The 135,943-nt window shown below is 42.2% G+C and overlaps 1 protein-coding gene and 1 pseudogene across 9 annotated transcripts; one reads left to right on the forward strand and one right to left on the reverse strand.

The window, feature by feature from the left end:
* Positions 1–37,244: 37,244 nt before the first annotated feature.
* On the forward strand, positions 37,245–41,473 carry LOC109853553 (annotated as a pseudogene).
* Positions 41,474–46,819: 5,346 nt separating this feature from the next.
* On the reverse strand, positions 46,820–117,901 carry LOC109853506 (transcription factor 12). Of its 9 annotated transcripts, none has more exons than XM_020425705.1 (13): positions 71,588–73,535; positions 60,553–60,634; positions 58,022–58,158; positions 55,230–55,514; positions 54,835–54,993; positions 53,920–53,979; positions 53,140–53,292; positions 52,929–53,046; positions 51,468–51,621; positions 49,624–49,713; positions 48,892–49,037; positions 48,641–48,795; positions 46,820–48,547 (listed from the first exon to the last, which is right to left on the reverse strand). In XM_020425705.1, the coding sequence occupies exons 1-13, from the start codon at positions 72,029–72,031 to the stop codon at positions 48,503–48,505; spliced, it is 2,028 nt and encodes a 675-aa protein (XP_020281294.1). In that variant the 5' UTR covers positions 72,032–73,535; the 3' UTR covers positions 46,820–48,502. The 9 variants fall into 9 exon arrangements, with proteins under 9 accessions (XP_020281294.1, XP_020281296.1, XP_020281297.1 ...); XM_020425707.1 differs by having other exon boundaries at positions 49,624–49,710; positions 71,588–73,534; XM_020425708.1 differs by lacking the exon at positions 49,624–49,713 and adding an exon at positions 51,100–51,189 and having other exon boundaries at positions 53,140–53,283; positions 71,588–73,531.
* Between the last annotated feature and the right edge of the window lie 18,042 nt (positions 117,902–135,943).

The raw sequence follows: 135,943 nt of genomic DNA on the forward strand, positions 1-135,943 counted from the left end.
AACTTTTTTTAAAACAAAACTGAATGCTTTCTAAAACTTATTACAATTGAGATTTATATACGTGTTGGAAAATTTGAGACAAAGAGAATATTATTTTAAATGAATATTTTGTGCAAGGAAAATTAAAATTGATAAACGCATCTATCTTGCTTTGCGCAAGATATTATATTTCGATGCTTTATCTAAGGCGCTACTCTCCATTGTAACCGACTATCTCACCAAACTCTAGGTGTGAGTAAGAAACTACCCTCAACATTAATCAACCGTCATCTTTGCCGGAAACCAACCAACCCTTCTCTATCGTTCTCGACGTTTTTCCTCCTTGCCAGTCTCGCGTTTCTCTTAATAATCCTCTCTTCATTATATTTCTTAGGAATAACGCAGAATTTTAACGTATTATTGTTGCATAATTTCTATCAAAGATTATTAATTTTTTATTTGTATTTTTTACAGAATATATTTGTACTACTTTTTTCAAACAATTATAAAATTTCAATTTTTCTATCAAAGCAAATTAATTACAAAATATAGAATAAAAAATTTATATATATATAAAAAATTATTATTTATATAAAAAATGAGTAAAGTTTATGTAAAAAAAAGAAATGTATAAATAAAACAAATAAAAATAAAAATAAAACAAATAAAAATTTATGAATTAAAAACTTTACAAACAAAAATAATATTTTTTAAAACTTTTTATATGCAATCATTATTATTTCTTTATTTCTCATAAAGGAATTAACGTAGAAAAGAGGACAAAGTTCAACGATATAAAATATATTTACAAATGTCAGAAAGTGCGATGTGCGCACGAGGAATATTAAGGATCAACAGGACGATCTTCTACTCTTCTTTGGAAAAGCGTCGATCATTCCTCAAGACGACACCAAGGATCAATCGGACGGGCAGGCAGGTGGAAGTAAGGATGCTTTGAATAATGACTCGGTTGGCATGCGAGGGGATGGGGTTTGCCAGTCGGGTGCGCCATCTTGCCTCAGCTCTCTACTTATAATTATTGATGTGGCCCGAACTTTATATAAACTCGAAACTCGTCTCCCTCGCACCGTCGGTTCGCCACCACCACCGCCACCTTCACTACCACTGCTACTACTACTACTACTACTAGTACTGCAACTACTAGTACTACTACTACTACTATTACTACTACTACTGGTACTACTACTACTGCTATTACTACAACGCACGAAGAGAGCGGCACCAGCATCAGCAACCTGGAACCATCTCCACACGGTGGGTAGAAACCAACCCCCTGAGCCCCGGCCATCCCCTTTCTCCCCGTTCCCCTACCCTCTTCGCTCTCCAACCAGGCGGCAGGAGGAAATTGTTGGAGTTTTCAAAGTCTGACGTGCAGGATATTATGAACGAGGGTATGGCGTCGTCGAGGAGGTGGAGAAGGTGGTGGAGTAGTAACCGGGGGTGCCTCCAGAGGGCTGGCGGGGGTCGGGAGGACGGCGGGAGACTCGGCGAAGGGGTGACGGTGTGGTGTGCGGCGGTACCCAGGCAAAACTACCCGCCTCGGCTCACTCTTCTGCCTCCAGAACCACCCACCAGCCCATTCGTCTAGCTTAAACTATATTCCGACCTAACCTCCGCCGCGTAGGTACCTTCCTTCTCCGCCAACCCTCTTTTCCCCCCGCCTCTACCATCTGACAGTCGGGCGATACTTGCTCGAAGGCGATGCGCCGCCGATGTTCCTCGCACTCTTGTCGTTCTCCTCCGCCTCCTCCTTCGTTCTCTTTTCATCGCGCTTTCCGCTTTCCTATCCCCCATTTTTACGCCCGACTCATCCAGACGTCATGATGCGCGAGCGCGAGCTCATTGAAATCGGAGCAGCGCCGAGATGATAGAACGCAACGCAAGTAGGAAGGTTACGACTCGTGTTGACGTATGTTTTGCATTCATTGTCCCTGTGTTATTTTAGGTTAAATGTCTGTTTTCTCGCGTCAAGAGTGTACCTGCATCGTTACCTCACGCTGTATTCCTTCATGAACCTCTGTTCCTTTACTCTAAGATACACGTGTGTCTTGTCTTGAGAATAATCCATTTTTGTACAGATCGAGAAACGACCGAAAAAATGCATTTTCTCTTTGGATCTGACATTCTTTCTTTCTCTCAAAACTTTTCTCTGCTCGGGATAACAGCTGTTCCTAGCTGTGATGTTCCGAATAGATAAAAGTTGCGAGTAATTGCGCAACATTCGTGATACTTTGCATCTTCTGGGTCGCAATAATGTTATAACTTATAACCCGCTGAGGTTGCGCAAACTTTTTGGATAGACGATTCGCGCGAAGTACGACAACTGACGTGTCACACTCTGACGGCGGAATATAGCCAAAGCACGTGTACGAGTATATTATGGAGGGAGGTGGTAGATATAGGTGAGTGCATGGTATACCTATACAGTGTCTACAGGGGGTAGAAGTATAAGCTTTCCTCTCGCAAATGAGGTAATATATATACAAAAGCTAATACGACCGAAAGTTGCCAACTTGGATGAGTCTCTCCTTCGTCTCTCCCTCTCTACCCGCTACTTCTCTCCTTCTCCGGACTACCTCCTCTAAATATTTTAAAGGATCGTAACACTCCGGTCTATGAGTTGCCGTCCACGGGGAAGGATGCGTGAAACAAAAAGCTGTCAAACGCGGAAAACAAAACTGTATAATTCGCAGGATTGTGTTGAAAGTTTCCTTTGTGAAAATTTTCAAGTCGCACAGAATTTCTCCACAGACGCCAACAGCAGAAATAATTTTATTTTTGCTTGTTGTTTCTGGCAGATGCAAAAGAATTCCCACATGTTAAAACCATCATATATTATGTATTATGAAACGGATTAATCTCATTTCTGGAGTCAACACCGCTCGGCGGTGCGATCAAAGTAAATTAAATTGTAGAGGGTGAGAGATTTAATTCGTTATTCCGTTCAGAATCACTGTCGGTCAAAAACTCCGGCTTAAGCGAAATAAATTGCGCGGAGTCAGTTGAAATTACTGCGGAAAACGCCGGAAAGACGTAGTGCATGGGGTAGGTAGGTAAGTAAGAGTAACGGGAGAAGTGTATTTCGCGGCGAGAAATCCTCGCACCAAAATGGCGCCGAATGGGCGCAATAAAAGCGAAGGCTGTATTTTATCGGATACGTTAACAGCTTCGTAAATCAGAGCTCGGGCCATTTCGGATGTAATGTGGCGCGCGTGTCGTCCGACAATTTAAGACAAAGATTCGCTGAGTGCGCCTTGGTCTCGAGAACGAAGATATGGAAAAATATTTATCAAAGAAAACACTCTCGTTGATCTTTTTATCAATTTATTGTCAGCAACGTTACATTCTTCGTACGTTTATGAATACTATTTATTACATTCTGTTATTTTTATCTATAATTTTTTCTAATTATTATTTCATTCATTTTCTCGATAAATATTTATATGCATACTACATTTGTGAACTTGTATATTTAACTTTTCTGTTTACATCAACTACGAACGAATTGCAGCAAGAGAGCGCCAAGCGTAGATAGCATTATTAACTGTAGCAAGAATCGATCGATTCGTGGCGGTCATCAACGTAATCTCCAGAGTATTCAACGCTTTTGTCGTTGATGAAGACAGAGCTCCGTTGCGCCTTATCTCAGGAAGACTAGAAACTCCGTTATGATCGTCGTATCTCGCCGGTAGAGACACTCCTCGACCGCGCGCTTCTTTCACAATCAGCGAGATTGAGGCGAAGTTAGATCAAACAAACGCGGATTCAGTCGCGCGCTGCGCGAGTCGCGATTCGCATGTGAGAGCTTGAGAATGAAAACAGAGTGATGTGGAGCATAATCTAGCCTGTTTGAAGAGAACTGCCACCGACTGCAAGTTGGAACAAACTCACGGTATACTCTGGAAACGTCGTAGCCGACAACCAATCCGCCAACATCGTGCCCATTCCTCCCTCTCTCACCCATCTCTTTTACAGTCCCTTCTCAGACATATCTGTGATCGCCGCGGTGCAATTAGATAAAATAATATTGTTCGCGATAAGCGATGTGTCACGCAAGTAGCCACGTATGACGATAATAATTGCGCATTCGCAGGCAGTCGGTCTTTGATTTTATATATTCGACTTGAACGTGAAACGAGCTCGGTAATCTCTGGATTATTTATATAGGATCACGGGCTAACGATAAAATATTCACGCGACAATCTTATTTCTTATTCTCTCAGTGCGATTTGAGCGGAAGTTTGTACAGATCATAAAATATTCCGTTATAGATTTGTATCTTCGTATACATGCTAAAATATTTTTTAATCACGTACACAAGAGAAAAAAAGATTGATATGCATATAAAATATTTTGTACTTAGTTCAATATGTAGTATTGATAATTAAAACAAATATATTTTTGTAATTGTAATGTCCTTCTTTGAGAGTAAACCGCATTGTTATCCCAGCTTTACCGTATCACACGTAGCGAGTTTGGCCGAGAGATCAGTGATCAATCCAACATTACGACTATAGCACTTTCCCCTCGCTTGCGTATCGCTAGCAATTAGATAAAGCAATATCCTGCGACAGTAAATAGAAATAGAGTTACCACAATTAATTCAAGCGCACCAGTTAGAACATTCATTTGGCTATTTCTAACTCTGCGTATGTATATGTGTGTGAAAAATGATTAAAATTATTAATTCAAGGTGAATATTTATTTTGATCAACGTGTGAGGAAATTTTATCACAAGCTTATAATAATCTGATAAATTTGCGCAAGAACTCGATCATTAGTCACCATATGTTCTAAATTATATTTATTTGACAAAAACAAACTTCTGTTATTTTTCATTAATTTCTTCCAAAGTATAGAAAAAAAAACTGATTTCTATGTAATTCTAAATATTTTTCTTAATAAAATGTACGTAAGTACAATATTTAAAAAATCTGTTTTTTTTTTACTTTTTTATTTACTTGCAAGATATTCTCTTGAAATTGTTTATAAAACATTTATACTATTATACTATTTACTGTAGTATTCAAGTTATATAAGTCTTTTTTCGCTGGTGACCGAATCAAGAAGATAGAAGCGATGAAGCTGATAGCTTATGAATATTCATTTCTTGCCGGTTTCTTACAGGTCGACGGGGGTGAGCACAGAGCAGAGCAGCCAGGGTTGTACTTTTAAGCAGAGAGTGGGGGTTCTGGATCAATGCCGAGGCCACGCCTCCTTCGTCTTACATCTTGCACCCCGTGCCACCCTCCCCGAACACCGTGGGCACCTTCCTTTCCTTTTGCTTTTCCACCCTCTTCCCTATCTTCATACTCCGCGGAAAATCCGCCCCGAGCGTCCCCGTCCTGATATATTGCGGGATTAAAAATTACACGATAACACACGTATCAATAGGTTAACAGTCAGGAGAGCTTAATATAATTATATCCATGCTATAAATATGTTATTTGCTCCAAAACAAAAAAATAAAATTTTACACGTTTAATAAATAAATACGATAACATATCGGACTAATTCTTACGTAAAAATATCTTACTTTGTTTTACACAATCGCACAATCTCCTTTCATTAATATGCTAATCATCATGATCTTAAATCTCCCAAAATATACAATAGTATTTCGATGTGTCGGAAATATGCAAAAACACAGAGATGTAAATTACAAACATCTCTTCAATAAGACACAAGATGCGCACTGTTTTTAATAAACATTGTCGCAATGAGAAACACCGCGCAACAAAATATTTTTTCGGAAGCTAATTATCGTACTGCGAGTCGACCTGTGATAACTTTGTGCGCGGTGTTATTACAAGGTGCGGAGACAGATCTTAGAGTAGCTTTGTGCACCTTCGCATACTAGCAATATCTCATTGCGACATTGCTGTTTCTCATCTCATCTCGTCGTCTCTTCTCCCTCGTCCCCGTCTCATCTCATCCGAACTCAACGACTTCGTCGTTCCTAACTCGCGGGTCCCGTCTTGTCTCATCTCGTCTTCTCGTCATTTCCCGGAGCCAGAGGCCCCGGGCTGTTCTTTCCTTTCGGAAAGTGAAGACGAACATACGCCCGCTTCATCCAATCAGAGCCGGGCGAGCCTCTTCCACCCGTCGTCCAAATCAAACAGTACGACTAATTACCACCGGAATTCGGCTGCAAACTATCTCTCGATCGTGAATTACTCCGCTAAGTATAACATCGGCTATTCATTTCAGCACATTTTAAAAAGTAGAAGAAATTTTATGAGATACTTTATAAAAAAAAAAAGAAAAACTTTAAAACTGAACTTTAAAATATATTACAAAAAAGAAGTGATATTTTCTAGTAGTATCTAAAAAACAGGTGTATTTATGTACAGACTTTAATCTGCGTGTTATCTCTTTTTCGCGAGTTTTGAAAACCTGTGACATTTTTTAATAAATGAATTTTTAACAGGGAATACACTTATTCGTCAGCAGCAACTTTCGCAGCGGATTCATTGAACTTGTCTACAAACAACTCGCAGATGTCTCAATCATTGTCACCAAGTGGATCGAACGGTGCCGCGTCGATTAGTAATCGAATGTCGGTCAATCGGTCGGACGGCTTTCGCCGACGTTTGGCGCCTCGAGGGTGTCGAAGCTGTTCCGAATGGAAAATCAATAGGACATACGAAGAAGGGACCATGAATCCCCCTTACCGGTCTCGCTCGCTCACTCTTGCGTAGGGTTCGCGACTCTCGCAGCCGGAATCATTGTCCGAAGGAATCCCGCATCCGATCAAATCACTAGGAGAGATTCGCCGCCACCTAAGTACATCATTTGCGGCTAATGGCCGACCTCGGCTGGCGATCTAACGCCCCATCACGGGATGCATCGATGCCGCGATCAACCGACAAGTCGATCGATCTTGTCCCACGAGGTGACAAGTGCCAGACTCGTCGCCGCCGCAAGATGGTAGCGCAGTACAAGCGGAATTTTGCAGAAAGCGAAAATGTACTTTGTCGTATCTTCTTAAACATAACTTGGAATTTTTTTATAAAAAAAAGTATTGTTAAGCACACAGGTATATTCTTTATAATTTCTTAATGAATTTGCATATATGTGCATATTTATATTAATGTTCTTTTTGTCCATTTTTCCTCTGAAATATATATGTATATATATATGTATATTTGACGTTGAAAGAGTTGTATTTTGTGATACTTCCTATCAATAATATTTCAATAATAAAGTATTTAAAATTGTGAGACAAATTAAGCGCAGAGCTAATTTCTATTTCTACAATAAAATTTTTTAATTAAAGTATGTTTCTCGCAATTAATATAAGTTAGTCTTAAACAATATGCACATCAAGTGTAACTGGTAACACATTTATAGTAAATTGATATTATTCAAGGATACAATAACAAAGTATGAGGCAATTTGTATAAATAAAGTATTAAATTGCGAGGGGGTGAAAAGGGGATGGTTTGGCTCAGTTATTGAAACCGCTACTACGTGGCAGCACCACCTATTTCAGCCAGGTTTCGAACCAGCCACCCCTGATCTTTCTGTCCCCGAAGGCTGTTTCTACCGAGTCGGGGGTGATCTGCTTCGTTACCCGAAGAGCGGTAAACGACTCCGTGGATAATCGACCATGGTCGCCGACCACGCGTACCCACGAGATCATGCGATCGGCACATCATGCAGTTTGCAACCCCACATAATTATCCCGCAAATTCGATAAATAGACCCTTCTTCAAATGCCGCCGGCAAGTTGTGGTCAGTTTAACGACTTTGATAGACTCGATCAGACATCACGTGTGAAAAAAAACTCACACAAAAATTCGCGCACATTTTTGACATTGTTAAATTCTCCATAATATTGCGCTTATTAAAGACTATCGCAAAGTAATTGAAATCTTGAATGTTAAATTTAGATGTGCATGTAGTTATACTATAATTATACTAACATACTATATTATATTTAAAAAATGTAAAATTTACTATAAAAAGTACTCTTTCTTCAAGGATCTAAAAGAACTAATTTTATTTTAAACGTAAACAAAAAGCGCTTATGTGATTATTTTTGACTCGTCTCAATTAAGTTTTGTTGTGACAAAAGTAAGAAAAAACCTTATTACATCGTACTTTAACACCATCTAAAAACTTTTCATTGTTCTTCTAAATGAAATACGCAACTAATCCGCGACGCAACAGTCGCGTCTAGACATCGTGGGACGCACATAGTTTCGAATGCGTGATTTTCTCCGAACCGCGTCGTATTGTGCAATTTATCAGTGTAATTTACCGGCGGAGACAGTACCGGGGAAATTGAAAAACTTTCACGGCCAATTCACGGTTGCTTTTAATAATGCGAATCAATTTAAACGCGGGGAGATGGAGTAGAGCGCCGCGAATGCACGTCGGGACGCGTGTAGACGTAGTGTTTTTTTCACGTCGACATCTCGCGCGTTTCTATGGTATTTAATAAAACTTTGCCGCGTTGATTCAACGGCGCACAATTGCTCAGCAAATAGCATATGCCTATTAACTAAGCAAAGGTAAAAAAAAAAAACTGTCATAACAGAGAGATAACGACTACATGTAATTTAAAAACACCTGCTCATTTACAAATAATAACAAAGTTGCGATTTAATTTTTTATTAATATGTCAGTGGAAAAAATGTAAGGTTTTTCTTTTCTACCTTTAATGTGTTAATTAGAATGCGAAATTAATTAACGCGCAATAAATTTTACAGAAAATTTTTGCTAAAGGAGCTAGCAGAAATGGTCTGTGGAAACAGCCGTACCGACGATCAATAAGAAAGCAAGTCTCGCGAAGACGCGCCCGCAAATTCCCCGAGACGTAAGACCCGGTATACAGCGCGAGGAAGTATAACCAGTACACGTAGCCGCAGGCAGCCCTTAGAAACGTAATTAATATTTATCCCACCCCCCGACATCGGGGGGTTTAGTGCGGATCCAGCAGCCAGGTTTCTCCGCCGTTGTCCGTTCGCTTCCCCACTTCCCGTGACCCCTCTAAAATCCCGGCATGCTCCTTGTAAAATCTAATATCTGAGGAAGCGCCGCCGCGTGTAGTTCGAACCCATCGCGTCTCTCTTCCACCTCTTCTTTGTCGGCTTCGCAGTTTCTCCCCGGATGTTTCCTTCCAGGTCGCCGTATGCCGCGCCTCGTAACGCAAGTAGTTAGAGTAGCAAGTGGCAAGACAGAGGCGCAAAGAGAGAAGAAGAGAACGTCTCCGGATGATGCGCACGGGGGTGGTTGGGGTGTGCAACGGGTAGGGTTCCGGCGAAACCGACATCGAAGAAGAGGAAGGAAGGCGAACCGGGGAAAACAAAAGAGCAGAGTGGGCAGGATGAAAGTAGAGAAAGAGAACGAGAAGCGAGTGCGCGTACGCGACGGCGGCAACGACATCGACGTCGTCGTCGTCGTAGAAGGGAAGGCAAGGTAGAGCGAGATAAGAAGAGAGCGATTCTGCTAGGTGGAGTCGAGGACGCGCGCGAGGAGGACGAAGAAGGAGAAGAAGACACGGGCGAGGTGGAGGCGTCGCGGCGGCGGGCAGGCTAGACAGACAGAGAGAAAACGAGAATGAGAGGCGCGCTTAAGAGAGAGGCGGGAAAATCCAGGAAGAGAGAGGGAACGAACGCGAGAGCTCTGTTTTCCCGGGTACCGGGTTTCCCTCGATGGGCGGCGTCAAGACGCTGTCGGCTCCGCCAATGACGACGGTCGCGGTGGATTTTGCGCGGCCGCGATTCGCTGCCGGTCGCTTTCTTAGAGGCGCGACAGCGCGGAAAAATCAACGAGAAAAAGACGACGAAGGGGTGTGTGTGCGCGCGCCACGGCCATTGGCTCGATCCGGGTGCTTTTCTTCGCTTTTCAGGAACCTTTAAGGGGCCAATAGCACGCCGCTGCCGCCGCGAAAGGCGACTCCGAGTAATCGATAAGTTAGACTCGGAGCTTCTCTTCTGGTACGCGAGTTGCTTCAACGTATACATAACTCTTTTAAACTCAGTTGCTTTTTGTATTAAAGAATTTTGTTATTTAATTACTTTAAATTTTTTAGTTACTCAACACTTTTTCTATAAATAATCTAAACTGCAGTAAACAGTTTTTCTTGAAAAAAAGCATTTTTCGTTCAATTTCACATTTCATTAATAATTTCTTCTGAATTGTATTATTTGAAAACAAATTCTGTGTGGAAATATAAAGTTACTATTGTAGCGTTCGAGACGCTTTAGGAACATGCATGCTGAACACATTCGTTTAACATATGTTTATATTGCCACAGGACATCAAATGTGTAATGTACGAATTTAATAATTTGAAAGCTTCACCTAGTTTTGATATGATACTCACACATAGTATCCTCTCTCTTTCTCTCTTTATACGTCAACATTTATTTCTAAATCGTCGATCAACTTATAAAATTATTTTTATATCACGGAAAATTTTACTCAGTCTAACAAAATATCTAGATATAATAGATAATATCTAGATATAATTTCAACAATCAAGTTTTAGCGGGAAACCGCGCGCGGTGCTCTCTCTCTCTCTCTCTCTCTCTCTCTCTCTCTTTCTCTCTAAGCAGTTTCCCAGAACAATCGACTTCACCCCAACTCCGTTCCTTTGGAGAGAACGGCCGCGGCACCTCCGAGCTTAATTCAGACGCGTCATATTTCCAGTCCTGTCTAACAGCTGCCTGCGCATTTTTGCATCGCGAGTGTCTGCCGACGGAAGCTTAACCCCGCGACGTTGTCAGTCGCGAAGGGTGGCGTCGGGAAACGTCTCCGAGACAATTAGCGAAGACTAAAGGACCAGCGAGAAAGGGGGGTAACGCGCACCCCAAAGCGCGCGCCTTCCTCTCGTTCCTTCGCCGCGTGTCCGCCTCTTCCTACATTCGCCGCCCCCGTTCTCTCTCTCTCCTTCTCGCGCCTTACCTCTCTTCCCAAATCCGCCTTATCCGCTACCATACTGCCTGGCACCACCGCCATCCTCGCGCGTTGTACCCGCTGCCGACGTTCCTCTATTCCTCTATCGCGCGCTCACGTGTCTCGTAACATTAATAATACCGGCGAAGAGCGTACTGCAGCATCTTCTCCCCCCGTAGTTTCTCCTCTTTCGTCCCCCTCCGCGACTAACGGGGAGGCGGCAGCTTTAGTTGCGAGGAACTTGGACTGCAAGTAAGTTCTCGGGGAGCCTTGGATGGAAATTGACGTTAATGTGCCCCGAAAGCAGCCTCCACCCTCTCCTCATTCCTGACTCCCCGTTCCCCCTTTTCCTTAGAGCATCACCTAGATGATCGTCGTTGCTACCTCGAAAGAACCCAACCCCGGGCAAGTCTGCCAAGGTAGTTAGCGAAGTAGTTGCCGAGATGGATTATGATGGTAACGTGGGAAGAATTCACGATCGCTGACTGACATCGTCGTTCCTTAATGGATTCGCGGCTTGGTTGGAATAAACGTCGATGGAGTCTAACGCCAGTCTCGCTTATTAATTAATTAAAGATAATTGCTAGATGCGCGTCTGATGCATTAATGAATTCCTTTCATTAAAACACGTCAGGAAATATGTCTTTCTCTCTTTCTGTCTGTGTAATCTCGAACATTTTTTTCCTTGATCTCAAATAAAATCTTTTAACTTTGTAACTAAAAATGTAATGTGTGACTAAAAACGAGATATCTTTGTAATAGTTAATGTTTTAACTTTTTACACACATACTTGATAGAATTTAATGAAAAATAAATGTATTGACATCAATCGTTTTCAAACGCTTTTCTAAAAAAGCCAGCTTAAGATCAAGTACAACTATTATGTTCTTATGAATAAACTTCCGCTCGTCCTTCATACGGGTCTAATTGCCTCTTGGCGTTTCCGCACGGCCGGCACGGAGGGATCTCGGGATTTGCTACCTTCGCAGCGTAGTTGCAGTACTAACTGAAAAATCCGATTTACTGAGTTAAACGGGATTAATTACGGTAATTAGAGTTTGTTGTTCTAGAGCGTGCGGGCATCTCGAACTTTCGTAATGTCTGAATGGGATTTTCGGGCTGTAACACGACTGTGACAATCCGTCCGTACTCACTGCGAGCATGTTTGCTACCGGGGAAGATTCACGAAAGACAGACGTCGAACATTCTAGATCCGAATAAAACTCACGTTAACTTGTATCAAATCCAAACCAGTCGTAGAGATCAAAAAACTTAACAAATAAATTGAAAATCTTCTGTCGTTAAAATCGGAGATAAAAAATTAGACGAAGAAAATTATAACTGTTGCAATTTTATGAGCGTTACATTTTGCTGTGTCGTGAAAATAAATCTCGTGTAATTAAAGATTCACTTCGTACAAAGAAAGTTTAATCTTTTAATAAATGTGAGAAAGAAAATAGGATATCTTCTTCGAACCGGTCGCGAATTTTTCTTGCCGCATCAATCTGGTTATCTTGGATACAATCCCACCGGATCGCTTCCACAAAGCTTGATACCTCCGGCAACTATTTCTCCCCGTGCCCTCACTGCCCATGCTACGTGCCAGTTTAAGGTTCTCCGATGTTGCTTGACCGCTGGTCAGTGGTGGGAAAGTGCCGCGTGTGCTCTCCTGGAAACTTCTTCGCCAGTATTACTAGTTCTGAACGGGTCTCTCTCTGACTGCTACAATTTTTCCGTATCGAAGATCTCAGCTTTTTTATCATTTCTTTTTATAATGCGATATATCAACAGTTAATAATCAACACAATTTTTAATGTATTTTTTATTCAAAATAAATGATCTAATATATCTTTTTTTTCTCAAAATTAATTATTTTTAAAGCGATTAATTATATAATCTCATTTTTTAAATTTTTATTACAAATTGCATATTCCTGTTTAGTATTTAAAATAAAAAAACTTTTTCTTCGTCAACCCTTGAAATATATCGGACATGCGTTCCCACGACTGCGAATAAATTAATCTATAATGGTCGCCGTCTTCTTCGGGACAATGTCGCGCACTTACTTTTATCTGAGCGAACTTGTTGCGATCAGCCGCGAAGGTCAAAATCCTGAAAAGTGACTTCCTGTTCGTTCCCACCGAAATGGGACTTCGATAAACAGGTTTATCACGAATGTGGTGGTCCGTCACGGTGGAGGTCTTGCCGAAAGGTCTCGCACAGGATATCTTGCGACGAACCTGCGACAATAAGTACAATAACCATGCGTTTACTCGTCCCAGGCTTGTATTCAAGACGAGTTCTTCAAGTTCCAGTACGAAAGAAGCATTGGCAGCCGATTCTTTCGTGGCAAAGAAGAACTGCTTTGTTACTTATCCGACACAAGAAATAAATACATTACATCCAATATATGGATTTAAAGTTTTATAAAAAATTCAATTATATTTAATATCAAATCTATATCGTTGACAGAACAAGTTAATAAGATTTTCTTAAGTTTTAGAGCGTAATCACGAGAATTACGTAAATCCTTATTCGTTTTGGCAGCGTCGGCACGAGAGGTACATAACGATAAATATATAGCTCCGGCGCGGTAATGAAAGTTTCCCTACGAATATCCGAGCCTCCTGGGATCCAACATTATGATCTCTCCTTCGTTCCCTTGCAACCCTCGTAGGAGGAGGTAGCGGCTTAAAACCCCGCATCTGGAAAGTGTTGTCCACAGAAGCGAGACTAAATCCCCGTTATAATCCTCAAGATCACGTCCGGCATCTCGCAATCGCCCTCAGATCAACCGTGGTATCTCGCCACTTAATTCAGCTCGCGCCGGAAATCGCGACGTCCCGCCATTCGTAATAGCGACGCGCCAGCGAAATTTTTCGCCAGTCATTAGGAGAACCAGCGATGTTCTCCTTTCCTGGTATGCTAATAAAACGGATCTTATGTGGCGAAGACGCCATTTTGAATAATGTCGACCAATCAGAGGCCCCGCCCGGGCGTCTTGGGGGGGCGGCGGGGGCTGCCGAGGGAGAGACGCATGCAGCACACCACTACTATGCGCCCCAACACAAACTGCCCTTATATTATGCTGCATTGTAAACCTAAAGCCACCTTCCTTTCAGTCTGCGCGCCCCCTCTTGCCTTCGCCCGCCGCTACCATCTTTCTTCGCGATGATCTCGAACTCGTGATTTCTCTTCCGACAACATAATTTGTTTTGTTTTTTTTTTTAGCGATATCAAACAATTTAACGTAGGTATACAAAGAGTGAAACGCTTTATTATTAGAAAAATGTTAAATGTATAAAGTTATTATTCAGGGAGAATGGTTAACGAAAGCTCTATAAATTATCCTTTCATCAATAACAGCAGACCTCTTTATTAATAATTCGCGGGGATGAGATTTGGGGACACACACTGGTCGTCATATCATAGCTTATGTCGCTTCGCCGACTTCACAAATCTGCTTCCGCGCCGGCAAACAACGCGCAAACAATCTTCGCGTTGGCGCAAGCAAGCGTTGAGGAATTATTTCCACGTTTGGGCCGGGATTGCGTAAAACGTATAATCAGATGCAAATGGAATCCGGGCCCGCGGCAGCCATTTTAGAGGAAACAAAGCGGGTGTTCCCAAGATAGTGGGTGGTTTTAGTAACGACTATAGGGCGGGGGTGGCGGTGGTAGTGAGATGTGCAGAGAGAAAGAGAAAGAGAGAGAGAGAGCGAGGGAAGGAGAGAAAGAGACTCGACAGGAGGAATCTGCGCAAGCTGAGAGACGAGGGAAAGAGACGAGGATAGAAGCGAGGCAACTTCCCCCTTTCTCGGAACAGTATCTTAAGTCTTACAGGGTGGCTCGGTACGCCTGACAAGCGACGTTAATGTATGTATGAGATCCAAGAGCGCGGAGACTACTCTCCATCCGACGCGCTTCATCCTCCTTTCCAGCCGGCAGCCACCTTCTCGTGGGGGTACGCAACCCACTCCAGCATCCGCCTCCTTACTGATACCAATCCCCCCCTTCTTCCCGCTGAATCCACCTTCCCGCCACGAACTCATCCACATGTACGTGCACCTTTGGGTTTCTAAGGGAGTCTGCACAATGAAATGAGAAACATGAGAGCCCAACCAACAGACCTACTCATCTTGCTCTCTCTTCCTTCTCTATCTCGCTTTCTACTCCCCCAAGTTACTTTTTAACAGAGCGTATCCTGCCATCTTACCAAAGAAACACTCGCTAAGACCAATATTCGTCTCTAAGAAATTAAGATATATAGTAGTGTGTTATATTAATATCAATATTTGTTAGACGTCTAATTATAATCAGAATCATTCGTCTATATATAACGAGAGAAATTCTTATCTATCTTTAATTAACTTTACGCTTGATATGATCTAAATCAACATCCGTTAATCAGATGCCGTCCGACTACCGACATACGCTCGAAGTCCGCGATCGCATTAGACGATCACTCGTTTCAACGTGCGGAAACGTGTTCATTACGTTAATTTCGAAGGTGCGTCTTTGAGTTTCCGTCGATAGTTCTAAATGAAACCCGGGGAGAAACGGAGAAACGCGAGAAACGGAAGAAAGAGAGAGAGAGAGAGAGAGAGACCAAGAGCGCGTAGTCGATCCGGTAGTTCTCAGCTACCGTCCGACATCGCGTTATCCTTCGTCTTCGCAATCCAACGACGTGCGGGCAAGGTCTTTGGAAGTGTGCTAAGACCGAATATAGTCGCATTGCTAAGGAAGCTTCGAGTCTAACTGGCGAGGCAACACCACTCACGAGACTCGTCCCGTGTAATCAGCAGAGACGCGGCCGCTTTTCGTGGCTGAGAGACACCCACGTTTGGAGTAAGAGAGACGAGGGAGGGAAAGACGGGGTTGGATTCTGTCTCTCACTTCCGGGACGCGTTCGCGTATACTCTTGCGCGCGACGTGTCTGCAGTTGGAAAAGGAGAACACACGCATGCATCAACGATGACGTGCCTATGTAGTTACGTGCAGCCGTCTTCGTTTGTTGGTTGTCTCGAGATCCTGGATTATATTCGCCCCCGTGCTTCACCCTTGCGCTCTTGTCTTCGGCCTGATGATGTGCCAACCCTTTGCGTCACTCTCTTCTAGCGGCAGCGCGCGTCTGATGAGAGCCATCATCCAAAAGTCTACGGAGTTCCTGAAATCCCTCTTGACGTCGGTAACATTAATTTGTTATCGTAGGTGTAAATTTCAGACGGCTGTGATATCGCTTTAATAAGCCTGATGGATAAAAAACTTGTGTTCTTCTTCCTTTGATAACAAAAAATAAACAATGTCACAAACATTTTAAAAGACAATTAACAGAATTAGAGAGAATAAAAAAAAAAGGTTTGATTACATTCCGTGATAAGTAATTCTTGGATAAAGCATTTAAAAAGTTTTGCTGCAATTTTTTTCTGATTAAAATCCTTTTTTTCTGACATCTAAACTTGCGCAAAAAAACGTGTGCATAAAAAAGAATGCTGGTCGTTGCACCGAGCGTTCATGTCTCTGCGTACACGGTGGGTGTGACTTTTCGTTTTCAACCGACGAATCCCTGCTTTTTTCCACACTTTCCACCCTTTTTGCCTCACCCTACCAGCGTTAGCTGCCGGGTCAAGTCGCCACGAATACGAAGGACGGAGGATATATGCGTGCTGCGCGGGAGTTTATATATACGTCCTCCTCCCGGCCGCGTCAAATTTAAACCACAATTGCTATTACACAACTGCAACGTGAGTACGTCGACGTAAACGTCAGCGTTTCTAATTGATATTAATGTCAACTATCAAGCCTGCCAAATCTAAACGGAGTAAATTTAAATAATTGCAAACAAATATGTCACTTTTATTTGAAAAGTATATTTCTGTAATAAATTCAATTCAAAGTGACATTTTAAATTATGTTAAAATAAAAATAAAAACAAGAATAAAAGAAAAGAAACTTTTATTTCCATTGTGCTGTGATAAGTTTGAAAAAACCTCAGACTTTTAAACTTTCATTATTCGCGACGTATTACATCTTGTACAATTCACAATATTTTGAACCAAATTTTACCCTACTTTTATTAAAGTAAATTTTGAATCATTAATTCCGTGAGAATTTTTTCATCAATCTGATTTCTCTCTCTCTTTCTCTCATCTCACGTAGAAAGGCTGCCGGAATAAGGGTGGCGCCGATAGAAGGCTGCCGGTGTTGCTCGGAAGAAGGGAGAGGAAGGGGCCACAGTGTGCCCCAAGGGTGTATTCCGGAATCGGGGTAAGATGGAGGAAAATCGTTACTCACTAGTCGCGGGGAAGTCGAGGGTTGAGAGAGAGCAGAGCGAGAGAGGGAGTGTGCGGAGACTCCACCGGTTGAAAGAGGGAGATTCGTGTGCATCCATACAGAGGCCCACGCACACAGTTGCGAATTCCACACACGTGCGCACACACACGCGCACACGTGCGCGTACACAGAGTCGCGCGACCCTCTGTCTAGGTTTGGGCAAGACGATCCCGGGGAAAACGCCTAAAATACGTCGATATGAGACGACCTGAGAAGTCCCCTCGCTTTGCCGTCCCTCCGCTGGCCGATCTCTCTTCACCCTCAGAAGTTGGGAAATATTTATTTTCTGGGGAGAGACCCAGGATTATGAGACGTGTCCGATTCAAGCAAATTACGCGAGAAAATCTAGATCTAACTTTGAACTGCATGAAATCTCATTTAACGCGTGTTTGCTCGAGTTTTAAAACCTCGTTGACATTTAACCTTGTAAAACACGTGTTAGTCTTTTCAACAAAAATACACGTGTTTTTTTAACAGAAATATTTTTAATTAAAAAAATTGAAAAAAGTACAATGTGAGATAAAAAATTATAGCGTCTTTATAATGTCAGAAAAACGATTGACTTTTTTGTCCGTGAAAACTGTTTTCGAGAAACTTGAATGTTAATTGCGAAAATAAGAAAGCATGAATAAAACTAACTAATTACATGAGTAAAACTAATTAATTATCCTGATGAGGTTGTTGTAACAAACTAGTTTCTATCAACTGAGTATACGTTGCTTTCATCTCCAGATACTATGGAGAGTTTCGCGCTCGTGTGTTTCGTACTCGCTCGCCGATCTTCAGAGCCGATATCGAGAGGACGACACACTCTAATTCGCAGAAGAGATGCAACCTTATTCTACCGCGAGCATCCGCCATTTTCCATCCGAGATACGCGCGGCGCAGCGACAGAGATATGGTGGTAAGACACAGCAGGCGCAGAGGGGATGAGAGAAAGTCGGAGAGAGACGGAGAGAGAGAGAGAGAGAAGAGAAAGCACGGAGAGCTCCTTTGAGAATTTCGATGTAAGACACTCGGGTGCGCTGTGGCAGCTTCAATTTAGATAATTAATGATACGAGCGTAGGTTAGGTACAGTTAGTATAGTAAGACCGAGTGGAAAACAGTTTCCACCCTCTTCAACCCCCGGTTCCCTACCTAACCACCCACCCGCTCTCGCCCTACCGGCCCGCGCCACCCCCAGAACCTCCCTCGACGGGAGAGTTTCTCGAGACGGCGTAGTACCTTCTGCCATCGCGAGCGTGTCGAGGGGGATGGCGCGGATCGTCGGTTGGAAGAGAGTTGCGCGACGACGGGGGTGCAGGTTGGTAGAAGGGCGTCGGCATCGGGGGTTCGGCGGTATAAGGGTCTGTCTCTGTGCACCGGCTCGTTTTATCTCCTCTTCGAGATGGCGAGGAGAGAGAAAGAGAGAAAGAGAGGATGGTGGTCCGACGGGTGGTGGTACGAGAGGGTGGCTGGCGATGGTTTTCAATGCTGCACCCCCTTGCATCCAGCAACTACACCCGGCCGCCCGCTTTCCTATTTTCCGCCCACGCCAACCACCTCCTTCTGCTCCTTCCTCTCATCGCGCGACTCGCGATTCTCGACGCTGCGACGCCCGAGAGAGCGGGATAGCTGCGGGGAAATTGAATTGAATCTCGAGATGAATATCGAATCGAACGAACTCTCTACCAACCAACCAGCCAGCCAGCCGCCACCCTCCGCGTGCCACCCTTTCAACCTTCTCTACCTCGTCGGCGTGCCGAGACCGTCTCGGCGCTTTTCTCCGCTTGCCTATTGCCACGATCGACTCGTTTCGCGTAATCTATTTATTTGCGTTCGGCCTGAAACCATCTCACTAGTAGCAGGCATATAACCGACGGAAGTTGTTGGGCTTACAACTTCTGCGTTTAAACGAAGCATATGCTTCTCATTTTCAAGATTATTCAAGAAAATTCTTAAATGAATTTAATAAGGTTTCCTTCTATTACTTTAAGCTACATAGAGCAACGATCGCAACTTTAGTCCGTCCGTAGAGAGAGTAACTTTAAATAATGTTATAACACGTTGCTTTGTGTCAGCCGGAAGATCTAGCCGGAAAAACAATTCTCTTCGCAAATGTCGAGGATGTACGTGATACTTTCTCATCCTTCTGTCATCGAGGAAACAAACTATATCCGCCAGCCGAAGATCCACGCCTAAGGTAGGAACGCGTTCGAAATTGCAATTTGCAAACCGTTTAACGGCCGCTTAAGTCCTTTCTCCGTGCGAAAACTTGCACGGTCCAAGTTCCCGGAAGTCCTCCTAATGACTTAATTGTACACTTGTCGCCTTTGAGAACTTAAGTTTCTCCTCCGGGCACGACAATGAGCATTGTCGTCCTTTGTGGACGCACCAGTGTCCGCGGGGCTATATATCGGGCCTCGCCGGACGCCAGGAACGAATAGCGGCGAGCGGTGCCGCAAATTACGCGGAAAAAAACCGATATTTCCATAACAATGTCCGGCCGTGAGACAAAGAAACCGACTAATTAATATTTACGCGGCGTGCATTCAACTGTCTTTGAATTTAACGACCACGTGGTTATGGTAATTTCATTTCCCTCAGAATTTTGAACCCATATTACACACGATGCGTAAATATTAAATAGCTGCTTTTCTGTGTGTATTTATACATTCAACTATTGTAATAAAAAACATATTCAACTATCACAACAAAATAAGAAAGAAACTACGGTTGTGTGAATGTGTGTATAGTAATTAAATTATATTAAAAAAACATATAAAGTAACTAAATTATATAAAATCAACCGAAATAATATTTTCCAGCAAATGTATGCAGCAATGTATGCAGTATGTTTCTAACACACACACAGAGTAGTATAATAAAGCGAGCGTGTAACGCACGCCGTCGGAAAATGGCCGACACAGCTGGAAGAATCGGGTCACTTTAATCTGATGTATCCTTCGAACTCCCAACTTCAGAGTTGCGCACAAATCTATTCTCAAATTTGTCATAATAACAAATGCGATTGTAATAAATCCAACAAATGTATAATTGCTAAAACAGATTGCTATTTTTCTTGTTTGTGAGTAACGAAAAAATGATTGTTGTTAAAAAATTCGATTTGTTTCGAGTCAGTGATACGCGAGTTACTTACGTCAATGTTTCTCTATCGATCCTAATTCAGTTCTCATCAGAAGGGTCAGACAGGTTGTGCATTAATATCTCGAAGCGCACATCAGCTGTGTGTGTGAGTTACTGACCGGTCGACGACTGGTCATCGACTGGCCGGCGTCTTCTCGCGGTCTGCGTGAGTAGCCGAAGCAACAGCAGGTTGCTAGGACCAGTCCTGTGGGAATCCTGCGAGCTGTCCTACATTCGCTTGACCACGGAAAGCGAATCTGTTTTCATAAACGCGCATCGACTCGTCGGAAGTTGCGATTCTCACGTGACTGGTCAGTACAGCTGACCCTTGAAGTTGGGGAGGCGTCGAACAGGTTTTTCCTCGAAATGACATCGCAAAGACGTCCGCGGAGATTTCAGATATAGAAGTAACCAGTCTCATGTCGCTTTCAGTCGAGGAAACATCGGAATCGTTAGATGTATCGCGCCTTGCAATGTGTGTTGCCAAAATTTGAAATAGTAAATTTATATCGCGTCGTAAAAAATTAGCCAAATTACAACTTGACAAAAATCGCAAAGTAAAACTTTTGACGTCATCGTGATGATATAATAATCGCAGTAAAATAATGCAATTTATATTCGCAAGCAAAAAAGATTCGACATAACAAAAAGGTGCAGAAGAAGAATCGCGCCGGGAGCATTTCTCGCAGTGCGAAATCCGACGGTAAACGAGAATCCGTGCGAAACGGGAAAATTCGCCCGGCACCTTCTTTTCCATTTCGGATTATATAACCGCGCTCGCGGGAGTGAGAAGGGCCGGCGCACGGTAGTGCGAAAACACGTTTCGCCGCGGAATACCCGGACCCTCGTTTCGACGTTTTAATTGTTTCGTGCTCGCCGCTTTTCGAGAGAGAGTGTGAGAGGAGAAAGTGGAAACGAGCGAGACGGCCCGTGCGCGAGGGGATGATATAAATATACGGGACGTTTAAAAAGTGCTTAAGCGCGTAGCTGGCCACCTAACCCACCCCCGTCGGTTGCGGTAACGAGGGTGAGACCGACGAAAATTTAGCGTAAAAACCCGGAGGTTAAGCGAGAATTAAGCGGGAAAGGCAGACGGAGAAAAAGAGATGGAGAAGCGTTGCCAGTGAATTAAATGAGCTTCTCAATGTTTTCCACCGCTTGCGTGTCATTCAACCATCTCTCGCCTCGTTCTTTGATCGGGTTACATCGACATACACCGCGAGCTTCGCACGGATAATTAATGAAGAATAAATCAGAACACACGATTTTTCTTGCAAAATCTCACGTGCCATGAAAACATGTGAAAATTTTTTATCCTTTTTTGTTTTATCTTTATCTTTACGGTCGCGACACCCAATTAAAAATATATTTTTTTAAATGACATTCACTTACGCGGCTAAATACTGAACTCAAATTACAAAAGATAAAAAACTGCCGTCTTGGACTAATCTTAATTTTTTCATCTCATCCTGACGAAGCTGACGCAGAAGCCATTTGCTACGATAAATTCGCGTTCGCCAAAGTCCCGTCATATTCAAAATTTGAATTTGGCAGCAGGGGCATTCATTTTGCGGGTTCGGCGCCGGGGCTTTCTCAGATATATGGAAATTTCCTTAGCCGGGAACGTATTCAGAGGGGAGGCCAAGTAATATAAATTCAAATCAGTCCCTGTTTTCTCACACAACAAACTTGGAGGAACTCCGAAGCTGGTTCTCCGACGGTAGTTACTACCTCCTTCCTACCTAGCTCGCCACCCTCCGCGAACTAAGTACCTTCCTGTCCTGCCAGTTACCACCCCCTTAATGAAGATATGTGACAGAACCAACCGCTGTACAAATCTCTACATTTGTCGTAGATACGTCCCTTTTCGCGAGTACCAAAAATAAAATACGAGATCAAGTAGTGGAGCACGTTCCTGTATCGATTGAATAATCTGTTAATTAGTTGAGAACTCCAAGTTCTCTCTCTCTCTCTCTCTCTCTCTCTCTCTCTCTCTCTCTTAATGTTTTCAACAGAAACATAAGCAACTTCTCGAAACTGCTGTAAAGTTTCTCCACCGGTTATATTTCACCTGTACCCAAATGTACCGAGTTCTTCAAGTTGAGAGAAGCAATATTATAAGGCACGTCACGTAAACCCCTCGTAAAATACCGTTCTCGTAAATCATATCTCGTGTGTACGGGATCCTAAGAAGTCGAAGGATTATATCACGAAATCAATTTGCCGGTCCAATCTCGAAGGAGTTTGGCCGGGAGAATCGACGACGAAGAGGAGAGAGGGACCGCAGGATGTGCGTTTCGCGTTCCTTTCTACCACCCCTCCACTTGTCTTCGTTGTGCCACCACCGTTGCCTCGTCCCCTCAATACCCGCCGCGATTTCCATAATCTTGGGAGGCGCCCTAGCACCCCCTTATAATATAATAATATACGCTAGAGAAGGCTCGTGCTTATACGAGCTCCGAGGGGTTGCAAAATGGCCGACCACGTTAATGCCCCCTTAATATTTAGGGATCTTGCACGTCTACCAGCCTCGAAGCCAAAGCACTCTCCGACGCCTCCCGCTCGTTTCCTCTTAAAATCCACTTTACTGTTCCCATTAAGATAAAATATATCTGACCGAAACAGCCATCTAAGCGTCTGTTTACCGGCAAATATTCTATAAAATTTATTTTAATATTCTTCGATTGATGTTACAAAAATCTAAATCTACATACACGAATGTTTTGACAAATTCTCTATTTTAAATACACATTTTTCTCCTCTTTTTGTATCAAATCAAAATCAACTACGTGAACTCTGTAGCTATTTTATCTTTATCTGACTTGCATAAGTTTGCTCTCCAATTTCCCGCTCGTATTTTAATGCGGCAGCGGTATTCCGCGTCGGAATCTTAATTCGGAAACGTGCGGCGTGCACGTTCACCTCTTGTGCGAATCGACGATCACTGTGCACGCGGCAAGACGACGTGGTTCCGTAACTATTCGCGGAATCTGAAAAGTCGAAATTCACGGCGTCATCCCCGCCGATTCCGTGCCGGCTGTGTACTCCAGTTCTCTCTCTTACGTGGTAACGCCGCTTGGAAGCGGAACTGTAGGTATTGCCGGAGTTCTCTAGCACGAGTCTGCTGACGATGCGGGGGTTGAGACGGAGGTTGGTGTACGCGAAGGGGGCAAGGGACGCGGGAGAGAGGAGAAGAGGGAGATTGTAAGTTGGAAAAGGGGGACGTACCCACCCTCGTTCAAGCCACCCGGCGGAGACCCCCGCGCGATCCCGCACAGCCCTGCGCTGTCCCCCGGTACGACGATACTGGGGGGTGGTGGGTAGGAAGGAAAGCGCGGAGGAGAAGAGAGAGCGAGAGTCTAAGGTAGATTATATTATTTCTCCGCCCCTGCCGGGGGCTCACCCGCCATTTTGTGAATGTTAAATCATTTATTGATCCAAGAAGGTGCCACCCACCCTCCTTACCCGCGCGACCTACCTCGACGCGAGAGAGACCCTCACACCACGCAGCACACCGCACCGCACCACCCACCCCGAGTACGCCAGCCACCCGACGTCTGAAAGGGGCCGATCCTTATTCCGCGAGGCGAATTTATATGCCCACCGTTCGCGCACGTGTAAGTGAACGTATGTGTACGGTTCAACTTGGTGCGCGCGTGTATTATACGAGGGAGAGAATTTCGAAACGAACGAGGAGCAAATTTATGGCCTCGCGGGGCTCGATTTCTCTCCCCGTGTCCTCTCTTCCGGCCTTCCTTCAAGGCGGCGCACCTCCTTCAGACTTCCTCGCGGGAATCCCGTTCCCGAAGTTTCGGCCGCAGGAAATCGTCGTCCTTCGTATAACCAGCCGCACCACTGGCTGTAGTGCGCTTTGTCGTGGCTGATTGGACGTGCAGGATGAACTCCTCGGTCGGGCGACATCTCGATGTTAAATCCGTTGACTTTGATTATTTAGCAGTCGCGAAAAATACACGCAACGTCGACGGCGCGTCTCTGATTAGCGCATTAATTGGTTTGTGATTCAATTTAGAATTTATTCTCGATCTGACATCGCGAGGATTTACCACAGCACTTTTTTCTTTTTTTAGAGAGATGAGTTTTTTTTTTATAAAAAAACTTGTCACATATGATTAACGTGTAAAAATGTTCAATCTTTCGTATTTGTTTCTACTTTAAGAAGCTAACGTGCAAGCATTTTATAAACATTTTTTTCAATCGTAACGATAAGGTGCGTTAAGTTGATAAAATAATTCATAAAGAAACAACACGGAAGCGCTCAGTGCGCACGCTCTTAGAGAGTGCGTGTGGAAAAAGGCGAATTTTTCCACGCGCAGAATCGTAAAAATCCGTCAACTCGGGCGAGGTGGGGTGGCCAAAGGAAACAGGGAGGGCGCCGGCAAAAGAAGAAAACAGGGCCGAAAAATAAGGACGAGGTCAGTCGGACGTGGGCAGCGGAAAAATTCGCGTTAATTTCGTGGTCAGCGTTGCATTCATGTGCACCGATGTGCATTATCGGTCGCGCTCGAAATTCTGATGCGCTTCGGATATTCTGTATACATCGAGCCTATTTCGACGTCGAGCTAGGAAATACCTCTTGAATGAAGCAACGTCAAATAATAGCCCAGGTAATCGCACACATTCGCAAATAAACATCGCGCGCACATTGTTGCAACAAAATCCTAATTTTCATTAATTGATATTAATCGAAATGATTGCGCTCAAACAAGCGTGCAATATCACTTGTAGATTTTTCCCGCGTCCGGCGCATTGTCAAAAAGAGAGACACGGATCGGCGTATTCTGCCGTTCTCATTGATTTCCAATTACATTAATTACATTTCGTTTAATCACGCTATTTGATATTTGTTAACTGTGCGCAAACACGAGATGCGCGTTAAATATTCAACGTGTCAACACGTGAAAACGCCAGTTCCCTGCCGTGTGCGTTATTTACATCGCGCAAATTTAAGACGTAGTTTTGATGTGAAATTTTTACGAACGTATACAAGAGAGCCCAAACATTCGGCAAATAACGTTCCGTGTTTTAAAACAATCCCGATGTACTGCGTATACGTATTATACATTCATGAGAACACGTGCTGCCGAAGAGAGAACTAAGAATAATAACGACGAGTGAAGTTCCATCAGTGTAAAATATAATACGCGCTAAAACACACGTATGTATACTTAAATCTCTCTCGTCGCAGGACTAACATCCTCCTGATATTATCGTTGCTTAATGTATGTATTGTAGTGCGAAACTCGTTGTAAAAAGACAGCGACAATTTCGAGGTTCAAAAGACGAACGACAGAATCCGAAGAGACCAGTAAATGGATTACAATGCTTTCGAAATTGTCAATTAGTAACGAAAGTAATAGTTTAAAGGGGGATGATCGCGTCGTCGCGTAGTTCCTCTGTTGCCGAAACCGCATGAATTCATGAGACGAGCGATACAACAATTTTATATCCCACGCGGTGATTGGACAAACGGCATAATTGCGCGAGTCGCGAAACGTCGACGATGCCGCAGCACGCGAAACTTGACCGCCGTCGCGTCGGTTTAATGCAATCCCGGGTTGCAATTTCGCGAAATATGCCGGCTCGGAGTGCGCGCGACATTGAGAGGGGAAGAGCGAAAGACAGAAAAATCGCAAGAAAGTGCAAAAGTTCAACATAGGCCACAAGTGCCCTAACTATCTCGCTTCCGGAATTCGGAGCACGGCGATTATATGGACGGCGACACCGAAATCTCAGTGGTCGTCGAAATTTGCGGGACGGACGGCGCGAACGAGCGTCCTCTCCGCCGCCCCCTCGTTGTCCGAACTCGCATTCCGACGCACCAAACTAACCCCCTCCCCCAACCATCCCATCGTAAACCCCCGCCGCCCTCTTTGTCACCCCATGCCAGGCGAACCAATTCTCACCTCGGTTTTCCCGAATGGACAGTTGTGACATGTGACAGTCCGCTAAAAATTCCTCGCACCTTCAACGATATTTTTAATACTATTTTTATCAATTTTAAAAGTGCCTTTTTCTTTCTCTCTCTTTCTTTCAATTTAATAAAGTTTAATTAACTTTATGTGAAGTAAAAGAAAACCAAGACATTACATGTTACACGTGTAATATTTTATGTTGAAATCAATAATAGCAATATCGATAGATCTCGCGTTATTTACTATATGATTGGGCAGAGGTAATTATATTTGAATGCATTGTCCGTTTATTCTATACCGAATAATTTATATCATTTCAATCACCACGCTTCTAATCGGGCTAATAGAAAATTAAACAATTATATGTAATATATAATAATATCAATAATAAATATAATAGTTTGTTTTTGAACTTTTCGAGAATAAACGTACTTCGCGCGATCGCGATTCAAATGTATAGAAAATATATTTATTCGATTTTTTTCGAATTTTCAGTGGATAATAATATCGTTAACACTTTGAGGAGAGAGTGAGGGAAAAAGAAAGAGAGAAATTTGATATACAATGTCAATTACAAGACATAATTGCTTCTATAAGATCTTATCGTACAAGACAGATGATAAAGTAGATATTAATTTCACAATAATGGAAGAACTAAGTTTGAACGTCGAGCGGATTAATAATTAATCACGACGGTGTCAAGCTATATACATATGTATCTTATCGCTGGAATATTGACTTCGTCTCCTCTTCCTTTCCTTCTTCATTTCCTATAACGTGTAATAATCTTTTCGAAACATGTGCGCGCGGTACTTTCTCTCTCGATATTATTTTTTCCGGGACTTTGCTGTGGAAAGCGCTCTCCCTTACTCGCTACTTCCCTTTACGCGTTTTTCTCCAAATTATTCGAAAATATACAAGACCGAGGATTAGTACGAGCACCCCACGATAAAGTATACGAAGTTGCCGAGGGCTAGAAGAGCTAAGCTTAGGCCCATGGAAAATGCGAGATTTCAATTTGTTGCTCGAGTTCCGAGACGCGCTCGCGGCGCAGGGGCGCCATAGTTCGACGGCCCCACCCCTGACACGCCGTTTTGCCTAGGGTCGAACGGATAGGCGAGGGGATGACGCGGAGGCGAGAGAGGGTTGCGAATGATATAGGGGCGGCGACGCCATTTTGAATTAGCCGTGCTTAGAAGAGCAAGTAAGAGCGATCTCGAGGGTCGCTAGGACAGAGAAAGAAGGGAGTTTGCCTGGAAAGAGAGAGAGAGGGGGGTGAAATTTTTATGAGAACCCTTAGCAATGGTTGCCGGGCGCGCTCTCTTTCTCTCTCGCGCATATCGTGAGTTTCCTCCCGCCGAGAACTCTACGAAACATGCCTTCGCTTAAACAACCACTTCGAACTTTGCGAAGGGGTTCGTCGATGCTGTTGTGTCTTTTGATTCCTATTTTTTGATTGTTAATTAATTTCTTTCGCGCGAACATTGTGAAAGCTTTTTTTGTCACATTGCCCGCTCGTCGTTTCTCGAATGAAAACTTTTGCGAACGTAATTTTTGCTCAACTTTTGTTTTTACTTCTCAGAGCTATTTCGAGTTTTTACAAAATAATCGAAATAACTTTTAATTGTCAGTTAATTTGTGTATGCTACAAGCGTCATCGCTTCAAATGCGCGATGAGAGATGTTCTTGCAATATATTGCATTTACTTGCTGCGTGTAATCAAGTTATCATGAATTATATCGTACCAACGTTACGCTGTATTATATCTGGAATGACTATAATATAATACACACCATCTACACATGCGTATACATATAAAACGGATTATTATTACGAACTGCCGAATTAGCGCGTCGCATAAAAGCGCTTTATTTAAAAATTCATGGCGCGATTAAAATAATAATAATTATAATTACAAGAGATTAATTTGATCGTAGAGATAAATATGTGTTTGTTGTTTTCTATAATCTTGCTTTCAAAATTCCGTAAAATCTCTCGTAATACGTATACGTATTGTCGCATGTAAACTTCATTATAAATATTTTTGTGTAACATATTATATATAATTAGGTAAAGTTTCAATAAATGTATTTAAAAAGCATCATCTAATTACAGCGTAATTTTTTTTTTATGATTTGGAAGAAACATTAAAAACAAAAACTAGCTTGAAGCTCGTACAATTCTCAAATTACACAAGTTTACTCGGTTTATTGAAAAAAACTGAGTTTATATTTACAATATATAACAAATTTATTGTATAATACAAATAAATTTGCGGATTTGATTTTCTGTCTGTAATTATTTTATATTATATAGAGACTTCTCAAAAGGTATATGAAAAATTGTGTGTAAGTATTGTGTGTAATTACGTTATAAATATATGTTGAATATTAAAAATATAATGCAATGATATCTTCATTCTACTATCCTCTATCATTTTCCATTGTTGATAAAGAAGGAACCATTGTACTCGATGCAGGAATATTACGCTAATCGAGTACAGTTAGTATATTGCAGATGGAACAAGGTGCAATTTCCACGTAGTCGATATAGCAGAAATTTCTCATTCATTACATTTTATAGAGAAAATCAAATAAAACAGAGCAGCATATAAAGTATATATATATGCCTATATATATATATATATAATTATAATACAATATTTATACTATAAAATAAAACTGATAAACATATTTATACAACTTTTAAAATATACTTGTACAAATAGAATAAAACATTTTGAGATTCCTATCTCAGATAATGTGCGCGTTTGAAGTCGAATATCTCGCACCTATTGTTGCCTCTTTTCCGCGTTGCCGATTGGTTGGTTGGTTGATCGAGTCGAATCGAATCGGTAAGATCGAGAGAGTAAATAATAAAAGCGATTTTGAGACAGTCTTTTTGTCGTATATGTAGAAAAAATTAAAAACGTAACTAAAGTCACGTGACAGGAAAGAGTAGAAAAACAACACGTAAAAATAATGTGACTGTGTGTGTGTGTAATTTATATTATATATAACATTAAATAATACATATTATACATATAATTTATTATATATTTATATTATATATTAATATTATACTTTATATTGTATTATATGTATTATATACATACTACAGAGTAATGTCACTGACCTCGGCCGCGCGGCCTTGGTGGGGGGGGGTCACTGACCGCAGTCGCGCGACCGCGGCGGGGTCAATGACCCCGGTCGCGCGACTGCGGTGAAGTCACTGACCTCGGCCGCGCGACCGCGGCGGTGTTACTCTTTTGAGTTTGATTTTCATGCGTTATTTCTGACATTTCTCATATGTGTATTATATGGTTTATAAGACGTATATACTATCTGTCATCGCGGTGACAGATTGTGTTAACTGACAACACGTTAAATAAAAATAACAATAGCGTGCGCGTAGCGCGCGCCTGTGTTGTGCTAGTAGAAAAAAAAGAACAACTTGTAAACTCTGCAAAAAATTGATTAACGAACACATATATCTGGTAGTTATATAGAGTAGTTGTATAGAGAGAGGACATCTAAATTTTCCGGTTTTAAGCAGGATAGCTGCGCGGAAAAATCTATGACCTGGCTTAAGAGCACTTCTAATTGTACCGGTATACCAAAAGGTCGTTAAAGTAGTCAACCCTCTATATTTGCGCGAGTATGGGGCTGTAGGGCAAGAATTTCCTGGAAAATAAATACCTTTTCGTTGCATCTATAGTTCCACCTCTTCATCAATCGCACTAGAGAGTGCGATATAACAAAAGATTTGTTCACGTGGCATGCCCCAACATACTCCTACTCGATCCAACGTGCTTTTTTTCACTGAAATTTCAATAAAACTTCAAAACTTTTTCAACGAAAAAAGTGCGCACTTTTGATAGTGCGGGCTACCAAATTTGCTGTTAAAGCGCGTTAGAGCGAATTAGAGTATACGACGTGAACAAACCTTTAGCAGAACTAGCGACATCATGAGTTTATTGCATTGTGAAATAAAGAGAGTAGTAAAAGGAAAACTTATGTAAGTATTATGTAAAGAAAACCGTGTAAATATCGAACGCGCAAATACAGAGAAGTTGACTGTAAGTCTCGGCGCAACAAAAAGTGGAAGAGAAAAAAATAAAGAGAACTGATATATACAGAACAAGATATTCAGCAAATTATTAGTGTGTACAAGGTAAGGTCTCGACACTTTAGTGTGACTAATAATTACACAAGGAAAAATAAATGATTATTCGCAGATATTATCTGTATAAAATAGACTCGACTTCTCAGTTCTTACATACATTAATAAAAAAAATCTATTTGCATAACTCTACCGATCTCAATAATTGAGCAGAAGATCATATATATGTTTATAAAAAATTATATTATCAATGTACAAAGATGTTTTTTGAGTTTGAACCGCGTTAGTGTCATTCTTATACCGACGTTTCGTGAACATTTTAGCTTACTTCATCAGGGTTAAAAAGCATTGATACATTCTCTACGTGTGTTGTTTTGCACAAGTTGTCTTTTTAAATAACTAAGTACTGCAGATATACGAAAAAATTTATTTCATTATCAATCACATCATCAACAACAGTATGATAAAAACAATGTAATAAAAACTTTAAAAAACTATAAAGGTGATTGCATTATATATTGTTTTTTTATCTTGCATATTAGAAGTAATTTATAAGAAGTTAAAAAAACTTATATAACACTTTATCAAGTTACTGGTGTTATTTTTTATTATATAATATCATAGTATAAAGAGTATATTCTATACAATATCATAACATAGATTTAAAAAACAGAGTATGTTTTATCAGACTCAAGGTCAAAAAACAAATTTTAACGTTAATAATTTCAATGTATTATTTGCAATATAAACACACATCATTTCTTGAAAAGAATATTGATAAAAACGAGGAAAAAATTTTTAGTACGTCTTGTGTCTGATCTTGCGCAATCAATTAGAAAGTATCAAGCGCGCAGATAAGATACGTGGCGGAGACAAAGATAGAGAGAGATTCGCGCTCGGTGGAACGAAGTAAGTCCGATGAAATTTATAATTTGCCGAAGTTCCTCTGGCGTGGGCGATAATGGGGCCCGAGTTGCTTTGGGTCTAGCTTCGTTCCTTTTTAAGTTTTAAATAGTTTCGCGCGAGTTTTAATTAGGAAATTCATCCCACCTCTCCATTCGCCTCTATTATGCTCAACCAACCTTATGAGCGGCGGCGGTGACGACAAAAGAAGCGACAGTCCGTTGAAAGCAGTAAAAACGCACCATAAACATAATTTTTCTTGTTTTTCCTTTTCAATTAGAAATAACAAAATTATAACTACCTGTTATAACGAGGCAAAGTTCTTTTTCGTGGTTTGCTTGTACCGATCGCATTATTTCGTATTTACATTATATAAGTCGAATACATAATAAAACTTCTCGTTAGCTTGCCGCTCTTACTGTTTGGTTTTTTCGAAAACAAACAGATTTGTTCATAAAATCGCCTCCGGCTATACAAGTTTTCTTCAAGAAAACATAATATCTTTTAGCTATCATAATTGTCCTTTGCATTCATTGTACTCGTTTAAACGTCATATCACTTTTTTTTAAATTTTATTAGTCAAGTCTTCTCCTGCCTCATTATACAATCAAGTATTTTTTACTGATTAATAACAAATTATCAGTGTTTACTGACTTATTACGGATCAGTCCTTCAACTGCCAATTAAATATATTATGATATGTTTTTGCCTACGTAATTTATGTGCATACGCAATCACCACAAAAAGAACTTACTTCGCGATTGCATTAACGCATATACTATATGTGCATTAATATCAAAAACGACACCGAATCCACGATTACTTTTTGAGAAACGCTTAGATTTTCAAGATGAAAGAGAGAGAGAGAGAGAAAGAGAGAGAGAGAGAGAGAGAGAGAGACAAAAACCAAAGTTGAAAGCGTTTTCCATTGTGTTCCGCGTGGACGGTAGCATCGATCGTCACACTTTTTGTCTTTCCCCTTTCGTTTTGATACGACGTAGCTTCCTCAGAGAAGCGTCATTCCTTTCTTTCCTATTTCCCTTCTCCCTTCGGTGTCCGTAGCAACTCTTCCTGGCGGTCTCTCTCCCGACGAGCCCCCTACGTTACAACGCAGCAACCCCTCCACTAATTTTCGTCGGTTACTTTATTCGTATCTGAAATACTGAAGAGAGAGAAAGAGAGAGAGAGAGAGAGAGACGCGAAGGTGATCGTCCCTTGCTCTTTCTTCCCACTTTTCCGACTCGCCTCCTCTACCTTCTTCTTCTTCCTTTTTCTCGTCTACCCCTAACGGCGCGCCTACAGTCTTTCTTCCCTCCGGCTGCTCGAGAAGGTGGGTCACCTCCACCTCTTCAATTTCTCTCGAGATGAAAAAAGCGAAAAACTCAGAAAGAAGCAAAAGAGTGGCGGGGTGAGAAATTGGCTTGGTAGTGGGGAAACTCGCGATCATTTTTAGGGAAGTTTGTTTGCTCTCACAGCTCGCGGCAAGGATCTGTCACAGAGGAAAGAAACCGAATATAATACTGCACCGATACTTTGGATTTTCCGACAATATTGACGCATGAAGTTTTCAAAGTAAAATGTTGAAAAAATCATATAGCACTACGTAGTAGCGCTACGCGGCGAACGAAAAAGATCGCCGTATCGAAAAGATTAATTATTAACTTGAACATAAATAATTATGACAAAAACTTCGTTTTTTAAATATTATTATAACGCCGTTGAAGATTCTCGACGTTTGCATCGTCGTAAAGATTTTCACGGCGCATTTTTCTCTTTAAGCGGCAAACGGCGCCTAAGGACCTTCACAGAAGGCACTCTCGACCACTCCCTATCTTTTTACGACTGAACCGATCCTAAACCTTCTTACCCGTCTATCTACCCTCTTGGCCGTATCCGTGTTCACCGGCAACTTTACGAGGCTGCCCTCCGGGGCCACTCTTTATCGCCGCGCTCGCACTTTTTAGAAGGACGTAAAAGTACCATACGCCACTTAAAACTGGCGACTTTTTAGTATCCTGTGATCTTACGTTTACTCGGGAGTAAAGTTATTTCGCATAAGAGTCTGGGATAGAGAAGCAAGACAACGCGGCTGCTTAATTAAAATCGTTTTGTAACTCTTCTCTTCTCTCGCATTCCTTTCTCTCCCTCTCTCTCTCTCTCTCTCTCTCTCAACTATTAAAAATAAAATACATTCCATTATCAAGTCAATTAGCTTTTTAATTAGCAATTTAATTTTAAAGTTTTCATTCAGTAATTAAATACAGAAACTGTGGTACGATTATGTAAATAGAATCTGATTAAATAAAACTGATTAAATTGTAGTTGGTTCTCAAAATTCAAAATTCTTTTATTGTGTGCGCATGTTTTTAATATTGTCTAGTATAACACGTATAACACGTGTAAGCATACAATCGTATTCGTGTCGCAAAATATTCGTACATAAATGAAGTATGAAAAAGATATATCTGCATTACAAATGGTATACTAAACTCGCTTACGCTTCAAGTAATAAAAGATGTTTTTAGACAAGTTTGAACCTTGAAAAAAAACAGTTTAGAAATTAACAAAAAGAATGCCGAAAAGATCTCCGAGTGTAAGCTGCTTTACCGTAGCCGAATTTTCAACTCTTTCTCTTCCGTTTTCGCTCCTTTTGTGCCGACACCTCTCATCCTCTTGGCCCAGTAACCTCTAGGATAAGGTATTACCGCGGACTCCTGAGAAATATGCTATTCCTGCGCTCGCAGATGTTGCACAAAACAAAGATGATACATTTTATTCCATCAAAAAGATATTTCAGCAAAGATCATTACTTACATCAAAAATTTTCAATGCTTTTGATTTAAGACAAAGTAATCTTGAAAACTTAAAAAAAAGTGTTTAAATTTGTTAAAATCTTTTAAATTACAAGTTTTGAAAAAGTATCTAAGTAATAGTTTTTTTATAATCTTGCGTTTACTTCTCATTTATAAGTGCATTCTTTGTTGCGATGTCACAAAAGTGATTTATGTACATTTTCACACGCAATCGCGCTAAGCAGACGTCAAAAAAAAAGACGACGTAAGAGCATGACCAGCAAAAAATTCACTCGTTCACTGAAGGCATCAAGTGATGTAAACACAAAAGATTTATGAATTTATGTACAATCAAAAAGTTTTTATTATTTTCCCAGTGACGCCGCATCGCCATCTATTGTTTTTGTCCTCTGCTTTGCCTTATAACGTCATAATTTATCCAGCCAATGTTCTCTACCGACTATTGTATTTCAAAGACATTATCAAAAGATCAAGATCTCCTTGCCCATCTCTCCTTTTCTCTGGCGGCGGGAAATTTATAATCTTTTTTTTTTGGTCGATTGATTAATTATCGTAGTTACAAACATCGAGTCTGTGAGATAATAGTTTCAAAACTCCGATGATATTAGCACGCCGGTTTCAATTGTTAAGATATCTTATAATAATCGGAACAATCAATGTATGAGGTATAAAAATAAAATATTTCATATCTAAAATAATTTGTAAAAAAAAAACAAAATAAATCGATTTATTATTATAATCTTTGCGTGTTTTCTCGCAAACAAGTCGTTCATTAACATGAACAGATATGTGTATAATCTAATCACACACATACAGTTTTATATCGTATTTTGTGTCTCCTAAGTAATGCTAATGTATTCATATATTTAATTTTTCATGGCTAAACGCTTCTATCACGAACGATCAACGAATAATCGAGAAGCTAAGCGACAAAAAAATCATGACGTCCGTGGACATTAAAAGACTATTTCACAATCTACTAACGTCACGACATTAAGAAATCGAGTTAGCTGCCACTCATTTGGACTTATTTTTTTGTCATCTAATTTTGCTGCTCTATATTACAACAATTTACAAAACGTGTAATAAATAAAATATTGGAAACAGCAAAAAATGATTTTTATTGCTCATTTGTTCCCAAATCTAATGGCAAGTGGTACACATTTAATAGGATTTATTATTTATATTTCGTTCTCACAATTATTAATCCAATGATCATCAATGATTATCAATAATCGAATTATTGTTTGTATAATATTTTGTCTTAGAGATTCCTGAGTCTCGTTAATCAATAATAAATTTTTGTTCGCATTGTGTCACAATGACATCAAAATATAATTGCAATAATTAAACTGTTTTTGACAGTTTAATAAAACGTAGAAATGCGATTTATATATTGTCCGCCAAAGTAATTATTCAATTAACACTTTTGTTTTTATTTCTTTTCATGGTTACTTTTATACAAATTTTTTTACATTATTGCGAAACAAGAGATCTACTCACACAGACATCTATCCATCCAAGACATCCATTAGACATATATTAGATGTCGCATAGAGCTGTGGACGTCTAATAGACGTCTAATAGAGGTTTTGTTCTGTGTGGGTAGTTTAAGTTTTCGTATTCGGCTATCATGCAGAAAGGTTATAGATAAAGATTTTGCATTAATGAACCAGAAACAATTTCCGGTTTCTCGCATAGTTGCATTATTGATCATTTATTTCATCTTTCCTTGAGCACTTCTTTTTGCAAATAATTCTTTTACTCTCCTTGCGCGCTATCCTTTTTTCTCTTTAATAATCGTTCTATTCTTATCTTCTTTTCGACTTCGTTTTTTCTTTTGTCCTTTGTTATGTCAAAAACACAGACTTAAAAATATTTTCTGCATCTCGTAAGTCAGTATACCATTCGTTAAAATAAATTGAAACACCGAAGCCGTGAAGACTGAAACGTAGAGAGTGGAAAACAATGAATGAAGTCCGATTATCTTTAATTCCATCTCTATTCATCGCATCAAATAAGTGTCGCCTTTTCTGATAACTTATAGATGTTTGATTAAAAGGGAAATTTTACATTGAAATATGAATCAAACGTCGATAATTTCTACATGTAAACGCAAGGATTTTGATTTCAGCTTACTTCATCAGGGTTTCAAAAGCAGCCTGATATTACACGGTAAATACAATAACATGTTTTTAGTAAATAAAAAAACACGAAATATTTCGCTACTAATTTTAAATATGAGAACAGTTTTGTGTTTGTCTTACTTAGTATTGCATCAAAAACTATTTGTCAAAATATTTGTATTTGTGTTATTTAGTATTGTATCAACAAAATAATTTGTATCAAAAGTGTTAATGTTTTGTACTCGTTTAGATATAAAGCAGTTTTGTTCAGGTAAAAACACGTATTATTAATATCGTTTGTCCAGACACGAGACAATTCAGTTTGATTCTTTTGATTAATTAGTTGAATCTTTGCTCAATATACTTACAGTTGTTTTTACCATGATAAAAGTGTGTACGTTAAAGAGATTATCTTTTTCACATTGAAAATATATTCAAGAATATACGTATGTGTTACGTCATTTCTTTGTCGTGTTTTGTGAGATATTATATTAGTTTTTGACACAGAAACTTGTTGTCGCTCATGTTTCTTATTCATATACTTTTTATATTTTCAGTATGGAAATATTATATACACGACAAAGATTAATGAATTACGATCACAATATAACAAAAAAAATTACATAAAACACTACATAATATTACTAGCGTGGTATAAATAGAAAATTGTACAGTACAATAAAAAAAATAAAGAATGTAGAAACTAAAGTCAGATAATAAAAACGTTTTGCTTAACGGAAGAGGTTTCGACTTTGACTTCTTTTTTTAATGACAGAAAATAATATATCATCTTATTACATCTCTTATAACATAATACGTGTATTTTGCATTTTCATTTACGCGAAGTGACAAAACTAATCACTATCATTTACGATTGTAAAATGAGTAGCTCCTTGAATAATTAGTGACTAGTAGAGTGAACTGCGTAGAATATAATTGTAACTGGTTCTTAAGAAGCACTTCTTCAGTCTTCCTCTCACTCAGCGCTCAGTTATCTGTGAGCGCTCATTTGGCAAGTTACACTTGCCGCTTGAATCTCTCGAGATGTAAAGCTTATAACAATTTTTACAACAACTGGAAAAAACGTCAAGAAGAATCGAAAAACTGTTAATTAATTTATAAGTGTTAATTAAATTATCTGAAAGAATATGAGCATTGGAATCTTTCTGGAGTCTTAAAAGTTACAAAGTCTGACTATTAATAATACAGGTAAGTATTTGAAGTGAAGTGATTTCAAAGATTGATATTCTATAAAAATAGTCTGTGATATTTTATAAAAATAGATATGATAAAAAATAAAGAGGCAAACATAAAAACTTATAATCTTTCTAATATATATATCTCTCTCAGTATGTTAATGTTTAACTTTATGTCACATAAGAATTTGCAAATATGTACAATTAAACAGTGAAGTGTTAAAAAAGAAGTGTAAAAAGTAGACATGCTGAGCAGTATACTGTGGTTTTTTTTCCCATAAAGAGAAATTTTAGTTGTTACTAGTGTATTATATGAGTTTTACTTGTTTGACTACTAAACTTTAATTCACGTACAAATTGATGACTATACTCTAATTTTTTAAACTAATATTTTTACTTTGTTAATTACTGAAGATCTATCAAATGAATGGAAATATTACTGTGTCATTTTGTCCATGTGTCTCTTACGCATTATAATTTGCAAAATCTGACTACAAATTTAATATTTCACGATAACTTTCTATTTTTGACACATACAATTTTATTGTAGGGCATGTAAAGGAATGTAAGCAAATGTTCGTATTGAAGAGATATTTTTGATTAACGAGAGATTCGTCTACAGCAGATTCACGCTTAGACGTCAAATCGTCAGGACCGAGTAATCCGTTTATATCAAGATTTTTTTTATATCACTCTACATAAATTGACAAAAGCAAATCATTGTCCTTGATATAAGCAACACATTGACATAAGCGATATTAACATAATCAAAAATCTGCTGTATTTAAATTTCATTTAAGTCGTATAACACGGCAACTTTCAGAAGCTTAATAGCGTTAAATAATTGTGTAAATAATTCATGAATAAAACATACTTGATAGAATAAACCTTGAAACAGAGATGAATCATTTCAAAAAAAGTAGTAACTCAAAAGAAAATTTAAAAAATATATATATATATATATATAAATGCAGGAAAACGCGTCAGAGAAAAACAACCGATAGAACGCTATTATTCAGTAAACAATATATATATATATATATATATATATATATATATAATATTAAAAAATAAAACAAAGTTACAAAATCTTTTAATCAAACTGTAGTATTAAAAACCGCAACTTATTTCTTTAGGAAATATACATGAAATTCTTGGAAATACATAAGTATCTAAACAATCTCAGAGATAACGAACAAGTGACCAGTTCACTATGACATTTTATTTTTCTAATTCCGTAATACACATTTAATAAGTTATGTCACACATCTCTCTATATTCCTTCCGCTGCATTACCTTTCTCCATAGTTCATCTCCTCTCTCCATATAATCCAGTGCTATAAAAAGAGACATCTAACAAAGACCATCTTAGTATCAGGCTGCTCTTAAACAATCAAGCAAACTGAAATGTCTATGTCGGTATAAAAAAGACACTAATGCGTTTTAAACCGGAAAAGCATTTTTTCTTTCTCTCTTTTAAATTTTCATATTTTTATTATTTTGTTTTATTCGAAATGGTCTTTTGTTTTAACAAATTAATATCTGTGTTTGCAGGTAAACGAAGATAAAGACAAAAAAAATAATTTCCGACATTTGATTTTATCAGAACAACAATCTCACAAAATGTTTGAAAATCATCCAGTGCACAATTGAAAACTTGCACAATGACAAAGAAATTTTACAACAGATGTGAAATAGTAGTGCACTGAATCTGTTTCTCAGCTACAACTGACCTGGTTTTAATATCACTTTCTTGAGATAAACGTGGGTGAAGAGGTTAAAAAAATTGAACGATAAGAAGACAGACAGAACAATTGCCTGAAAGTAGAACATCTATCTAATTATGTTACTGTCGCTGAATTCTTTGAAAAACGATCAGATGATTGATATCTATTTTAAGAACTTGTCATATGAGATTCAGATAGGATTTCGCAAATCTAGCAAGAAAATTCTGAAGGATCTAAATGGAATTTTCAAAGCCGGGGAACTGACAGGCATCATGGGACCGTCCGGCGCAGGAAAATCTACGCTGCTGAACCTTTTGAGCGGATTCAACAAGGAACAATTGACAGGCACAATCGAGTATATCGACTGCAACGGTAAACAAACGTCGTCCGAATACAATAAGCAATTGTGTTATATCCAACAGACAGATTACCTGCACAATTTCTTCACCGTCCAAGAAAGCATGATGATAGCGTCTCAATTGAAAACGAATAACAATGCGAAAGAGAGGCAAGTGCAAATCGACAATATCCTGCATATTCTAAATCTAACGACCGCGAAGAACACGCTGGTCAAACAGCTCAGTGGCGGAGAGAAGAAGCGGCTGAGTATCGCTCTGGAATTGACTAATAATCCGTCGGTGATGTTTCTAGACGAGCCGACTACCGGTCAGGACTCGTTGTCGACGATGCAATGTATTAGCGCGCTAAAGTCTTTGGCCAAGAGCGGCAGAACAATAATCTGCACCATTCATCAGCCTAGCGCAACGATCTATAAGATGTTCAACTACATCTATTTAATAGACGACGGTCAGTGTACGTACGCCGGCCCACCCGAAAACACGGTTACCTATTTCGGCCAGCGAGGATTCCAATGCTCCAAGTATCACAATCCCGCGGACTACATGCTGGATGTGATGAACCAAGAATACGGCACTTATGACAAACAACAGTTTGTTATCGCGGCAAGTTGCTGCCAAAGGAACGAGCTGAAGGAGTTACATAAAAAATCGTCGTTCAACAAAAATATGAAGCAATTGAAAATCAACTCGCCCTCGGAAATGACAAAATGTTGGATATTGATACGTCGTAATGTATTGTTCTTGTATCACAACTGGATGACAACGCAGCTACAAATAATCGCGCACCTCTTCGTGGCCATTGTGCTGGGCTTGTTGTTCGAGCAAGCCGGCAAAGATGCAGAAAAGGTTTTCAGCAATGTCGGTCTTTTAGTAGTTAGCTTAATATATTTGACTTACACTGCCATGATGACCGCCGCATTGAAAATTCCCATGGAGATAAACATCTTGCGAAAGGAGCGCTTCAACAACTGGTACCAATTGAAAACTTACTACATATCAATTCTGATTATCGGTTTATCGATGCAGTTTTTCTTCGCTCTAATTTATTCGAGCACCGTTTACTTGTTGAGCAGCCAATCCTTGGAGTTGTATCGGTTCTTTATGTTTTCTCTTGTTTTGACTCTGACAACCTTTATTGCGGATAGCATAGGTCTTGGTTTGGGAGCAGTTTTCAGTCCAGTTAACAGTATCTTCGTCGGATCTATCAGTGTAGTCACAATGCTGATTTTGTGCGGCTACTTATGTATCTTTGCTCACATGCCTCGATTCTTTTATTACTTAAGTTATTTAAATTATATGAGATTTTCTTTCGACGGCTTGATGCAGGCGATTTACGGTTATCACCGAGAGATATTGACTTGCAATAAACTCTATTGCCATTATCAAATGCCGTTATCGATACTGAAAGAGCTAGGCATAGTAAAATATTTTACATTCTGGCACGACATAATCATTTTATTTGCCTGGTTTGCGATCATCCGGGTGTTAGTTTATATAACTTTAAAAAGAAATCTATCAAAAATGAAATAATGTTTTTTGTAGTTGCTAATAAACAATATTTGTAGCGCGTGTGTGAGATGTAATTTTTTGAGGATTTTTAATTTTTTTTAACGTCAACAAATTGCGATAAAATAAAATGTAAATATTAATTTTAATGTGGTTGTGAGAATGTCCTTAATGCCACTTTTTTGGTGAGATTAAAATAAAATCGCAGACGCATCTCTAATCACGCACGTTTGATATTAAAAATATTATTGTTATCTATGTAGATAATCTGTAGTTTACACAAGTGTTAAATAAAAGTTTTTCTTTAGTTTTGCAAACTATCAAAAACAACAATAGAAGATAAGTAATGGAGTAAAAAAAAAATGTCGTTATTACAATCAGTATCTTCTCATTAAAAAATCCATGTGTACCGCAAAGTGCGCGTTTTTGAGTCGAATGTATCGCATCTATTGTTGCACTGATCTTGGTGACGTGACCGCGGCGGGGTCACTGACCTCGGTCGCGCGACCGCGGCGGGGTCAATGACCTCGGTCGCGCGACTGCGGCGGAGTCACTGACCTCGGCCGCGCGACTTTGGCGGGGTCACTGACTTTGGTCACGTGATTACGGTATATGTGTGTGTGTGTGTGTGTATTATATATAGATATAGAATATTATATATGATATATATAATATTGTCGTTTTTACTCTTTTCCTTGTCACGTGACTTTAGTCATATGGTGTTTCTCTACTTCTCCTTGTTACGTGTTGTTTTTCCACTCTTCCCTTTTTTTAGTTTTTGAGTTTGATTTTCATGTGTTATTTCTGATATCTTTCATTTGTACTCCATGAATATTATATGGTTTGTAAGACGTATATATTAGCTGTCATTATATTTTATCGCGATGACAGGTTGTGTTTACTGACACAACACGTTAAAATAAAAACAATAACAGCGTGCGCGTAGCACGCGCCTGTGCTAGTGTAATAAGAGATGTATGTTTATAATTACATAAATGTTGTGTAAGTTTAATATGATATTTAAAAAATTGTAAGCAACTTTCTATATCCCTACTAAATAAAAGTACTTATTTTTTGTATTTTTATCGAGAAATCTCTGTCTTCTCTTTTTCAAACATCGTTGAGAATTATGTAACGCGTCGCATTTTTCTATTTCTCTATTAGAAAGAACGCGAAGTCAAGAGAATAAACAAACAGGTATTTCGCGCCGAATAACGTATATGGACAAGAAAGACGTAGATAAATAATCCCGGAAAGAATGTCTAGAAATTTTTTCACTAAAAATGTGTGTACAAACACACATTTCCCCGTATTCGGTCAATTTTCTGAGAGCAATGTTCCCGCCAACGTTATGCTGTGTCAATAAATTTTGCAATAACTATTATATAATACTACACCGCACGCAATTAACTTATGTAATGGTAAAGTTGAAATCTTGTGCACTATTAGATTAGAGAAGTCATCTCGTAGAGTGCAATAAAGATTTCCATCAACGCACGCACAAAGGTCACAAGGAGAGTATTGGTTTGTCGTTACACAACCATTCAATTTCACATATTAAATTAATAAGTTTATTTCTCCGTTTTCTTCAAAAAAAAAAAAAAAAAAAAAAAAAAAAAAAAAAAAATTCTTCAGCGACTTATCAAAAATGTAGCACGATAATTTTGCTTTCTGTAACATGAGGTACGAGAAATATGAACTCCACGAGCACGGACTACAAATGTTTTACACATATATATATATTGTAATAGAATTATCAGTTAAAAATGATGAGCAAGCACGGACACGTTTGAGTCGCGTCGTACTCGGTAATTTACTAAAAGTATCTACATACTGTGCATATATAATGTGGCTAATAATAAGTCTGCGTATAATGAAAATACAATTGAACTTAAACCAAAAGTGTGTGTATCGTAGAGGCAAAAAAATAATAAGATTTAAAGTAAATATTGTCTACAATAAAATACTGAGAGTATAATATACAAATAAAATAACGAGTGAGAAAGAAAAAATGTCAAACAATAAAAAAAAACTTCTAGCGCATGTAACAAAAATTATATATTAAAAAAAAAAGAAAAAAGAAACGTTCGACGGATCACACAGGATCCAACGTCAGACGACACTGTAATTATGGAAAAAATGGCACATTTATTATATTAGCGATAATAATATTACTAGTGATATAATTACATGTTTTTTTCTTTCTCAATCGATACACTTATTCACTCTTTCATGCTTTTTCTCTTTCTCGCTCTCTCTTATTCAGTTTATGTATTTATATACTCATTTCCGTACTTTTCATCAATAATCATTAATTTCATTAATAATCGCATTTTCTTCTTATTCGCATGTAGGGTCGAAGAGATCGGTTTTTTTTTTTTTTTTTTTTTTTTTACACCCTTCAGGCCCATTCACACAAACTGCCTACACAACTCACGCCTTTTAATCTCTTTTTTTTATTACATATTATACAATATACTATATTATATTCCTAATATATATAGTTACACCTTACATGATATGATAATTATCAATTCGCAATTGTACCGATCGAACTGAATTTTCTTACATAATTAGACCGCAACAAATAGTCCCGTATGCTCTCACTGATATTTAAATGGCTTAACAGTACTTATTGATTTCTTGTCGGTGTTACATGTCAACGTGATATATATCGATATTAGTCTAACCAAAACTCGACGATGGCTTGGTACCCACAATACGCGCATATTTGAAAATTATGTCAAATTAAGTTGTTATAAGTGCATAATCACTTCGTTTCATGTACAAAGGTCTGTGTGAAGGGACCTTTGACCGACAATTTTGACTTCGACCCCCCGTGTGTGTAGATTTCTTTTTTCTTCAGCTTCACTTTGACTATCTACGACTATCGACAAGTGTCTAGCTTAGACTGGCTTACGATCTATTTATTGTCGTTATTATTTTACATGATTACCTTCGCGAGTACAAGTGTGTGATCGTGTATTTTATTAATGTCTGTGAGCGGCTTGTTTTGCAATTTATCATACATTTACAATCATCGTTAAGTTTTTTTTTATTATTTCTTTCTCTTAATGAAGTATTTTATAATAAAGCGTTGCCAGAGCACAACGTAACATGATTAATAATTATTAATTAAACTTGGAGCGAGGTTGTGCGAGTTCTTTTGCCGATTGAATTATCTAATATTTATAGAACCTGATCGAAAACGAAGTTTTTTTTACGAAAAATCTATAATCTAGAAAATATTTAAACGAGTTTACAGCTTAGAAACAAATATTTCGAAACAATCTCATCAACTCTTCTTGCAATCTAAATTCATCGTTGATCGATTTCGGGAAAAAATAATTTGAAATGTGACATATTGTATCAAACGTATCACATCGGGAGAGAGTATTAATAGTACTTAGAGTCGTCTGTGTATAATTGTAAATCAATTGAATTGATTCACGCAGCAATCGTAGTAATTTCTATCTTACATTTGAACTGTTTTAATGGCAAGTTTGATAAACATTTTTTCACAATATACTACATTCTCATGTAACTGATAATTAATCGCCATTTAAATGACAGAGTTTAAAAGTATCATAAACACAACGTTAATAAAATTACGTGATAAACCGTAATCTCAATGAACTACTTTGACACATCATGATATCACTCGCGTATTTTCCTTCATATTACTTAAAATTTTGTATCTCAGAAAATTGCATTGTAAAAGAATATTATTATTAAAAACAACAGTTGTATAATGAGAATTGAGCGAAAGATGAAGTATTTTTGCTTGTACCTAGAACAAATGTACATATGATATGTGCTTGATATTTTTTGATATGAGTTTGGAAGTTTAGAAAATTGACAAAGAAAACGATTTTTTTGTCACAAAGCCTGAGCAGAAACATATATCGTTCCGCACGATCTTCCTGTAATCCTTGTAAGACACAATGTGATGCTTTTGAAGAAAAATATAGCTACGCATATTTTACATTACATATGAAGAAGCGAAATGCAAAAACAGAGATATAGAAAAAGAAGCAAAAACAAAAAGAATAGAACAGAGGCGAAGTAAACACTCGGATGCGTCTTCGTTGATTTTCTTTTTTTTCCAATAAAATTTATTTAAGAATCTAAATAAATTAAAATATACATGGCAACTGTGTATGTATGTGTGTGCGTGTGTGTGTGAGGGAGAGGAGGAGGAGATACAAATACGTTTGAGCTATATTTTTGTTCAAAAACAAAATTGTCCCGCCCTTCTTTGTTCATATTACGAAAAATCTCACCGACGCGACGGTATAATTAATTGCTAATAATAATAATAATAATAATAATAATAATAATAATTAATAATAATTAATCATGATTATGACGAATTGGTTGCGCGTCTTCTCTCGTCATATGTGTGCAAGTTAAATATCGTATTTTATAACGACTTTAATTCTTATCAAGCTTTTTTTTATTTCATTCTTCTGACCTATATTTTACTTTATCGAATACATATAAGTACAGAAATTTTGCCCGATTGACCGGCAAAAAGGCAAGCGCAATAAGACGGCGCTCCAAAAGTCCGAGAAGGTCCAGAGTGATTCGACGATGTATATATGTATACCAAAACCAGCGGATATTACCGAAAAATTATAAATTTGTTTATTTTGCAACATAACATTAAGAAAGAAAAGCACTGCATCTGTGAAGTGCACCTATTAAATGTTGTCAGATATCACGATAAGTGTATTACATATCGCAAATATCGTAATATTTTATGCAGCGAGCACGTCTCTACACAAGTGAATACTTTCCGTTTCTTACTGATGGTATATATGGCAACGTGTGTGTACTCATTATATAGCAGATATTTCTGAAAACAAAAAGTAAAATTTGTTCAATCTGGATCAATGATTTCGGATTTCGTGGTTCGTGTCGGTTGCACGCGCGTGTTCAACGTTCTCTCTTTTCTCAATGCTGTAATATTCTATAAAACATTTGGGAAAGAAAATTCAATTTAACGCGTTATACAATTTATATTAATATTTAAACACAGACAATAAAAAAAGACACATGTAATTAGTGTAAAAATAGCTAATAATACATAATTCGCGAATGTTGGTCATAAAACGGCTTAAATTAAACGTTTATTACTCTATTATGTTAAAGAATCGGACGATTACTAAAGTAAAACGCTTAAATAATCCGTTGAATTAAATCATTCGTTGAAAATAAAATCCAACTGCTTACTTCTTATATTTTTCATAATGTATGCTTCTTCGGTTTTGGGCGCGGATCGTTCACGCTATGTTCCTACAATTGTAGGAATCATATTATCCGAAAGTAAAATGGCTAATAAATATCAAGTAATTTGTATATAGCAACGCGAGCGCATATGTATAAATAACGCTTAATATACATATATAAACTATAATGAATAGTTCAAAATAATCTTGATACTAAAATGAAAAAACATTCTAAATGGCACTTGAATGGCATGGTCAAATTTTAAACGTAATTTGAACAAAATAAATACATCACGTTAAAATACAAATAAATACATGCAAATATATCTTTCTTTTTAGATATTTTACTGCAAATTTTAATTGTTTTGTTTTTCTTTTTATAGAATGTTTATGTCAGAGTATTATAATATATGTAGATATAACGCGATGTAGAAAGAAATTCACACACACATTATATATTTGAAAACTGTATCTTCTCTATCAATATATATATATATATAAATATATATATATTTATTTATTTAATAAAAACACCGTTTGTATATAAATCTGCTGTTTATATTTAAATATTCTATGTTTGGAACAGAGGTTTTAATTTTGTAAGTCACACTATGAATGTTTATTCAATCTTGGAAAAAAACTTTCTTACCGATTCTCCGATCGAGGGATTTTTATTCAAATTTAATAAAACTTTAAAGGCAGAGTATATAGCTACTCATTTTTTTTATTTCTCTTCCCAAATATACAACAATAAAAATAAAGAATTAAATCATTTTTCTATGAAAGTTTTGAAAGAGTATTATACTGAAGATATAACACTCTTTTCGATCAGTTGCTTTAAAAGTTTGTCATGTTTAAAAGTTTTGATGTAAGATCTCCAGGAGAAAATTTCAACAAAAAGTCCCCAAATCTCTCCGAAACAAAAAATTCTCCGAAAATTCTTATTTTTATCTCAGATAGAGAATTCTCTGAGAATTTATTGTCGCATGTCTCAAGTTTTTCCAAGTAGTAGTAAACACCACGAGACAAATGCATCGATATTACTAGGTATTTGTACTTTCATTATCGGTAATGTGGTTGCTTTTCTAGTAAAATTATATTTGTATTGAGAGAAAAGGTACAAATATATCGGAATATGAATTTCTTCCTACGCTGGATGCTCGTAAACGTGTTTCTCGCGAGCGTGAACGAACCGCAAAGCATCTTCAATTCACTTTCTGAACGCTCTCTAGTAAATAATAATAGTTTCTATATACAGTATTGCCAGCGTCTAATTATCAACATAAAGGCGACATAATCCATTATATTTACATATAGTAGTAACGATTCATACTCTGTTTAAAAGAGTAAAGTCTTAAGAGCAGGTTTTAACAATCGAAATTTGCCAATTTTTTTTTTATGAGACGATAAATCTAAACGCTAGATCGATGTTGGAAATATGCTGCCTTTATCTTCATCTTTAGTCAGTGACTCTGTTTCTCGCCAACTCGAGCTTCTCTTTCTAGCTATTGCGTACTATAACGTAAACGCAACGTGTCAGTAGTGTATACACAAAAGTGGGCAATTTAACATGAGTCAGCAGCGAAGTTCGACCGTTAATAAAACCTCGATCGTACTACACGTTATATATCTCGAAAGAGAGGAACCATATTCCTTTGTTTTTTTTCTTTTCGCTATTTATAAAAATAATTTGAAGCCGCCTTGAGGGGGTAGATGCTTCTTAAAACTACCTGCATACATACATATATATATATATATGTATACGTATATATATATATATGCTTACGTGAGCATATATAATTTTCTTCCATGTTACCTACATATTGTAGAAAATTTGCAAAAAAATTATGGTTATTCCGTGTGCCGCTTCTCCTGATACAATACTGCGTATCCGTTAAAACTAATACATAGATCGTGATTTCAAAATATGATCTACAGGCGCGTTCTGTATGATATATAAATAATAATTATTATACAAATATATTAAGTAATAAACACGATATTAAAAACAATAATCGGATTAAAGGTTCTTTATCGTCTCTTCTTTTTGCTAACTCCTCGACGCACCGTGCAATATCCACAATTTTTTGCACACATTCCCATTTAGAAAAGCAGAAAAACTTCCTATAATTGGTATGCAAGTCACATTTCGTAAATTTTATCGATATTTTAAGACGAATCTACCCCTTAACACAGAATGATACCACCACTGAGCCGCTGCTACTGCGGTTGCGGTGGATTGTGCTGAAGGGAAGGTTGTGGACCCTGAAACAAAAAGTAAAAAAAAAGTTTAGTTGATCGTTTCACGCAACATGCCTAACATCCGTGCCAATTTTACTGATGTTAACGAAGTCTTACAGGTAATGTAGGGAAGGGCGGTTGAGAGTGTGCGTGTGGATGAGAATGTGGATGTGCTATGTGCGCCGCAAGATGACCTGGTAACTTAGGACCATCCTCGGCTTTTTCTTCTTCCCTTCTTTTTAAGCACGCAGCCTTCGGGTTAAGATTCCGCTCTGAAAAAACAAAAACAAAGAATAACACATTAATAGGTTAATATGCTGTGAAATTATATATATATGCAATGGATGATTTTATAAAATAATACATACCTCTGACTTGCTGTTCAAGTGTCATTATAACTTCAACAGCCATGTTGAGAATACCGAGTTTTGTTTGAGGTTTGTCCGTTTTTAGATGTGTCATACACATTCTACCAAGTTCTTTTAAAGCCTCGTTTATGTCCCTGATACGTATCCTATATGATAAGAGATCAAATAAAGTGTATTTAAATATATCAATTGTTTTATTAATAGACCAAGAAATGTTTTTCCAACTTCAACGTTAAAGAGAATGTAATAAATTCAATTAAGTAATTTACAAGCGATTTCTTAATATATTACATTTTTTACACTCACACATTCACACATAGTGCATTAGGATTTTCAAGGAATATTTTCAATATATTTTTGCAATAGAAATTAATACAGCAGGAAGTGAATTGTGTAACATACAAGAAATATACATGTACTTATCACAAAATATTTTTGCTACTTTTTGTTGAAATTGCACTTGTATAAACATGCTATAAGAAACGATTGTCTATATATGCATCAAAACTACATCGCGCTTTTTTAAAGTATAATATATACAAAGAAACATGTCATTATTTTTCTTCAAAAATACTTTTTTTCATTTAAAATATTTTTGTATTGTTGTCACATATACATAGAATACGGGCCGCTGGTATTGTTGACCAGAATTTTCTCGCAAAACATGTTATTGCGAATAAATTAAAATTAACTGTTTTTTTGTTTATGTTCGCTCAAGATCATTGATCTTACCTTTCCCTAGCGTTATTTGCTTGCCGCCTCTCTTTTTCCCTTTGTGCCTTCATATCGGGATCGTCATCCTCGTCCTCAGCGCTCGAACAACAGTTGCGCAATAACAATACGCAATTAATCACCTGACTTATGTCACTTATTTTAGTCTAAATTACTTAAATTATACCTAACAGAGATCGAATTACTGGCTTCTAATGACACACGCGCACAAGCCTTAAATTGTTTGACTTGCTGATATTTAAGTATTTGATGATTAAATACATATATATTTGTTTGTTGTTCGAGCGTATTTCGTGTATTTTTTTGTTGCAACACATACATAAGCGATATGATAATGAACACACGCAACTGGTCTCATAATTTTGAAGTTGTGGATGTAGTAAGTAGGTTACAAATTCAAAGGCCCGTATTCTTTGCACAGAACAATAAACAATTAATAAATCGCGTCAGACGTTGATCGAAAAATGCAGATTCCTCTATTTTGATGCTGTTACCTAGAAAATTCCAGAATGCAGATGACATCTATAACTGCCAAAGTGTTAAAGAATTTCAGAAAAAATGACAATAAAATAAAAAAGAAACTAAAGGTAGCACAAAAATTTATAAACATATATATATAAATCAAGCTAGACATTATCAAGAGATATAAACAAACGTAAGTAACAGTTCATAATTTTTTTACTTCAAAAATATAACAGTCACATAATTTAAATCCATAATACATACATATATACGTGTGAACAAAGTGATTCATTCATCTAGAAATAATATGACATGTTTTGTTTTTAATCTCAAATTCATTATAGATAAAAAGTACAGTAAAAAAAAAAAAAAAATGCAAATCTGAAAAAAATCTAAACTGAGCGATTTGATGATGCAACGTTTAGTGATGCAGAAGAAGTGCAGAACTCTCTAAACAAAATAGCATGTTTAGGGACCGAATCGCAGCTAAATTAAAATGAGACTGATTTATAGGCACGCACGAGAGAGCTGTCAACATTTCATCTTCATCTCGTCTCACTTCTGTCCTTAACCAGAAACATTTTAATTTTCGCGCCTGAATACGGGCCTTATACAGTGCAACGAAATGCAAGAGAGGATGTGAGGAAAGGATGTGGATTCGAACTGCGGGATATTTGATCTTGTACGACAAAGCCGTAAACATGCCACATATCGTTATTACTATTCGATCGTTCACGATCTTGATGTATCTCGTGTTTTTATTGCTCGTCACATATAGCACCTCGTTCAAAAAGGCATGCATACGACTATAAGTGTCGGAGAAACTTTCCCCAAGAATGTGTGCAGCTGGGATTTCATATATATATATATATATATATCACTTACGTCGTAAGTATGACAATATATATCGGAGAGGGAGGGAAGAAATATTATGCAACGAGAAGAACGGGATATTAAAGGAATTGTTTGTTGTATCAAGATGCAACAAAGTGCGTACTGCGTGTGTTCACTAACCTTTCACGCACGTTGTTGGCCTGGCGACGTTCTTTCTCGCGCACCGCTTTGGTGCCGGGATCGTCGCAGTCTTCATCAGCGCTCGAACAACAGTTGTTTAAAGACAAAGCAAGTTAGTTCGAAGATAGGTTTTTTCCGAGTGTCAAATATCAGCATTTCTAAGTTAATTTTCTCGCTTTTTTTTTAAAAAAAAACTCTCAGAGTAAAAATATCGAGCGTTTCTCACATACAAGTTTTATGCATCGAAATACAAAACCAATCGCTCTTTTTTTTTTATATTTTTATCACCGTTCCTTGATACATGTAGTTCACGAAAGATAATTGAATTAATATTGTTATTAGTTTAAAAAATTTTATCAGATACTTACTATCGACGCGATCTTTTCGTTCCTTTTCCCTGTGACGTCGAATTCACAGTAGCGGCTCCAATTACTCCAGCTGCTGCGAGTTCGCTGCTCGAAGGCTTCGTCTCGCCTCCACTACTGTCGGGCGGATCTTTCCTCTTTTCTAAGGGGATGTATTCTGTTTATTATTAATACTGTCGTAATAAAAAACGCAACAGTTGTATTAGTAAATAATTTGCAAGACAGAAAGAGCCGAATACAAAATTCAACTTTTTTTTTTTATTTCTTGCTGTAGAATCGGCTTCGCCATTCAATTAGCGTATCACTAAATTAAAAGCACGTATAACGCTTCATATTCAAACGATTGTCGCGAAGTATTTGATGAAACTGAGGGAAAAAACGAACAAACTCACCCGGAAACGAAGAAAGAATAAGTGCGACCGACCTTCGCCAAAGACGGCGATCACGATCTTCGATTATCCTCCGAGCTTTTAAAGAGAAGGTTTAGTCACGAAACCGTGAAAAGCGTCCAATTAGGAGCAGGAAGCGCACTTTGCGGGATTTCGCACAACCTCTGATTCAACCGATCTCCTTAAACGCTCCGTCGCCTGACAATTCGACGAGTTTTGCGGGAATAACTCACGTACACCACCGAGTGTCTCTTTATAAGAGTGCCGAAACTCGCCGGATGCACAATTGTGTGCAAAAAGTGAGCTATCACTTTTATATTTTAAATTCAGAAGCGAACTCTCTGTAAACTGCAAACGGAATTTTTACGATACGAATATTCGCGTAATTTGAATATATGTGACGTTAAAAAGAAATTCGAAATATTTACTTCTCTCTTGTGAAATTATTCTTTGAAGTACGATTTAATATGCATAGTATATAAAGTATTTAAACTATTTTCATCGAAAATTCGCAGAAATGTCAAGAATTCCTTCGAGCTAACGGAAGATCTCCTAATTCGTAAGTAAAAGGATTCCAAATGTTCTCCCGACGTCGGCATAATGACTCTAATGGTAAGCGGCCGGAGGAGAGACAGACTCGGCGAGGCGGAAAGAGAAACGAAGAAGCGAGATAAAAGTGAACACACTCGCGGGAATAATGCAGGCACGACTCTGCCAGACAGCACAGACTTCGCTGTGTGATTTATCTAATATTTCCTTATTCGGTCAGCACGCGGTCCGTTGTGGAGAACACCTGGGAACTCCTTTTCTTTTTTCCTCGCAGCGCTCATGGGAAAAGTGATTGCTCGATGATGCGACAATGCGAGAATAGAATGGCGCGATTCGAGGAACGGTGCAACAGTTTTATCGAATTTTTATGAAAAAAGAAAAAAAAACTATAACAGGCGTTTTTCATCGCGACAATAGAAATTATTTGAAAAGAAAGAATTTACTTTCAAGATCGGCGCAAATTGGCTTTTTCTATGTTGCAAACTACTGATAATGATTTATCAACGTCACTTCGGGGTCAACTTACTGGCATTCGTCACAGGTAACCTTTCAATTTTGATAGAACCGTCTGTATCAGGCGTAGGCGTAAGACCGGGGTAGGAACCCTGAGGTTGCGTTACCGTTACCGCAGGATGTGGACTCGTCTGAAAAATATTATGTAAAATACAATGAAAAGTAAATATATTAGTGAAAGAAAAGACTTCGTTCGATTTTTCGAGAGATGTTGAAATTCTCACCAAATGATCCAACTGCGGTGGTGAGGTATGCGAGTATATCCCGCCGTGTGGACCAACAGGGCCGAGATGAAGAGCCACTTGACTCTCGGCGTGATTCCTCAAAACGTTTATGGCATCGTCTAATCGTTCCTCCATCCGTGTCCCCTGTGCCAACAGAATACCGGAATTCGACTCGATTACACATGCCAGTAATTCAAGATGATTGTGTTCCTTAATGTATTATTTTCAGAAGTATATACGTATTATAGCAGCAGAATTATACTTTTATTAAAAAATATACTTCTATTAAATACTTTTATTAAAAATTCTCTTGATTATGTAAAGTATATTTGGCGAAAAACTCGAAAAGTTGAAAAAACAAAATTTTTCTCTACATTCGTCAGAGATTTCTCTATGACAATAAAAACAAGTTGTCTGCTAATTGAAACAGATTTCGAAGGGGAGAGTAATCACACGATTATTAAGAGAATAAGAAGTTAATTAATCTTTGTAATTGAAAAATCTTATATCTTGATTACTTTATTAAGTCGTGATTGTGTTAATAGAAATTCAAGGTATGATTATATATTGTGTGCACAGTAAAAGCGTTTCTTTTTATCACAATATATAATCATACGTAACGAAATCAAAACGAACTTGTAATCAGCAAAAAGTGTGCATCGAACATGTCTCGTTGTGTTTGTTAACGTGGTCGCGTAAAACATCATGCGTTAGAAGAAGATGAAAAAAAAAAGAGTGAGTGAATAAAAAAAACAATAAACTGAAATACGCAGTCCTCACCTCGGCATGGTCGCGAAGGAAGCCGATGGCATCGTCTAGCCTCTGCTGTTCAGGCGCCGGCTTCACACACAACACCAACGCAACAATAAAACCAAAAAAAAAACAAAAAACAACCAAGTCAACACAACGTTCACAACAAACAGGACGTAATGAACAAAAATGTGTCAAATGAATGGGGGGGGGTGGGGGTGAGAAAGACGATAAACTCAAGAATTTTTGCACCGTGAACAAGAAATTAAAAAAAGAAAAAAATACAGTCGCTTGCGTGAAGAAAAAAACACAAACGCTGATTTCGCGGTGCAACGCGCGATCATGCTATTTGTGCAACCTAAGTGCTACACGATTATGTGCAATTCTCTAGAGGAGACGTGTAATTACATATTTTCTATAAACAAGACTTAAACTCAATATAATAATAAATTACGTACTCGAATTGTTCAGTTTTATTCAAAACAATAATTTTGCATGAATAATAATGTCAGCGTGTCTCAGTAGCATACAGCAAAGTACAATCTGTCGGAAAATCGTGATCGGTAAAGAGGTTTAAAGATTTAAAAATCGAGCGTTTAAAAACACAAAAGTGAATTGTTCTGTGCGTGTTTCTAAAGTGTCAAGACTCGACGCAAAAATTGTAAAAATACACAATTGTATACACACGTGTGTGTCTCAGGAATCATTCCCAACGATAACCGTGAAAAAAATTTCTATTTTACATTATTTTGATATTTTGTGAAATTATGTTTTAACACAATCTCACATATGTGAAAAATATTTAAAAAAATATACAAAAAAATTTGGCAAAAACGTCGAAAGAAACAACGTTGAAAAGACCCTGTGACCGGCTTCTGCTGGGGGCTTCGTTGTGAATATTTTTGGAATTAGCGCAGATTCAGATAGTCACTTTTCAATACGTACCATGTGAATACCACGATTGGGATCCGCAGTAAAATGCGGAGACACTGGCGCGGCTCCAGGTGCCCAGCCCGGTGCCGATCCGGTTAAAGGTGGTGGTGAACTGACAGGTGTAGATGGATTACTACTATAACTGGATACTGATTGGTCCGTGGGATAAATCTGTGAAAAAACGTCGCGACAATGACGCGATCATCAAACGTGACGTGTAATTTTTAAACTCGAGACATCCAAGCATTTTTATCCCGTGAAAAACAATACTAAAAAATTACATATCTTCTGGCAAACTTAATTAAACTCGGCATCTGTATTATTCGAGAATTACATCGATTCGCGCGTTGTTTTAATCTCTGTTAAAACAATGTCGTCAACACGTGAAATGTCTCGCGGACACATACTCGAGTGCTTACGACGGATGCGATAGTCTTGCCAAGGGTGTCGTCCGTTGTAGATTGCTGGTTCGTCGTGGGCGCGTTGTTGGGCGCGGAGGGCGCGGTCGTCGGTGCACCAGGACTATGGCTATATTGCAACGATGCCGGGGACGGCGCCCCTGTGCCGCTGTTCGCCGCGACCGCGGCACTACCCCGGAATGTCGACATCGGCGGCAGGGAAGCCGCACTGGTCACCGCTGAGCCCAGGATCGGCGCTGCAGATTCGCCGTTTGGCGACATCGCCGAGTATGCCTGTAACCACCAAACGCAAATGGTTCGACGCGCGATGCTTGCGGTGATCTTCTCTCTTCGACAAAGCGATACAATGCACTCTCGCGTCCTCGATGTTAATTATCGAAGTAATTGCGAAATTTACAATTGACACATGTAACGAATTAAATTAATTTGTAAAACACGAAGTTGTGCGCGACGATGTCAACGTATTGTGTTTGATTTGATTAACGCTAAGTTGCGTACTTGTGTTTTCGTAGATTTCACTTCGTAAGAGAAACTCGATAAGATTTAGAGATTTGGTAGAGATTTCAGAGAGAGAAATATCTTCTGTGCGAGTCGACGGCTTGGAGAAACCGAGGGATTGATTTATCTCGTGTAGCTACAAACGATAAAGGTTCCTGTTACAAGAGCGTTGGTTAATTTCGAGAAGTCGACGCGATTTGTACGATTTCTTAAACGCGTCTTTCCCGTCATAATGGATCGCTCCAGTCCACCTTTGATATCGGATACGTCGAACCGCGGAGAAGGCTCTCTTGCACCTACTGAAAAACGATCGTAAATGTCTAATTTTAAGCCACCGCCGGCGCGCCACGAAGCTCTAGTGTATTTATCAACAAATTAAAGTGTCTGGGGACGTCCGCGAAGAAATCGGCTAAGTAAAACGTACATCGTCCTTAATCGACGTTTTTTTTTCTTAATTTTTTTATGAAAGATACTACAACAAACAACGACGAAGACCGACATTTCGGAGCCGTCAACGAATATATACAGAAAAACTAGAGACATCAGCGGGAGATTCTTCTTCGATGGACGGCGGACGGTGTTCTCGGAAGATAGGTCATTAAACTGGAAGATCGTAAATGTTTAACCCCCCGCCCCTCTCACAGTTAACCGAAAGAAATCTTCTCCTCTCTTTTACTTCGCTTTAAAACTCCATCCTTCTTGGGCGCGTTCGCTCTAAATCGTACAACATCTTTACGACGTTTCTTGTCATATCAAATAGGTCGGATAGATCTCGCTGTAGCTACGCGAACGATAATAAAACGGTTTGTTTTACAATCGTAAAAAGTCGCGCCTTTACGTCCCGCGGGAGCGCGGGAAGTTTACGCGTTCTTCCAAATATATTTATATCTTGAATTTCGGAACAAAAAAAGATCGAATATAAAAATGAAAGTTAACACAAACGCCCGAGCTGTTCCTCGCACAGCCAGCTTGTCGTTATGCCCCGATCGAAGGCATCGCAAATCGCGACGTCACGAACCGGCGGCGAAGAGCTCTTCCCTTTCTCGTTGTCTCAAAGAGAAAGAGACCGCCAGGAGAGACCGAGAGCGCGAGGTGCTCGCGTTAGAGGAGAGGATTTCGTGGTAACCATGAACGGCGTAAATCAAACGAAGGCTGCACTTGACTAGAAACACGGAGTAACGGGAGGGCCGAGGAGCTATATATAGACGCCAGTGAGTCATTTGACGTTACTCCGGGAGTACTGTCAACAGTGTCTCTCAACCATGGCGAAGTGACGAAGGGAAGATCGCCGAGTCTCATCTTCGCGCGGACTGTCAACCGGGTGGTCCAAAATAAGACAGTCCAGAAAAGTCCAACCCAGCTGGTCCCGCCGGATCATCACGCTTGATGAAGAGGATTAAAGTCAACTGCCGGTAAGTCGAAGAGTAATGATCGACCGAGAACTCGTCCTCGAGAGACGTTTCGGGAGCTACGATCGAACTCCCGGCGAGATTTAGCACGGACGCCCAACGGCGCGATCGGAATTTATCACGTTCCGCGGAAAGCCATCAACGATGAGATAAATCACCAAGAAGTTTGCGTATTTGTGAAAGGATGTTTTCGATCGAGCGCCTCGGAATGTCGGGGGACAGAAGTCTCTTCCTCTCTCTCTCTCTCTCTCGGAATCGCCGAGAGAGGAGAGTGTGAGTTTCTCGATTCGTTTGGATATATGTCTGTGATCTTCGATGCTTGTCGATCGTGCGCGCGCGCGCGAGTACGTACACAACGCGACAACAATACATTCCCGTTCAAGATGAATTCAACGAGCGCGATTATAATTACAATATGAAGAAGTTTGTGAAAAAAAAAGAAAAAACATTTCCGGATCAATCTTTTATCATCGATCAAATATCTGCCCGCTTACCCGATGACGCGCGCTCGAGGTTTCGTCGAAACCTCGTAACTTGCGGAGCGAAGAGAACGCACGTTCTGCTTTGCCGCAAGCACATCGATCTTCCGTAGCACCAAGATTAGGTTGCTCTCTTACGGTTTTAATCTGTCGACTTCCTCGTCGGACTCGCGTGTTCGACGACAAGAGAATTCGGGGGAAAGGAATATCTTCCCGTGTGCGTCTTTATTACGAAGTTTCTCGAGTAGACACGTCGTGGAAACGACGGCGGCTCCGAAGTCACGTGTGATTGATTGATCGTTTCTTCGGGTCCGACCGCGTAGGGTGGGAAGATACTCGGGATGGATAAAGGAAAGGTAGATTTGAGAAAGATAGGAGGAGAGAAATCACTTACCATGGGGTCATGGGGTAGGTGCATAGGGTAGGCAGGCTGCGCCAGGTGAGGAGGTGCGTAGCCGCTGTAGGGGGGTTGAACACCACCGGCACTACCCGTCCATGGGTCGCCAGGACCGGTTCCTGTAGTATTACCATCTGTAACGAAAGGAAGAAATCGAGTTTCGATTCATCATGTGCCAATTGTTGAAAATAATCAGTCTGTAATAAAAAATAAAAAGAAAATTATTTAAAAAATCCAAAACAAAAATTATCAAAAAATCCAACAAATAACAACACAATTATAAGTGTATAATCTTCCAACGTCAAATCGCTCACTTGTGCACAACAATTCCTTTTAGCTCAATAATTAAATGTGATTGCGGTGAGGAATATCGATAGGGTCCTGTCGACTCTGTATACTTTCTACGTCATTGGAGCGGGAAACAACAAATAGTACACAGCACGTGGCGTTCAGAGAGCGGAGAATGTCGCGCACGTGCCCGGATAATGGGCGTTCACAAATCGAGTTAAAACGCATTGTCGCAACGTTTAACCGAATTTCTCACTCGTTAGCGCGGGTACGTCTTACACATTTGCGAAACATGTTTGCGTACAATTTCGCTCGATTAACACGCGAACGACGGGTTCCGCTTCGAAAACGGCGACGCGCGCGCCAAACTTCCTAATCAAGTAGCGCAATGTCATTCCTTCCGCAGTAATTATTTCGAGAACGAGTACGCCGATATGATACAACTTCGCTGGACCGTCGCCAAGGCGGAAATTCGCGCTTTCTAACGTCTCTCTAAGGCCGCGGCGTCGTTTTGCGGTGGAACAGCGCGCGCGCACACACACACATTTAGTGTTAGGGCCAATAGACGCGGCACCCTCGGCGCGCGCCATTATTTCAGTTGAAAACAACAGCAATAAGCTTCGGGAAACGTATTTCTTGATACTTTTGCTTGATATAATTCCCGTACCGGGCGCTCCTCGACGAGAAAACGGAAACTAAGCCAAACTACTCGGGCGTTCCTACCAACTACCGGTGTTCGATGTCTGATAAAACTTTTTCGCTTTCTCTCTCTTTTTCTCTTTCTCTCTCTTCCTCCTCTCGTCGCGGAGGCCTCCCCCATTTATAAGCTATTCCGGTCAGCTACCGGGTGCCACGGGCGCGCCGACACGTATTTCGAAAGCGTACTTAAACTGCTACTTTTCTCAACTGATCTACAATAAGCCTCGCGATGAAAAACTTCGTCGATTTCGCGTCGGATCTGCCCGAGTTGATTTGAAATTTTGCATGTTTAATCGCACGATGCGCTCTTTCTCAGTCAATTGCTTCTCGTCAATTCAGAACTTTTATTATTTTTCTACTTTTTAAGCAACGTAACTCACCATCGCGTAAATCATATGAACGTTTACTTGGTTTTTTCTAAGTGGTTCAATTTTTTAAGTAATTAAATTATTATTTCACACACAACATCTCCTCTAGCTATAATAAATATCCGCAAGACACAGAACGTGAAAATGTTTGCCGCAGCACCTGCGTTGCGAAGTGACAATTATTTTTCTAAGATCCGTTGTAAAACTAAAGCAAACCGTAAACCGTAATTACACGCTCCTAAAAGTAAGCAGCCGCACAAAACTAATGAATCACTTGCGTGCAATTCGCGCAGCACGGTAATTATTTCGATAGCGCGACAGAATTCTGTTGTTAATCAATTTGAGTCGCAACCAATTGACCATTAGCCAAAGTTGCACAGCAAAAAAAATTATATTACAATAACTACGGTACAAAGATACAAGGAGCGTTTTAATAAAGCGTCGTTATGACAATAAAGTGGAGCGATTCGCGGTGGCGAGCGCGGGAAAAATTGCTTTTATTGGCAATATCTCGCGTCGGCGAAGTTTTCCGGGGAAATTTTTTTTTTTTTCGACTGCGCGAAATCCAAGCGACGAACTTCGACGATCCGCAGTTGCGCTTGAACAAATAACGAGATTGTTATTGTTTTTACGTGCGACAGAGGCAGAGCGGCAAATTTTACGAGCGAACGTTAAACAGTTGAATATTAGTGCGCTCGTAAAATCCCTTTTATCGTTCATTCGGATCGTTACGCGATTTCCAAATGATATATCCGTATGTACACGCATGTATAAGCGCGCGAACGCATTCGCGCGCGCCCACGCTGATTTCCAGATAACGATCGATCTATCTGGAATCTCCGGAGCGTCGCACTATCCCGTTTAATTACGTCCACGATCGTTGTTAGCGATTAACAGATATAAGTTAATGGTCTACTTCATAATCGAACTTTTGTAAAATCAGTAATAATCGATAACAAATGTGTTATCGCGCCTTCTCCATTTTCCCATTCTTTTTATCCAACGTATAATGTACGTGAAAAACTCACCACAATATCGTATTTTTTTTTTTTTTCTTACCAAAGTCATTGAAAGTGAAGGAGGACTCTTGACACCGTTTTCTTGTGCAACAATGTATTATTTGCGTAATAGTAAATAATTATATTCTCGCACGCGCACGTTCTTTCCACTTACCGATATAGTATGAATCTGCGTAAAGGGCACCTTTCGGCGACGTGTATCTTGGCGAGTCCTGTCCGAATTCATCCGAGCCATACTGCAACAAACAACAGAAAAATACATATTGATGAATAAAGACGTACATATATATATGAGCAATGTAAAAAAAAAAATAAATAAAATAAAATTCTGTACCAAACTGACGCGTTGCGACAAAAAAAAACACGAGGTTTATTTTTCTTCGCATCACGTCGTTTTGCAAGTCGTAAACTTTTACGTTCAACGACTCGTACATTTCAGCGTTTCGCTAATTCTAGCGTAACGCGAAAATTGCGCTATAATTGCGACAATTCGCCAGCTATCGGAGACATCGGAGTTACATCTCCGCTCTTGCGACACTTTGTGTGTTGTATTGTCAGTCTCTTCATCTTACGACGACGATAGAGAGACTCGTTGTCGATTATTGCGACACCGATCCACGCGGATCCCAGCGAGAACAGTCATTAGCTCTCTAAGCGACGTAAACGCGACAGAGAGAAAAACGTGTTTGGCGAGAAAATCGGCACGGAGTCGTTAAAAGGCGTCACGCATATGTACACACGAGCGTATCCTTGTGCGACGCATGCATTAATAAAAGTTTAAGATTAGATCGTCTCTTTCCTCGATCCAGTTAATACTGTCAATCTTCATCGAGAAAACTCGATTAACGTTCAAGCTCGTTCTTCATAAAACTCTGTTTTGTTCGTTTTTTAAAGAAAAAAAACGTCAATAAAATATCACTTGTGTCAGTGCGGAATTGTTACTCTGCGCTCGGTAGACTTGGCAGATTGCTCCAATTCTCAAGTTTACGAAGGCCAGAAAGCGAGGCGATGATAAATTAATTATTGCTGCCGGAATTGAAGATTAGCGATCGTACCATAAATCTTTCAGACTTACATACGCAAAACGTGACGCAAGACACGCAGTGTTGCACGCGATAAAAATTCGATGTCTAATCCGATACGGCCATTTAAATAAAGACTAAATCACGTTATATATATATATATGTGCGTATATATTGCGTATCTCGCGAACACGATATTATTCAATATTCTTTGATTACTCATCCGTCATGGGACTCATCCTCAAGGCTCCGCAGAACTTTGTACGTAGACGAGGAAAAGAAATTCATAAAGTTATTACGCTGAGAATTATATTGCAACGAGATATAAACGTGTTTTTTTAATATTATCGATATAATCAGATTTACGTAAGCTTTTTTTCATATCGAAACGAAATATAAAAACGCGAGCGTGGCTTTTTCTATGGAAAAAAAAAAATAACAAAGCGGAAAGGTGCGAATATAAAGAATAATGCATGCGACATAAATGACTATCGATCGCTCTGGCGGCGATGTGTAATCGGAGAGGGTGGACTTCGCGTAGTTTCAGTAAATTTACCATTTTATAGTTGCCGTAGTCCGTGGGGTAGACAAACATGTTGGCGGCGAAGGAGTTTGCGCAGAGATTCTCGACGATGTCGTTACGCGTCACACACGGATCTGAGTACGCAGAGCAACATGCTAGGGCACCGCACAGCGCGTCGATCCTAGCGACGAGAGAAGGAATTGCGCGAACAGAAAGAAGACGAAGCGGAAGCGACGAAGCCGGCGAATGGCGGAAGAACGAGAGAGAGACAGCTATCGCGCACCATACTCTCGTCCCAATTTCGTCGTGATATATGTTAAAATATTCCACGGTGCTGCTGCTGCTGCCTTATTCGCCTGCAGCGCGCCGAAAACTTTGGTCCGCGCGATGCTTCCCTTCTCTGTCTCTCTCTTTCTCGCGTGCGCGCGCGCGTCTCGCTTTTCCAACACGTCGAAAAGTGCGCGGGGTCGGTGCGAGTTAAAGGGAGGAAGAGAAGAATAAACTTCGCCCGCTAACGCGAGGACTATGGGAGGCGCCAGGCCGAAATTTAACGCCTTCCTGGAGCCATGAAAGAATCGTACAACTTCGCCGACGAAAACTTCGCAACTCCGGTTTGTAAGCGCGCGGAAGAAAGTCGCGAGTCTCGCGTTAGGATCGATGGTGGCGCGCGCTGGATCCCGGGACCACGTGCGAAAACACGATGTCGTCGTTGGCGGTAAAAAGAGTGACGCGTGGAAAAATCGACGCGACACAAACCAAACGACACCAAACGATGCGGCTGACTACGCGCGACTGCCAGCTGCGATATCGCGCGTCCACCAGCGCCGGTCGCGACCGAAAGTGGGAGCGACACGCGGCCCAATCGTGGCGACGATGGTTCGGACGCGCGCAATTCCGCACGATGCGACGCGGACCCAGCAGCGCCTCGCGATATCCGCACTGCCGCATGGAAGAGAACGCGCGATAAGGTTGCCTGGTATGTCGACGTGGTTTGTAGATGCGCGTTGCCACGAGAAGCTTCTCGTTTATCGCGGTTGTACACGTTTTAATTAGGAAAAATTGCCGATGACAAAGACACACTCGCTCGACGATGAGCGTAAGTATTCCATTTATCATTTCGATTGTGAATAAAATAAATATATGGTTTTTGCTTTCTAAAAGTAAAATAAGAAAATAAAAGTTATCTTCGATGCATGTTGATCTGGAATCAATTTCGAAACAGTTGACACGCTCCACGTATCTGGGAGAGAGATACAAGTGAAAAATAATCGCAGCGCGATAAAAAAAAAAATATCATCGGGTCTTATCGATGTCAATGTGTTCAATAAAAATAAGAACGTTTTGAGATCGAGAAAGAGGTTAAAACTGCTTCTAATCAGTTGATAAGCTTACGCCGCTCAGCCTCTGGACCTATTAATTTAAATGAATTGCTTTGACACCCGCGGTCAATTTCAATGCTTTGACAACGACCGACCTCGTGTCGTTTTCTTTTCTTTTTTTTTAATCTTTGTTTATTCCCTTCTGTAGTAAATGGGGTCACATCAGAGTTGAGTCAAAGTTAATAGGTCGTAATGAGCACTTGCAAAGTTTTAATATTTAATTGACAAATATATTTCTAACGTTTAGATGTGACTTGTGTTTCATTTTATAAGTTTTTTGGAAATTTGTTTAAAGTTCGTAACTTTCTTATTTCAGAGCCAAAGTAAAAAAAAGTTTAACACGGTTAATTTTTAAACAAATTTCTGGAGTCTGAGTTTTATTATCGACAAGATGATGCATATAACTTTACATCTCGAAAGTTTCGCGCTAAATTCGATCGAACAAAAATGTTTACTAAGCGTATCGCGCGCAAGACGTCGTTCGATATTCACGAGCCGACATCACTAAACGGGCCATTAAATTATTCACCGAAAACCATAACGGCCAGTTTAACCCCGAGTCCGTGGAAAGCTGAAGCAGAAGCTGGACCACGTGCGCGCGCGGACGCCCGGCGAAGAGAGACACCGCGTGGACAATAATTCACGTTTTATTTCCTCGTCCGCGGAAGAGGGGAAAGGGACACGCAATGATAAAAATGTCGCCGCGGTCGGACGCGGCGGATCAGAAATCTTAATATGTCCGGACGGGTGTCCACGGGTGGACCGTTGAGAGTCAGCGATTTCCAGCCAATATAAATGTCCTACATTGATTTAGTTCTCCCTTTTGGGCCCGCCTTACGACCTCCCGTCGTGCGGGAGGATGAGAGAGGGGAAAAAGGCGCCGACCCGCGTCGCTGGACCAAACCGAACGGAAATGTCTCTGTCAGGGAAATTAGCCTTCGAGGATTTGAAATAGGACAGAAGGATGAGCGCGCGCGCGCCTCGTGCCACCCTCTTTGCGAAGCGGATGTTATGAAACCTTCGGAAAATTGAGCACGTGATAGTCATCTCACGTTCTAGATCAATCGCGTCGTCAACGTCCGCGCTCTCTCTCTCTCTCTCTCTCTTCTATATATTCTTCGTATACCTCAAAGATTTTACATGACCATAATTCTCAGCACGTCCACTAGCTTGACTCACGTTTATTAATCTTTATTATACGACCGCGATCGGCAAACTGAATCACTGTGATTCATTGCTTTATAATTAAAGAAAGTGATATAGTTACGTTTTCCGTACCTCGGAGCATAAAAGCGCGAAATATATACATAAAAAAAAAAATGATCGAATTTCTGAGGCATTCTTTTACAGTAACTAAGAATTTAACACTAAAAGTGAAATGATGGTTCTCTCTCTTTTCCAAGTCCATTACAAATTTTGAAACCGATGATTAGTTTCTCTTCATTTCACTCGCCCTTTCGTACAATCATTGTTAGATATACGTAGGCGGAAATGAGTTTAAGGGTACCACGAGGAAACGAGACGATGCGAGAGGGGGAGAGAAAGAAGGAAGAAGGCGAGGGATGTGAAAGACGGAGGGTCACTATCGAAGAGATAATGGATCGTCGATTATCCCCTTATTAATTACTACGGTGAGACGTCTACCTGTCGAGCAAACGAAACCAGGTGCCTCGCAACAAAGTAACAAATTTTTTCCTCTTTTCCCTCCTTCCCCAATGAGTCCTGGGAATTCTTCTCACGTGGAGAGCGTTATAATACCGTGTTTCCCATAGGGTATCACTAAATTAGTACAACGCGTCGGAGTATAACGTCTTCTCTTATCACACGATCTCTCATCGTCTCTCTTGCAGAAAAAAAAAATGTTCTGAGAACGATAACAGCGATCGATCGACTCGACGTCGCTGCTAATTTTCGTGGCGCAGAAATGCGATTTATTATTTTACGCCAGAACGAACACTGCGATAATAAATCCAAACGTAATTGGCGAATCGATAAGCCTTATCGGTCGCGGAGCCGTTTATTTCGCCACGCCGCACGCCACTTTTTCTCTTTTGTCGGCGTAATGGGTTAATGGTGGACATTTGTAAAAAAAAATAAAAGAAAAAAGCGAGAGAATAGATGCAACGGTCTTCGCAGTTATAATGGGCCTCGTGTGTCGTAGATGACGGCAAGATAATTTCAGTCGACAGCCTCACGCGGCTTCCACACACACACACACACACACATATTTACGCGCGTGAACGCACGTGAGCGTGCAACCGACTCGTTGCGCGACGCGTGTTCGTAATCCCCACACAAATTGCCGGCGTCACGCAGAAGTACACTTACTTCTGGCGATATCAGTAATAGAGAATAATTCAGACAACAACAACAGCTCAGAATTCAACAGAAATTTGACGAGCAACAACGCGTTTGGTGACTAAACGAATCGATAATATATGTCGCCAATAATAAATCGATAATACAAGATTGTCATATTCTGTAAATTTTTTTACGCTATATACTGTTTTTTCTTTTTTTTTATATTATTTAGATATTCAATACTTATCATCAATGTTACAAATCGGTCTTGTGCAAAATATTATTTATTCAGCAAAAGCAGAATATTCTGTGTCTACGTAGACGAGCAGAATAAGACAAATTTCTTCATTATTACTTTATTTGTTTTTACGGTTTTTGTGACAACAAATTTATCGGACGTGTAACATGTCCGATTCGACGATTCAACGGACCATTTGCGATAACCGTCGCAAAATGTATTCCGTCTGATATTTATGCACGCCGGTTAATGACGCTCGCGCGTTTACTTCCCCTTGAACTTCTTGCGCGCCGCTGCGGCGTGCTGGGTGCAAAATCTTAATTCGCGACGACGCATAGGGGCGCTCATAAGACGGGCAGGGAGAAATGTGGGAACTTCGTGGCTCGATAAAAGCCGTTTAGCACGCTATGGTAATGACTGTCTCTCCTCTTTTTGTAAATTTATGTCTCTTACAATCCTCCTTCCTTCTTCCCCCGTGAGCTACGGAATGACGATAGTTTCCCATGGCGAGAGAAGCAGGCGGCCGTAAAGGAAATACCCGTAGATGGAATAGGCATGTACTTACGAAGAACTACTTCCGGTTACGTTGTTGTCTCGAGGAGACAACGGCTGCCAAGAATCGAGACATCTTCTTTCCGAACGAAAGGAAGATCGAGTGGAAATAACACTTGCACTTGTACACGACGACATCGAATTTACATAATTAAGGAACGAATCAAACGAACGTCATCGCTTGTAATTGTACAATATATGCAACACACTGTTGACTGTTAACAATAACAAGTAGCTCGATTACATATTCATCATTTGTATAAAACGCTATTGTATACTAAAACTTCTTTTAGTTTTATATTTGATACGGTAACACATTTCTGTCCCCAGACATTGTCGTACATAAAATATTTATGTATGGCGACAATGTTACGTCAAGTCATCATCTCCGCGCGAGAAACTATCGAGAGATCCGATTTCACGGAATAGCACTTATCGTATCACCGCGAGCATTAAAATATCGCCGACCACCGAGGGCGTGGACCGGGAGAGACGGAGCAGTCACAGCAATATTCGAGATTCGTTTAGTGGACGTTATTTCATCCGTCATCCAATCGGATGTTGTGCTGACGTCGCGGTAATTAAAAAGACTTCGTATTTATTTGACCGACGAGAGAGAGAGACGATACAAGAGAGTATCGCGCGATGATCCGCAGTGAAGTTTCGCGCGTCGAAGTCTCGCTCCATCAGCTATAATTCTCTATTCGCTGGAATGTACCTATTCTTGTCTTCTTTTTTTTTTTTTTTCAACGGGAGCGATTATACATCTCGTAAATCGCGGCGCGATGTTATTCCTCCGAGACCTTTGCGACGATTTATATTCGCGCGGACCAACGTTAAGAAGATCATCCTCTAGATGTTTTCTCTCTCTCTTTCTCTCTCTCTCTCTCTCTCTCTTGCTCTCTTCACGAGGTTGCGCTAAAAGTCCGGCCTATGGTTTTTGCGGGAGGATATTTTTATGTGCTACGCACTTCGGCACGCCATAATCGCCGGATGACTAAACGCGCAGTCGCGTGTAATTTTCGCTGAGCTGTCCCGAATATCTCTCTCTTCGAGACAAAGCATCCAGCTTCGTGCAGATATAACGTCGTTCGTTTTTTTTCTCGACTTCAAAATTCGACGCCAAAAAAAGAAACGATTGCTGCCGCGCGTCGTCATCAACCGCCAATTGTGCAAACAGGATAAATGTGATCAAGAAGTTCCAATCGGAATCAAAAATACACGAATTAAGAAACGATTCTGATATCGTTCTCACGCACGAGTTGTCGCAACAAAGTGTTTTCAAAAAGAACGAAAGAAATGGAATAATTTCGAGACATAAAACTCGAGAAAAAAATGTGTCATTTCATATATAAATGATAAAATAATTAAAAACGTGCGACAATTCCGAAATTCTTTTCGTACGAACCTTTTGTAAATTTCTGTTTGACATTTCGAACAACATATGATACGCACAATATAAGTCACTTCCGAAAGATGTATAGATCGCTTTCGAGAACGATCATCGTCGCGTAACCGTTCGAACGAGCTTTGTTTTAATTGGCGATCACTAATTGTTAATTATCAACGGTATCCACCCACGGAAACCTGACGTTAAGGAGCTTACGGCCATTTACACGGGACGGGAGGACCCGCCTCCGCAACAAACGTTACACCGATCGTAAGGAGGTGCGCACGTCAGTTTACAACGTTATAACACCACAAGGCAGGTGTGCATATGTAATTCCGTATGGATGCCTCTTCCTCCTCCTCTACGAGACAGCACGTGAAAAGAGACCAGAGATCCGCGACGGTTTACATTATTTATTAGATGTGTCCCCGACGCATCGAGAAAGAGAGAGAGAGAGAGAAAGAACGAGAAAGAGAGAGTGAACACAAACGACTGCATAATGAACAATTAGCCGGCTGATACGCGTTACGTGATAGTGTTTTTTAATGAGCTATTTACGTCGGCGAGAGACGCGTGTTTTTTTTTTTCGTTGATTTACAAATTTATTGCAAATGCATTTTTATATACATTACCGAATTTCGAAAGAAAGATTCATCACGAAACGATATTCTCTTCGAGTCACAAGACACTTTTAATCGCGCAAATATTGACATTGCTTTATCAACGATATTGAACGCTACTGAGCCGACAAAAAAAATATGAAACTTCGTTAGAGTTCGTCAGTGGAAAGATACGCGCGAGAGTATAGAGTTCTTAATTACACAGTCTTGTTTTGGTTCACAGAGTCGTGCAAAAGTGGCGATAACAATTACCGCGAATCCTATATCCGCAAAGGTATTAAAGAAAAACGCAATTATTAACTATTAATACCCACTATCCTCAATGACATCTGGCGACAGATGTGTGTTACAAATTTAGGAGACACAAAGAACTCGTCGTCTCTGTGTACAAGGAACAATAGTTCGCCGCGAGGACAATGAGAGCAGGCGCGCGCGCGAGTTTCCTTTTCTCAACTATACATATATTGCTGTACCCAAACGTCGACTCACTCGACGAGAATGTGATCACTCGAGAGCCGATGTAGAGAGTCAGAATCCCTGCCGCAAAAGGATCAAATCTACGGAATCGACCGCTCCCCCGCTTCTCTCGAAACACCCGATAGAGAAAATATCGTGTGCGTGTCTCCGTCTCCGGGGGGAAGGAAGAACCGAGTCACTTCTCGAGAATGTGATTTAAGTCCGCATAAAAGACGACGTCGCGCAGAATTACAAGCGACACGGCAGTTCCGTCCGTCGATACGCCGACAGGAACGAGAACCTTCCTCCCTCTCACCCGCGCCATCGTCGTGTAGAGAATATCGAACGATCGCCTTGCGTTCTTCGCGCGTCCATTTCGACGTAGCTCGGACGCGAATTGCAACAAGATAAACTCGCATTCCTCGTAAACGTGAAATAGTTGCAGGATTGAACAAATAAAAGATGATAGAAAAAAAAATTATGAGACGCTGCGCGAAAAGAACTCCCCGCGAATCAGAATTGACATGTCACGAGAACGTCGCCAGAACGATCTTTCCTTCGAAATAATCTCTGCACCGAGGAAATCTAAGAAACATGAATAGGGATTTAAGTTCAAAACGACACGGCGGCGAGGAGCAATCCGCATGAACGAGGCCGGGATTACGTAATGGCTCGCCTTACGATTACAGTTATCGAGACGGAAATCTATGAAAATCCCCGATGTTAACCGCGGGAACCAGTCCTGAGAAGCTGCTGCTGACATCGTTCCCCGAGCCGAATCCTACGTATCTTCCAAATGGGTTGAAGTGTTCTACAATATTTGAAATTATTATATTCTCGAGTTTGGCGCGGACTTTAAGCTCGCGTATCTTATTTGCTCTTGCTTTCTTCCATGCCGTTTCAATGTAACGATTTTAATTAAAAAATTGCTACGTAACAGTTTTGTTTTAAGTCTTTTTCTCTAAGCTCTTGTAACAACTTTATTTAAATACAAAAGCGATTAGATCTTACTGTAACTGCGATAAACAGAACGACGCAGTCACAGACGCGTGTGTGATGTTATCGCAAGTACTTTAACGATCTCACGATCTAATTAATATAATTGTGCCGCTGAGGATGCGCATGAAAATGCTCCTCTCCTCGCTCGAGAGTGCGCGAGCGAAAAAGCCGCTCCTATTTATTTGCAATTCTCGTCGCGAGATACACCTGCAAGCATTAACTGCGACCGTGATCAATTAATTCCCATTAATTGCGAGAGAGACAAGATACATACGGCCGATGAGTTATGATTGAATCGCGATAACGGACTGTATCCGCTTACAGTAAATTAACCGGATGCTCGACCGCGACGATGCGTTGTCCCACTCTGTGTCGCGAAAAGAATTTTCAATTATCGACGACGGATACATATCGACGAACGTACGGGCGCGACATAATCGGATTCATCGCGCGTCGGATTGATGTAATATTTCTCTCAGACTTGCTTCCCTACGTATATTTTTCTTAACGTGTACCTCTCTCTCTCTCTCTCTCTCTCTCTCTCTCTCTTTCTTTCTCGATATTTCGCTCGCGATAAGAAAATCTATTTCTCACGCGCGAGATGACATTTGAGAGATAAATTATTACAAAGGTGGGATATTTTATACGTAAAAAGTACACACAAAGGGACATTGACACAGAGAAGAGGAAGACGGGAGATTCTTGGAATTCCATGGAAATATTCTTTCACAGGTGGCGACGGTGGATGCGACGTTTCCCCTTCGTGTGTGTCTTTCGTATGCAACTGTGACCACCGCCTAATACGCGGCGCGACAGCACATACTAATTAGCCCTGCGAGCGAAACGCGCCATGAATACAACTTCACCAGGAGGAAGAGAGAGAGAGAGACAAACATTGAAGATATGCGAGAGCCCGAGGTTTGAGAGTTCGGGAACTAAACCTCCGGAGAGATACTTTCAAGGACCAAAATATTCGCTTGTTGTTTGTCGTGAAAAATACCCGGTGAGAAACGGATCGCGGAACGACAACAAAGGATCTTTCTTGACAAATTGTAGAAGAAACATTCTATTATTTAGTTTTTCCTAAAATAATAAAAGATATGAAAACATAAACCCACGCTGGTTCAAAATCTCGTATTAACGTTACATCAATGAAACCGGAGTTTAGAAAATAATCTTGAAAAAGATCTAAAATTTCTGTGTTAACAAACAAAAAAACAAATTTTCTTTTTAATGGCCGTCCCTTATTGCTCATCTATTCGAAATCCTATTCCTTTCTTACAGTTGCCAGGACTAATTTTTCTTCGCTGCGGGATATCGACCCGCAAATTTTTTTGAGACCCGAGACGAACACGTGCTTTAATGTGAAACATACGCTTGACGGACGTGATTAACACAATATTAGGAATTCGAAGGGTCCCAGTGTGAAAGAAGAGTCTTCGAAATCTTATTATCAATTAACGCGTCCTTACGTCGCGCTATCTGATCTGAATGCGCGACGCGCATGTGTTCTTGAGACCCGTAAAAATACTCACATCGGCAATTTAAATCAGCTTGTTTCAATAAACGAGCAATGAGAATAATCATACTGTGGAATCTCGCCGCTTATCTCATTGTTCCCGGCAACAGATTGAAAGAGCTCGTATTCTCACGCCACTCACTCTATCATGTTACATGTACACCGCTTTCGATTCTTTTCATATATTTACCCCGCTTTCTTGCCCCCCGTATTGTTTCCAGTAATTGGGCGACGAGCCGAGTTGCATCATCGAACCGGTTCCGGACAAACCGCTCGGACTGGACTCCTGAAATCGATCTGCCGCGTTCTGCATCTGTCCAAGCTGATTCGGACTGTGCCGACTACCGTTGGCCGTTATCAGCGATGAGCTGCTGGCTCTGGAATGACCGCACGTGACGACCTGCAGCAGGTTCGAACCGCCTTTCGCGAGACCCGCGTTCATCGTAACCTGCTGCACGTGCGTGTTGTTCTCGACGTACCGCTGATGGCCGATGCCACCACGCCGAATCTTGTACTGACCGCAAGCGGCGACTTTCGATTCCTGACCGGGTTTCACGTCGATTCCGAAGTCGCTCAGCTTGAAGTTCTGTTGATTCATCTTGAAGTCCGCGTTATTTTTAAAGCTCCGATCCATCTCGACTCTGGAGAAAATCAATCTCGGCGCGGATTATCTCCTATCTCTTTTCTCGTCACTTGATCAATTTCGATACTCAACAGACGCGCACGTATTGGCGCGATAAATAAATGTTGAAATATTAAAAAAAACGCGATTAAAGTTTTAATTTCAAAACTGACACTTATCTAAAAGCTATTCATCTAGATAAAATCACAGGTTCTTGTAAAATCACTTGAAACGTTTTGTTACTGCGCGCAACTCGTCTTCGTGATTAACTTTTTCTACAGAGCGAGATTCTTCGGTTGGCAAGCGCGCGCGCTGAGTGAAATAGGAGGTGAAATTAATTGCAGAGAGGCGGCGCAGTTTGTGCGGTGATACGTTTGACAATTTACCACCAATCACGCGTCGCTCGTCGCCTTGACATGGATCCGGTCCAGCGTGCGTAAAGTTTCTTGCAAGATGCGATTTTATACACGTCACGGACGACGTGTATTCCGGACCGGGACCGCTCTTGAATGTCTTCCAATGTACAAGCGCGAGTCGAATTTTCACTCATCTGGCATGCTTTCCTGGTTGGCGCGGATTCTGTCACCGTCCAAATAGCAACCGTAGTAAACGACCTTGTGACGGGTGTCACGAGAAGCAACACGGCCGCTATTTATCACAGATACATCGGACGACAAATTAACGTTCGTCAAATAAACACATTCGGCGAAACCTGAGAACTCGCCTATAATCGAAGACCGACGCGATGCAATTATCGCGCGAATCGAATCAAGGCGCAACGTTCCGTTACACTCTTTAGTTCGCGAACTGAAGCCGGCGATAATCGTTAATCACCAGTGAAAGTTGCGGCGCGAAACGTTCGAGTTTCGCGATGGAAAAATCGTCCTCTGAATTTTTACCTCGCGAAACGAGGCGGCAAAGTTTCGCGGCGCGATTCGAGTCGACGACGGGATTCATCGTCGACGATAACGATCGCCATTGGCGCGTTCAATGTCACTGATAACGATTATATATTTATTAAACAAATCACTCATTCACACCATATATTGATACTTTTCTAAGTAGAGTGTTTTGAAAAGTTCACTTTTTTTTCCACACACGTACTTCGACTATTAAACGTATCGTAACGTTTCATCGGAAACAAGAAGATCCTTTATATAAATCGGATCGATCGTGTTGCTCGGTTTTCACGGGACCGATCGAATCTCTCGTAAACGCGCGACTCGCATCGACGCGCGAGCGCAATTGCATCACACAGTGTCACACACGAGACTGTCACACGAGTTCGCAAGCGCAGCGGTCCACTCATCCGATCAACTCTCTCGTCTATTCACACATCGAGGATTTTTTTTTTTTTTCAGCGCATGGTATTTCCAAATAGCGGATCACTAATGCCCACGTATACGCGCACATACGCGTGACGTCCCACGGCGGAAACAATCGAGGTGAGAGGGACAGAGAAAGAAAGAGAGAGAAAGAGAGAAGATTAGAAGCCAACGGCCAGCTGGTTAGCCAGTAGAGAGACGACTGGTTTTGTGTTACCCGACTCGTAGGCTACACACCGCACACGGCACGGAGGAGGCTGGGGTCCAGCAAACCCCTCCACTAGCATACACAGCAAGTGTGCTTGTCCCCCCCGTAGCACGCACGTACGTAGAAGTTTCGAATGCGTGTGTGCGTTCCGATGCACTCTTGTTCCTTGCGTTTGTGGATGTGTGCGCTTTTCTCTCTTTTTTCTCTCTTTGTCTTTTCTCTTTCTTTTTCTACGAGAAGCTCAACAGTCTCGTTTCGCGCGCCTATGACAGAGATGCAGACGGAGCAACTGCAAGCGTTGCACTCCTCGTGAGAGTCGAGTAACGTCTACGTGCTAAAAAAAATCGTGGGAATTAAGATAAAGACACGAGCGAAGAAAACCGAGAGCGCCATACACGTCGTCTGTGCAAATGTCATATTCAGCAATGAATATTCTTTTAATGTGTGCGCAACTGCGTTATTAAAACTGAAGAAGATATATATAGAATATTGAATTGCGGAAATTATTACTGATTTTATACGCGCGATACATTTCGAATATTAATTAAGAGGATTTATGTGTACGCGCGGCTATTGATCTCTCGTTCAGCGGTTTTAGACGTAAGCACAGTCGATCGGGTTACACACACACACACAAAGAGAGAGAGAGAGAGAGAGTCAAACTGCGAAAGTGTAATGTAACGTTTCAGATAACGGCTAATTCTGTGTAATAGCGCAACGTTCACTCGATAATAATGTAGATCATAGAAAAGCACAAACGCAGACGGATATATTGATTCGAGGGGACGAGCGAACTGTTTACAACGGTTGTCTATCTGCCCCTCGTCGTTTGCCACGTCGGATCATTAATCGTCGGATCGATGCGATATCTTAATCGCTTATATTACTTTTTGATTTTTTTCTGCGAAAGGTCAAATACCTCGGAGAAGCGTCGAGCATTACTCTCGAGAGAACCCATCAGTCGTGTTTGCGATAACTATCGATTCGCGGTCCGCACGATTTGCCGGGATTTGCGAAACGTTTAATTCTCAATAGTTCGCCTTATCAAAAATCGGCAAAAAAATTTGCCTTACCCCTTCTGTGCTGCGCTTGGAATAACTTCTACCTAGCTAAATTGTTTCCTATAAATGCCCATGTCGAGCGACGAGTAAAAGTTGCTGGTCGTAAAATCGAGAGAGCGCTAAAATTTCAAATTGAAATAATGAAAAACTAAATCTCCTTTAATAAATTAAAAGAGAAAAACAAGTTTCTTATAGTTTTGTTATTAATTCGCTATTTAATCTCGTAAAACAGCAAGCCCGCGTTGTTCACCAACAAACCACACACACACACATAAGCACATGACCGTACGCGCGCTCTCTCGAAGCTTCGAAGATGCAGTTGCATTCCGCCGCATCGCGCGCCGTTGCATCTCTTTCTCTTTCCATCTCTCGTTGCGCACCGTCGCGGGAATACAGAAATAGTTTATCCGCGGAGGGATTTCAGGAGAGGAGGTCGAATAGAAAGAGAAACACAGAAACGACCAGAAGGAGAAGAAGAAACAGAGGAAAAGAGAACAGAAATGGAGAGAGAGAGAGAGAGAGAGAGAGATCGCGAGAGAGAAAATACGAACGGGAGTTACGAGTTACAGCGGAAAACGGTGGATTATGTGTGTTTAACCCTCCCCGGCCTTCTGCTCTCCTTTTCCACCCCGCTCGCTCGTCGTCGTCGCACAAACGCGCTTCCGAAAGCTCCCGAGTTATGTTTGAGCACGAAAAGTAAACTTCGACTTCGTGGCGACGTGAGGCGCTTTGTGAGGATTAGGTGGCCGCCACCGGGTGAATCGATTCCTTTGTTCCGACTTCCGCGGCGGCACGGAATTGATTCTCCGCCGGAATCCGCTTCGTTGCATCGGCGGACAAGCGTCAAGGTCCGAGACGGACCTTCACTCTCTCTTGTGCATGCGAATATTTATAAATATTTTGAAGACACTCTGGAAATTGTGAGAAAAATAAAAAAGAGAGAGAGAGAGAGAGAGAGAGAGAGAGAAAGAGGGGGAGAATCGATTTGTAGTAAACAAAGCCGAGTAACACACGGTTTTTAATTGCTAATTATTTATACAGACTTAGAAAATATTTTTCAGCTCACGTCGGGTAATCAGTCATCGCTCGTTTTAATTGAGTCCCTCTGGAAATTCGACGCGGATAGCGAAACAATTTAAAAATAACTCTCGAGCATCCGAGAAAAGGCTGATGAGCCACAGTAACCCCAAAGTGTTCATTATTTCGGGAACCGCGCGGAGGCGTTCGAGATCTCTCCCGACGCGCGATGCGCACTCGATGCTAAAAAAGACGCGCGAGTGCAATTAAAAGGTCAAACGAAGCCACGTTCCGCGACGGCGATTTCAGGCTTCCGCGGCGACCCGAGCTATTCGTCGACGCGAAGTGGAAGCGGGAAGGTAATACCCGAGGAAAAACCAGCCGACACGTGCAACAGGTAGAGGGAAGTCCACGCCAGAGGCTCGGTGCAAGTCCGAGAGCAGCAGGCTGCGAACACCGCGAGTGCGGTGACGGATCAGCGACGGAGATCGACGCGAGATCGCTTTCAGCAAGATTTAAGTCAAGGTGAACACTACGAGGGAGACCCGACACTCTGTGGGGAGGTCGACTGTGTAACAAGGGACAATTGCGGCAGTCACGATAATTGTCTCGTCGTGTCGCTATATTCCTTTCCGTAAAACCATTAACATCGACGTGATAATAACGGAAATAAAAATTGAGAACAACTTCAAAGCACACTATAACACACTCTTATTCTATGAATACATTATCGTTGTGTGCGCGAAGATCGCGATGTCTCGCATTGGCCCCTTTCAAATTTTTCTCAAAGTCTTCAAAAATGTTTGAGTGCAAAAAAGTTACATATCTCGAATTTGATAAACGTACGAATGAGATCTTTTTTTCGGAGAAAAACAAGAGAGAGATCTCTCTTGCATGATCTAATATAATAACATTTGAATATACGCGTGTAAGGCTCAAGTCCCCCATGATGTATAGAATTAAACATCGCAATTTTACGGTTCAGTGACATAATGGATATCGTGCGTATTCCCATTGCCTTTTCCGCTATCTGTATAATGGAGATACTAATCGCGCAATCGGTGCGGTAACGCGTACAGGTAACGAGTAGGTGGTTCAACGTCAATCTGGATCAGATCGCGAAGTGAAGTGCGGTAGCGAATCGAACAACGAGGCGAGAGCGGAGCGAGCGAATGAACGAACAAACGAGCGATATGCAACCAGCGTGCGTCGATCAATGCTTGTGTCTTGCCGGTTGCTCAACAAAACTGGCAACTTTTACCGCGCTCTGCCCGCGAAGTGCCTAATCACACCTTCACCTAGATATCTCGATGATTACGCGACGACAACGACGACGTGTCCTTTCAAATCGAGCGAGGCGCGATAATTCAACTACACGTCGACAGGTTGAACCTTCTTTCTCAATCCGTCGCGAATTGTGATAACAAAGTTGAAACCGGTTCCCGATAGATCAAAAATGTATTGTAACACAAATTGTGCATAGTGCACGCATGCCTAGTTGGTGCGTGGACAATGTTTTGAATCTTTACATACGCAGAATAAAAAATTTAAAACTATTTGCGCAATTTTTTAAAACAATTTATATGATATATATGTTTCGCAGTTAAATTATTTGTCGCATATTTCTTTTTTCACTATATGTTCCTTCGCAAATTCTAGTTTTGATCGTAATCAAACGATCGTTAAGCGTAAATGCTCGATCGGAGCGCGAGATTACAGATTCGCGATCGCGCGAAATTAGCACGAGAGATCGGCCGACACTCACGATCGGATAAAATCTCGATTCTCTCCCTTACGAGATGAACACAAAATTTATATATCGCGAATGCGTTCAGCGGAAAAAGAGAAGAGGTAATGAAAAAAAGCGCCTCATTCTCTCTCTTTCTCTGGGTGGTTCAAAGACCGTCTAAGCGTATGCGACTCGGTCGTCCCCGCATGATTATGGTCCCATTCATGTGCGACCAGTTCGGTTCGGTTTCTTCTCCGCACCGATTTCAATCTAAACCCGTGTGTGCGTTACATATAGGCGCGCGGCGTAACGTATCGTCGTCGTTCCCGTCGAGTTGCAAATGCAGCTCTACTTGGAACAGGCGGAACGAGAACGTTCACTTTTAACGAGGCGGACTGCGCCGCGCGGAATGATCGAGCATAAAGATCGCATTGCGAAACGTTTCTCCTTCTCTCTCTCTCTCTCTCTCAAGAAAGGAGGAAGTCCCGAGATTAATCTGAACGATGGATTTGTACAAAGAGGAATTACATAACGATCTTCCAGTAATAGAATCTCTTCATTCTGTGCGATATTTACGTAAAAAAATCGAGAAGAGTTAAAAAGACAGAATCTTGTTTTCGATCTCGATGGGAAATTTAAGTTGCTTAATTGCGCGGAGACTTTGCAATTCGCGAATAAAAAGAGGAGAAAAAAACCACGATTAAACGGCGAAAGGGCGTGTTCGATACGTACATTTTCCATCAGTGCTGTACCGGTTTTAAAGGACTGGCGAAGGAGACGGTCGGAGCAAGGAGAGTATCGCACACGCACACGCACACGCACAGGTACGGACGTGGGTAGCCGTGATGAAGGTGCGCGAAAGATAAAGAGAGAAAGAAAAGAGAGAGAGAGAGAGAGAGAGAGAAAGAGAGGTGGACTAGCCACTGAAGAGTAAACTGGCCAGACTGCCTGCCGCCGACACAGCGCAATGCTGTTAGAAAGAGAGGCGCGAGGGAGACAGAGACAGCGAGACGAGGACAGGAGGAAGAAATTGATAGCCAGGATCGAACAAGCGAGTAGGACGAGACGACGTTGCCCGAGAGATACACTACGCGTTGACGGCAGTTCTTTTCCCGGTAGAATGCACCGCGCGCTGCGCACGGCCTGTCTGCGATTTTTGTATCCAATGTAATAATACCAGGTAGAAGAGAAGAGAAGAGAGAGAAAGAGAGAGAGAGAGAGAGAAAAACAGAGAGACAGAGAGAAAAGAAGGAGAGAACCAGCCAGACGGCCTGTCGCCGACGACGGCGCATTCGTAGGAGAGACGAACGAGGAGGAAGAGATCAAGGGACGAAGAAGTGAAAAAGGTAAACGGTAAGGGCAACGGAAGGACAGAAAAACCGATCGCCAGGTTTTACGGAACGTAGCGACATCCGAGAGAACTCGCCTTCGTCGGAGAACTTCATAAACGGCACGTTTATTTTATGCGCAAAAAACTTTTTTTACCGACATACAAAGCATTTTACCAGTATCAAATAAAAATGCGGATCGTTATTTATTATCAAAGCGAAAGGTTAATCACGAGAAGAGAGGCGTGATTCTGTGTCCGCCAAAATCGTCAGATAAAAATAAATAGACAATTACGACTCAGAAACTTAATGCCAAAATTATCCTAGGAAATGTGTTTGAATTGTAAATATCTAACACCAAAAATGATTTATAAATTTGCAAAGTCACAACACTTTGTATATCTAAAGATACCTTAAATTCATATCGTTTAATTAAATCGAATTTGCCAAGCTTAATAAAACCAAAAAGTTATAATACATTCGTAATCGGATTGTTCGATAACCCGTCCGGTCTATCTGTAACTTCCCCGATCGAGATTTATTTCCCCTGATTTTAAGCGCGCAATTAAAATATCAAAGTTTTCTCCCCCTCCCCTTTCCCGCCCGCCCATCTGCCACGTCTTGACGCACCGAATAATTCATTGTATACACCAGTTGCGTAAAATAAACATGTTATTTACCGCAAATTTCACGCGCGTTGAACATTGCGTTTGACGTACCCCGCGTGAACAGTTCGCCGCATTTTCGACGGAAACAACAGCGCGCCTCTTTGCTGCCTCGCCACGCGTTTACACGATCATTAATTATTAATTTTCAGTAATCATTAATTTGTTTAATGAAACGCAACCCTATTATTTCTGCATTATAGTAGAAAACCGGATGTTTACCAATTTAAAGGACGTCACATTATTTCAAATCGTACGCTTCGACATGTATAACTACAAATAACACCGTATATAATTCATCATTAACGCCGAGATTCGCCGGATGTCTGAGACACACTGTGCGTGTAATAGCGCAATACCGTATTTAAAAAATAAAAAAAAAAAAAAAAAAAAAAATGTGATTGGTAGTATTCGTGGCTCGATCTATTCGCGAGCCAAATAGTTTCAGACCGCAGAAAAAATAGCGTCACCGTGCAATTCGGTCCACGCGAATTTCGCCGACGTTGATTTCGCTGCAGATCCTATCTGTCGCCAACAAACCGTGACAGAAACAAAGGTTCTACAACGTAGATAAGCACTCTCGTGCAGAATTGCAGCGCTTAGATACTCGACCGATTTCTAGCCCGGCGGTCCGATACATCGATTAGATCATCGATCAGAGAGAGCCGAAAATCAATTCGGACACTACATGGGATATTTGTAAAAAGAAAATATACTTTTTGTACTTAATATACTTTGAACTTTTGAAAGAAAATATACTTTTACTTTTTAACGGAGATAAAATTTGACATGTACGTTATAGAATTTACGACGCGTTGGAGCACATCGAGTCGCTCTTTTTGTAATCGTAAATATACAGGAACCGCTTGTAAAAGTCCGCGACTTTCTCGACGACGTCAACGCGAGTCTTACCGATTTTTCCCGTCGAGATTTACAGATCATTCCACGTGGCGCGGTCGAAGATTAATGAGCTGACTAGGTAAACACATAAAATGTATATTACAGCTGTATAAAGAAGCGGCATAAACACGAGTGACAAATATTTCCCGTGCGCGAACCGCACCGCGTGTAGAAAACAACGAGTGTCGCCGGGTAGGCGCGGTGTTAGAAAGTTGAATGAATTAAGCACGCCCGGTGCGCTTATGATCGCGCGCGTCTCTGCCCACGTGTTCACGTTTTCGTAACAAACTGGGAGGACTCACGTGAATCCGGTTGTCGATCACAATGTTCACACGAGAGCATCGTGCACTTTGTTTTCATTGACAATCTCGTCGTTTGACTTACCTGAAACAAAGAAAACCAATTTACACAATTAGAGAAAACTGGTTTATATTCCCCCGATAAATTTTTTAATATCTCTAATTTTTTATCAAAAAAACTTCTTGATACTTTAATATTAAAAATTGCGCGTACGATCGTCGCTTAAAAATTGATTTCTATTTTTCTTCGCAAGTTGGTTTCTTAGCGAAGATGCGATGAAGAAGAGAGAGAAAGAGAGATATTACGCGAAATATTGGTGGAATTATTCATCCAGAAGAAGCGTTGAATATTCACCCACTTCCGGCGACCGGAAACGGCAGCGCAAAGCCATTTACGCGAAGACCTCCCAGCGATTAACGCGATATATAGCCCCCGGAGAACGGATTTCGCTACGGACGTAAGCGAAGACTTCTTTGCGAATCAACAAAGAGAAGAGTAATGGAATGCATCGTTCTTTCTTCACCAAGGCCAAGTGACTCAATCGCGTGTACGTACGTTAGTTATTCATTCAAATAAAATGTCTATTTCAACAAAACGATTGTTTCTATCATGCGCTTTTCTTCCAATATTCTTGTCCAACATTGAATAATCAAAATTAACGCGACTAATAATAAATCTTGTAACGATACGCGGCGAATGAATTATTTACAAGCCCGACCGGTGTAAATGAGCCTCGCTCAACTCAAACTCGCGTCGACGACTGTGTGCGACAGCGAGTTTTTCCGAAACGGGACAAACGCGACAGGCCGCCATTTTTGTCGTCTCAAGAGTCCGACCGTTTATGGAATTCACGAGGAAAAAGAGCGCGAGCATCTTTCGTACTTTGAAAGATTCATTAGGCACACGGCGAGCAACTTCTGCCGAGAGACAGAGAATTGTCGGCGTGTTGTCCGAACTTGGAAGAGTCGAGAACACGCGGTTTTTATACCCGATGCCCTGGAACGAAAACAATCAATGTCATTCCCGCGACTCGAAACGTACAGAAGGAAGAGAATTGTTATTACACTATCCGCGCGCAACTTGTACACAGAAGGCGTGTGTAAAACCTTCGTCCTGTTGAAATAGAAAATGTCAAGTCTCTCAGGGAAGGACAGCGGTACGTTCTGGTCGCTGAATGTGAATTTCGTAAGGCCAACTTGCTGCTCCTACACGTCTCTTCAACGCGCCTACGAGCCGCTTCTGTATATTTTACCGTCGTGTCGTCACGCTAATGTGTAAACACGACGTACAAGCGCCTGACGAAAAGCGCAGACGTCCGCGATGTTTTGACCGTAAGCTTTCGATATATCGTACGCGCGGGCTTCAACACGTTTTGCGAACATCTTATCTTAGATTTCAAGGAACGGTGTGATGTCGATTGTAAGTTAAACCGCGTTCAACTTCCGCGACGCGCCGCTTTAAAACGACGGGCGGTTGTCGCGCGACCGGAAATCACCCACGCAACGGGTGACGTAAAAGTGTGTACGCGTCGGGCTTTGATAAGGGATCGAGTGGAGGAGAGAGAGAAAAGGAAGAGCGCGCGGGATGGGAGAAGGAAGCGGGGAGGGAGGAGGTGAATGGGAAGGGTGCGGGCAGTTTGCGGCGATAACGAACAGAACGTCGATTCAACGACACTCGTAAAGCCGGACATTTAACGATGGCGATTTAACTGTCGCTGCGCGCAGCGCGCATACAATGTGCTTCTAGCCTGGTCCTCCCCGCGCGCCACGCCACCCTGCGCTAGCTGCACAATAATAATTATGGCCCCGGCTACGATTGTTTATGGAGGCGGCAGTTAAATTACCACCGGTTGACGTTACACGGACATTTCGGCGACTGCTTTCCCTCCGTTGTCGCTGTAATTGTTATTTAACAGTGGTCACCGCCGTTTCCTCTCTCACCCACTTCCCCGCACGCGCGCGCACCCTCTTGTCGTTCAAATTCGGTGTCGCTTCGAATTAAGTGTCGCAGTTCGCGTTCGTTATTTAAATACTCGGTATAAAACGAGAAATGCTTGAAATCCTAGGCAATTTTAAACAAAAGTTTGATTTTCACACGAACAAGAATTGATGAACTACTTAAGAGCGCAGAAGATATTCTCTGACAGCACACAGATAAGACGCACGTCGAATCTCGCCGCATCTTCCGCGAATTTATGTGGCAGTGTCTTTCCCGCGAAGTTTTGCATGCAGATATACGACTCTCCTGCTGACGGACACTGACGTCACCTTTGGTCCGTTGCGCTTCTATCGCGTGCTTTTTCGTTATCGCGATGCATGCGGATGAGACGCGAGATAGATCATTTGTTTAAGATCTATTTTAGAAGCGACTTGCAATGTGTCTTTGCTTATATCTCCGTAAAAAGATTTTTAAACTCATGAAATATACAACGCATTGTTCTTCGACAAATCGAGAGAGAGAGAGCGACGTTACGCGACTTGATTTAAATAAACCAACCATTATATCGTTAAGTTGATTACCGGATTGTTTATAGAAACTCGAGCGACTTGCTTTAAGTAAATCGATAACACCTGTTCCTTTATTTCGGCGAATAATCTAACACAGGCCAACGATTACAAATCCTAAACATCCGGAAGCTATTACTCAACCGTGGGACACACGAGTTCCTATCGATTTATCATCGAGACGATCGCGGCTTGAGCGCGGCTGGTAAGGTGTTGCGCGAGTTTCTACGTAGATGACACGCAAACAATCCTTGACAGGTCACTTGACACCAACGTCAAGTGTTTAATGCGAACGCGCAGTCATCAGGTGGATATCTCGTGTCAGTTACGCGAGCAAGTCCGACACGGGAGTAACGTACCCCTTCATTGTTTGTAAAAAGTGAGTTTTAACCACAACACACACTCGTCCCGAAACGCAACGATATAATATCTCGCAAATTGTTATCTTTCACATCGCCACCTAAGACCGCAATTTCTCATCTACTGTTGATTCTCCAAATATTAACATTTTTAAAGTGAATATCTCGACAGTGTCGTAGAGTAGACAAAACAAATTCAGGAAGACTGAAAATATTCGAGCTCCTTTCCAAAGTGCGGTGGTGTTAACAACGCGATTCGTCCCGCGAGCTTCCGTATAATTCGGAACAATTCATAAATTTATTGCGACAGACAACACACTCATCCTCCCTCGATTTCTCTTTCTCGCTCACCCTTTCTCATTTCATTCTACTCCCCCGGTTTTCCCGGACCCTTCCGTATCCTCGTTCTCGCTCTGTCAATGTGGGATTGAATCGCCCGAGTCGAGTGGTTGAAGAGAGAAACGGGGGAGGAGAAATAGAGAGAATAGAAGAGGGTGAAGTGGAAGAGGCTGTACCAACTTAGACACATTAAAAATTTAATAACTCGCGCTCGGTCGGTCGGTTGGTAAAGTAGGTAGCTATTCGTCGAGCAGAAGAGGAGAAGGATCCCTTTAAATCCAGAAGCCGTCGCGATACCCAGCGACACTCAATTTGTCTCTTTCGCAATTTTCAAAGATGAACGCGGAATATCAACTTTCGAAGTGTCACTAATTAAATTCGAGACACCGCGAAGAAGAAAATTAAATTATATTCACACACAATCACAATGTGAGTCGCATTAAATATATTAATTTGCAAATACTTTAGCAAATTTGAATTATTTAGATTTAATTTAAAGTTATTCAACTTTGTAATAAAATAACTTTTGTCATGTATACTTCGTTCTTAGCTATAATTTTTTCTGTGGCGTAAATTATTTAATGATTTTAGTGTCGAGAATAATCGCCACGAAGTGAGAGACACTGATGATCGAATTATGGTCATCTCTGTCCTGCAGCAGTACTACTGTATCATTTATCTTCTTTTTACTCAACCGTATCGTTAGGTTCTCCCCGTTCTGCTGTTCGCTTAACAACAGTAAAGCCATCTTCATTTCACGATTTAACTCACTTTCCTGTCCTCCTTCTTGCTCTCTATATACAGAACGTTCCACGCACACACTGTAAATCCAATTACCACAATTTACGACAGATGAGAATGTCGTAAAAAAAAATATCCCTAAAAAATAATATCCGGCGTATAATATGCGCGTAAATATTCTGAATTTTTCGCTCTCTTCTTCTCTAATTGTAAAAATATTCGAACAAAAATATCGACAGTTTAATTTAATAAAAATTATAGTTTTCTTCAATTCCTCAATTCAATTTTAACGGTACTTCTCTCGTATCCAATCGTCTTATTCTCGCTCGAGCGAGAAATCCGATTGATTCTGAGACACCCAGTAGCCGACGACTTCGGCCTCCTTCAATATGGCTCTAAAACTTCTCTCCCACGAACGTTCTCCGACCTACCCTCGTTCTCGCCCCCTTTTCCTTCTCTCCTCTTCACGGTAGTCGTGCTACGAAACTGCCATAAATTCGTCTCCTTGTTGATCTTCGGGAGTTTTACGGCTCCGTATGTCGGGTGTACCAATAAACGGAAACCTCGCCGCCGCGCGTTTGTCGTACGGATCAAACTGTCGAAGACCTCGGCTCGCGTTACATTTACAACCCAAACGCCGGCATCCGGGGAAGCTCCCGAATCAAGTATCGTACGCTTTCCTTTTTCGTCTCTCTATTACCAATCTGGCCGGGGAATTTGTCAAAGAAAAATATAAAAAATTTACGACTCTTCCTCTTTTTTCCTCCAATCTTTCTCGCGGATTATAAAATGCGAAATGATTGTTAATCCTATCTCTTTAAATAAATGAGAAAAAATGTCCGAAACTGCGAATTTGATATCAATGAATTTAGCTCGCGAGATTCGCAACGCGCGTGAGAAGCTGCGGGTGACACGTTTTTCCGTTATTATTAATCGCGCAACAGCCAGATAGCGAGCGATTAAATTCATCGGCGGAATAATTACCGCGGACGCGCGCGCGGCCCGCGGTTCGATTAAATCATCGGGCCAGGAATTTAAATATCATAACCCGTGAGAGCGAGGAAAGAGAAAGAGAGAGAGAGAGAAGAGGACTATGAATTCGTCGCTCGGCTAAGATAACGACCTCGTGAATTCTCGCGCGTATATCAGTGTCACATCTCGACGAATCGTTGCGCAATCACCGTCGCACAAGCGCTGATAATGGCGCGGGGTTCTGGAAAATGGCTATGCATTTCGAATTATGCCAACCAGTTAATTTTCCACGTTGATTAAATCGCAACGGTCGCGTGTCATCATTCTCCGGACGAGCGTCGACGATAATGTCGCCGAATGAGTTTGTTCGAATAGCAACGTGGGTTCTCGCACGCGCGTATCGCGCGAACGCAATCCAAAATTCGTGCCGTGCACAGCGCGCGGCGAATGTGATTTGCAATTTTAATGAATATCTCGCTTTTCACACACCCGACCGCTGTTTCCCAATAATATTCACAAATTTGCAGAATGACTTTTACCGCAGCCGTATAACGCAACACGGCAAGCGGACGGGCGGGCGGGCGCGCTTTTGACACAAATTTTATTTTATTATTAAACATACTAGAAAATTACCTGTCCAATTAAATACGTGTTCAACTTTTAATAATTAATTATAATTAATTGTTAATTTTAATAATCGGAAAATGGGCAAGAGTCACTATTGCCCGTTGCGTTTCGATTTGAAATGTTTTCCGATACACCGAAGAGGGCAAACGCGCGTGAACGAGAGAAAACCAGGGCAACACATCTCGCGCCTGGCTTCGTAGCCTGCTCTCGAAACGGCAACCGTTTCTACGTGTCGCTACATGCGACGAGGGGCAGAGAGAACGCCGCGCGTGTATTCCGCTCTACTAGCATGTTCGTAGAGGGTGAGAGAGGTGGGAAGAGCGTTACGACGGGTGCAGAGAGAGAGAGAGAGAGAGAGGGTGAAGCGGAGGGTGCCTGGCTAGAGGCATTATAGCGCTGCTACAAATCATAGGGCAGTCCCTCTCCCCTTCCTCTTCAGTTGGGGCAAACGCGTGTTCTGTACGTATGTAACGTCTACGTGTGTCTATCGTGCGTGTATAAGCGCGTCCGTATTCGTGTGCACGCTTGTGTAGGAGGTCGGTAGGGTCGGCTGACAGTGGGACGTTATACACTCGAGGGGAGGGAGGAGAGTACGGTATCCACCCTGTGGATACGAGCAAGGGTGGGCTCGTTCGCCCCCGAAAACTGCTCTCCTGCCACAACGCCCTCGGGATTGGAGTACGCATCGTTACCGCTTTCCCTTTTTCAACCTCGTCCCAAGCTTTCTTTCCTCGCACTGACATTGCCGTTTACTTTCGCGTATCTTTACCGCGCGTACATGTATGTGTCCGTCAACACGGAGATGTTAATTAAAAACAAGGAGGGAGAATAAATATAGGGGACAGTGCGATACGCACAACAGTATGAATCAAACTGAATTATTTCACTTTTTTCTCAAATAAAAGATGAAAACACGTGTTAAAATGTTTTCCTGAAGTGTGACATAATCTGTGCGCTTTTTTAATTAAGAATATGATTACGTTTCATAAATTGAGTACCGCGTAGATAAAATTTTCTCTTAAAAAGATTTTCTAAAAACTTATTGCCTTCTGTTCAGTTTGATTTCTACAAGTTTACCAATGACAATAGACCTCGTCGTTTGCTCGTGGACATTGAAAAAAAATTGTATTCATTATGTTTCATCAAGAAATCGGCGCGACCCTCCTCGAGATACACAGATAAAGAATAAACGACTAGAGGCGGAGAAGCGCGGGGAAGAAAGGGGAGGAGTGCATCGAGAATTAAAGCGTTTCAATTATTTGATCGGTCGATAGAATTATACGCGTCGAAGCGGATTTAGATTGAAACAGAATGAGGCGGATAGAGAGGGTGGTAGCGACGGAGAGAGAGCGAAAAAAAGCTTCTTCCCCGTGAGGGTACGGGGACACAAAGCCGATCCCAACGACGACGCACCCCCAAGCATTATACACGGTGTCGGAAATTGCCTTACTTGCCCCGCCGTTTCATTGTTATCCGACAATCCTTTCGGTTCCGATCATTCTTCTTAGTTCGTTAAGTTTTTCCGCTCGATGCGAATAGAACTCGTTTCTAAGGAAGTGACCAAGTATGTAATAAATAACCCTTCAGCGAAAATGATGTATAGTTCGTCCGTGAAAAATGTTATCGCATTTGTTGCGCCGTGCTACTATCGTATGTTCGCTGGAGCGCAAAGACATTTCGAAAACTACAATTGCAAAACAATGTGAAGAATGTTTCTTCGTTCGCGATATGACCTCGCAAATAAGAAATCGAAGAAGAAGAAGATACGAGGAGAAAAAAGATCCTACCGAAAAATGCGTGTGTACACACAAAATGCGTGCGTAGACACACGACCAAAGACACGTGACTAAAGTACAGTCACGTGTTGTTTTTCCATTCCTCCCTCTCATTATTTTTTGATTTTGATTTTCACGCGTTATTTCTGACATCTCTCATATGTGTATTATATGGTTTATAAGACGTATATACTAGCTGTCATCGCGGTGACAGGTTGTGTTCACTGACACAACATATTTAAAATAAAAACAATAATAGCGTGCGCATAGTGCGCGCCTGTGTTGTACCAGTTAAGATTAAAATGTGTCTGCACATACTTTTCATTTGCCGTGAGCAACTTTTATTTTCGTTGCTCGTTAACTCGCGGCTCATTCATAAATTAACAAGTTCGAGGAAACACCTCGAAGAGAGAGAAAGAGAGAGAGAGAGAAAGAGAGAGAGAGAGAAAGAGAGAGAGAGAGAGAGAAAGAGGAAAGAGCGAAGCAGTCGTGGATTACGGGAGGGATACGAGAGGAACGACGACGAAAGCAAAACCGGGTTTTCGAGCTAATTAGAAGACCAGTGCCGACTCTCAGTAATTAATGGCTATTTTACTATCGTCGACTGCGCGCAAGACGCTTTTTCGACGAGAAAATTCGCGAGCGAACAATAATGCCCAAGGTTGAACGACAACAGTCGCGGCAAACGAACGCGTGTGTCGCTAATATGCGCATATTAAAGAAAACATTAGTCTGATAAATGTGTTAATAAAATTCAGAAATAATACACACGCGTTGTACAAAAATATATTTGCAGAGTGACATCACATGATAATTTGCAGAGCAAACATCACATTGAGTTTGAAATTTATTATTTCCGTGTGCGAACCATCGAAAATTGAACTCGCGGAAATTATACGGGTCCCAATCGCCAGAGATAAGACGTGTGTAAAAGGGAAATGGTACAGTATGGGGTAAGACCGTTCGCGTAACGTAAAGTGTATTAAAGGCGAAGTATAAAAGTTCAGCGACGCGCGAATTTACGAGGCGCGTGCGGGTGCGAGATAAATATCTTACGGCTCGCTACTCCTCGCCATCTTTTGACCCTCGCCAACGAAGACTGTTTAGTTGGTCTGCGTGTATATATATTCACACACTCGAGCACATTTCACGCGAGTGGGTGATTAAACTCACGCACATAGGAAACATTTACGCGCCGAACGCCGGTATAATCGGCACGCGCGGTGAAAACGCGTTAAACTGACATTCGGACTTATTGTTCGCGTTTGCACGACGAGTCGAAAAACAACTGAGATATCTCGCGCGTCTGACTATAGTTATATGGTTGAGAATGCAACGCAAGGAGACAATTTTGCAGTTAGTGAGCATTATTGGATAACGCGCGCGCGCGCGCACGCTCGTGAAGGTTACGATGTATACACACGTAGCGTGCGCATCGTTAGCCGGAATATAGATCACAGCAGTAATTAGCCGCGCGCTACAGTGCTGTAATTTTATATCCGCGATCATTTCGAATAATTTTACGGCTTTTGGAACGACGACGTGTCTCGCATTACCTCCGATGTTGCAAAATATACAGATAAGTAATGACCGTTTTTTTTTCTTTTTTTTTTTTTCGTAAAGCGACACGAGCTGCTAGCGTCACTGAAATTTATATTAACAATAATTCTATACGTTCGTTTTAATTCGCGCCTCAGTATTTTCACATATAACGTTTCTTTCCTCTCTCTTTTTTTTCTGAAATATACTGTTCTCGTGCAAACATAAAATCCGACATTTTTCAAATATTTCGTCACGTGTATCGTTTTATCGGAAGGTCCGTTTCTACGGAAGATCTTTTTTACGGAACGAAAGAATTTTATTCGCGAACGGCGTACAAGATACCACGTCTCTTTTTTTCGTCTCGATTTCTCGCGGACAGTAAGGATTTTTACACAACGCAAAAGTATTTCTTCTGCGGTTTGCACAGGAGCGGCGTGTAATCACAGCTAGCACCTGTGCGTGTCGAGCACGCGTCTCCTCGCGAAGCGCCACGAACAACATGTTGTCCACGTGTGTGTATGTATAAATATATATTACGTACGTGGCGAGAGCGAGAGAAGAGAGCGCAAAGAGAGAAAAAAGGGGAATAAGGAGAGCGAGGGGGAGAGGAGAAAGGCGAGGAACGGGGAGAGAACCCGTTACCTCAAATTACACGGCTCGGTTTATTATTTATTGTCGGCAATTTCTGCTTCCACCGAGAAGGTGCATCCGACCGACGATCGAAAGATGATTTGTGCTCTGGACGTTCTCGAATCCGCGCGCTCGATCAATGAAGAGACGCGCACCAGAGAGGAGCGGCCTCGCCACCTGTCGATCGTTCGTGAATCGCAATTTGAGAGTTTCTTTCTCGCGGTCGATCTTCCCCCGGGTTCGTTCTCTTCTCTATCAACGCGGAAGCGGCAAGTACAATCTTTCGCGACAATTTCGCATGTGATGCAATAATAATAATAATAATACTAACGTGTATGTACATAATTAAAAGGAAAACGTCGATATACATGCTATATTCCAAACGGAATAAAACGAGAGCTTATAGAAGAGACGCGTACATATCGTAAGGAATATAACGTTCCACTTGGCGAATGCAATGACCTCGGCGCGGTGCATTCTGACTTATATGCTTTCTGACATTTTCAGATATTCAATTACCGCGACACGAGATATTGCGCGCCGAGCCCGCCGCAAAAACATAATAAATCGCTCGCTTGCTCGCAGCCCGCAATATATACGGCGTTCTACACGCTCGAACGTGTGTCCTGATGATACGCGTGTGTGCACACACGCGTGTAAATCCCGCACGCGTGTGTTCGTATTCCGCCGTCTTGTACGCACATATCGATACCCGACTGCGGAGCAAGCTCGAGGGGTCGATCTTGGAATGCCAAGCGTGCAACGCGCGTTCGCGCTCGGCAAGAATCATGCCGCAATACCGGACCGGAATCCAGAATTCAAATCGAATTGGTTTCGATGAAAATCCCCGAGACGAGGAAGTTGTTGAGCGGACTAACGGTGAAGTCGCGCTTAATGCCGCTTGTGCCGCCTTAATACCGCGGAGTTCTGTCCGTGTCGGCCCGCTTCAAGCTTTTATCCGTTATTTAAAGACGTTTTCTCGTCGGCGAAGAGTCGAAAATACATTGCAACACCGAGCGCAAGACAAGATTCTTGATAACTTGTAAATTACGAAGGTGCATTAGCGATGAAGATAGGCGCTAACGAAGATCAAGCCGAAGAGAGAGTAAAGTAGCAGTTGATACGACAAAATGTGTGTAAATGTATAAAATACCACAAATATAAATAAGTAAACATCGTATCACATTACACGCCCGAAAAACCAAAGATGAGAAGAAAAGTGCGGAACAATTCGGTGCGAGTGATAGTTTTTCCGCTAATTATTCCCGGGAGATCGATTCGCCCGACTTTATTACACCGCTCTTGCCCGCACGCGATTAAATTACGTCTATATGACAGCGCCTAATTTTGTTTCAGCGCGTACTAATAATTAATGCGGTCGCGCGGCCGTGCTAATTCGTCCCTTGCATTTCTCTCTTACTCTCGCTCTCGATATTATACGCGAGACACACACACACACACACACACACACACATGTGGTACAACGAGAGATCGATGCGATGCGCCCGCGCGTTCGGCACCGTAAATAAATAAATACTCGACCGGGCGATTAATTAAATGATAACAAATAATAATGACGTGTGAAATTGTAGCTGCACCTGCGGCAATTGCGCAAATGTTAAGTGCGGACCGATCAATCCGGGACACCACCTCGTGCCGTGCCGAATATTATTACCGTCGCGCTTTTGAGCGTGACTCGCGCGCGCGTTTGCTTTTCGCCGCCGCGGTTCCTGTATTTTTTTTTTTTTTTTTTTTTTTTTTTTGCATTATTTACGTCAAATGATCTCGCTCGCGGTTCTCTAGTTTTCCATACGGATAAATAGATCTTTTCGAGAGCGAGATACTCGCAGTCCGCCCACGGAATTTCGAAGTAAATCGTATTTTTTTTTTTTTTTTTTTTTTTTTTTGTATTGCATTATTTATTATATCTCTTCGACGGGGTAATACCGCGAAAGGTAACATCAATTATCGCGGGATTCATCAATGTTAATATTTTTACTCAGTACAGCCCGCAAAGCGCCGCAACTGCGACAGTCGAAAATATTCAAATACACTTTAAGCCGCTTAAGAGCGAATGAAAAATTGCATTTTATTTGTGCGTGTGTTATCGATCGATGCGATACATAACCGCGCAATGCGTTTTTCTCTCTCACTATAATAACCAAAACGAAAAAAAAAAGAAGCAGAAAAGGAGAAGTGGGTCGAATTCGATTTTGAACACACGGACAAATTTCTGGGATTACGAACCCGTAAAAAATACACGCACGAAATAACCTCTAATATATAAAACACGATCGAGGAACGCGCGATCGAATTGCAAATATAACAATCACGGGACGCGCAATTTATAGCTGCGCGCATTTGTCCCCGCGGGCGGTGTCGCGTGTATCAAAACGTGGAAAACACTTTGCGCTTTTAAAAGGCCGCGCCGTATGTGCAAAACTATTGTGAGATAGAGAGGGATAGAGAGAGGAAGAGAGAATTGCATTATGATATTGCAAAATTTAGCGCGCGACTAACAAATAATGTCGATACCCGCTTGTTAATGTGCACGCGGAAAGAACCGCGAAACATCGTTCGAGCATTCGTGTACGACCACGAGGACACATCGCTTATTTGCATAAACACGATGCGCACACACCTGTAAATAATTTCTTTTTGACACGGCGCACTTACACACGAGCGTAGATCATCCTTGACACATTATGGCGCAACGCGCCCGCGCGATTTACATAGGAAGCCCCCGTCGTCATCGTCGTCGTCGTCGTCGTCGTCGTCGTCGTCCATGGGGCCACCGCGCAAATTTTTTCGCAAATTAATGAGACCGCACAGGAGGCCGTAAATGGGCTTTCTAATTTTTCAGGAGACAATGGCACGCCTCTGCGGAACCAACGAACGAACGAACGAACGCGCGCGATTAGCATATAGAGTGGATAATTAATTGCAGTCAGCGCACACACAAAGGCCTTTTATTTTATTTATTTATCTCTTTTATTATTTTTTCCCGCATTTTCGGTCGCACTTTTACACGCACTGAACTCGTCGTTCGGTAATTTGACACGATCGTGTATTCAAAGTTTGCGCGTGCTCAACTTCGAGCGATTTCACGAGCGTGTCACATTCGTTAATCAAGACATCTCGTATACACACACACAACGTTGTCCTTGCTCAAGGATTACACACGGATTGGGTAATAATCACATCGAGAACACTATCGCGACGAACGTGAAGATGGCGGAATGGATGCGCGTGAAAATCATATGGTGATACTATATACGGGTGGGAGAAAAACAATTTGAGGTATCGACCAACGAGTGCACTCGAGGACGAGTGCACGCGCGTGCGAGGGTGCGTTTTTCGACGAGCGCGCGGCGCGGCCAACGGTGTCGAGGGCGCTTCACTGATTTTTCAATTATACGCCATCGCACATCGAGTGGAGTATCATTTTTGAAACATCAACGACACTTCGCGCATTGGAAAGCAACAACTGTTTCGGCGCGCTCGAGTGCCCCGTCGCGGCCTCTCGGAATTACGCGCGTTTAATTGAAAAGGTAACACGCCTAAACGGCTCGTTGCGAATTCGTAAATTACGCGTGTAACGCGCGCGCGCGCGCGCGCTCACACACAGCGGATGTCGATAGCAGCGCGAGAATTACGCGGCGAGTTACAAGCGGGCGAAACTTTTTTGCGACGCAGTAACTTTGAATTATTAATACGATTAAACGCGCGCGTTGCGTGTCGTTTGTTATTTAATCGCTGTTAGTTATCGGCTATTAGTTGGCCTAATAACTCTTGCGGATTCGAACACAAATCAGTTTTCAACACATTAGGTACCGTACCGATGCAGAAATATTAGTAAGATTATTTTACGTTATAAATCCACGAAATATAAAATTTGTTCATATTTCAATTCGCGTAGTTTTTGATTAAAATAATTGCGGTAAAATTTTGTGAAGCAGAGAGAGAAAGAGCGCGAAATATTATCGGCACATTTCGCTGAAGAACGCAAATCAAGAAGAGAAAAAATAATTCGCAAAGGGATGGTGAGAAACAAGAGAAAATCAACAAAAGAAAGAAAGAGAGATGAAAGAGACAAAATCTTCAAAAGACACTTTCTCACACTCTGAATTTCCGCGGGACACAGAAATGTACTTAAACCGCCTTCAAGAGAGAAGTACAATAAAACCGCGATTGTGGACTTCGTCTGCGGAGAGTCGTCGTCCTCGTCTTCGCGAGATATTCTTACGAAGAAAGATGAGAAATACGATGCTTCGAGGCGTCGTCCGTCTCGTTCTTTTCGACAACGACCCCTCCGCTTCCCCTCCGATGACACCCTCTCGTGACGCCACTCTCAAGAGTGAAATGCCCTGTTACTTAAATATTTAACCAAAGCCGCCAAAGTTTCTCTCAGCCGCCTCGCGAGAATATGCCCGCGCGCCAACTTTATCCCTCGTCCTCATTTCCTCCCCCTGAGGTTATTAAGAGGCTGAAGAAGAATGCCTCGCGGTTGCTCTTACCCGGTTTTCTACGCCAATATTGTTCTTTACGATCGTGTTTCGGAATTTTTATTTTGCACAAAATGAAAAAGATACTTGTGTGACTTCGAGAGAACTAAAACTCCGTTTTTTGCTTCGTGCGAACGAGCAAAAGCGGCGCGCGGCGCGACAGAATCCGCCCGAGGAAGCGCGCTTTATGGGATTTGCATGGTATTGATTTATTGTTTAACGAAAGCGCGACGCTTTCGCGGCCGAGCGGAAGAATGGAGTGGCCGTGGATGGCACAAACGACAATAAAATATCCATTTTAACAAACATCAGACCACCGAAAAATAGCCAAAATTCAGCCCGGGCGACCGACACGGCCACCCCCCCTTCACGCGGTGGGTATATACCCCCGGTAAACCCGATGATCAATGGCTCGCGCAGACTTCGCCGCCTCTGTGAAAAGTTACAGTCGTCCCCTATTTTACCGTACCAGCGCGACCGGCGCGGCCGCGTGTGCGTGAAAACGCACACGCTTGTACGCGCGAACGTCGACACAAAAGAAATCCGCGCGATGTGTGCGGGGCGGGCTGCATTGTGTGCACGCGACGATACGCTCGGGGGCCGCGTATATGTGCCGCCACCCTCTCACGTGCGTGGGCGGTTGATTTTTCAAAGCACATAATAACGGAAAGTCAACTCCACGATGCCTCGGTCCGCCGGTAATGGAGCCATTCGTTGAAAACGGGGTGAAACATTATTATCGGTCAAACGCACGCCGAAATATGTAAATCGCGCCGCGTCGCCGGGTCGCGCGCGGCCCGGTCGTTGTGCGATGTATATTGCGCGCGATACACAGAAGAGAGAAAGAGAGAGAGAGCGCAACCGAGGACAACACTTTTCCGCCGAATCGACGATGTAGATTCGCAAGCGGCGATTAAGCAAAGTTTCAAACAATGCGCACACGAAACGAATCTATTGTTGTAACAAAGTTATACAAATTACAACACTCGAAACAACTCCATTTTGCGATGTTACAAATTTTTTCTTTTAAATATAAGCAACTCCGCCATCTAAAGTATAGAAAAAAATTTCGTATACCAGAAACAAATATCCTTTGAAATGCTATTTTTTTGAATTTTAAACGTGAAGCAGTGTCGTCTCGTAAAGATTGTGGAAAATTGAAAGTTCAGTGATAGTGGAAATGTTACCCTTCCGCGTAATTGCCACGATCGCATGACCCGGGATTCCTTTTACGAGGAGTCGATAAGAACGATCTTTATCGCGGATCATAGTAATGAACAGGCATGCATCCCGATGTAAACGAGAGTGGTAATGCGATGCGGAAAACGATAAGAAGAGATAATGACGATGATCACGGCAGGAGAACCACGCAACTTTGTTCCACGGGGCGCGCGATAATAATAATAATTACAATTAGGCTCGGCTCGCGAGGAAAGTGACTTTAATGGTATGCAAGAGATGCGCCGAACGAAAGAATTTTCTGACTGATCATCAAACGAGAACGAACGATCAATCACTGGGATCTATTGACGTGTAAAGCGATTCGAAAAAAAATCCGCATTGATTCAAAATGTACAACTGCTATGTAATTACTTTTGCGAGAAAGATAATAATGTACGATATAAATTGCAAGGTCGTGAACATTTTGCCCGCTATGCTCTCCACGTTTTTTTCTTTTCTTTTTTTTTTTTTACACAACGTACGCTATGGTGCGGTATGGAACGCTTGCCCGCGAGCGATGGGATTTTTGATATCGACTCTTTTTTTTTTTTCGGCGATTTTTGTACCACTTTTTAGTGCCGTCGTACGCGCGCGCTCGAGGGTGGAAACTGCGACAGAAAATTGTTATTCGCACGGACGGTTATTATCGCGACGCGTTTTTGCAAAAAAGAGGCAGAAGGGAGAAGAAGAGAGGGGAAACGCGAACGAACAAGAACGAGAACTGCTGCTCTCTTTCTCTCTCGCGCGCGCGTTCCCCAGGGCGCAAAAATGATGTTTGCACCGATACGAGAATTACGGGCGATTTTCCCGAACGAATGACCGCCTCGTTATTGAGCACTCTCCGTACCCGACGGCTCGCATCCGCTTTATTTTCGCTGTATTCCGCTTTAATTTTCCACGCCCGGTGTGAATAACAATTATGTAATAATTTCCGTTATTCGCCCGCGGGAGGTACGTGCTACGTGCTGCTGCTGTGTACGCATCGCGACGAACGACAAGCGAACGTGTCGAAATTTTCGTTCGACTAACGAAATGAATTTTTAAGCCACAACCCAGCGGCACGCCGCGGGATAAAATTGCGCACGATAAAGCTGCCGCAAAAAATTGATTACGCGATTTTGTTTTATATGTTCATCGGTCGCGCTCATCTCGACTTATCGCGATACGCGCGGGTTCTTTGTTCCTCGATATCGACAATCTTTTCCAATTCTGAACTTTTGATCCCGCGCGCTCGCGCAAAAGCGATGAGAGAGGCCAAAGAAGAGGGGAAAAGTTGTGAAGCGCGTAAAAAACAGTGTAGACAAGCGCGCGTTCCCGAGACGTGATAAGAATGCGGATTCGGTATCGTCGTTTGCCGTCGTCTTCTTCCCGTTGCCCGTCAATCAAGCAACGAAAACTGCGATAAGCGAGTAGACAACATGGCGCTCCTCGGTGACCCGTGACTATCGGCCGTTTTCATTAAAATAAACGGCAGGCGGCTTTTATCTCTCTGCGCCACGAGGTTATCTCTCGTCTCTTCTTCTTTCTCTCTTTCTCATATCCCGATCTTCCAGATCCGCCGACGTCGGAGATACAGACGGAGACAAAGTAGCGAAGCGGAGAGAAGCCAAACACTCGGAAAAAATGACAGCGCGCGTTTCTTGGAACGACAACGATATACCGACGCCGTGTTACCGCGCCGCTAATTACCCAGTCTCATGTCGTTCGCGCCGTTAAAGCGCCCGATAACAGCTCCGAGTTCTCCCTCAAGCCCCGGGATTTTTACGCGATAAGCGGCGCATTAAAGCCAACCGATATCCGCGCGCATGCGAAGCTCGTTTAGAGATTCCGCGTGTATAAGCAGCGTTCAACCGCTTGATCGAAAATCAACTGAAAAACTACGTGGTGCGTCCAAATTCAATGCAAAATTGCGCGCGATGTTACTCGAGATAATTTCATTATCTCTCCAGATCTCCGAGTTTAAAGCTTATTTTCCCGCTTGTTGATAATTAATTTGATCAACAATTGGTCCATTGTTTCAATCCCCAGATGCAACGTTAATTCTTCGCGATGCAATTTTATTTCAATCAACGCAAAATTTAGGTCGATAATTATATCGCGCCGCGTTTCCTCTTGGAGCGCAGCAAAAGAAATCCCCCACGTGTTTGTCGGACTGACCGTGACTGTCCTTATTCTTTCATTCGGCGCGTAATCCTTCTTAAGACGAATTTCCCCCACCCCGAATCCCCTCAGACGAGATTAACCCAAGGAGATCCGGAGGTTTTCGTTTGATATAAACGGCGTCTGCCTGACCAACTCGCTCGTATAATTGGTTGTCAGTCAAGTAGTCGGTGCCAACCCCCTCGGGGCGGCGGCTCCGACCGATTCTCCTCGACATCGTCGTCCATTCGTACTTACAAATCCCCGAGAGACACCGGGTATATAGACACCAAACTGAGAATCCTGATGGGATTCCACGTACGAAGAGCGGGAAAAGGATTCTCTTATCGATTCCCCGACCTCGAAACGTGTCGGAACGAGAAACGACGTTTTAAGCAACGCGCGGACTCGACCGGCCCGGTTAAGATAAGAAAAACGTTCCCATTTGTACTCGTTTGTCTTGCAAACGGGAATAGAGAATGCGAGAATATACGGAAACGTAAATTGACAAACGGCGTCGCATAAGCGACACGATCATTCTCTCGAGCTACAAATTTTCCAAGCGAATTATCTTGCCGATATATAATTCCGCAAAACAAACAAAAATCTAATACACGATACGTATATCGAAAAGGTTTCTCTTCCGCCGATTATTTTCCGCGGATTATTTCGCCCGATGGCTCGTGTACGTCAAAAGACAATGAAAAAACAATAGATCAGCAGCAGCGCACGCTTTTACACGCGGGAGAACAAATAAGAAAGTTTTTTTTCCGCGAGCACACACGAAGGGGAAGGTTGAGAAAGCGAAAGTGCGAAAGAAACGCGCGGTCGGAAAAAGATGCAAGCCGAGGAAGAGAAATTACCACAATCATCTCGAGCTAATGGCTTTTGGCACGAAGTAGACTCGACGAGTACCCTTGACCCGTCTAACGTGCGATAAATAATTCATCGGCCGATCCCGCCCGAAGTGCTCACGAAACGGCAGTCCCGCGCGCGTTGCACTGGCGGTTAGCAGTACTGGCCGCGGATAAAATAATTGGCGGCTAATTAAGGAGGCTCGATTAAGCGGCCGCCTGCTGAATAATCCCGGCATCCGGTTGCGCGGAATCGGTCTCCATAATTCAGGTAAAAGGTGGAACAACGCGCGGAATGCGCGAATTAATTTCCAACGACGACGAGCGGGTGCACTTTGAGCGACAGTTTGTCGTCACTTATTTACGTAATATATCTCGCAGCTAATTTCAAATCGAATAATTCCCCCACGTCGTTTTAATTCTCTCATGTGGTAACAAACGACCGCGTCGTTTATATCCTCGACACGATTGTGTGTTATGACAACCGGAAATTCGAAGTAAACGCGTATATATAATTTTTTCGTCTCTTCGCAAACGATGAAAAATATGCAGAACGAAGAAACAGCATCTTCGAAGAAGATCGCGAGATCGAATCTTCCTATACAGCGAGAATCCAATTATACATCCTTTTTCGCGCATTTCGCAGATAAATGCGAAGCGTCATGTTAAAATATGTACTTCACATATCTTGCACGCTTCATACATCTCGTCTGTCTCGCTCTTTTCTCTCTCTCTCTCTCTCCCTCTCTTTCAGCGCGATACAGATATCATCGGATAGTCGATTATACGAGGCCGATGAACGGATGCCACGTGACCACCGAAGGCAAGTTCATTTCCTGGTGCATTAAGGCTAACAGTTAACGCGATTGAGCATCGTACGGTGTGCGCGTACCGTCCGAGTCCGGCGGCGTCGCGTAATGCGCGTAATTAATAATTGCTGGTACGCATCAAAGCTTGTCATTAATCTCCCTGGCTATGGCCGACGATGCGCGAAACGTTTTGATCGTTTGATAGCAAACCGAGCGATTTCACGGTGGAAATCGCAGGGAGATGCAAATTGCACTGATTATACCGAAAACGGCGTGCGTCTCTACAAACCAATAATGCGCTCTTAATCGGAATTTCGTTGTTGGATTGGAAACGTCAAATGCGTATTTTCGAAATAGTACAAAGAGGAGAGGGAGAGAGAGCCGAATAATAATAATTCTGATTATTCGCAGAAAGGTCGAAAGATAAGGTTAAGTTATATTTCTCATAAAACTTCTTTCAAAAAATTAAAAACTAATTGATTTAAAAGTCAATATTTCCGTGTGAATTTTTTTTGAGATCACACGGAGAGAAAGAGAGAGAGAGAGAGAGAAAAAAACACACCGCATGTAAATATATACTCGACTTTCTCTTAATGACATTTTCAGCGCCTCCAACAGGCCCCTTCAAGCGGGCATTGTTCAATTTGCCGCATTCGACACGCAACATACGGTAACAAGTTAAATATCGAGGCGAACGGGAACAAGCGGTGCGTTTAGCGCGATGCGATTCCGCAATATCCTCCGGTTCTCACAATTTACATTTCGGTAAGTAGCGCGCGCACAGAAGAATAAGGAAAATGTCATTTCCCCCAATGCCCGGATCCTTTCTCTCCCGTGTGTTTTCCACCGCCGACCATTAATCGTTCTGCGCGGAGGTGGACCTAAACAAGGTATACACATCGCGAGTGCACGTGTGCGACATTTTCACCGACGTTTCCGCGGCAAATCGCCGGCAATCTTGCGCGGGCGTATCAAAGACACCGACATTTTCTCTAAACGGTAAACTTACAGCTACATTATCAAGAGAAAGAAAGGAAAAATATTTCTTTCTTTCTCTTATCAAACATTTCTTATCTTTCTCAGGTGTTTCTTCAAAAAATGTCTGAAATACTCGAAAAAAAAACTTGCATCTCCCCCGCAATATTTTCAATTGCTCTATGCAATTCTAAAATTTGTTTGTTTTTGTATGTGTCATTTGTTATTTATTACTCTTTTGTGTTGCTAAATTCCTGTCAAAGTATATTTGCTCAATTCTTCAGAATTTCCCGAAATCTATATACGAATAAGCTCGCGCTCGTATCAATCAAATTCACGAACCAACGCGGTATATAGGTATAATCTCGAATCGTCGAACAATCGGTTGTACTAATAAATCCTGGTTTGTTACTACCCGACATGGCGTTGTTTGCCATGCGGTATGAAAACTCGAGTCAGCGATACTATCGCTAGTTTCTATTTCACTTTTATAGCCCCGTCGACAAGGGGGCAACGCGCGCCATTGTCACGGCGAGCGGGACAATTCGCCACGGATAAGAGTTGGCGAGCGCGATCTCCTTTAATGGCTCGCTCTTGCACATATGTAATATATACATACGTGTGTATGCACAACGTATTTCTTAAAGTGCGGCAAACACACGCGATCTTAACATACGTAACTCGCGCGCGAGTTTCCTCGGGCGGGCTTGTCCCCAAGACGTTCGTTTCGCAAGTGGCCACGTGGACGAGGTCCACGAAGCACGAAAATGACTTTTCGTACAGCTGCAAATTCCGGTTGCGCGAACGAGAGAAACGCGAGAGAGAAAGAGAAACTGCCGCGAGCAATCGGAACAAAAGTGCCAGCAGCCGCTGTAACGCAAAGCGCGTATGCGAAGCTGGTGCATAGACGCGTGCGCGGATATTATGCGCGTATCTGACGGTCTAATGCCAGCAATTTGCGGCTATTGCTGTTATTTAACGGTAACACTTTGAGCCGCGAGCGCGATGCTAGGAATCGAGAAGAAGCAAGGAACGGGCGTCGACAGGAGAGCCGCGACACACGAGAGAGATCAGAATTGACGGTTTTCTGTTGTATATTTGAATATCAATACTGTATTATTAGAGAAATCGACAATCCACCGTGTCATTAATTTAATAGGCAATGCGCGCGCGACTTGCAGCATATAATTACAGTTTTTAAACGCATCGATATTCGATTATCGAATTTTTTTATTATTTGAAACATTTACATCGCATTTAATGAACTCTTGCAGTAACGATCGCGTTGTTGATTTCAATATTGCGATATCATTTCTGATGTCAATATTCTACACAGCATATAACATTTTTTTTCCGTCACACTATAAATATATTTAAGAAAAAATAACGGCTCTGTTAATTTTTGCAATTTTTTCCGTAATAAATACATATTTTATAAGCAAAATTACAGTTTTTTTTTCCGGACCATACATTTACAACCTCCTGACCGCACATCCATGTAAACCTTTATACTCTGCATGCACCAACGGATATTTCGCGAGGGTGGATTTATATATTCCGATGGACAATGCCTCCTGGCAGGTTATATCTCGCAGGATAGAACGCAGGTAATTGAGGACGCCGAAGGTTGAGCACCCCCCGGTCAAGGGGAGATCTCTGATTGGTCGACGGTGCCACGCACCTGGCGGACAGCTGCTACGGAGACGACGTATGCGCATGCGTAAGCGCCGTTAGCACGCATATATGCGTGAATGCACGCGCACATGCGCATCGTCATCGTTTCACGTCGCGATACACATGTATTCACGAAAAGAGACGCGCGTATGTGTGTGTGTGTGCGTATTGGATACTCGTACAGAAACGCGTACGAGTAAGCAAATACTGCTCTCTCGTCAAATATTAATATAAATACGAGCAATTGCATGTACACACGCGTAAATAACGCGCTTGAAATTGCAAGCGATAACAACCGCGCGCGCGGATATCGAAGTCAGTATTAAATTGGAGAATTTATTATAGCTGTGTTGTGTAACACGAGCGGAATAAAAATTCGTATCGCAGAGAACCGCAAAGTTTTTAGTAACGCGTGTCGACAGCTATCGGAATAACAATGTCACTTTTACAGCTCGGAGCGTGCATTGCGCTTTTCCTTTAAAGCCGTCAGAACTAATAAACTTCCTGAAAAGTCATGTTTGGGAAAACATCTAGAGAAAGGGTTTTCTCCAGTCACAAGACCGGGGGATTTAACCTCCGGTAAACTGAAAAAAACCGAAAAATCTATCGTCTGGGTGGCACATCTGGACAAATCCTGAATAGCAGATGATTTTTCGGAACAGGTAGAGGACGAAGGGCAATGCCGCCACCATATCGGCGTGGAAACAATGGTTACAGCGGGGGTAGAGACCGGCAGCGGGGAGTCACGGGAGGTTCGTTCATTCGTTCGCGCACATTTCGTTCGGCGGTTCTCTCCCCGGCAGGTCTTTCCACCTAGGATTATGGGTTTTAAAATCCGTGCAACCGGTCTTTGACCGGCCGGTAATTCCATTGTTTTGCGCGAGAGCAGCGATATCAGAGTTACGAAAACATTGGTAAGCAATTAGAATATCGGGATTGTTCCGAAAATTGGTGTCTTTCAAAACTTTTACAGAATGAAAAAGGTTTCAAGAAAAGTTTTCTCAAACTGTTACGAACATTAGAAACAATATCTCTAGAATACACAAAAGTTGAGACGGGAATAAAATATTCTTTAATTAAAGACAATGTTAAATGTCCTACTATCGAGCAACGATTACGTAATTGGATCGTTACTAGTCAAAAGATAAGCCCGAATTAGGTGCACCTGTGCAAAGAAAGCGACGCAGCAAGTCAGGGAATGTGTTCGAATATGTAATATTTTCTTCCTAACACGGTTATAATTTTAATACGACGCAAGAAAAAGAGAGAAGAGTAAGTGTAAAGTAGGATCAGACTTTAAAGCAATACGATAATGTTCATTTTTTCGATTTTGAAATTTGTACATGTATTATCTATTTCGATTTAAACAAATCTGTGTGAATTCTATGATACTGATTATCCGCTCGATGACATGGAAATCTGTTTTCTATTCCTTTTTCTCGTCACCGTCTCTCGAGGATTGGTAAATCGTTTATCATTTAAATCACGCTCACAAAAAGAAACGTACACGACACCGCGACGCAAAGTCATTTCGGTCTAGACCGTGTATATCATCGAGACCGAGAGATTTTCCCGCGACGAAGGCCCACATTTTTTTCCTCGTACTTTTTTTTTCCGTCTGTAATTCTCTTCGGCCGGAGAGAAGAAGAAAAAGAGAGAGAAAGAGAGAAAGATTCTCACTCGGGCGTTCTCTCAACCGAGGGAATGAACGAATAGGTTGGGCGTATTAAGGGCAGTTGAGAAGAGCTGTGTCTGAAAAAAAAAAAAAAAAAAAAAAAAAGAGCGGCGGAGGAGGAGGAAGAGGAGGAGGAAAAGAAAATAGGGAAAAGAGACACGACGGGAAGAGGGAGAGACGAACACGATGGCGCGACGCTCAGGAAATGACCCGGTCTTGAGCACAACGCGCGACCATAATTTTGACCAGCCAAAAACCATAATTCCATGGAACTGTGCGCGGGAAGAGCGAGAGACAAGGCCTCTCGCGCCCATGCGTCTCTCGTTGCCATCGGCCCGGAACTCGGGGGACCGTGTCTTGTAATTTTGGATCGAATTTCAAGGGGCCTGGTCACGCGGCTCGAATTAAAATCCGTGTCTACCCGGGGAAATGAGAACACGTGAGAAGGAGAAGCGCGTATCGATTGATTTCCAAGTGGAAGACCGTCCGCCGACGTGAGGATGCCGCAAAACTCATTATCCAAATACTTTCATATTCTCTCTTTACCTACGTAATAACAGACCGAGAAACTTGCGCGAAAGACCGTTATCATTGCGTCCGTGAAAGTTAATCAATAAACGCATTAACAGTAAATACACTTTTTTTTTCTATTACCGATTTATGCAACTTTTAGTTTTCGCGGTTTGTAAGTTCAAAATTATATGTTCAGCATTAATACTAGATTTACTACTTGTTAACTTCTGTGCGAAGAATTCTCTTTAAAGAACCTCGGCAAGAGTCGCTCGAAGGTGAAGAGTTGCTATCTCAAAGGTACGTCGGAAACGTCTATAGACTGCTACGCGAACGATATTTATAGCAAAAGTCAATAATTTTGTAGTAAAGAGTCGACGAGAACGATAGCTCGCAAACGTTCGAGAGTCGAACGTAGTTTTCTTTCGCCACCCGTTATACATTGCGAGATCGACCACGAAACCGAGCCTACACGCACAGACTCGAAGTCTTAGTCGCGTGGCGCTCTATCTATCGTTAACAATTATCGCCTCGGCGACGTGGAACGATGCAATTTCGCGAAATTACTGCGCGATCGGGTGATTGTCTATAAGGCAATCCCGGGCATCGATCGATCGATTGATCGAACTTGCCCGCGAGCGACGTACACGTGGCAGCCTATATGCTGATGTACCATCTCTTCCTTCGCGCGTTTCCTATCGTTCTTATCATTTTGTTTCGCCGACTCGATCAGCACATACACGGAAAACTTATCTTATCGCCAGCGAGAAACGGACTTCATTTCGCGATTGTTCGCGAAAGCCAGGTGTCGCGAATCGGCACGAGACTCTCGATTACACTTAAGGATCGTTGAGTCTTTATCGCATTCTTTATTCGCGCGTAAACAAAGTTTTACGTTAAAGATGGGTGTACGCGATAAACGTCGGGTTTGAGGAAATTACCAACGTCGTGATTTTTCAGCGCGATGCTTGTCACCTGAGATCGATCGAAAGTCAGATGTCATTCCTCATGGTGATTGACACCAAGATCGCGAGACGTATGTCTTGATACGTATATCTCGCAGATATATCTTGCAACGCGCGATATTCACGTAAACAATTTATGTGACACACAATTGATTACGCTGAAATTTTTTGAATTTGAATGAAGAAAGTCCTCGAAATCGTAGACATTAATTCACTCAACCGACATTTCAACGGTCGTTGAAAAATAAGACGAGCATACGAAGCTGCATATGCGAACAACACGACGATGATGAGTGCTGAACGCGCCCTCCCCCGAGATAGAACTTGGTTCGTGACTTCCTCTTCAGTCGCGTACACACAGTCGCGAAAAGTTTTCGGACTCGTTGAATGCACGATGACGTTGCCACGGCGGCGTAGCGACGCCGACAACAATAACGGCACAAGAGCCGCACGTTAGAGACGTAAACTAGCTCGCTCGCTCGCTCGCTCGAAGATCAACGGGAAATAATCTGGAGGCAGGCACGGAGGTAGGCACGATCTACCGTGTGATCTCCGTGGAAATCGAAACTGGCTCGGGTGCGCCTTCTATTCCGGGCCCCCGTGGAATGCACCCCGTGGAATATAACCTCGTGCCAACCCCTGGAGTTTATTTCATCCCGAGATAAGTGGATTCGTACGCCGGGAGCGAATCGCGAATCGCGCAATAAATAAACCGAAATGTGTTTTATGCCTGAAACACTTCAGGCTATCGCGAAGATTTCTTCTGTACGAATCAAGAGAACTTTTAATTTTTACTTCGAAAACTACGAGCTTCTATAAATTACGACAAAAATATGACTTGAAATGAAAGAGCCAGCGTGATATTATCGCGCTAACGATATTTTTGCGAATTGTAGCAGTTAATTAACACCGCACAGGAGAGCGATGTACATATAGGTACATCGCAATTATAATACAATAATCGTAAACAATAATATATCAACGAGATCCAACAGAAGTACGAAGATTGCCGGTATAGAAGACGGAGACAGGCACGAGGCAGGCACAATCTATCGCGAGATCAGCACGGAAATCGGAACTGGCTTAAGCTAACCTAATCTAAGCTCTATCCTACATAGTGAGAGAAGGAGAAAGAGAGAGAGAGAGAGAGAGAGAGCTTTACCCTCGCCAAACCTAGCTTACACATTCGCGTTATGGAGCTTCACTGGATACGCATACTCACGCATGCATACTCACGCTTTCATACACATACACACATACGCATGGCCTGCGCTTCTATCCGCCTGCATGTCCACCGGCGCGTTTTGCACGATTATGCGAGAGCTACCCCGCTATGCAGATCGATCCCTCGGGTCGAAGGTGAAGCCCGTTTCGGTGGCAAGAATGCCCCGCGTGTGGACGGCGCGACGACCACGTATGTGTGTGTATGTGTATGGTGCGCGCATATGAATCGGCACATTGTGTATTCTGCCTCGTGTACGTGCGGAATATATGCGCGAGAGACAGAGATGAGAGAAACTTGAGGGTGCACCGATTGAAATGCTTATTAATGCGCGAGACGCTTCCGCATAATTTCGCGCGACTTGAGATTATTCGGTTTCGGGATTTCTCTCGTCGGTCTTGAAAATGCGCAACTCGCGCGCGATGAAGATTAATCGGTTATCGCGCGCGTTAATGTTGCACCCACGTTCGACGCGTTACGCTATGTAGAACTCGCACGTAATCCGGTGTTCCGCCGATCGATGCGCGGTCTATCTCGGCTCGTATGATTGATAGGGGTGTTATTTCCTTATCGCGAGCAACCCGGGGATCGATAGAATTCAAGGAAAGCTTTAAAGAAGGAGAGAGAAATACGGTGCGCAACATTGCACAAAATAACAAGAAAAAGATAAGATAGATCGGCGCGCGAACTTATAGGCGCGGATCGAGGAAACAAAATCGCTTCTGAAACAATGTCGGAGCCCGACCTAGACACGCAAAGGGCGAAGAACCTTCGGCTTCGTGACTTCCAGCCGAAACCACTCGTCATCCTTTAAGAGTCTGGCGGTCGCTGATTAAGGCTCCTGTTCTCGTGAAGGAGGAGGGCCCCGACGCACGATGGAAACAGCGAAAGAAAGAAGGAGAAAGATTAAGGCTACGTCCATGAAAGTTTACGGTGCTTGGGCACCCGTAAACGCCATATGGCCCGAAAGTCGCCATGTTTCCATCGTTTTCTTTCGCCCCGGAGCGGACTCAGGTCCCTATACGCGTCTTTATTTTTTTTTCTTTTTTCATGCTAGCTTCCCCCTCGTCTCGCGCTGCTCGCTTCACACGAGCTCTCGATTCGACGGTATTTCTCTCCTCGCGAGTCTTAGAAAACTTCTATATATACCACATCTTAATCTTGACTGCACGTTGATAAAATAATTATTTAATTTGCAAACTTGAAATGCAATAAAGTAAGTGAAATATTATCGAGAAAGACTAGCAACGCACTGAGCGAAGTTCCGAGCGCAATTGTTGTTCAACTATTCATAGTCTAACTTAAGAAAATATAAATAAAAACAAACTGACACATAATGTAATCAATTACATGAAGATGGCAGTATATATAGAAAAACACAAAAACAAATAAATAATCTCTCACCGTTCGGTACAGCGAACATTCTTGGCGCTAATCGGCGCATAGACGGAGTGAAGAAGAACTGTTAACTCACCTGAAACAGAAAGAGAATCAGAACCGTTATTAGAAAACATGTCTTATATATATAGTATACGGTCGGGGGGAGCGTGTAATTACGGCACGGTGGATTCGCGTGTGTATACTGCTGGTCGCGCGTGTCCGCGCGCCGGCCAGTACGGAAATCTCGAAGCACAATGGACAGTCGGCGGACTATCGAGCTGACCCGTCGTGTCATCACAGGCGACGCCTACTCACGTGGTGTTATATATAGAGGAGAGACGACTCTCGCGTTCACACGCGACACCACGGTTCGGAACTAAAACGCTAATCGCGGCACCTAATCTCGCCCGGTGTGTCGGCCGTTAAACGGCCCTCACAAATTCACCGATTCACGACAACTCCGTTCGTTAATAAATTCTCCGCGATTGCATTATTGGCGCAAGCCGTCGCGCGATGTGTATCAAAATACCGACATCCTACAATTAGCATGACCGTAATATCCAAGCGTTGCAAATGATAATTAAAATTCGCGCACGATTGCGCGCCGTGTCCAATTTGAGAAATCGCGTTTTATATTAAAGCCCCGTGAAAGTACGCGCACGTGTTTTACAAGCATGTAATTTAAAAGTCATTCTTGCGTCCAAACAAAAAAAATCAACCACGTGTAAATGAGAGAAAAATAATGCGAATTAATACATCAAACTCTCACCGCTTTACTTAATTTATTAAGTAAATATGCTACAATTTTCGAATTTCCGACTGTTCCACCTCTGATTCCTCGCTGCCCCCCTGATGAACTTTCTTTATTTCACTCGCAAACGTCGATTATTTGATCGCGTCGCGTCGCAAGTCGCGTCATCATCAACGTCATCATCATCAGCGCGAACAGTGCCGCGACCGGCGGAGGACCAAAGGGATAAACGCGCGTGAGAGGGAAGACCGCACCGCGCGCGTTCGGGGGATATGTGACGGGGGTGTATGTTTCGAAACACATCCAGCTGGCGCCTCTCGGCGCTATAGCGAGCGTTATAAGCCCGCTACCAAATCAAGCGTATGTGACACACTAATAATCGGATATATATACGGTGTCCATATAGTTCTCGCGGATATAGACGCGCGCGCGCATGTATATGTATGTATGTATGTATGTATGTATGTATGTATGTATGTATGTATGTATGTATGTATGTATATATATAATATATAAACATACACACGTCACATAACAGTAGCACATCGTATGTGCCGTCGCTATATTGCCTCGTAGGATAAACGGAAATGCGTGTGTGCGCGCATACATATACACGCGCGCTTTTGCGAGCGTTTGTGTATATGCACAGGTTTCGGAGATACGCGAATATGTTCGGGAGATGATTGCCGGAAGATAATCGGAATATTCGCATAACAGTCACTTACTTCATTTTTTTTTTGTTTTATATTCGCCGCCTTGGCACGGTGCCGTTTTACCTCGACGGGCGTGCTTGTTGTATTAAATGCACAAAAGAAACTCTCGGAAGGAAAGCAAAGTTTGGGCATCAAGTATTTATTCGACGACGCGCGAGCGATCGATACGGCGCGATTATGCATTTCAAAACTGGCTCAAGGTATCAAATTGAAAGTTATCGATACGTACTCGAGGAAAACTTGGATTGTCGAAACACCGACACTTGTCGCGAGATGTGGGCGCCGTATATATATATATTCGACGTTTGGATAACTTTATAAGCGTTTGAAGCGCGCGACACACGAAATAGAAGTCGCGGCCGTAACTGCCGGATATTTAATTTATGATTATTACGTTTCCGTTTTATATCGCGCGGAAGCGACCGAAAATATACATCAAACGGGAACGCGAACGGTGTCAACGGTTCGCCGCCGCCGATGCCGAGATCTCTCTGTGATTTCTCTGTGATCGGAAAATATATGTGCGTTTTCTTACGCATATATTTCTTCTGATCTCGTTAATTGTCACAATCGCGTAGAACGCGCGGCTTCATTAAAGTCGTCCGCTCGCGTAGACGACGTAGACATGCTTTGTGCGATACGTGCACGTACACGCACGCAGAATATGTAACGTGTATGTGACGATATCTGTACGTAACGATATATAGATACAACGTGAATGCGCTTCTGCGCGCACACACAGAGAAACACATGTGCGAGCACGCGCGCGTGGAGTACGGAGTACGCGTGTCCCGGAGGCGACGTATCCGCGCAAACAGAGCCAGGGGATAATGGTTACCAGCAATGGATATATCGACGGACGTGTGTTGGGGTCCTAGGATACCGCTATTAGTGCGGCTCTAGGCCGCGTCTAATTATACCTCGCGCGCGCCGCCGCGCGTGAATATGTTTGTAGCCGTCGCGTATCTGTCGTATCTGTTTACGCGCGTGCGTGTGTGCGAGTGCGTGTGAGTGTGTGTGTATTGTGCGCAAATTGTAGAGAGAGAAGCAGAGCGAGAGAAACGGAGCGAGAGTGGGAAGCGTACGTGCTCCGGCGCGCGGATCGAGCGTATACGTATACGAGGTATGTGTGTGCGTGCGCGTGTATGTACGCGTAGTTGTAGCTACAAGCGCGATCATATGGGTTACACATACGTGTCGGAGTACTAATGCTAATCCCAACCATAGATTATGAGACGGGCGGCGACGATCGACCGGAACTGCCACCGTCATGGAATTTCCGCGACTCCTAGTTTCTAGCTTTCCGCGGTCGTGCGGTCAACGCTTCGTTAATTTCACTCTTTTCTCTCTTGCGCCTAGATAAGTTTCATCCCGAAGAAAAATGTTTCACAAACAAATGTAAAACCGCGAAGCGTAAACATTAACACCGCTGTAATTTCTGTCAAATATATAAATACGTCGAATTGTGTTATTTTTAACAAACAATAAAAATATTAGAAGAAACATCATTTAATGACAATAATGTGAAAATGTCCAATAGAAGATTTTGACTGAAGTAAATTCAAAAAAATCAATTTATTATAAAACAATTATATGTCTTTCTCCCTCTCTCTCTCTCTCCTCTCTCTTTCTGTCTACTGATATGCAGAAAAACTTTAGCGTGCTACATTTTATGGACGCAAGTTTCTTTTCTCTACCTTAATCGCCTCGTTGTGTCTCGACGATTCGGTAAAAGCACGTTAACGAACTCGTTGCGATAATAAAGTGGCACTTGTCGACCAATTCGACGATAGGGGAAAGAAAAAACAATCAACTTCGAGACTGAAGCCAGGTCGCCGTCCCATTTATATCAATTCTATTCATTGTCGCTTTTAACCTAGCACTCGTGCGATCAGTGGTTCTCATCGATCTGACATTTTTCCGTAAAGTAAATTATAATTTATTTCTAATAGAACGTCAAGTTATTGACGTAAAAATGAATAAAAAGATAGCAAACAAGTTACTCGCAAAGATTAAATAAAAATCTAATTTCTAAACTGTCTTTGCACACATAACTTTACTTAAAATACAAGATGTAATTTGCATATTAGATGTTTCTCAAAAATATATTAACTCGATTATAAAAATAAGACGCAACGAATATATTTCACACATATAACGTTGACGTGGCGCCGTGTTTTACCCGGAGTAAATTTGGTCGCCGACAGAGAGTGCACCGTGAGAAGGCAGGTGAAACGGGACGACGTATAACGGGCCTATCAGTTTCATTGATTCTTTTTTTTCCAAGGCAATTACATCGGCCTCCAAGAGACGAGCGCGCGTCGACATTATTTCTCTGACGATTGCCGCGCGTGGATCGCTCGTAAAACGCCGAATGTCACAACGACGATTCGCCGGCAGCTTTCACGATCGCGATCATCTCGCCGATCCCGGACATGCACGGACGCACAAATTTTCGTCTTAATTGAAGCGATCGCTGGACCACCGCGATCGGCAGCTACTTTCGCTTTCGGGTTTCTTTTCCGCTTGACTCGCATATTTTTCTTTTTCTTTTTCTTTTGTTTTTTTTTTTCATTCCTCCGCTCCCCGATCTGCATTTTTATTTCGAGAAATCTGCACGACTACGTCATTGCATTAATCTTTGAATTCGATAATCGAGTTTCTGTACAAGTAAATACAAGATGTGATGAATACGCGAGGAATCGTTTTGACTTTCAAATTTTGACGAGTGAGATGATACACGTGCAAAAAAAAATGAGTTTAATTAATTTTTGATAGGATTATGTAAAAATGAAAGCAGTTGTGGTAAGTCATTTATTATGCAGGTAGACGTGTGTTATTTTTCTTAGTTCTATCTCTTCCTCCTATATCCGACTGAAACGAACTTATAGGGAAAACGCGCCGTCGCGGCGAAGCGCGTAATATGAATCTTCATTAATAACGTCGAAATGGCAGGTCTTGGCGCGACGTCGTAAAACGACCGGATAAATGCAAATGTCTGTTGCATGTATCTATACTTATTAGCCGAGGCATACGTACACCAAGTAAATTTCCACGGTCGGAAATCCTTAAAAAAAATAAAAAGAGTAAAAAGAACGATCATACATATTCGTGTCTGTTGACGTAACCATCTCGGTGGCGAGATTCAATTTGAACTTTATGGCAGCAGCTTAATCTATCAAAGTGATTCACGTGAGACAGCTCAAGCGACTTAATTTTCGCCCAGGGGTTGCTCGGGGCCCGCGCATTGTAATACCCCAAAATGGACGCGGCGAGCTAATTAAGTCGGACGTAAAGAAAGATAACGTTTCATAATGAAGGTGGATTTTTTTTTGTCTATTTTTCGAGAGCGCCGCCGCCGCCGTAGCTTCCTCTCTCCCTCCCTCCCCCGGTCGTCCCGACGCCAAGCCGGGGGAAGATTTTACGCCCGACAAGCTCACGGGAAAAAAAGGTCGTCCGAGTGTACCAGAGAGAGCAGCGAGTTTAAAACGTTGCAAGTGCCGTACCGGATATGAGGGACGCGGAGGTGGGGAGATAAGGAGGGAGGAAGGCGCGCGCGGACCGGAAATGGCCGCCCTTAACCCGGCGCGATCAAAAACTGGTTTCGCCAGACACACGAAAGCGCCGCCGAGAGATGAGGGAAGCGGGAAAAAAAATGAGAGAGAGAGAGAGAGAAAGAGAAAGAGAGAAAAAGAGCGAGGGGAAACGCTTCCACCACCGTTCTTCCTCCTGCCGCTCCTCTCGTCGGTAAATAACGGATAATTTCGCTCTCGAATAAATCGAGGGAGGCAAAAGTTTCGGCGTTAAAAAACGTTTAAGCCGTTGCAATATTTTTAAGGGAGCCGCGGAGAAACTTTAATGCAGTTAATCCGAAGTGACTTCCGCGAAATACGGCCCTGGAAATTCTCGTCGCGACGCACCGCGTTATAGTTTTTCTCCCGCACGAACGACGACGCAAATTCCAACGATCCAAACAATCGCCGGGAATAAAACAAAAAAAGTTGCCAACGTTTATAGTCATCGGACGTGACGCTCAAACTGGAAAAACCAGCGCCCGATAACGGTTTAATTGCAATTGATCCAATCATTACAAGGTACACGCGCAGATCCTATCACCTATCACATCTTTGCATTTCACTGAATTTTGACTTACATAATGTTATTAATACATATGTTATAATTATGATACAAAACAATATATACAAATGTCACTACTCGATAACGAGATATTTTTTCCACGCGCGTTTGTAATCTTGCTATTTCATGTACATCGTAAATTCGTGTCAATCGACTTGTTCGATTAGATATTAGACATTATTAGTCACATTATTTCTTAGTAGCGACAATTACGCGAATTGAAATTGACGACGGAGATACTGAAAATAATGGACCGACAGCTGTCGATCTAACACACAGCGTAAATGTGCGTGGCCTACTCGATCTCGCTTGTCTCGTAACGCTTTGCGTCATTAAATACGTCTTTTGCTAACGCGCGAGGCATAATTACGAGACTTTTGTACCGTTAGCATTAATAAGTCGGAAGAGCCGATCGAGCCGACCGGCCGCCGGTCCCAAAGGCCGGAGAGATGAAAAAGGGGTCGGCCCCAGACCAAGGAATAAGTAATTACATATCGCGCTATTACACCATTAATGACGATGTTCTAAAAATGGAGTACTAAATTAGATTCCTTTGTGCTGCAACCAGTATTATAAGCTCCCGTCTTAATTGGCGCATTATCGCGCCCGTCGTAATTCAGTTAGAAAGCTACGAACTTGATGACAGACATATAGCGTATCAAGCGATAAAAAAATAAAAAAAAAACTCAAGTGACCGAGTTAAATAAAAAATGTTTTATCGTTCGTCGCGATTCAATACAAATTTCTGATTCGATAAAAGTTTCGAGCTGTCAAAAGAATATACGTATATTATATGCATAAGTCGAAGCTCTCGGAAAATAATCCTATTTAATTGAGAAAATCCAGGGGACGGATGCAGATTAAAATTTGCAGTTTCAAGTCGAAAAGGAGAACCGCTGAGAACAGTCCATAAGCCAGAGAGGATCTAGCGGCTGTGTAGACTGTACTGAAATAATGTACAGTGCCGTACAAAACGGCAAGTCGGTAAGAGGAGGAGACAGGAGAACAAGGGGGAGGGGGGTGCGCTCACTCTCTCTCTCTCTCTTTCTTTCTCTCACTCACTCCCTCCGTCTCTCTCATTCTCGCGTCGCGCCCTCCGTCGTCCATATCCCTCTCCCGCCGTCGGGGTAACAATAGTGTGCAAAGGAGATTAACAAACAGAATAAGCTAACGCATAATCGCATTATTTCTAGCTAAGCCGCATTTAAATTAGATAGAAATTCCATTTAACGAAACAATGCGGGGATGATGAGTCACTTCGCCGTATATGCGCCGACTCGCAATGTAGGAATAGACATTGTCCTCTGACTGACTGCTGCTGCTGCTGCTGCTACTGCTGCAGCAGTCCCGACATTCCTGGCGTGATATTCTCTCTCTCTCTTTCTCTCTATCCGTGCTCGAGAGCGCGCGCGAATTTCTGATTTCGCGAAATTCTTACAAGCCGGCTCTCTGTGTTATCGCGCCCCCCCAAATTTCGCCGAAATGTCAAGCGCATATTACTTCGAGCGCATATTACTTCACGTTTCTAGGAACGCATGTGCGCGATGTTAACAAAAAAAACATACACGATAAAATGTTATCTACAAAATACATAAACGAATAATGCACATTTGTTCATTTTAATTTTGCAACAAAGAAATGTATTTTTTTTTTTTTTTTTTTTCATTATGTGTTTGTAAAATCGAGAAATCGTATCGTTTTGTCAACTACGCCAATACGAACGACGTATAACCTTTAGATTCCGCTAGAAACTAGAACAAGTATAATGTTAACCGATAGCGCGGAAGAAAGGACACGCTATATCAACAGGATGTAGGATTTATCCCATCTGCGGAGAGCGATATCGTTTGCTCTAGTTTCGAGAGGGACGCGATATTGCGTGCGGGCGTCTTCCGACTCATCGGTTACGGAAAAGTGTGTACCCGGAACAATATGCCAAACTCGCCTCATGTCAATTGCCCTCTGACATTTCTGAGAAGATCGGATATATTGGATCTAAACTCGGGCTCGTTTATTCAAATCAGCTCGAAGTTGGCGCGCACCATCAATTTCGATCGACGACGACGTATGGACCGTATCGGCGGACGTTTCGCGAGTTCGTGTCGCGTGAAAAGATCGTCATTAAATTCGACGTAACGTCCATCTATTTTACAGGAAGTCATCGCGCTGCCTCATAAAACTTTGTAGAGCACCCTATATAACACAAAGGAAGGGCACCCGACACAAAAAGAGCGAGCCGCCGCCGCCGCCGCCGCTGCCGCCGCCGACGACGACGACGACGACGACGACGACGACGACGACAACGACGACGACGACAACGACGACGACGACGACGACGACGAGCCCGCCCACGTGACAGCGGCCATATTTGTGACGTAATTCTGACGTCATCGAGCCGATGGCGTGCTCCGCACGCTTCGCCGAATCCACGGGGGAAAATCGTAAAACGCGTGCGGGTCTCCCTCTCCTTCCATCATCATCCTCTTCCTTCTACTCCTCCTCCTCCTTTTTCCCTTACCATCCCAACGCCACTTCTCTATTCCCGATTGACGCGCAATCCGCTTTGGAGAGAAAACGCCTTTCCCGCGCGCGAGACGCCGCCGGAAACTCGAAGAAGATTTAGATTTTCCGCGAAAATAAGCTTCCGCTATTCGCTCCCGGTTCTCCGGAGATTTTTCGCGATATACAGTTCCTCCGTGTGCGTATGTATACTTTTCGTTGTTTATATATTTATACAGTGTGCACGCGCGCGCGCACACACATATACACATATCGAGAGATATCATTTGGATCAAATTACATCGGATGCAGATTTTGACGAGAAAACAGTCAATTGAGCTGCAGTCGAGCGCGATCATTCGTCGCAAAATAAAATCACGTCGAAATAAAATGAAAGTTCATTACTGGCGGTGTCTGTTATAAGAAAAATGCAATTGCTACGTCATTGTGCCATCAAATGGCTGTCGATTTCGCGATTAATTAGATCGGAGCTGATAATTGCACTTTTCTCTCGATATTCCGCAATCAACATAAAGCGATTTGCTCAATAAAGTCAGAGAACAAAAATTTGTAAAAAACTATGATAAATTTTCCCCATTTAATTACTCAACAGAAATCCAAATTTCTTATATATTTTTGTATCAAATTACTCAAATTGCATCTACGTACGAGTAAAAGTTAAAAGAAAGACTGCAATAGACTTCCCTCCCTTCCCCCCTCGCAAGTAAATATCGTAAGTAAATTCGCGATTAAGAAATGTTTTCAACACACTACCTGAGGACCGCCACCCACGATCGACTGGTAAGCCGACTGAAAGACGCTGCCCAACTGCGTAAGGCCCTCGTCCTCCATCTGAAACATTATGTCCGCTCCCGGCGAGCCGTTGTTGTTGAGATTATTGTTGTTGCCCATCAGTTTCTCCGTGCTGCCAACGTCAGAACGGAGTATCGTGTTGGACTGCATCCCTCTCGTCGTATCGGCGACGGAATCGACGCGAAACGCGAGAGAACAAGCGCGAACTAACGTGAAGTCCGCGGCGATTGTTTCGAGCGACGGATCGCGCGCGATTGACGTATCGATACAAACCTACTGTCAAACACTAGCGACGCCGTGGTCTCGCGGCGGACGACACCGCGTTATTTTCATCTCGTTATTACTGTCAGGAACACACGAAGGGAGATCGAGATAACGCGCTACTGAGAAACGCGTGCCGTCACGTGACGAGAGTTCGTTTCGCGGCGACCGCGAATGGGAAACTGTCGGAAAGGATGTGACGTCGAGTCCGCGACAGGTCGAACATACCATGCACTTGTCACAGTTGTTCCGAATGTACACAGAGAAAATTGAAAGAAAGAGAACGCAGGAGCAGGATTTGCACTCCGAAAGACCCCGCTGTGTCTTATCACGTTGTTGATATCCGATTCTCGTCCTTTTCGCGTCAACAAACACGAATTTTCACTCGGAGTTACGGGCGCGCGACATTGTTCGTTTATACCATAATAACCGCGGAAACGTCACTGGTTTGTGTGCCCCGCGCGTCAGGACGAACGCGATTGCCGCTTCACCGGCTGCATGGCGTCGGAGGCCGTTTTTCGAGGTTAGAACGCGAGAGCAGCAGCACGGTAGAGAAAATTTCGTTTGCGTTACGGCGCCCGACGCATTTTCCTCGATACGCATAAGAGAACGTATAAACAACACAGACAATGCGATCGTGTTTACTAATATCAATTCGTGCGCGTTCGCTGTTTCAACAGTCACAGTTCGGGCAAAAGAGGCGTAGAAGATTGAGAAGGCGATGGCACAACAGACCCTCTCTCTACGAAACACGCGACGAGACTGACGCATCGCGAGGAGGGGAGGCAACCGCTACCGCACTCCTCCCCTCCCTCCGCCACAAGAGCTCCCATCTCTCTCTCTCTCTCTCCTCTGTCGTCCCGCTATGGCACCCCACTCTGCGCGCCATCATCGCCGTTCGCTCACTTGCTTGGTTTGGCTTGCTCGCTCGCTCGTTCGTTCGTTCGTTCACTCGCTTGACGATTCCGCTCGTCCCTTCAACTTCGCTGCTCGCAGGAAGCAACCCCTAGCGAAAAGGGCCATCGTTTTTGCCTGCGGGCGTTCGTTGTATCCCGATGCGACAGACGAACGCGAGAGCGCGAGCGTGGGTGGTTCTCTTTCTCCTCTTTTTCTCTCTTTCTTTCTCGTTCTCCTTCTCTCTCTCTTATCCGCGAGTCTTATGCACCGTGTCGAAAACATCGGCCCACTTGTTGAGTCGGAAAGAGAGCGAACGAGAGCAAGACGGAGCCGGGAGAGAACGGGAGCGAGTGGGTGCGTGTGCGTGTGCGTAACGCGCGTGGAAAAGTGGCGTTCGAGATAAAAAGCTTCGCGCGCCGCTAACGGCAGACAAAGCCGGAGAGGATCGGCCCCCATAGACGAGAAGACGCGTCACTACGCGGTCAATCTCTGTGACGAGAGAATCTGTCCGCTATTTCGTCTCTATCGCACTCTAACCGATTCGCAATTATCGCGCAAATTACGCTGTGTTACACTGATCGCAGACTCCGCGATCGTTTTCCGCGTGACACGGTTTCAATATGTTATTGTAAAATAACAATGATGTAATATCGCTTAATGTAAACGTAATAACGTAAGAAAGAAAAAAGTTTCTAACAGTGGAAGAATAAAAGCCACTTTATAACTTCTCTCGCAGAATTTATTCTGATGAAGGTGTAGATTACGCACGAATCATACGGGGGATCTGCAACGCGCATCAAAACGCGAACGATGGGCGTTTCGTGTAACGAGTCTTTCCGTACTGTGTGTGACTTTTCTTCAAAACTCGTGCGATCTCGCCGACGCGCAGTTAATTAAAAGCTCCCGTGCGAGTCTCCGCCCGCTAAATAATGGATCGTCGGCGAATTTTAAGTTGGCGTGCTTAACTTTTGCGCGAAGTTAAATGGTGTTGTTTACCGCGCCAGGCGAAGTTTAATGATATCGCGCGGCCGAGAATATCTTCATTTCGTCGCGCGGGGGAATCCCCGTAACGACCGCGTGCAATTTCGGAAAATCTGTCAGGTAAGGTCGCGCGGAGGGGACGAATGAAGAGACGGAGAACGACAAACGAGATATCTCGTGGCGCCAAAGGTGCCTCGTTAGTCGGAAATTCGTGAGTAATTTTAGTGTCGTACCCACGCGACTGGCCGAAGGTTTATAATTACCTAACCTCACCCGACCCGATCTAACCCACTTGGCAAACGAGCGAGAGTTCCAGTTTTCCTCTCGCTGTACGCCGGATACGACGGCCGGCCGAGCCTCGTTAAAAAAAATCGATCGACCGGAAATGGTCGAGGTGCCTCCAATTAATATCCCGACTTGACTTCTCTTCCTGGACCCAACGAGCGGGGATTTACGCGCGACCGATTATCACAATTTTATAAATCGGCAATTAAATTCCGACGGCAAAAATATACACGCGATACGTATATGATAGGTGTGTATTTATATTTGTATACACAGCAGCTAAATAGTTCGCTTTGTACAATGTGTCGACAATTGACATCAATTGCGAGACGGCTGTTTTATTGAAGACACTTGATCTCATTTCGATTCAAGACACGAGCGTGTGCGAGAGCGCGAGAAACGACGATTAATTTCTTGACGGGACGCGGTAGTCGGTCGCTAATAAGTTCGTTAAAAAAAAAAAAAAAACAAGGTGAGAAAGAACGTGCGTGTTGATCTTCTTCTTCGGAAACACGATGCATAAAAAACTGAGGCGACACGTTGAAAAGTAGATTTACAGCGCGCGACGAGGTGTTACGTACCTGCGGCATGACAAAGTGCGAACATCTTCGTCGCCGCCAATAAGCCATAAAGTAGCAGAAGTCAAAATAAATGACTACTTGCCGAAGCTCCCGGTTCGTCAAACATAAAGAAAGTTTCTATTCCAGTCGGCACAAACATTAATGTAATTACAACCATGAATATAATGGGACCACAGGACAGCACTACAAATATACAATAGCCTGGAAAATTTGGGGTCTATTTTACCTCTCAAAGGCCGGAGGGAAAACTTTCGTTTTCTTCGATACCACGATGAAGATCCTAGCGCGCTGTGGGATGCCACTAATCTCGTAACCTTCGTCAAAATCACACAGCAACCGTTTGTTACGGACCTTTTTTACACGCCGCGTCAATATTTTTCCTCCGCGTAATGTTTGACATACTTCTTTTAGATAAATTTGTGTGTGAAGCATCGCGTAAACTCGACAAAAGTGAAACAATATCACAAAGAACTCTCGTAAGACAAAAATAAATTTTAATTTTGTACCAAATATAATAAAGAATTGCAATCTCTGAGATCGATCTAAGACGAACCAAACTTCCGATTTAGTCGCGAAGGTGAACGACGACACAATTTAATTAAATAATTACGTAACGTTCGTTTGCCGACTCGTTGATAAGAAGAAGAGCGCAGCTCGGTCCCGAGTATCGATCATCGGCGACCTCGCGCTAGAGCGTTGCCGCCTGCGAGTTTTGACAATCGACGTGTGTCTCGCTAACGCGCGGCGCATTAACATTTGACAATTTTCTGTTGATGCTGCGACGACCACGAGGGATCGTGGCAGATGTCCTGCGGTACTTTGAGCCAGTAACTAATGACCATAAACTTCGAAAAACATTTACGGCAAACGACTAGCTCGGAATTAGTAGCTTATGATATTTTTAGACGAGATCGCAAAGAGCGCTTTGCTCGTTGCACATTCTGTGTGTGATCGCTGTTACAATAATTTGCTCCTTGCTCCGCCTCGATAAACGTGAGTAATAAAAATCAATAGAGAAGAAGAACAGAGAAGACGAGCGTCGTATGTGACGTTACTTCGGAGCGTTTCGTCATTGGACAGTCAACAAATAATTAGGTAACCTCGCCTGGCCAACTGTGTAAACTGCACCTCCTCGGCATCGCGTTCTCCGCTTTTTTCTACACCTTATCAGGTCGCGTAAAGTCAGCGAAGTGAATAAAGGCAAAAGAGAATACTACGAGAGCAAGAGAGAGAGAGAGAGAGAGAGAGAGAGAGAGAGAGAGAGAGAGAGAGAAGGAAACGGAGATGAAGGAAAGGTGGAGGAGAGTCGTCGACCCGGACGCTTCTTCTTCTTCTTCTTCTTCTCTTCTTTACGCTGTTGTCCCAGCCGCGCGATCCCCTTTCGAGAGAGCGTGAAAAAAATAATAAGATCGTGGTTGTGTGTTGGAGGTCGATTCTCCTCTCGTCGTCTTCTCCTCGCTTGCTCCAATGCGCGCGGAGGACACGACAAAAACGTCAGTCGGCAAGAAAACGGAACTCGGTGTCTCCGCGTCGTCGGCAGTCACGACGCGCGCGAGTTTAAGCGATTTGATATCACAACTCTAATATATATCTCACGTTTATATAAATCTTTTTTTATATCACGCAGATGATATGAGAAATCGCGGGAAATCATTCGGAGATATTATACGTCAGAATAACTTAAATCCCATATATACAGTAATCTTTACAGAAAGAATAGGGAGAGCGGAGGCGTGTTTCGCAAAAGTTAAACGCCGCAAAAAGCAGACCGAGCTAAACTTCCGCGAGAAACCGATTTAATTTTCCCCGACACAACCCTTTCGCGGATATCGTGTCCGAGGGTGAATGGCTAAAAGGTAATAGTTAATAACAGCGCAGCTGAAAAGGGGATCCAGTAATCCTCTTCTAATTTCTAAAACAAAGAGAGTCGCGGATCGTCGCCAACGCGAATGGGAGAAGGAGGCACAGGAAAGAAAGAGAGAGAGAGAGAGAGAAATGCTCTCTCGCGGAGCAAAGCCGAGATCCCGGGTTCGGTAGGTAGGTTCGGAAAGGGACGAAGGAAGAGAAGGAGGAGGATAGGCGGGTAGTAGAAGGAGAACTGAAATTGGGGTGGGAAGGCGGGAGATGGAGGAGCAGGGTTCCACCCTGGAACACATTAACTGCAGGGCGACGGGGTATGTAGGGGTGGGTTGGGGCCGCGCCACTGGCGTAAGCCGAACGGAAAACGAAATCGTTTCTCGAGAGCGTGCGACGAGTGGCTACGGCTTAATTCTGACCTCTTGTTAACCAAGTGGTGTAATGGAAGTAACACCCTGTATGCTTTCACGTCGTAGAGTATTTCCTGTGCGGAAATTATCGGACTTAGCGTAGTAGGTAGAATTTTGCTCAGCGAATTATTCCGATTTTCGACATTTCAACTTAACAAAACATTTACGAAAAGATAATGTATCTCCGGAAAATTGATAAAAATATGATTTAACGTTAATTAAACGGGTAATTAACGAATAGTTAGTTACAAACTCACCGTAATAACTTAACACGCAACAATCACCCAAAGAATCTCACAGTCAGTGGTTCATCATTACCAGATTCGCCGCGTGTAATCCTTCGAATTAATTCCATTCAATTTCCTCGAGGACGAGGACGGACACGAACAGACGCGAGCGTTCTCGTGTTGTAAGATTCGCGAGATTAATCCCGATTAGCCTTAATCGAGGCTGGATAGCGGTGTATTTCCCCGTCGATCGATTTGTCCAAATATAGATCGGCTAACGAATCTCGATCTACGAGACGGCTTCAAGTGGATTCGCGCGCATTAACGCGCAAGCGTATAAGACACGAGTTGCCGAAAAGAAAAAAAAAGTAACATCCTAAGAAGGGAACGAAAGCGTCGCATCATATCTCGTAGAAGATACTGTTTTCGTTTTTATCGCGCGTCCTGTTTCTATTCCAAGCGCCTTATCTTATCGATTTTCTATCATATCGATCCTTCGCTCGAAAACAACCCGCATTACAGAAACATATTCTTAGTATATATATATATATATATATCGTACATAGTTTGTTTCCATTTCCTAATGACATGCGTATCTATAATAACAATGATTTCTCCTTGGCTCAAAACTGTTTTACCCCGGTAGTAGTTTAAATCAATTTAGTTTTCACAAACTTTTCTATTTTCTTATAACACTAAGATGCGATACGTATTGTAAATTTAATTTTTCATATTAATATTTTAGTAAACTACTTATCATTTTATTAAAAACTGAGAAAAAAGTGACAACTACATCAATACCCGAATAAAGTAGCAAAGTGCGCATGCAGAGGAAATATCTACGCCAATGCGAGACACTGAACGAGGGGTGGCAGGAGCACTAGTAGCGTAGTTAGGGGTGGCTCGGTAGGGATGCTTTAGGGTGAGATTTAGTACCAACCTCCGTCGCTTAGTCTACCCATCCTGTGTATAGTGTACGTAGTGCATGTCCCGAGAGTCGAACTATAGTCGATACTCGGAAGAGAAATACCAAACCACCATGAAACAGTATCCACGACGATTCATATCAGTCGTCGCTTATGATACGACCCGAGTATATCTCCGCCCGTAGAAGTGATATCGTTCGGAAGACGTCTCCGACACGTTCCGGAAGACTTATTGTTACGCGTCGACGCGAGCGGATCCTACAATTTCATCAATTTGTTCATCCCTTAAAGCAGCTAATACTCTCTAAACGAGACGACAAGGACACGCTCGCGCGTGTCTAAATTATTAAACATTTTCGACACGCGCTAAACTCACGGTGACTAAAGCCGCGCGACGGTTACGACGAGACGTTATCCGTCGTCCCGGGACTCGCCCCACTTACTGTTATCTTATATGGCAGTACTTAGGGTGCATTACCCGAATGCGAAGGTACCGAGCCCCGAAATTTCTATTAGTTTGAGCGAGCGAGCGAGCAACGGAGGTGGAAGGAGGGGGCGGAGGAAGGAAACCACTTCACGAAATAGGACCCTTAAGTTACCGAGGGAGAGCGACGCGAAAGAATCCCGGGACAACTTCCTGCGGCTCGATATATATCCTCGGAGCCCTTCGATGTTACCCAGCACCGAACTCGTATCTTCGTCCCTCTCCACTCTCTCTTTCGAGAATCCCTGATTGTTACTAAAACATATCCCGGGTCTTGTAATATCACGTCTACGTCCTACAAAAGATCACTGTTATTTGTTCCAACGCGCACATTCCGTTTTGCTTTATGAATGTTTACGGTATTTTTAACATTTCTATGTATATCACACACATTCTTGTAACAGATAAAAAGAAGACAGTTAATAAGATAAATGACATAAGTTTCTTCAATTAGAAATGTTGTGAAAATTATTTACAAGAGAAAAAAACTCTATGTAAAAAATAAACAATCTACTTGGAAAATATATTTCGTCCTTTTATTCACTTGTAACACTTTTAGTTTGAAGGATATTCACACGGATGTTTGGCCAACGTCTTCCGTAACGGTAGTCGTTCCGAGACTCCGAAAGACAACTCCGAGGTACTCGGAGGGATAGAACGAGGGATTGTAGCTCGTTTCGTGAGTAAAGGTCTCAGAAGAAGGAAGGAAGGGGTGGAGCGAGGGGGACTGGTATCCTCAGAGAGAATCTTCGAGAGAGGGAGACACAAGAGTCAAGTAAACTCAAGAACGGCGGCTTCTTTCATCCCCGAAACTTCAAAAGCCGCTAGAAGAGCGGCTTCGCTAGTCGCGCCATATGCTGCCCCTTCGCGCGCGAAGAGATTTTTTTCTCCTTTTTTTTCCCTTCTCTCGTCGCGCGTTCGTGATAATAAAATTCTAATCAGTTTCTCTGTGTGAGCGCGCGGATAGTTCTCGAGGGTTTTTTTTTTTTTCTGTAGGCGTGACGCTGAGCATCGATGGGAAAGGATAAGGGGAAAAATGATACCTCGTCGAGAGAGCTCGAAGATAATTAAGAGAATTCAGGTCAAAAAATGGGAAACAATATTTTCCGGATCGTCATTTACAAAATTTAATGCCCGTATCTGAGATCTAACGAGAAAGAAACGTCAGTCCAATTTCACGGCAAATTTTCGAGACACATAAGAAACAAGTTAGCGCGACGAAAATTGCTCTTCTAGAAACAAAAAAACAAAAATCCTGAACGTGTAGCTTTTAAAAGCTCGACTTTTCGAGTTTTTAGTGAGTTCTCGCCGCGTCGAGATCAATTAAATCCTTAACGTAACACGGCGCGCAAGCGGAGGGCAATTAAATGCATAATACGTAACGCAAATGCAGTTACGGGAGAAAGATTTAAGAGAGACGCGGCATCCCTTAAGTACACGGCGAAACGGATAATATAAGCTCGCTACACGGGGGCGCACGGGTTGTTTGCTCTGGGGGCTGTTTGCACACACGATCTCGCGGCTTTCCACCGGCACGAAGCTTCACTTTCATCTCTCTCTTTCTCGGGGGTGGACTGCTTCATCCCCGCGGATACGTTCGCCGCGCGTATATTCGATTTTCAGGACGACCTGTACCTTTCCGCCCCAGGCCTGTTGGTTTTATGCTCCGGCGGAGCTGTCATTTTATATTTTCCAACGGATTATAACCTGCGAAGCCGCGTCACTCGAAGGGGTGGAATATTTTACGGCTGTTGGACCGTTAATTGATTTAATATTTTTTCTCGATTACCTACGGTTCTACTTTCGAATTTATATATAGCCGTTCTCTCTCAACCGTACCTTCAATTAGGTCCATGTATATTTGATTTACTCACGGTTTATTATGATCGTTAGCGAACTTTACGCGTGCGTATCAATTCCGCTTAAAGGAGAAATAGGTTTACTCGCACTCGTCGAACATAATTTACATATGCGGTACGCGTAAAGTACAACAAACACGTTTATCCGCAACTCATTGAAATTCCAGCATACAAAATGTGCGATACCAATAATATATACTCCCGTGCAATATACATGTACGTATACCTCACATAATACAAATAATTCGCTTCATGTAACACCGCCGGGCTTTGCATAATGGGTACCGTAACTCCCCGCGCAAGACCCCCTCGGATCGGTATCGCCGCGGAAGATTGCCACCGAATTTTCGATAACGTCTGGCCAGACAGCCAACAAATCACCGTGAACCGTCGGAGGTGTGGCGGCGAGCGGGGGAAGATGATTGTAGATAGATATATATATATATAGAGAGAGAGAGAGAACGAGACCGCGCACTATCCCCGAATTTCACAGCCCGCTACGCCACAAATGAAGCACACTTGGGTGGTGCTCGATTTAGCTCGTATCATCCCGCACCCTCGGCTGAGCTCTACGCATCGAGCAAACACTGCCACGCATGTAGAACAAACATACACACGCACGACTCTCTGTGTACACGACCAATGAAGAGATATATGAGTAGCGTACGAGAGAGCGGTGGCTCGAGATCTTCGCACGCTTCGGTTGCTCGCGAAAAAAGAGAGAGCTTCGTCCCTTGGGAAAAATTATTCTTGCCGTATGCGCCCTGACTCGAAATTTTACGTAACATATATTTTGAGGATTTTAAATAAGGGAGCAGTGAGATACGAAACAAACGTATCGGTAAAGTACATCGTTGTCTAAAATATTCTTTGAATATTCAAATCAGCGACAATAGTGTTGAATGTTATAAAGTGAGCGAAGTCTATAATATATCGTCAATGTGATTATTAAAGAATTAATAAAAATTATAGCAAACAGACATCTACGATTCTCTATCCTACACAAAAATATTCATATGATGATACGATCGTCCAAAGTTGGCGGATCGATGTTAGTGTGAGAGAATCCGTTTAACGTCATTGATATGTTAATTGACTCGAAATTCTCACCGCGTGTCGTTAATCTCCCATGAAAATGATTGCGGCGTACACAAGAAGAATACCCACTAGAGTAGAAAACCCCCGTGTACGAGCCACGTGACCGTGCGAAGGGAGGCACAGTAGATATAGCGAACCACTCGAAATTTCGTGCTAGCTGAACGTAATAGATTAATCGTGCGCGTCGGCGGCCAATGAAAGGCCAATGGAAGTGGACGGGATCGTTAAATATTGTACGCGCCATGAAAAACTCAGTCATCCATAGGACCGGCCGTATGGGCCACTACTTTTCAACCCCCTTCGCAGAACGCGACGTCTCGCGATGATATCTCCTTAATGTCCCCCTCGCGTAATACCGCAAAAAAATTCCCACTTTATATCACCAAGTGCAAAAGCCCCTGTCGTTCGCTCCCCAACGGATACGTAACAATAAGATTAATAAATTGTATTACAATTTAACCACTTTCGTGTCAAATTAATTCGAACACATTTTATCCTCAAAATGCTATTCAAAAGTTGTATTTTGGTTACGTAATTCTGACTATTGCTGTTTTAGAAGTCAAACGTACCTGAAGAAGAGCTGTCGAATAAATTTCGAAATTGGTAACTTCAAATTTTTTCCCCTTTTTTTAAAGACTTTCTTTGATAGAAATAGGAGCGCTTTGAAGTATTGAATAAAACAATCTTGTCAGATCGTTTATAGGATAATTTTTTCTTTCCGTTTGTCACGAAGTCGGTCGATTACGATTCCGGGAGAAATCCTTTTCCCGACTCCCGAGCAAGCCGGTAATTATTATTGATACATTCCCGGTAATAATCTCGACGACCCAATTAATACTATCGGCATACCGATAAGCGCAGTTGCGATACACGCAATAATTTATCGCGATAATCCCACAATGACCGTAAACTATCGCTCACGCGTGCATTTTGGTCGGTGCTTGCACGGTATTTCGTACACTCCGCGGCGGGCCAACAACGGGCCGCCGATGTATGCTACATCGCTGTAATCTGTAATGCTACAATAGGCTATCCTTCCGCATTAGAATAAAATTCACTTCGATGTGTAACGAAGCATTGATAAACGGCGCGAGTTATCTGGTATTACGCTTCTACGCGAGGGGAATCGATAAAACGACTTGTTAATAACGCACCTACGTGACGATTATTAACTCTCGACATATCCGCTAAATTAATACCGTTCTCCAAACATTACGCTAAATAATTTCTACTGCTCAATTTTTTTATGTCTGTGATATAACAAAAAGATTGTTAAAAAAAAAAAACTAAGTGCTACAACTTTTTTCTCCCAAATCGCGCAAACCACTTACAGAAACTACAGTAAAACTTTTGATAAGTTTGAAGTTCGTCGATTACTGTCTTACCAAGTTACCAGCGATTAATCGCGTTTCCACGATTCAATTCTCCATCAGCGAATTAATTCGCGTGGACAAACAATGGCAAGCATAAGCGATATCGTCGCGCTCGAAGGCAGAAAATATATGTATAGATCGTATCCGCGTTCCTCTCTCTCTCTCTCTCTCTCTCTCTCTTTGTCTCTCTTTCTCTCTTTCTCCCGAGCTCTTCATACAAGCCGATTCTACCGCCCCAACGACCACAGTCAGCCCGTCGGTCGGGTGGTTTACCCGGTGTAAGTCGACAACTCACTCCATAAACCCGAGGCGCCTCTGTGTACTCTGTACACTGCGGCGAGTTTGCACGAGACGCGAGCTCGCGCGCGCGAGCGGGAAAGACGAGCGACGGAAAAATAAAAAAAAAAAAAAAAAAGACGCGAATATAAAACCGATTTGATCTCATCTTACCAGAAAAAGCGTGTGTAAATAATCACAATTGATTCTCTTGATATTGATTGTTGCCACTTTTATCTCGACGCTGATTAGACGTTTCTAGGATGTGTTTCTCGATTCATATCAAGACGCACGGTAGTGCCCTCTTATATACGAAATTCATGCAATTGAGAAGTGAGATTTTCATGAAGCAATATCTCAAGAACAACTGAACCGATCACTTTTGTTTAGATCTAAATCGCTTCAGAACAAAACACTACAACACGTTAAAATAAAAACAATAACAGCGTGCGCGTAGAGCGCGTGTTGTGCTAGTCTATTAAAAAAAATTAATGCTCGCGAAACGAAATGTGATAATTAATAAAGTATTTTTTGCGTATCGCGAGTGAGAATCTGTAACGATCCGTCATAATTGGAACATGATAAGCGTCAGGAATTACAGATTATTAGGTGCAGCGACATTAACATAATAAGGACCTCTCTCTCGGGAGTGGCACAGAGACGTCGATCTTTTCTCGCAGACACCGCGCTGAAAAGCTGTAATTTTCTGAAAAGTAACGGTACTCGCGAAAAAGAGTATCTGCGCTCTCCACGCACTGTAATATAACACAATTACGTCTTTGTACGAGAATGACGAATATCCCGCGCGCACGCGGCGTTTATATTTTACCGTGTGTATGTATCTCGCGTGCCGTATAGCAACCATCCAAAACGGGACTGCGAATGACGCACATTCCCTCTCTCGCAAATAAAATGATTAAGTGCAAATACTTTGTCCGCGAGGCGATCTCTGAAAATTCCATTATCGCGACTCAACTGCGAGCGAGAAGCTCGGTAACAATTTTCCCGTTACATTTTCTAAGCAACGCATCGCGTAACACATACAACAAACGAAAATATATTTTCTCGTCGTTCTTCGCATTGACGTTATAAATTAAAACGTTTCAAAACTACCGACTTCGAACGTTCCGCGACGTTGTCGTTCATTACATTAATCTAGAATCATTTTTACGACTTAAGCTGGTGACATGTATGACCCATTGTAATCGCGGTGAATTACAGTTGGTCTACCTTCGGCGAGTAATAAAACAGAGGTGTGTCTCTCTGAGAGAGAGCGCGTACACGTGTCACGCCGCGCGGAAGTCGATGAGGAGAAAAATGAGGGAAAGAAGGATGAAGATCGAAGCACAAAAGGAGAAATCCAGACAATGCGTACGAACCACTTAGCGATTCCGATAAGGAGTCGGCCCATCGATCGATCGCGTCGAAACGGCATTCGCATGCATCTCGCGCGATTTCAACACGCGAAATTACGACCTCCGCCTATTACCCACTACCGTGACGAAACGCGCGCGCCACACAGAAATAAGAAAAAAAAAAAAGAAAAAAAAGAAAAAAGTCGGATTTCTCCCGGCGCGCGCGCGCGCGTTACTCGCGTTACGTCACACGCTATTTCCAATAATAGCGGTATAAAGGCGGCGGCGATAGAAAAAGCCTACCACATAAATCTTCACTTCCATCAGCACACTGCGCAGTTATAGTCTAATTCAGTGACACAACTCGCGGTAAAAAAAAAAAAAAAGAAGAAAAGAAAAAAAATAACGAGTGCGAGAATAAGTCCAGCTAGTGGGAGATCTATCACGGATTTTGCGCACATTATGAACTCATCATTCTCGCGTTGAGCTTCGTTTACAGCTCATTGAACTCTCGGCATACAGCTTTCCTCGGTAATTTGCATCGCGCGAGGCGTCCCTCTCTCCCGTTTCCGAAAGAAGCGCGCGAAGGTAAACCGAGTAAACAAAGTGTGCGAAGGCACACAAGAAGGGGGAGATGAAGTAGCGTGTGCCGCGCACCAAAGGACCGGAGCAAAGCAAGAGGAAGGAGAAAGAGGATGAGAGAGGAATGGCGCTGCCGGGTGAGAGTGCACATCGGCGAGAGAGGAGAGGAAGGTAGAGGTAGGTATTCGTTGGTGTAGCTACCAGCAACAGGTGCCCGTCAAACAACGTTCAACGAACGTCTCTAGCAGCGAGGCCGCCTCTCTTTCCGCCTCGCGCTCTCTTCCTCTTCTTTCTCCTTTTTCCGCTCGCGCTCGCCGGACTCGCACGCGATTCTCGATAATTGATTCGCTGACGAGACAGGACATACTCCTGTCGGATCTGCGCGTGTGATACAAGCCATAGATGAGGAACAGATAAAGAAATAGAGAGAAGGAGCGAGAGAGAGAGAGATTGTGCGGGATGTACTATTCATCGACGTCGTTTCACGCTCGATAAATCTCGCTCTCCCGGCCACTAAGAGAAATAATTCCCCGCGCACATCGCGGCTTCATATTACGTAATCATCGAGATTATCTTCTCCTGCTGCGTAAATTACGAAGCCGCTGAGAATAAAAGCGATCTTTTCTCGCTTCAAAATTCCGCACATATTTTTAAAATTCTTTTTTGCAAAATGCTTGAATTTTCTCGATCAAGTTTTAGAAATATTTCTACTCAATTTTTTTAAGCAAACAATCCCAAGTATCTTTTTTTTTCAATCAGTACGTAAGTCGAGAAGTGATATTTTTTCCATTTCTGTATGTTAATTAAGCAACTCTCGAGTGGTCTAAAGCCTATAATTTGGAATTCTTGTGAGAATGCATAGAACGCCAAGGGAATCAGCTTTGTAATCTCACAAAGGGCGGAACGCCGGACTTTATGGCGCCTCTCTTAAACTCGAAATTCAACTTTATTTTTGAAATAATCCTACGTGTGCAACCGATCATTATAAACCGCGATGTATACGATTAAATAAATGATACGGCGTTCAACCGGTGGCGACATCAGTGCGAAAACGCCGATACGTATCGACAGATTTCACCGAAAAATCGAAATTCGGGCAGCCATATTCCTCAAATAAAACTGCGAGAACGTCGGTTTTACCACGAAAACCGTCGGCGTTAAAAAGCGTGTGGAAAAGAATTCGGGTCGAGATAATTTTTTCTTCTTGTGGCCGTTTTATAACCAATATAAAGTTGCAAAAAGAATTTTACGATCCGCTGACTTCATTTTTATTTTAGAATTATTTTATTCTATCAGCTCATGCCAATTTCAACTTAATGTTCAAGTTTTAATAGAAAACTGGATAATTAGCATTTTTATCAAATAAAAATTATTGTTAATTTCCTAAAAAAAAAAAACGAATAAAGTCAACGTAAAGCACACCTTACGTCGAGAAATCTATAAAACTTGCACGAGCAATAAAATACAATCAAAATTCGCCAAGCAATTAAATGTACGTACGGAATAATCCGGAAAAAACAGTTGAAGGCCATTAACAAATTCTCTCCCTCTCTCATTCTTCTTCTTTTTCTTGAATTAATGATTAAATCGCGCATTTTCCTTTCTGTTCTCTTTCTTAATGTTCATCAGATAAGTTGTTTCATGTTTGTCGAGAAAGAGAAAAAGAGACAGAGAGAGAGAGAACGACAGTAAACGCGAATTGCGATCTTATGAAAAAGATATTAAAACGCACACCTGACGTCAAATAGAGCAAATAGAAGAGAGCGCATATAACACTATTAACAGACATAACATATAACAAGAAGAATAACGAAGAGATCAAACTAAAGTCTCTCTTTCTGAAACAAATGTCACGATTGAGAAATTAAATCAGAAATTTATCGTCGTCGTGTGCTGCTTAACAAGCTTCGACGTTACCGCGTATGAATAATTTTCGCTCGAATAAAATACGCAAGAAAGGCACGTAAAAAAAAAAAAAACCTTCAAAATATCACTAATTATGGCTACATCCGAAACAAGCACCTGCCCTCCGGTAAAACCAGTATCACCCGTTGCGCTGAAACAAAATTAACTCTCACGAACGACGCGCGCGGCGAGTACATTCATACACCATGTATCAAAAGCTACATTACATCACATCAAAATCGCCTCGAGTTCTTTCGGAGCGCGCAGGCAATAACCAGTTCGCAGCAGCAGCAGCAGCGCAAAATGCTCGTGCGCGGACCATAAGGGCAACGGTGTAAAACGTCTCGAAATATCCGCAGCCATACAATGTACCGTATTGAATATGCGAGTGTTACCTAAACCGCACGCACAAAAAAAGCGGTCCATCATGGTAAGCGAAAGGAGCAAGAGGCGCGTGTAAATTCGTGCCACTTATATACGTGGCAACCACCTCTCGCTATCGGATCGGATCGGGGGGCTCGAAGAGAGGCTCCCAGGAAATTCCACGAAGCTACGAATTAGTGCGAGACCGTGAGGGCGCCCGGGGGGCTGGATGCATGACCATGGACGGGAGGGTACGGAAGACTTTCGGAAAGAGGGGGCTTGGTCGACCGCCGCCGCCGCCGCCGCCGCCGCCACCGCTGCTGCTGCTGCTGCTGCACGGTCTGGCGACCGCAGCACGCGACACCATATGGTCTGCCGTGACCTCCGTGCACACACAAACACCGACGGCGGTTGGCCTCCTCTCACGAAGCCCCCCCGAAAAAAAAAGAGACGCGGAATTGCAAGATCCCAACCGAATCGGCCGATACTCACACCATCGTCGACGCACGTCCCGAAGATTGGTCCCTTCGCCTTTTCGCGCGCGGCGGAAATTCGTAATATGTCCAAAACTCTTCCCTGAGAAATCAAGAACAATGCGCCCGGTGTTTTGGAACCACCGGATGTCTTTTCAGGAAGATACTGAAGTTCGGATTAAGGAAAATAACAGTTGTCTCGAAGTGTTACAGTGAGAACATGTAAAAAATATAAAACTGGAAGTTCAAATATATCTTCGAACAAACATATCCAGGTTTTACAATTAATTTAATGGTCTCGATAGAATATGAAGAAAAATTGAGAGGAAAACATGAAATTTTTATTTATATCTTCGTGTTTTTCAGGTGAAAGCTAAAACGTTCTTTAGTATCAAAAAATCGCCCGCGCATTTATCGCAGGATTTACGGCCGGAGGGTCATCCGGTGATTCCGGGACAGCGTGCGTATAGATTTACAGCGATAGCTAGGATACATACAATCAAACGCAGTGGGCGCATTGATTATGCGAGTCAGTGACCCGTTGTCGGGCCGAAAATTACGAGGCGAACCGCGGGACGGCCTTTCGACGACACACGGAAGGTTTATTTATTCCCTTCGGAAACGGCGCGAAATGTTTTTTTAACACTGCCACCGGTGATGGCTGGCGTAACGGACAGTCCGAAGGGAAGGAAACGAGGGAGCGACAAAAGGAGGGGATACCGGTGCTAACGATAAGTGAAACTCCCGTAGGAGCCACTTGGGACTGTTACAGCACCCTCGAGGACGCCGTCGGTGCCTAATAGAAACGTAATCGCGTAGTTCTAGCTCGCTGAATAAATTATCGCGAAGGCTTGTACAAAAACGAGGGATCGCTGTGAATTAGCGACGGTCACCGTCGTTGGGACACTCCTGGATTTATTCTTACTGGTTTTCTTATTTATTATTTTCTGACACATTATCGAAACATTATCGAACAGCGATAAAATTAAATGGAGATACTGAAATATAGTATTGTCGAATAGTTTTAATTATCTCGCAATTTTTAAATTGCATATTTTCTATTTAAATAAGAAAGAACTGTTTTTGTAAATTTTCGCAACTATCGCGAATATTCAACGTTTCGAATACGTTTCGCAAGAATGAGGCAAGAAGACCTTGACGATCTTACAATTTATTCTGTTAATAAATCAGTTACATCGATACATCGAGAGGATTTGTACAGCTGCCGGGCATGTTTAATCGCGTCGGGAGACAATTTGCTTCTTTTTGAGGGGAAAGTCATGCAAGGCGAACGACAAATATTGAATTTTTTACGATCGATCGATATTATATCTGTTTGCGAAAGATTCGCTCTTTTTTCTCTCTCTCTTTTACGCGTATATTGTGCGTCATTTGCGAGCCGCTGCGGCGGTTCGTTCGTCAATCGCTTGGTTAATACGAGACTCTAAACAACAAATTTGACGCGCCGCCACCGCTCGATTGTTGTTTAATTTTGCGGATCTTTGTTTGCGTGACGTGAGACACTGAATCGCAAACTGCGATCGTATAACCCGCGCGATCGTAACGAGTGTTGAATTTTCTACCCGTACGTGCGTATCTCTTTTTTTATCCAGATTAATTATCAGTTGCTCCACCAACACATGAAGAGATAAGTGTATGAAGATATAATTTTATGCTTGTCATTATTTGTGACATAATACTAGCGTTTAATATTATCAGTTTTTTTAATAATTATTATCTGAAGTCACTATTAAAAATATTCTATTCTCTGGACGGTCTACGTGAAAGGCAAACAATTTTGATAAATATATGTTCGAAATTTCCTGAGAGAAAATGCCATAAAACGTTGTGTTCTTGTAACATTGTCTCGCTCGCGATGGAACGGTAAAATCATCATCCCAATAAACGTCTTCGCTCATGAAGATTGCAGTTGAGCTTACGCAAACTGTTTCTCGAGCAAAAACCTAATTTATGAACTAACTACGCGCATGACTTATATGATGTACTATATCGTTTTCTTTTGTTTTTCACTTACCCAATGCTGTGTCGCCACGACCTCGCCTTCCGCCGCATCAAGATTCTGAACGGGAAAGAAAAATAGAAAAACATTTATTAGAAAATCGACAAGTTGAAATGTACGAAACACGTTCACGTGATCGTGGTATGACAGTGCCGATATTCAAATGCAATCTGCTATAAACGTGCTATCGACCGCGAGATTCAAGAGGTGCCTAATCATTGATCGAGAGTGAGTCACGCTTGTTTTCGACGCCTCGTGTAGGTAGCTCCCGCGTATACACGAAAAAGAACGAGCGTTAATACCGCCAACATGTCCGACTTATCAAGTGAACGTAATTATGTTGCTCTCTGACTGAGAGATAGTCACCAGTAAAATCGATAATTCTCAATAGTCGCGATAAACGTATGGAATATGTCAAGTGTAATGACGTTTGATACTTACATCCTTCTTTCTTTTCACGCTTGCAGCACCTGAAACGAGACAAAAAAAATGTGATAAAAAAATATAATTCATTTCCTTAGAAAAAAATAAATTTCCTTATAATCTGTTATCTCAAAATGAACATAATAGAAAAAACATGCAAGATTGACTTAAAAAAAAAACGTTTTATCAAACTTTCTTTACGTTCAAGGTTCACTATCTCAATTCACGATAAAGATATGATAACAAAGACTCACCACTCGCAGGATTAGGTAACCGGGCGCCGTTGGTACCAGCAGGGGTCGCCGGATTCACGACGGGAGTGGGGGTACTCACTGTGCCTACCGTAACCGGTACACCCCTGGTCCCGAACGGAAAATACGGCGAATCCGGGGGATAGGTGGCGCCTTCGACGCCACCGCTGCCC

The sequence above is a fragment of the Pseudomyrmex gracilis genome, unplaced genomic scaffold (assembly GCF_002006095.1).
Source record: "Pseudomyrmex gracilis isolate BER0280 unplaced genomic scaffold, ASM200609v1 scaffold_50, whole genome shotgun sequence".
NCBI lineage: Eukaryota > Metazoa > Arthropoda > Insecta > Hymenoptera > Formicidae > Pseudomyrmex > Pseudomyrmex gracilis.

What these genes read in the sequence shown, in the direction of transcription:
- LOC109853506 (XM_020425705.1), bottom strand. Translation starts at nt 72,031, where the DNA reads ATGGATCGGAGCTTTAAAAATAACGCGGACTTCAAGATGAATCAACAG. An exon ending in ACGAAAAGATCGCGTCGATA is followed by an intron (nt 49,714 to 51,467) that starts GTAAGTATCTGA and finishes ATTGCGCAACTG; the next exon opens with TTGTTCGAGCGCTGAGGACG. An exon ending in ACTTGAACAGCAAGTCAGAG is followed by an intron (nt 48,796 to 48,891) that starts GTATGTATTATT and finishes TTGTTTTTTCAG; the next exon opens with AGCGGAATCTTAACCCGAAG.